This window comes from Vigna umbellata, chromosome 3 (genome assembly GCF_029865625.1).
Source record: "Vigna umbellata cultivar VRB3 chromosome 3, Vumbellata_1.0, whole genome shotgun sequence".
Lineage (NCBI taxonomy): Eukaryota > Viridiplantae > Streptophyta > Magnoliopsida > Fabales > Fabaceae > Vigna > Vigna umbellata.
Genome location: NC_142167.1, coordinates 25558509 through 25702687, shown reverse-complemented (window position 1 = coordinate 25702687; position 144179 = coordinate 25558509). Strand labels below are relative to the sequence as shown.

Sequence of the window (144179 nt, the reverse complement as noted above, 5' to 3'; positions counted from 1 at the left end):
ACACAAAACTATAGTTTAAACCACGAGTCCTCGACAACGATGCCAAAAACTTGTTAAGATCTCGGCAAGTGTACCGAATCGTATCAAGTAATAATAAATGGTAGACCAAGTATTGTATCCCAAGACACTCACGACACTAAACAGTCATGTGATTACTCAACTAATTAAGACTTGTGAAAAACAATTTAGGATTTTGAATGCAAAAACAAGAAACTAAATATGAATGCACTTTTGATTAATTGAAGAAAAACACAAAGGTGAATGAATGATATTGAAATTGACCTAGTTTACTCTCATGTACAGAAGAATTCATCTTCTTCATGCAATTGTTAACATCACTTTCTAAATTACTTAAAACCCGATCCCTCGGTGAAGAAAACCTATACTTAATTACTAGACCACAATCCCTTGCATCCCTAATAATTAATTATGCATTACGATTAGAAGCTTAAGATGTCCAAAACTCATACACCCATCCCTGAGCAATACTGCTTTTGGGAGAAATTCTCCAGATCATGTTTCTAGGTATTTCCCAATAACAAAGAAGACCATAAAATCATGCCATGAGTGATCAAAACATAACAAGCATAGAGCAAAGGAGAAAATCCCTAAAATTGATGAAAGAAGCATATATAATTAAAACCAATTCAAATACATGAGAGTTCACAAGGTTACATCATCCACCAACAACAAATTCAATTTAGTTCCCCCTTGTCATGGAGGAACTAGATGAACAATGGAATGAGAATGAAAAATAAACCCTAAAAACTGAAGAGGAGAGCTTCCGCATCTACTTCTACCTCTAGAGAGTTGGAGAAAAAATGAGTTTGTGTCAATTCTGTCAAGCAACGTTGTATAGGGCTAAATTGAATCATGGACCAACGTTGTAGCTGCTTAGTGCCCCTACTTAGGGTGCCCAGGCGTGAAACATTACTTGAAAATTGGCACTCAGCGTCCCTGAAAGGGCGCTCAGGCGTGACTACGAGACTCCTGCGCTGAGGGCCCCAAAGGAGGGCGCCCAAGCGTCCTACGACCTTTAGCAGCCTTCTCTTCTGGTGCTCTTTCTGTCCTTTCTGAGTTCCAACTTCATGACATTTAACTCATCTTCCAATACATCCTCGTTTCCTACAAAATCAAAGGAATTTAGTGATAAAATCTTCAAGTATAACCTCAACTCTCATATTCACCAAAATAAGCTAAAAATAAGAGAACAAGCAAGCTTCTAAGTCAAAAAGGGTCCCTTTATTATCCAAATTTAATCCTAAATAACGGTGAAATCAACCGTTAGTGAGCTTTGTTGGGGTTGATATTAGTGGGGGTTAATCCTAAATGTCGATTGTATGTTTTTGAAGAAGGACAATAATGTCTTCTGTATTGTAATGGCTTGCTCTTAACATGGACTCCAATTTCAACCCTTGTTCAACAAACCATGATTATAGCATAGATCGGTAAAGAATGTGTTCCCTTTAACACTGACTTCATGCATTACACAAGATTTGTCATAATGTGATATAGAAAGTTGTAACGAAAATTTGTTCAGACAAAATTAAAATGTTCAACAACCTATGTTTTGAAATTTCTCAAAAAAATTACTCAACGAAATATTGATATAGAAAGTTGTGCCCAAACAATTAGGTTTATCGAAAACATAAATGCTTAACCTACAAAATCATCTATCTAAATCACTAAGACAAAATATACATAATAAATATGAGAGTAATTTTAACCATGAAAATAACGTATAATACAAATAAATACTTTAAACCCTATTGAAACTATATATAGAACATAGCATGTCGGGATAAACAATAATCATCCCATTAAGCAAAATGTTAACTTAAACACCTATTGATAGAGTATTTATACCTCATAACATCTAAACTAAATAACACATGTAAGATCCAGCATCCAAGCACTAACCTCACTTAAATATAGACGCAAGTTTACACAAACACTCTTATAGGACAAGCGTCTAGAAGAAAGAATCTCTCAGTGAAATCCTTCAATGGACAATGTGAGCAAACCAAGCTAGCGTCTTATGAAAACAAAAATCTATCTTACAAAGATTTTTTTTTCAATACAGTGTTATATCAAGAAAAACTTTTTAAAGAAAACATCGTCTAATGAATGACCACTAAAATGCTTTAGCCTATGACAAAGCATCTTATGCTGATACCATCTGATAAATATACATGTTATTTGTTGTTAAGACAAAATTATCTATAAGAAAAATATGCCTAAACTTTCTCATATCTTTTTAAGTTTAACAAAACAACATTAAACGAAATATGAATATGAGGATGTCATCATTAAAATATCAGGATAGTTAAAACTTAAGTCATGAGCTTAAAATCTCTAAATACCTTAACATAGGAAAACCTTAGAAAAACACTTTGGTCTAAACGAGACGCTATACTAAATGATTCCCAAACTTAAAGCGTTTATGAGAGTTGTGCTAAAGCTCTAGTATTCCAAACGCTAATCAGTCAAACTCTCAAAAGAATGTAAAAGTGTCGAGAAAATGTTTTTAGTAAAGCCCCTTAAAGGTATCAATAAATATTCTGAAAACTTGTAGAGTAAAAACTTGCTAAACGCTCTGGCTAAAAACAACATAATACTAAACATCGTACTTCGTCCAATGATGAAGTCCTTAATCAATGACTGATATCATAAGAGAAAACTTAAATGATAAAATGCTACCTTAATGATAGAAAATGTAAAAGACACTTTGTTGTTCTGAGCAAGTACTAAATGTCATTAAATGCTCAACGTTCAAAAACAACAAAATGTGATAAGAGAAACGACATATTTGTTGCATGCATATCTACTATATTTTTGCATATCACTTACTACACGCATCCGTACATTGCAAGAAAGTTTGAAGATCATTCTAATTTTGCAAAAATATTTGAAAAATGTTCACTTTTATAAATCACCAATTCACCTCCCTTTTGGTGTTGAAACAATGCTCTCTATTTCTAACAATAAATTATAAAGATATGATCAGAATCACGACGACCAAGAAAAAGAAGTTATGAGAGAATAAGAACATTTTGGGAATGTTTCCCTGAAAGCCATCTGCTTTGTCAAAACATACAAGCTCAAAGTTTCACGTAGGGCTACAAGAAACAACTCTACTGCTCTACAGTGTAGACCTGAGTTTGATCAAGTTATTGGAAAAGTCTATGAAGCCTATATTGATAATCAACTCAATATCTAACAATCATCTCACGAAGTAATATATAAAGAAGATCAACCCAAGAAAAATTGGTTGTTGAAAAATGTAGAAGAGAGTAGAGGTGAAAAAGAAAAAGTGAAAAGTAAAGAGAGTGTATGTTCAAGAATGATCAACTTCACTTCACCTCAATGCATATACATTCTTATGCTCTTTAACCTATGAAACATGATCAAGATATGAAAAAATGAAGAAGAAATGAAACGAAGAGATCATAACTTTTTAACTCTAATATGTCCCGTCTCTTATATTGTTTGATGATCTTTAACCTAAAGGAAAATGATAGAGGACTATGCTTTGATCCTATAGAAGACGAACTTGAGGAAGATCCTTTGTAGTTCAAAGGACCTATGACAAGGTTAAGAAGCAAAAAGCTGGAAGAACAAGTATCCTTTAGTCTCATGATGCTCAATGAAGATTGGAATTCAAGGGACATGAAGATCATGAGTTGAAGCATAATTATATAATAGTTTAGGCAATTAAAAATATTTGCAATTTTCTTTTAATGTCAAATAATTTGTTTCTGTTTCCTTTTTTTAATTTTGAAATATTTTTGGACTCAATGTCTTTGGGTTTTCTTTTGGGGTTTCTTAGGTGCCTTAAACATTTGTGCCTACATATAGGGGCACCATGTAAAACATGAGGAAAATAGGGATTTTAGGAATAAAGTTTTGTTAACACTTGAACATGTTTCTTTTAAGAATTGATATATCTAATAAGGTGTTTTGTGTGTGTGCAACACATAGTTATGTTATTTCTTGATGTTATTAATAAAGTGCAATACCTGATTGGTAGGTTCGAAATTGAGTGATTTGTGTGTGTGTGTGTGTGATATTATTAATGTGATATGTTGGCTTATTAATGGAAGGATGATTTAGGATTGAATAGGTGTGAGTTTAATTTTAAGGGAAAAGGGAGTTAAGGGAAACCTTATTATTATTTATTATTTTGCCTAGGGACAAAATGGTCCTTTACCCTTTATTAATTAGGTGTAGAAATTAAGATATGAGGGTATAGAAATCAAAAGCATGCAAATTAAATAATATATAAATTTAATAAAAAGATATGTAAATCTTTTAGAAGATTTAGTAGTTATTTTAAAAAAGTAAAAGAAAGAAAATAAGAGATATTATTATTATTAGATATTGTAGATATTTTAAATGATATATTGAGATATTATTATATATAATTAGATATTATGACTAGATAATAATACTATATATTATTGATAGACTCATTATAATAAATTATAAAAAAGTGTATTATTATAAGTGAGAAAATATTAGAGATAGAGTTGAGTTGATTTATAAATATTAAGACAGAGAAAGTAGTGGTTTTTGTGTTTAGAAACTCTAGAAACTCTAAATCAAAGAGAGAAAACAGAGGAAGAGAGGAGATTGGCGTTTTAGGAGAAGAAGAGAGAGAGTGATGCTAAACTCTTGGTACAAAGGATGATAGGTGGTGTTTTAAGGTTGTAGATAAAACCTTAGGATTGGTCAAGGATGTGTTTTGATTCAGCAATAATCGATCATCATTAGTGATAATCGAATATTTGCGCATCGTTGTTGAGTATGGTTGCGACAACAATCAATTATCTGCGATGATAATCAATTATCCCTTCCTGCATGATGATTTTGGGTAAAGTTTACTGAGATAATCGATTATCTTAAGAGATAATTGATTATCACAGTATATTTTTGTGAAAAATGGTGAATTTGTTGAAGAATGGATGTGGACAAAGCTTGAGGAGTTGTGAAACGTGATGATATTAAGAGATTGAAGTTAGTGGTTATGTTTAGGGTTAGTTTTGACTTGTGGTTGAGATTTAAGCATGAGTGGAAGATGGAATGCACAAGAGTGTGTGTGGTTAATGAGCATGAGGCATGGGAGATTAGTCTACTTGTTCTACCTAGTAAATCCTAATTCTACCTAGGGATAGGTGCTTCCTTTGGCATTGGTTGGTTAAAAGGGAGGGATATCCTTTTTGTCATTGGTTGTTGAAAAGGGGGTGACTCTTTTTGGCATTGGTTGTTGAAAAGAGAGTGTTATTCTCTTTGGAAAATAGTTGTAGAAAAGAAAAAGGTGTTTGAGTGTTGAATATTATATGGCGAGAGAGATAGATGTTCTGCCTTGTGTGATAGGGGAACAGGTCTAAAGCCAAAAGAAGGATGACTCGAGTGTATCTATATGGAGAAACTACATATTAGGTTGTAGGAGCGGCTATAGTCGGTAAGGTACGGTACAAGAGTGTGACTGGGTCTTGTCATTATGGAGTTCATGTTTTGGTGATGCTCATGGTGTGGTTCATGATTGTGATAATCCTGTTGGTGGTGTACCTATGATGATGATCATGGTATTGAGGATGCTCCAGATTATGCTATGTTGATAATGGTGTTACTATACTGGTTATAGTAAGTAGTTAGCATAGGTGCTAATGAGTGGATAGACCAAAGGTCTATGTGTGAGATGTTAGTGATGACATCAAGAGTTTAGATCAAGGATCAAGAATGGAAGTTTGAGGATAGAGGATCGAGGATTGAGTAATTCATTATGATTGAATTGTTTATGTTAGAGGATTAAGAATCCTATTGTTATTACTTCTATGTATGGGGTGTTTGATTATTAATGATATAATCATAAGGTATGTATCTTGTTGAGTGTTTGATTATGGTTGATATAATCAATGTGTATGTATCTTGTTGTTATGATTATTTTATCGGTAGCTTACCCCACACATGTTTGTGTTTGTGTGTTTGTGAATGAAATTATCGACGATGATCGTATAATGTGTTATACATGAGCAGATCATATTGCAGATGTTCTAGAGACATGATAGATTCATGAGATGACAAAGGAAAGATATGGGTTTCTTTAAAAATTTTCTTTTGGCATAGACTTTTTGATGTGATCATAGATAGGGCAAAGAATGAAGAGAATAAAGGATGATAAAAAGCCTAAAAAGAGTAGAATAGGTTTCATGGGCTTGTATTTGCCTCCTTGTTTTCCTTTCGTTAGTTCTAGTTGAATAAACGCTTATAAACCCTTCTTTTCCTTTTAGCACAAGCAATGTGGGACTTCCCATGGCTTGGTCTTAAAAGAAAAGAAGAGGAAGTTGGTGTCATAGCTTAAGATGCAAGGAAGCATAGCTAGTTTTCGTTTTTTGAACCTTAGGAGAGCTAGGTAGCTTATAAACCCTTTTGGAATGAAAGAATTAAGCAATGTGGGACTCCAAGCACCTACGGGACGTGCTGCAGCTGCATGGACACCTTGGAGCCTTCCAAGTCCCACATCCCTTGAAACTCTTCACCAAACTCATTCCAAAAGCTATATAAGAAGCCTAGGGGGTCTCCTTTGTACTTTCCTTTGAAACCAATGAAATTTTGAGTTGAATTGCAAGCTTGCATTCTTCTTAGAGATAGTCTTCTGTCTCTTAGTCCATTTTGGCAGACCTTATCTTGATGCAAAGTCAAGTGGCGGTCCTTCCTCGACACTTATCTTGGAGTCCTCTCTCAAGTGGCGTGTCATCCAGTCATAAGTTTCCTTTCTCTTTCTCTTATCCGCTTTTATTTTTCATTCATTCTTCAATTGTCATTAGTATACTTCTCTCTAGGCATGCATTTCTATATCACTTTTGAAACAAAGTGTTGAGATTGTTGATAAGGGGAGCACTGGTTTAGCCAAACCTTACAATCTCAAAGAACTTCTGGTTTTTAACGATGACAACATAATTAAAAACAACATGTGTTGTTATGTGTTGTTTATGTGTTACATGTTCATAGCTTTCATGTTTATGATTATTTGAGAACATGTTTGTGTTGATTCTGTCATTGCTGCAATTTACTGTGTTTTACATGAGATCTTATTTGTGAATGCATGACATATGTTTTAGAAATGGAAAACCACATGCACTTTTGTTGAACTTATAATATGTGGTAAAACAACAATTTTAAGTCGACTTTATTATGAAGCAAGTCGATTAAAACTCATGTCTTTGCACAAACTTTTTCAAAGTGTGCTGTGAAAGTTTTCAAAGACAAAGTTTTTCAAAACAATGCTTTACACTATACATAGTCGACTACATGCGCATTGCATTCGACTAAGTCTGTTATGTTTTGAAATTCTGTTAATGATTGATATAACTGTCTAACGGTCATATTCTTAAATATGTTGACCAAGCATTAAATGAGATTCGACTACATTAATTGCTAAATCAATTAACTAGATTGATTCTTGCTAATTGTTACAACTGTTTTGTTATATTTGACTGCATTAGTAGCAAAGTCGAAAAAATGCGTCAGAGTTGCGAATTGCTATCAATTGACGCGAATTTTAATTCTGTAAGTGCTTTTGTGATTCTATCATTTTGATATCATTTGTAGAAAGTGTGAAACTTATAGAAAGAGAGAAACACTCCAAGAATCGAACGTGTGATTATCAATTTGTGATTTCTTGAGAAGCAAGGTTGTTGGGTTTTCAAAGAGCTGATCAAATATGGATAAAGAGGTGCTGCTGGAAGATGAGAGTTGACAACCTACTAAAGATTGGGTTATTTCCCTGTTGTGATTACAGGAAGAAGAGCGTGTAGCCTTCTTGACTTTGAGGGGTTTCTCAAAGGGTTGAAGACGGCAGGAGAAGGGACATCTTGCTGCTGGTCTCTATAAAAGCCTTGTTGTAAAAACCATGATCGTTATAGTGCATTTGCTTCCTGTGGTGGAAGGACACTAGATATAGGCTTGGCCGAATCAGTATAAAAACTCATTGTTTGATCTTTCTATCCCTACTAAAATTGAACCAAAGACTTGAAAAAGGACATAAAGGTAAAGGTGACCACCAACCCACTAAAGGACAAGATGTTGATCCATTAAGTGTGGAAATGTCTACTGGAGCAACTCCCTACAGACCAAAGACTGACTTTGAAATACATATGGTCGAGCAAATGCAAACATTGGTTAATCATCACTCCACCTACACATCTAGGCTTGACAAAATGAATCAAGAGATTGATCACTCTAGAAGCTAATTGGGAATCAAAATCTGGATGATGAAAGAGTAGCAACAGATGATGAGGTTGAGGAAGAAGATGATGGAGATGATGGCAGTAAAGAAAAAGAAAGAGAGCAAGAGGAAAGAGAGCAAGAGGAAACAGACTTCTGCTTGATGGCAAAATCTACAATATCTGAAAGTAGCGTGAGTAGTGATGAATCTGAATGCACCGAAAATAGGTACTATCAACTACTTGATGCTTTTCAAGAATTTTATGATGAAGCTATGAAACTACGACACTTAATCATCAAGTTTAGAAAGGAAAACAAGAGGCTGGAAAATAGATTAGAGGTTCTTGATAATGAAAATGATAGTTTGAAATCAAAGCTAGAATCTCTAGAGAATATATCTCAAAACACTATGCATGTGAACAAGAAGTATGATCAAGAGTGTGAAATCTATCCAAGACAGTTGGAAAGAATTAAATATCTTATGAAAACTTTATCAAAATTCACATTAGGCATTTCAAATCTTGATCCTCTTCTTGGTTCACAAAGGAGTGTGTTGAATAGAGAAGGAATAGGGTATGCCGGCAAAAGTAATAAATTTAGAACTAGAAGGTTTATTGACATAAGCAAACCTCTTCAATTGTCTGTTTGTACAGCAACCAGTTAGGCCATGCATCAAATTCATGTTATTAAAAAAATTATGAAGTTCCTAAAGAAAAGGTTAAATGGATTCCTAAGGAACCGTTAAAATCTTCTAACATGAAAGGACCCAAATTAAAATGGGTACCTGAATCAAAACCCTTAAACTATTTTGCAGGAGATTGAAAGGAATGGAAAAGGACTGGTGATGGGGCTATCGCGACCCATACAAATTTGATGTGCATTAAAGAATGCAGTATAGTGCTAGGAAGTGACTCCTAGGTCGTCTCTCAAGAACCAAACTGTGGTTCGAGATCAGGTCAAACACGAAGTGGGGGGGTTGTGAAAGGTTTGTGAATGCAATTGAACTAAATAAAAAAATGAAAATTAAACACAACCGAATATAATTGAAAGCATTAAAGTGCATGAAAACATTAAAATGAACAATGCAATAGGTAAATATCCAAATGCAATTGAAGCTATTAAAATGCAACGAGTAAGCTAAACAATTAAATTCACATTGAAATAAAGCTTGGAATAAAAAAAAAAGTAACGCTTAGCTAATAAACTAATTGAACATTGCAGCAGCTCTTGGAGCTCTCCTTTCCAAAATAATCACAGTTTTCTCCATCATTTAAACAACAACCTCATGGACGTGCAATTGAATCAGCGTCTTTCTCCATGAATCATCACTGTGCAGTGAGTCAGCAAAGTGAAGCACCGTGGAAATGGAATAAAATAAACAAGGCTTGGGCTGAACATTTAATGTAACCGAGATTGGATGTCGCAAATGCAATGAAAATGTTGGATGTGGCCTCTCCCCTTTGCTGGACGTGACAACGCTCTCTTCTCCAGCCAAAACGAACTCCAAGAATCAGCGTGCACTAGCCAATTCCATGAGTTTCTCTCCAGCAAAATCTATCACCGCTTATTATTCCTTCCGCATCAATCTCCACACTTTGCCTCATTAGCTCCACGTCACCAGGCTCTAATCTGTATTGTTGTGACCAAGAGCTCCAACCATGGTGGCTGCTGCACCAACTCCAGGCCGAGACACCCCCTCTTTGCTACTGTGCTGGACGCTCCAAATCCCATCCTCCGTGGGCCTACTGCTGCCATGGACTAAGACTGTGACACTTGCTGGACGTGAAGGCCGTGATGTGCTGCTGATGTGCTTCCAATAAATCAATGTGCTCTTCTAAAATGAAAAGTGAATCAGCGCATAAACTTCTTGAATCAGCATGCACACTACAACTACTCCCATCTAATCACCTTGTTGCTTTTCTCAATGAGAAATTTAAATGCTTTGCTCCAAATTGAAAACGTAACAGCGTAAAAAAATTGTTCCATCATAAGAATAGAAGATCTCAAAATAACATTCCAAGCAAAGCCAAAAAATCCGAGAGAGTGGCGGCTGTTCCTGATTCAAAGCAAAAATATAAAATCCCTACATCCTCCAGTACCAATAACCCTACAAAATCAAAGGAATTTAGTGATAAAATCATCAAGCATACCCTCTACTCACTTATTCACAAAATTAAACAAAAAACATGAAGTCAAGCAAGCTTCTAAGTCCAAAAAGGGTTGATTTAATATCAAAATTGCATCACAGAAGGTATTTTCAACCGTTATCAATGGTGCTTTACTCTTTAAGTATCATCTTATAAGTATGGTGGGGTACAACACATAGATTCCTAGTAGGAGCATTCATGTAAACAAAAACAGGTTGGGAGTTCCTATTATAATTTAGGTTAAACACCTTTAGTTTTCCCTATTTTTATTGGGTTTTTCCAATTTGATCTCGTTCTTATTGGAATCCCCAATTGAGTCCTTATAAGTGCTCCCCAACTTCCTAGTTCCCCTGCGCTTCTGGACAACAATACTATGGCAGGGGTCTCATCCAGATATCCTGAAACTACAACTACGGTCAGTGCGGAAATGCAATTGGGGTGGATTTGATCAACAACCCTGATATCGTCGCCACTAACGTCGTCGTTTCCTTCAAGTCCGCCATCTGGTTCTGGATGACCCCACAGTCCCCCAAACCTTTCTTCCACAACAACCTTGACTGCTACTCCCAAACCCCATTCGGAAATTCACTGCTTAATCTCCATCCCTTCGTCTGATCTAAAACCACCTCTCAGAATTTTAATCCATTCAATTTTATTGAACCCTAAATCCCATTTCAGAAATCCCTAATATTATATTATTACATTTTACCAAATTCCGGCCTAAACCATGCCATGTTTCAACTCTCACCATGCCACGTCTTAAAAAATTAGACACATCAACCTCCCACCTATGCACAAACTTAACCCCGTTAAATAAATTTAACGGCATGGAATCAATCGATTCAAATTAGCACTTTTAAGGACTCAATTGGGGATTCTAATAAGAAGGGGATCAAACTAGGAAAAACCCACATAAATAGGGACAACTAAAGGGTTTAAACCTATAATTTACAAGTTTCGTTTTGTTTAGGCATGCATTGTGTGTTAGTGATAGTGGTATATTGGTTCTCTTGACATGTTGAAGCATCTATTAGGTTTTATTGGGTTTTCTTAGATGTCTTACGTGTACCAAAAGGCCCTAGGCTGTTATGTTAAGTGTGACATAGTTTCGTTGGTGGGGAGGTTGATTCACATGTAATATAATAGGAGAGTGAATACGAGAAGGGAAAGGTGAATTGTGGGTAGGAAAAGTGAATATGCTATCAGAAATACTTGTTGTGTGTAGTTGTTTTGGTGGTTTATACCATGCTGCTTTTGGTTCAGAAAAATAGGTACCTACTGTTTTTGGTGTAGAATTTTGGGGATAGAAATACGTGCTTTAATGGTGCAATAGTTTTTGGCTACCTTGGTAGGCTATTTTAATTGATTGTTTTATGGAGAAAAATGGGTTTGGGAGGCCATGATTGAATGGGTCAGTGCATGAGAAATTAAGAGTTAGGATGAATGTGTGTTTTGATACTTCCTCTTACCTCAAGCACTGAATCTGAGACTAAGTCATGAATACTCCTTCTCAAAGAAGTTATCTCAAGGGCTAACCACAAAAAGTACGAGGCCAAATCCACAAAGGAAACTCGCCTATTAGATGCTAGGAATAGATACAAGGCTCTAGTTGGTTATAAAGTCCTTATTTTAATGTAAGTGACTCATTCAAGTTGTTACTAAGGAATCATACTAAAGTCTGGTGATCTTAGACTCTAGGTGTCAAGAATGGATCTAGAGTTAAGAGAATTTCTTGGACATGATTAATAACATAACTAATAACTAAACCTTTACAAGAGAGAGACAAAGTGCTGAAATTTAACTTCTAACATGCCTTTATTATCCTGAAGTCAATCCCTTTTAATTCCAAACTTTTTTACGTGTCATATTGCAAAAGTAGCTTTGTTTTTTTATATCAATTATGTTTCCACACTTTTTATGCACCCTTTTTACTATTTTATTCAAATTCAAACTAGTTTAGAATGTTGTGTTTTCTACCAAATCCTTATGGATATGACATTTGTTGTAATTCAAACTACCTAGTATACTTTTTGAAAAAATTGATTACTTTAGAGCATTAACAACAAACTCTTGGATTGAGGCGTTAGAAAAGGTAGAACAATCATGGGAATAGGGTTTGAATAGTTGTTTCCAAGTTGTTTTATTGAGAGAATGATGAAGATCAGAAAACAAAAGGGTTTTAGTATATAATTATTATGGTTTAAATAAAATGGTAACATTAAAGCTCAACCATTTTAATAAAATAATATCCATCAATGATCTAGTGCGCATATTGTTACCAATAAGTTGGTGCAAAGCTAAAAGGATTTTGATGATGAAGTGCTCAAACAATTGAAGAAACAATTATATATGTTTAGATGAATGTATGATAAAGATTTTTTTGTATTTAAAGTTGTAATATGTAAAGCAATTAGAGTTGTAGACTTTCATAACAAGTGAAATACTCTATTTTTCAGCATGTTTACTCGAATAATTCATTATCACTAGGGATAATTGATTATCCCAAAAAATATTAGGAAACACTTTGATTCGCAGACAATAGATTATCACTTTGGATAATTGTTAAGACTTCGGTAAGTGTACCGAATCGTATCAAGTAATAAACATGGTAAGACCAAATATCGTTTCCCTAGAGACTCACGGCCTAAACAGTTATGTGATTTCTTGATTACATAAGACTTGAAAACAAACTCTTTTGGTTTAGAATGAAAATACTGAAAAGTAAATATGCATGCAATTTGATCAATTGGACAAAGGTGCAAAGATGAACGGATTTGATATAATAGGATGAATATGTTGTTGGGGTTAGATTTCACCTAGTTTACTCTCATGTATATAAGAATTCTACTTCTTCATTAATGTCAATGTCACTATCGAAAATACTTAAAACCGATTCCTCGGTGAAGAAAACCTATCCTTAATTATTAGTTCATACGATTTCTAGCATTCCTAATAATTAATTATGAAGATCAGAAGCTTAAGACAACCAGAACTCATACCCTCATTCCTGAGCAATACTGCTTCTGGGATAATTCTCCAGAACATGAATTGTAAGATACCTTTCGGTACTCATGCAAATCATAAATCATGCTAATGAATGAGTTAAACAAAGCAAGCAATATGCGAAGAAGAATTACCCTAACAATTAATGAAAGAAGCATATATATTCAAGAATCAATTCATATATGAGAGTTTACAAAGGTTACATCATTCTCCAACAAAAAATAGAGTTTAGTTCACCATTGACATGGTGAAACTAGATGAATAATGGAAAAAGAATGAAAGATAAAACCCTAGAAATTGAAGATAGGAGCTTCCGCATCCAAATCCGCCTTCGAGGGAGCAAAAAGTGTGTTTTTGTGCCTATTTCGTCCAAAGATATGAACCCTAGGACGTCCAAGTCCTTAAATAGAGCATAAAAATAACAAAAATCGGGTCCAAGCCCACGAGATTGGCGCTCAACGCCCTACTTAGGGCGCTTAGGTGGTGTGCGGGTCTGGCACTCAGGGTCAGCTCAGAAGGCAAGCAGGCATGGAGGGACGCAAGGAAGTGGCGCTCAACGCCCCTGAAAAGGGCGCCCAGGCGCGTGCCAGGGGTGCTAGGGCTCCTTTCTGATGCTTTTCCAGTTCTTCCTGAGTTCCAACCCCTTACTACTTCAACTCTTCTTCAAAATCATCTCAATTTTTGTTGAAACAAGGGAATCTAACACAAAACCATTAAATTCACCTTCAACTCTCTTATTCAGACAAAACTATGATTTCAAGCTAGTTTCTAAGTCAAACAGGATGTTTTTAGTATCAAAATTAAGTATCAAATATCGGTAAATTTAACTGTTATCAATAATCGACTATCCTCGAAAAGCAAGAATTTCTAAGGTTCGCAGATAATCGATTATAACTTTGGATAATCGATTATCACAGAGAAAAACTTTTAATAACGATCTGAAATAATCGATCATCACTTGGGATAATCGATGATCACTAACCGTTAGAAGTTGACTCTTAAGCTTTATACCATTGCTTGAACCTTGGCCTGTAAATATTGTGTTTTAGAACCCTTAATGGGTTATTAAGGGTTGTAAAACTGAAAAAAGCTAGAGCAATGTCCGAAATTGTCTTAGTGTTTAAGAAAGATAGAGTTCTTGGTGCTTGTAGAAGAAAGAGCTTGTTTTTAATCTGTCTAAATTGTGAAGCTCGTCTGTCAAGCAAAGTCAGGTTGTGTTCATCCTTCTGTTGGTCAGAAAGAGGTGTTTTTCGTCTCTTAGTTGTTAAGAGAGGTGTTTTCTAACTTACATTTACTTTATTGTTGTAACTTGTTTACTTTTTGTTTAGTTAATAAGTTAATCTCTCTTTTTAGAGTGATTAGCAATTAGACATAGATTTTTTATCTAAACCAGCATAAAAATATTTTGTACAAACTTCTTTTCCCTACTTTTAATAGTTTACTTGCTTTTGCTTCAATTTATTTTTTACATTCGTTAAAAAAGTTTTAAAATTCAAAATATGTTAAAAATGAAGTGAATTTTAACATGAACCAATCCTTCCCTCTCCCTTCCCTTGCTTTGTCTACGCTCTAAATATTTTGTTGCACATTTTCTACAATATGCAAATAACAATTGTCTAACCAATGCAATTTAGTTCATCTAATGAAAACAAGAAATTGTGTATCCAATGTAAATAATTTGTACACATCATAACAAGATTAAAATAAACATATATAGTTTTTCTAGTTAACAAGTAAAATTCAATCAATAAGAACATCTAAAGAGTGAGATATGCTTTGTCCCTATCATCAGTATCTCATTTATTCTTGTTTTTCATATTTTTTTAGCTTCCCTCTTATCTTTATTATTTTCCAACATCCTATTTAATTTAATCACTCACCTTTAAAGTATATTTTTTATTATTCAACCATCTCTCTAACAGAACACCTCATAAATGTATACTAGAATGTCAATTTTTCATGTTTCGTTGCCTTGATATCTTTTCATGAGGTTCCTTCCTTCCTCTTTATCACATATTCCTCATAAAAAAAAAATTCTTATGGCAAGAATCAAGATTAGTACCATATATATATATATATATATATATATTTCGAACTTTCTTGACCATTCATAAAAAGACAACCTTATGTCTTCTCATTTGAAGTTTTAGGTATTATTAATATATTTACAAGAAGTCTTATTTTTTATTTTAGTACTCATATTTCTTTGGGTCTCTAGTTAGATTCTTCATAAAATACGCTTCTCTTACAGTGACTAGATGCAACAACATATTATTGTGAGACGAAGAACTTCGGTTTTAAATTTTGTTTTCTTTTCGAAACCTAATACTTATTTATCATAGGATTTTCTAGAATTTTTTACAAGTAAATCCGAAGATTTTCCATTTATATTTGATTGTGATAGGATTTTTCTTATATTTGAATTCTCTTAATTAACACATTTATAGAAATGTTGTTTATTGTCTCCATGGATTTCTTCCCAGGGATTTCTTTAATGAGAAAGAAATTGTTTTCTCAACTTTTAACACTATATTTTGGTTATTTCTTTAATGAGAAGAAATTGTTTTCTCAACTTTTCACACTCAATAATTTGGTTTAAGGTTGAGTAAGATCCTTGTTTAACTTGAATAAAGATGTGTTCTAAGCTAGAAGTCTTGTATTCTTACTAAAGACTTCATTAGACATTATTTGTTCTTTATTTAAAATTTTCAAATCTTTACACACACTTTTAAAATTCATTTTCAACGGTTTAACATACTTCTAAAATCCTAGCATTATTATATATGGCTTAATGATAAGTGATAGAAAGAAAAAATGTAAATCAAAGAAATCTACATCTTAATGAAAGTCATGGAGAACTTGTAGTGTTTTCCATCCTATTGAAGTAAACTTCTTTATTTGATTTTGAATCTTAATGATCAAAACTTCATTTTTACCTCCATAAGCTAGAGGCAAATCATCCATATTTCCTTAATAATGATCATGACATGAACTTTGCTGACTTCTTCGTTTGGTAAGGCACATTATAGTGTAGGAATGCCATTTTCAATAATTTTCAATAATTCTATATTTATGGTGTCCAAATATGACATCATCCTTGGCTCCCACAAATCATACTTTTCATTGTTGAATAAAGGTGGACAGTTATTAGCTTATCTTTAAGTTTTTTTTTTTTTGTATACACAGATAAGTCCTCTTGTTTTATTGGGAACTCCCTCAAATGCAAGTTTTGATATCAATTGATAGAACAATCAGGATCTAGAATGACGATTTCAAAAGAGCCTTATACATTTTCTCACACATAGATAAAATTGATTAGACAATATAATATGAAAAGCAAGCACACAAAATCTTTATACTTGTTCATCAAAATCATTCTACGTCTAGTTTTTCTTTAAGCACATTTCTTAATAAGTTCCACCAAAAAATAAAATTTTATTATAAATGACTACACAAATCTCTCCAAGTAACAACATTTCCAAGTATCCCAAGTACAAGCTTTTCAAATATCACGAGTATAACCTATCTAGGTATCACAAGTATAACCTCTACAAGTATCACGAGTATAACTTCTCTAGGTATTACGAGTACAATATCTCTAGGTATCACAAGTACAAACCTCTTAAAGTATCCTTTTTAATTCTATTGAGATTAAGAAATCTGAATGGATAAAGGAGAAATACTCTCAAAGAAAGATACCATAACTTAAGCTCATAAAGGACAAATTTCATAGCATGAAGAATTTTACAAAGGTTTTTCACACATTCTTTTCACATACTAGATGATTTGACAATTGTTGTAGACATTATAGGCACATGCTCTTTCTCTTTTGATATTTTCACTTCACGTTCTTTTGGTAGTTTTCTAGTATTATTGTACTTCTTATCTTTCTCTTTCATCTTAACAATCTACTTATAGACATATTACGAATCCAATCATTTTTTAGACTTAGAATTGTTAAGATAAAATTTTCTAGAGAATAAACTGTCTAAGAAATCCAAGTTACAAAGTTTAACAATAAGCTTTAAACGAAATAACTTTTTAAGAAGAGATGTGCCTACTTGGCCTTAGGCGTCTAAAGTGATTGCTCAATTAAAATGAAAATCAAAGTTCTTATACAAGAAGTCATGCAAATTGTCCAAGTGCTAATACAAAGTCTTTTTAAAATAAGAACATACAAAACAGTGTTGCCTTAAATTTTATATCATCTAACATGTTGTTTACATAAACCTTTTGGCAATATGCTTAAGGATTCCTACTCATGAAGAAATAAAACAAAAATATTTCATAAAGGTATCGTCTAAGGATTATGTGCAAAACAATAGGATGTGTTCTCAAGCTCTCTGATTGAAACACTTATTCTTGAGAATCATAAGTACACTGAAGCTTAATATTTTACAATTAAAAATAGTGTTATAAGCAAAAGCATCTTATGAAGAATTCTGTTAATGAAAAGCGCTCTAAACTTTACATCTAAAACAACTCTTCATCCATAAAGCATTTAAAGCTTTATGTTGTTTACTGTCAAATGTTCTATACATCGTCTAACTTCTCTTGAAAGTTATATTTGAACGATGCATTAATTACTAACAAGATGTGTGACAAGATATTTTGAACAAGCAACAACAATTAATGTCTATAAACATTCAAAACATTTAATGGCATTAAATGCATGTACTGTAAAGTGTCATCTTGCTTGTATACTTTGTTCTTGTTATATGTGCAGAACAGAAATACACAAAGGATTGATCAGAACATCTCCACAAGTTGGATAAAGATGTTGAGAGAATTGAAGATCATTCAAGGAATCATTCTCTTGAAGACCTCTGCTTTGACAAACCATACAAGTCACTCTTCAATATAAACTCGGATAAAGCATTGTACCTCTAAAGAAAAGACTAAAGTTTGACCTCCCTCCTAACGGCTACCTACTCTCCTAAAATCAACTCATCATTTAACGATCATCTCTCAAGAAAGCCTATATAAATAAGATCAACTAAAGAGAAAGAGGGGGTTGGTTGAAGCAGAAACACATGAGAGATGAGAATAGAAGAAGAAAACAAGAGAAGAAAAATGGAGAAGAAAGAAAAGGTGAAGAAGAAAATGAGAGAGAGAGAGAGCATGCTCGAGAAAGAGCATCATTCATCATCTCTGCCTCATCTCAAAGCTTATATCGTCTTATGCTCTTCAACTCAATTGATATAATGAAAGAAAGCTCATACAAGATAAAATGTGAAAAGAAAAGGCATCATCACAACAAGTCTTCTACTTATTTTCAAGCCTACAATGTATGATGCTTCCCAAAGAAAAGGAAGACAAAGAAGAAAAGAGAAAAGAAGAAAGCTTTAATTAAATATCTACTCTAAAGTTTGTCTACATGCCCACAGAGTTAACACAAATGCTCAAAGAAGAAAGGAGAGAAAAACTAGAGATCCAACAAAATTCAAGTGCTTCGCTCTAAGCTCATATTGTCTAATGTCCTCAACCAAAAGGCAAAAAGAAAAAGAGCAATTACAAGAATATAGGAATACCTTGTATTGATTAAACATCCATCATATAATCATACACTTGTAGACCAAGACTGATGTAAGAATATTAAACTAGGAGTAGGTAAACTTGGTTTAGACAATTGTCTAGGTTAAATCCAGGAGAGGCTAAACTCAAACTAGTCATGTTGACTAGGGGACCAGAAGTAGTGTAAGAATACTTAACCAGGAGTTGGTAAACTTGGTCTAGACAGTTGTTTAGGGTTAGATCCTAGAAAGGCTACTCGAACTAGTCGTGTTGACTAGGAAACCAAAAGTGGTGTAAGAATACTTAGTCCAGAGTAGGTTAAACTCGTGTAATCTTTGAAAATATTGAACCTCTTAAGAGTTCTTAAGGGAGAACTGGACGTAGCTCAAATTGAGTGAACCATTATAAAAATAGTACTTTATTGTTTTTCTCTCAAAGCTTTTACAAAGTTTTTAAAAATTGTCTAGGTTAGATCCAGAAAAGGCTAAACTCGGACTAGTCATGTTGACTTGGGGCTAGAAGTGGTATAAGAATACTTAATCAGGAGTGGGTAAACTTGGTCTAGACAGTCGTTTAGGAAAGCCTACTCGAACTAGTCGTGTTGACTAAGGAACAAGAAGTGGTGTAAGAATACTTAACCAAGAGTAGGTTAAACTCGTGTAATCTCTGAAAAGATTAATGAAATATCTTAAGAGATCGTAAGGAAGAACTGGACGTAGCTCAGATTAAGTAAACCAGTATAAAAATAGTACTTTATTGTTTTTCTCTCAAAGCTTTTACAAAGTTTTTTAAAATGCCATTGTCATAACGTATTCTTATTTACCTATCCAATAAGACAAGCATCTAAATGTAGTACATCTCTATATACTCTCATTATAATTCATTAGGACGTTGCTTTACGAAAAATGTTTTAAAACACTATTCACCCCACCCCTGATCTCTCTCTCATGTTTTCCTATGAACTTCAAGAATCTTTTTATTTCAAGCTTCTTCATGTCAACTTATTTTTCTTTGACTATTTAGAAGTGTTCTAAAATCATATTAAGAGTTTTTGTTTCTTATTGATTATGACTTCTACATTTGCATTTTCTTCATTTAAAATTTTCAATTCATATGATTTTGAAGGTTTTTAACAAATTTGAACGGCTTAAATCACCATTAATGTGTATTAGTTTATAGGAAAAGTCTTTTTAGAGTCTTCAAATTTTATACCAATTACTGAATTGATAGAATAATTCTATTATAGCTTTAAAAATAGAGTTATTGCAGCAAATTTCAGTATAATTTCCCAATGATAATGAATAATACAAGTAAGCTCATAATTATCACAAACAAATATAAGTAGACAAAGATTGTTTGCAAATAAGGAAATGAAATTGAAAATATAAATGACATGAAATATTTTTTACTTCATTGTTGTGAAGGAGATGATGGATGTTCAAGTGATTGATATTGGGGCAAAGAGGAAGTTTTGAAGATTTGTAAGAGCTCGATGAAAGACTATCTAAGCAACAAAGCTTACAGCTAATTGTTCAATGAGTTGCACTTGTCTTTCTTTCATTGCTTGTAGGTGTTCTTCAAATGTAACACTTTTTGCACAATATTGATCCATTCAGATTTGCTTACTATTTAGATTGACCAACAACTATATCTGACAATACAAAACAATTCATGAATGAATATAAGAAATTGTTTTTATGCATGTAGATGACATCAATAAAAGATTATTATCTATAAATATTATAACACAAAATATAATTTTACCTGATTGTAACTTCTTTTAATTGAAGTTCTAATCTTATCGTTGACACGGTGAACTTCTTGTAAAGATCTTGTCTCCATGCTAAAACAATATGGCTTCCACAAATTTTTGACCGTTGAAGATGTATTTAATTCTAGTAGAGATTCAAATTCTTTATCCTCTTCTAATATCCATGATTTTGAAACTTCTTCTCTCATTTCATCAAATTTCCAACTTGAAAATATTGTTGCACCAATCTCCAATTTCAAAAGTTCTTTTGCTTCTCTAATGTGTAATTTAACACATTCAATTGATCCTAAATTTTTACAGTAGCAAGAGTCAGGCCTACCTTCTCCAATACCTTTTGTACTATTTTCACTAATATTAGACACTGGCCAAACTTGAATACCTAGCCACTTTAAATCATCATCATTATTATGACATTTTTCATTTGTTGAGTCTTCCCACTTAGGAACTTCAGCTTGAAAACGAGGTCCAATGGGAATAATTGCCCTTGGAATTCCATTATCCTCTGATAATGAGTTGTTTTGTGTTTGATTTAGTTCCATATCTTCACTTTCTAAGTTTGAAGAATGTGAAGTCTGATTCGAATCATCAAAAATCTCCATTAAACAATGGTTCTAATACTTTTGAAAATTTCAAAATTGATTTCTCCTTCATTGATGTCTTGTTACTTACTAGTGGTATACTTAGCAGTAGTTGTGACCAAATACTTATAGTCTTTAGTCTTTCAAAGGTTGTTCACATGTTTGACTGACTCCTCAATATAGGCATCATAAACACCTAGTTGAGGACAACATTCATCATAATTAGCGTATGTTTCTACGTTCTCATCTAGGATGTCATTTATAATAAGATTAAAATTATTAAGAGATAAAAATATTCTAAAAGTCATATCATAAAACACTAATTTTGAATTAATTAAAGAAACAAGTACATTTAAAATAATTTATTGAAGATAGAATGCTTAGTTTGAAAATTTACATCTAATGTAATGCTTAGTTTTAAAATAAAATTTTGTTTTTAAATTTAGAAAAGAAATAATAAAATCATATTTTAAAATATGATTTTTACAATTTGATGTGATAGTTCTCTAATTAAAGTCACGGAGGAGTTAAATTTAATCCTTGTTTTAAATTTACTCATTTCTATAATTTAAAAATCCTATTTTTTTTAAAGTAAAATTTAAATTTGTTTTAAAGTAAAATTTAAATTTTAGGTTAGAAAATAGTATTAAAAGAGTTACACTAAAATTTTATTACAATTAAAACTCTTAAAAATATTATTATTTTATAATAATCGTGTCATTTGACTTATAACACTTTATATTTTAGAAATAATATATATATATATATATATATATATATATATATATTTGAACTGATCAGTGATAATATTAATTAAATAGTACATATAATAGTACTAAATACAATTTTATAACATTAAAAATTAAAATAAAATATTAGTTTATTGATTCTTAATCTTTAATGTACACATAAAAATTCAAATATGTGCATCAGAACACACAATTAAATAAGAACATTGCCTATTTTAACAAATTAGCATCTATAATGAAAATAAAATGCATTAATATATAAAAATTTAGAATATAAAATTCTAAATTATAACTTAAATATAATTGATTAAATTACATGTTTAAAAGAATATAAAATAATATTAATATTTTGTATTGGATTTGAAAAGGGATAAAAATAGACCAAAAGCTATCAACAGGTTACAAATCTGACAAATGGAATTGTTACAAATGTGAAAAACATATTTGTTATAATGGTGAAAAATGCTTTTGTTACATATAATGAATACAGATCTGAAAAACAATTCAGATCTGAGAAACAATTATATTAAAAATCTTAAAATATGTAAATTTTACAAATATGTATTATTACATGTCTGATGATAAACAACACTATTACATATATAGAAGACTCTACTCCTACAAATCTGTATTGTTACGTATCTGATCAACAATACAGATCTGATAATCACTTTATTATAAATCTACCATATTGTTATGGATAGGAGAAATATTACACTCTTCTTATAAATCAAAGAAAAACTACAATTCTGATATGGATTCTGATATGGATAAAGGTACACTATATCATTGGACATCTAAAAGAAATATTTACAGATACAGATATAAAAAGAGTATCTTTACCTTAATAAAAATCAATTTACTTAAATTATAACACAAAACCTAATATTTTGGGATAAAATTTTACATGTATATTATGTGATACATACAGAAATCAAGCAAATTAAGTATCGAAAACATACTCGGTGATGTCGAACAACAGGATCTGGAGTCAAATTTTTCATTGGGCTTCAGAATGAAAATGGCCGAGGAGCAGAAACTTGGGAGATAATGAGAAATGGTAGGGTTAAAATATTTGAAAGTAACAGGAGATTTGGGGAAAAGAAGAAGTTGAAGGATTTGGGACTATGCTGTCACTCTTCCTTTTCCAATGAAGTAGAATGACTAGAATTGCTCCTCCCAATGAGATAGATTGCCTAGAGGCTCACAAAGCCAAGCAGAGACTATTGGTTATTTATAAGCACAAAAGCGAGAATAAGAATAGATATGGATCATGTAATGGGAGATATTTCTGATTTAAAGTATGTGATAATAAAAAGATGTTTTTATAAATAAAATTATTATATTATAATTTTAATTATGGATTTGTTAAGTTAAAAATTTTAGTTGATAAAAAGAATTTTATTCATAAAAAACATACTTCGTATTTTAATAATTTTTATTTTTAATTTAAAATAAAAAAAATAGAAATTATTTAAATATCTTTAACCTTAAAATATAAAATTCATAATATATAAAAATATTTTTGTCAACTAAAATTTAGTACACTTTAAGAGATTACATAAGTTAGCAAACCCCTTTAACATATAGCTTGGATTAAAAAGAAAGAAGAATAAAAAAGTTTTTTTTTCCTTGAGTTGTTTGTATTGCAAGTTAGCTCATGTATAATTGTAGTTTTGATTTATATATTAGTTAGAAAGCTTATAAACCCTTAAGAAATAGAAGAATTGGGAGATGTGTGACTTAAAAACACTCTTAGGTGTTGTTGTCCAGACTTGAGGGCATTTTAAGTCCCACATCCTTTAGTTCTCTCCACTTACTTCACCCTTAAGGTTATATACATAACCTAATGGTCTCCTTTGTACACACACCTTTGATTGAATGAATATAAGAGTGATTTGCATTCATTTGCTTATCTTCTTTGAGATAGAATTTTGTCTCTTAATCATCTTTTGGGTCTTATCTTGTGAGAACAAGTGGTGATCCAACCTTGGCACCTATCTTGGATCATTTCAAGTGGCGTGTCTTCAAACTCCTAAGTTTTCCTATCCTTTCTCTCATCTATTTTAAATCTTTTTAATTCCATTGCTTCTTTGTCTAGCTTAGTCTTAGGCTTACTTCTTTCTAAGCATGTTATTCTATATCAGATGATGGTCAACAAGGACAATTTGTAGAACCAAATGTAGGAGATTCAAATAAAAATGGTGATCCTATAGATTCAATTTTTGGTAACTCAAGAAAATTATTGTTAGATGTTTGGAATGATTTTAAGAAACAAAAAGTAGATGGAAAAGTCATTTTAAGCGATGTGCAATTATTGTTCCAAAAGTCTTTTGGGTGATGCAAGGCAAGGGACATCACATTTGAGAAACCATTTCAAGAGTTACAAGCTTCAAACAACACAAGACATCAAACAATCATTTTTAAAAACTCCTAGTGGTAAAACCTAGTTGTTGGCAATTATGTGTTCAATCAACAAATAATTAGAGATGTGTTTCATGATATGAGTGTCCAATGTCAATGATTGATCACATAGGCTTAAAAGAATTTTGTGTTGTTGTAACACATCTATTTAAGGTGGTTTCTTGAAACACCTTAAAAAGAATATTATGAAGAATTACAATGCAGAAAAAAAGAAAATGAAATTAATGTTGTCAAGGAATCAAAGTCAAGTTACAATTACAACTTATATGTGGACTTCTACTAATCAAAATAGAGGTTAGATGACTATAATAACTCATTTTATTGATGATATGTAGAGGTTACAAAGTCGACTTGTGAGGTAATAACACAATTTATTTTAATTATAACTTTTATCTTAACTTTGTTCTTATTGACTAAATTATAAAAATTTGACTTCCAAATTTAGGTTTATGTATGTGTCTGCTCCTCATACAAGTCAAGTTCTTGCCAAATTGTTGGTTGAATGTTTAATGGATTGAAATCTAGGTAGAAAATATTCTACTTTAACAGTTGATAATTACACTACAAATGATGTTATGATTCATCGTATTTTAGATACTAAGATATGAATGGAATCATTTAACATGCTTTTTCACATAACATGTCAACAAACATATTTTCAAAGATAGAAAGAAGGCTCCATGAAGTTGTAACTTCTTTTTCACGCGGGCAATAGGTTGGCCTGCCTTGCCACATCCCAAACCTACGTGGGCTACGGGTTGGGCCTATGAAAGTTGGCAAACCTAAAATCTCAGCTCACCTCACTTTCTTCATACAGATTCACGTGTTGGCCTGTGTAACCCGCTACATTTTGTCATCCCTGATTATATTAGAGAAATATGTTATTTTTTTTTATTTCACTATAATTATCTTAAGCATATTGGTTTTTGTCTTGAATTTTAATTATTAGTGATTGTTAAAATTATTATAGGGGAAAAGGTAAAAAAGATCTATGGGAAAGATACATTTAGAAGAAGGAATAATTGTTAATTTGAATGATTAGATACTATGGGTATGTCTTTTTTTTATTATCAAATCACTAAAGACACAATAGTTGGAGCACTACCATGAAACGAGCACTATTGTGAACCACCCACAAAAACTAGCAACACACAGGTTAACCACAGCGCCACCACAAACATCGAACATCGCAAGGACCAACCAACCACCCGCAACATTAGTATCTTACTCCTTTCATAGCACAACAAGATCAACCAACCACCTGCAACACCAACACCTTCCTCCCTCTTCACAACATCAAAAGGATCCACCACTTGTAACATAACATACACCAAAGTTGGGCTACAAAGCATATTCAAACAACTTGGATGAAGAGAATTGGTTACATGTAGAGTGAATTGATTTTGTCTCCACACTACCAACGCATAATTGATTCCCTTAAAGGAGAACCTATTCTCTTCCTCTCTAGCATGAATAGTTAAAAGCATGGTAAATTGGAATTTAAAATTATGGGCGTTTACGTAAATCTAGGTAGCGAGTTATGTTTCCCTCCTCGTCCCTTCATTCATACAAGGATGGAAATCTTCCATTCTTCCTCAAATTTGTCTACGTAAATCGACGATAATGCTTGAAAGCAAATAGGATGATGATGAATGCATATTTATAATCTCATTTAACCATTAATATAAGTTTCTTAATTGGTTTATTAGCTTAAAATATTTTTTCAATTAGGATTTATTCTAAGATAGCTAAATGAGCTTGAGATGAAAAAATATGTTAAACGTAGATTTTTAGTTGTATAAACATTCTTTAGATATTTTGAGATGTTTTGTATGTAATTGAAGCTAAGGTCATGGATTATCTAAGTTATAGGAAATCAAGTCAAGGATTACTTGAAGAAGACAAGAAAAGTGTAAAAAAGTGAAGAAATAGTGACTGCTAAAAAGGGATTTGAAACAAAAAAAATTGGACCTTGCGGTTTTCTCTATCTTTTTTCACAAAAATCGCTTTGATAATACAATAATCTTTATGATAAAATATAATTTCGGGAAAATATATCTTTTTATATTTTATTTGATATTTTTAAATAATTATCTTATTTAAGTATACTAGAAAATATCAAAAGATAATAAGTGTCAAATATTGTAAAAATGTGGCAAGATCTTAAATATTTTTAAGCCTCCGTAACAACCAAATATATCTTAAAGATATTGAATTTATTTAGAAGATAATTGGAGGAGATTACATTATCAAAAAGAATATTACAACAATAGAAAAAAGGCTCAATCCAATTTCTTTATAAAGAAACTTAGGGAAACACATACAAGGCACTTAGGAACCCTTTGACGGGACCTAACTTTGACCTATTCATCTTCTTTCACATCATTCCCCCTTTTTTCTTTTATTTTTAAGTTAATTTTACTATTTATTGAGTATTAACCCTCTCAGATTGGTTATGCTGTCATTTTTTAATGGATTTTGATGTTAGAATAAAATAATGTGTTTGTTATTTTTATTATTGTTGTGATTTATTTTTATTTGTCTTTTATCTAAAATTAATAATTTCTACATTATAGCTAGTTGGCATATGCATATTAATTATAGGGTTGAATATATTTTTGATCCCTTAATTTTCAGTGAAAATTCGAATTAATCCACTTTGAATCTTTGGCCCAATTTAGTCCTTCAACTTTAAAAATGTGTGGATTTAATCATTTTAACCAAATCGTATTAATTGTAATTGACGTTTCAAATACATTTCATGATAGCATTTGAGTTGTTTACACTGTTTGACATATTTTTTTCTTTAATGTTAGTTGAAAAACACATTTTTTTTCTTTAATGTTAGTTGAGAAACACGTAACTTAAAAAACTTTAGTTAAAAGAACTAAATTCACGTAATTTTAAAGATGATAAATTAAATTAATCCAAAATTTAAAAAATGAACTAATTCAGTTTTTATTGAAAATTAAGAGATTAAAACATATTTAACATTTAATTACATAAATAAAAAAATATTAATTTGAATTAAATATATTTTTAGTATGTTAACTTTTACTCAAGAATTGAATTCGAATAGACTGTAAATCTAAGAAAAGATACTTTACAAAAGATGTTAAAAATTTAGCATCAAAGCAATTTTTTTTCCAGATGGCAATCAATTTGAAATGTTTTTTATTTTGAAATTGAATATTTGAGAGGCACCTCACTCGTGAATATTTGGAGGGAAAAAGCAGTCCAAAATTTAAAGGTGTTTAAGCCAATATGGCAAAAATCCAAATGTTTTGCAAAAAAAATTCTCCAGTTTTTTGCCCCATTGGGATTATATTGATGCTTGGACAAGAGTGTTTTGGTATCAAAATAAGAGCAATCGTCATTCATGGCTAATCTATTTTAACAGAAAAATCAAGTACAAATTCGAAATAGTTTCCTCCAATGATAATCCTAATGTTGAAACCGTAAAATTTTGTACTTCCTTTGTAAAGATAAACTATAGTTTTCAAGTTCTTTCATCTCTCCCTCCCTCCAACCATTGCAAATTACTATCATTGTAGTTTCCTTTTGTGATTTTCTCTTCTCCCTCTAATTAGTAATGTGTATCTGGTCTTCTCTTATGATTTAACTTTTTTTACATATTCTACATTATTGTTTTTGTTTTACTATTCCGTACAGTATCCTATTTCTCAGTATAATCAATTTACTTTTGGTTCTAGTCTCATCCCGTTATGGTATCAAAGCCTAATGGGGGAAATAAGGTGATACTTACTAATGTTATAATAAGGTAACATGTATTATGATAAATCAGGCAAATGTTTTTATGAATTACTTTATTTTAAATTTGTATAGAGTAATATAAAATCAACTGAAATGAGTTGTGACTGGAGATATTGGTTGCTTTGTTTTAAATCTTGATATCAGCTATAGAAGTAAGACATGTTTCGTTTGAGGACAGTAAATCTAATTTGACCATATTGATAAGATTTGAAAACTGGAGCTAGAAACCCAGGTGGTCATGGTTATACTTCATAACTTCAAAAAAAGTTTTTCCAAACCTAGATTTATTAGATATTGTGAATTTAACATTGATAAATGTTGCTTTCCAGAATCAAATGAGGGCAAAGATACCAAATCTGGTATAGTCGTTACTATAACCTCCTCCGACATATTTCATGTCGCCTTTTTATCAAAAAATTTGTTTCTGCTTCAACCTCTAACAGGCCAAACTAAGATTTGTTCACTAAACACACAATCAAACTTAAAAAGAAATTTCTCCCAGAAACAATATCTTTGAAGAAGAAATTTGCTTCAAAGATATTATACCAAGCCATAAATAACGAGAAAATACCTAAAATCTCATAGGATGAATTATATATTCCAGAAGAAAACAATTGTATATCTTATGGTATACAATACATCTTGTGTGAGAGTTCATTCTAAAAAAATTTAGTATTTACCAATTAGATTGATATTTTCAAACTAGACTTCTTCTTTAAATACATTGTTTTCGGAAAGAATTTCTTTCTGGATTTGATTATTCTCAATGAGAAATTGTGATTTAACCTATTACATACGACCTTAAACTCTAAATTCTAGACTATAAACTTTAAAACAAACAAGGGTGGTACTTCATCAGCTTGGTGGGCAAGAAACCTCGTCCTCGATTTGGTGCAACAGCAAAGGGAAGGCATTGTAACGTAACGCTTGGAGAGGATGGAAGGGGAGGATTGGGTTTCGATGGTTAATTGCAAGGGCTGGACATGGCTAGATAGAGAGGAAGAAGGAGGGGATAAAATGGTCATTTCACCCAAACTATGGGTGCAGGAAGAAAAAAGATGGACGTGCAAGAAGAAACAGTCGTTACTTTGTAGTGCATTATATAGGACCAGCGTACAGAAGCCCAGTGCCCATCTTAAGAATGACAAATATATCAACTAATACAAAAAAAATTATCATCAACAATAAACTATGTGCAACTTTCTTAATTACGTTCACATGTTATTCTGAAAGTTTTTTTGAATTGCAAGTGTGAACACATTTTTAATAAAGATTTGAGCTTTGATTTGCCATACATAGTTATGGATCATTAAAATTAGGTTTAATTGCTTCCTTTGTCCCCAGTTTGGTTGAATTGTGTCAAATTCATCCTCATTTTTAAAAAAGTTTCATTGTCGTCCTCACGTGGTATAAAAGTGTCAATTGAATCCAAACATAGAAAAAATTTGTGTCAAAGTAGTCATTTTTCCTATATCTCTGTGTCTTCCTTTCATATGTCACTTCTCTGGAGCTATGAAAAGCCTTAAATTGGATAAGGTAAAATGAATATCTGTACTTGATTGTATGAAAGGAAGACACAGATATATAGGAAAAATGACTACTTTGACACAAATTTTTTCTATGTTTGGATTCAATTGACACTTTTACACCACGTGAGGACGACAATGAAACTTATACACCACGTGAGGATGACAATGAAACTTTTTTAAAAATGAGGATGAATTTGACACAATTCAACCAAACTGGGGACAAAGGAAGCAATTAAACCTTAAAATTATTTACAACATAGTCAGTGGCAGATCTGGGGTCTTGGCTCTTCCAAACTTTTTTATATATGTATAATTTAATACATGAATAAAAATTACTTTTTTTTTATTTTGAATATATATTATATGTATTTGATATTTTCAAAAAATTTTATACACTTAAAAAAAAGAATTGACAGGTACTCCTGGTTGAATTGTTTGAGCTTTATTGACAAGTGGTAGATTATTAAAACTGAAAATGTTGAGAGGTCTACCTGTTTAAGAAAGTAAAAGAAAATAGTCTCAAACCAAATTATCAATGTAAAATAAAGAAGGCATGAAAAACTAAAACTTTAACCTGCTTAAGTAGTAGGATTCTAGATTGAAGAGAAAATGTACAGTTTCATATATGCACAACATGAAGAATCAGCATGCATGGAAAACTGGGAATGAAGCATACTGCATATACACAGTGCATGAAGTCGAAAGAAACTATAGAAAGCCAGTAGAATAGAGAATAAGAATCTGAGAATTGAAATGCGTACCTTTTGTTATTTTTCGAGCTTTTGAAATAGAGAATATGCAGGTAGCATAAAACAGTACCTCATTGAGAAGCAGAACATACATAGTTATGAAAGCTAACCCTTCTTTGGTTAACAGTCTTGGTTACAGAGATCTTTACAGCTACTGGAACAAGTTAAGGTCAGTGCTTGAGTTGAGGAAGGTTAGGCTCCAAATCAAGGAAACAACTGCATATGAGAGGTATCTGCATAAAACAACAATAAGCTCCTGAGAACTTATATTTATACAACTCATATATATATATATATATATATATAGGAGAGAGAAGAAAAGAAAGAAGTGTTTGATAGATAGTTAAGTTATTTGAATATGTTCTATATATCATTGAACTTCTGTGTGAATTGAAAAGACTTTAATGAATGAAACAAAATTCATGTCTTAAAAACAACTGTTATGAAATTATACAAACCAAACAAAATGGAGAGAAATGTTGTTACATAAAGTATTAAATATTAGATAATTAATATGACTGTTGTAATGTCTTTTTTATTGCAGTAGTTTTAACAGTACAAGTAATCTCTTTCACACTTCCAAAGACCCAAGAAATAGTTATGTCAGTTTAGTTTCTCCACCATAAATAAATATCAATTGAAATTTATTTTTTCTACCTGAAATAGAACAAATTAAATTGAAATAATTTTACAATATTATAGTTTATTTATTAAAATTATTAATTTCCTATCATGGAAACAAAAGTTATCAACTTTTAACTTCAATATTTAGTTTTGAGACGTAAAAGTATATAACAGTAATAATAATAACTAAATTGACATAGAGCTAGAAAACATGAATATTTCAAGAGAAATTTGACAAGTTTCCCATGGAAATGCATATATGTTCTGATGATAAAATTTGACAAGTTTTAATATGAAATTTATGATGGAGATTTAAAATATTTAAATATATATATTAACGTATTATTGATGTTATAATTAACTTGGTATAATAATTGAATTACATTATGTGAGGGGTTAGAATTACCTTAAAAGAAATAATAACATCTCCAGTGGAAAAAATGCGGATGGAGATTACAGAGAAAACATTGGGTTTCGAGCCTCTTTTTTTGCATCACTTACTTTCTTTATCTCTTATCTTCTCCACCTTATAGCAACATGCTGAGATGTTTTTCTCATGCTTTTTGACTTTTGCGGCAAACTCGGTGATAATGGAGCTTTACATAACTGTATGGAAAAGTGAGAAAGCATAAATCTCAGACTTGGTAATTGAAATGAGATCATTTTCATTATTTCAATATATCTCTCCCACTGCGACAACACAATGATCTTATATATGTGTTTAGCAACAATCATTAGCTTCTAATAATTTCTGTTTATCCCATTGCATTTCACCTTTCTAGGGTTCAAAGTGTCTCATGTTTTCGACTTCACATATCACAAACTTCACCTTCATTCTTTCCTTTTATTTTTGTTGCATTATGTCGAAATCAAAAGGTTTTGATATTTGAAGAAAACTAAACTTTAAAGAGAAAATCTTGGGGATAAAAAATTATATAAAAATTTACATTAAAAGAATAAACTGGTTATGAAATTTGGTGTCAGAAGAGATTATAATAAGTTGTTTATCAAATTACAGATCTTCATCAAATTCTTGTTTCTTGTGTGTACTTGAAAACAAAATTCCTATATTTTGGTCCCATCTATTTCCATTATTCATTTCTTTTGTAATTTTGTCCCGATAACACCGATCAAGTTAGGCCACGTAAGGCACTTCCAAGTTATAAACCCAAGATAGAAAAAGCTATACCCTAGATATTATACTAAATTATGATGCATGAACAATAATTACTATAATATATTGGATTATCTTTTAAGTTCTTTTACCAAGTTGTTGTTTTTTTCTTTACTCAAAGTGTAATATTTTTAAAAAATGATTTTAGTGCCTAAATATATCCATATATAGTCAAGTTTTGATTAAATGAAATGTGTTATTGCCTTTTTAACGTCTTTCTTTATAAATTAGCAAAACAAAAACACTATATCAATACTAAAATTATTTCAAACAAAGCTAATAAAGAAAAAGATTTCTAAAAACAGCAATATTGAACACATTTTCTTATGATCCAGAACTGTCATTATTTGGACACCATGCTAGCATTCAACTAAATTAGATTACCATAAACAACAAAGTTATCACTCTAAATTTTTACTTTAATTGCCTTTTCAAGTATTAAAACTCCAATTACCTTCAATAATTAAGTTAAATAACTTGGGCAAACTAACTTGCATGATCAATGGGAGGATATAACTCGATAGCTATTCTTTCTTACTTTCTTTTTTCTGTGATAAATCAATATCTTTTTCTAATTATGGTTATAAAATAGGACAAGAGTATATTTTGTCAAATAATATAGATTTAGACTTATCTAATGAGTAAAAGTTCTACAAAGAGTACGAGTAATTTTTATAAATACCCATTGGATTTTTATTAATTATTCTCCATTCAAGTAAACACTTTGAAGTAAAAATAATACTATTGGTACATCATTTTTATTATATTGCTTCTGTGTTGACTAATAAACGGAAAACGCCCATTTTATCATACACGCCTCTTTTATTTCCCAAGAAAAAATAAAGTAGAAGAATCACTTCTTTTGACTTCTGAGAGTTTAAAGAGTCCTTTTACCCAAACATCAAGGTTATGTTTATCATCTATCTATGCATAACGCTCCAGATATATGCAAAAGTTGACTTAATTTGGTCGTCCACAAACACATAATGCAAATCGAAGTATACACTGATATATAATAAGCTGTTTTTAATTTCTTATTAATCATTTACACTGTGCTAGTTTACGAGCCTACCTTGGATATACGCTTGATTGAAACTAGCATTCCCTTCTCTCACCTTTTCTTCTTCATAACTCGCATACTGTGTTATTGTTTATTGTAGACCCACCCTTGTATCGGACATAATATCCCTTCTCGAATTGGTTTAGGACAACCACAAATTAGGCACATCGATGGATGCGCCAAAGAACCAAAAAAAAGGTCCTAGTAATGATATTCAAATAAACAGAAACAGTTAATAACACAGTTTTCATTGCATAGAAGCAAAACCCTTGGTAAAGTAACCAGAATTAAACTGCTATCGATAGATTCATAGAAACATTTTTTAAACGGGAACATAGGAGCAAAGCACCTTTCTCCATACTAAATAACCTCTACATCAAGGAAAGGCATATCAAGCTTCAAGTAATGTTGCTAGTTGCAATATTCCTCGTTTTAAAGTTCATAGCTTCAACACAGACTGTAAAATTGTTCTTTTACAACGTGAAATACTGCAATTCTTAGTTTTACTCTTGCAGATGTCTTAACGTCCATAAAAAAACTAGAACCAGGCTTCGAAAACCATTGTTTAAAAAGGGTAAGTGACAACACTATACAGAAAAAGGAAGCTCTGCACAATTGTTAACTAAGAAAAAATGTTGAGTTTCGAATTATAGTTACACCAGCATGGAAAGGACTAAAGATATCTCGGTAGAACAAAGCAAATGTAACGTTTGGCTGGGACCATGGTCTGTAGTGACTCACATGTAATAAAGTTTGATTAATTGATATCAAGGAAAAGTAAAAGCACTCGACCACGGCTATCGTGTTGTACTCAAAACTACAACTTATGATAAGCAGCAAAACCAGGTGGCACGAGCCCACCTTGCTACCCCTTTTGCAGGAACGCATAACATGCCAAAAATTCAAGTGCAAATGCTCCCAAATTATAAGACCCCCAACCTCACACCACCAATCAGCCACCCTTTTGCAGCATAAAGACAGAAAAAGAAAACACGCCTAGTCCAAAGGCAAACAAAGCACAAATTTCACTGGCGCCATATATCTATCAGTCACGCCTTTTTCTGGCAATAAACCAAAACATAACACCATGAACAAAATCAATGTCACCAACACAACCACCATCACATATATGTTTAAAAATTAAAATTCTTGTTATTATTAAGAGTAACTGAAGAAAGAACCATCATATTGACTGTAAAAAAGAAAGATGCAGCTGCAGCAGCTGCAGGTGCTGTTATACCAACCAAGTAACCAGTAACCAGTAACCAGTAACCAACCATCAAGAATACATAGGCAGCATGTGTAGTTTTACACAAACAAATGCACCAAATGTAACTAACTAACTAATAGCATCAAACCAAAGACCACCTTCAACTTTTCAATACAGCCGGAGAACGCTCCTGGCTATAGAATGTGCCTGGTTCGACCTTCCTTTCCCGGACCCGTTTCTCCGGCCGCCCAAGTAGAGCCTCAGGAGACCATTGTTATCGATGCTGTTTGGCGAGTATCTTGCACTCCGGTTCCTCTCCAACCCAACAAACTCATCCCTCCCCTTCCTTCCACCACCACCACCACCACCACCACCACCACCAAGCCCAAGGCCAAGCCCATTCCCCTGCACATCACTCTTCCTCATACTCACACTTCCAAACCCTCCACCACCTAAACCCTGCCCATTCCTCCAACTCACACTGCTATTACTCCTCATCATCTTCGGATTAAAACCACCACCTCTAACATCCCCATTTCTCTCCCCACCTCTATACTCCTGCCATGACTCTGAGTACGACCTCTCCACGCCATTCCCATTCCCATTCCCATTCCCTCCACCATCCTCCTCCTTACTCCCTCTCCGGTGAATCAATCCCCATATACTCCACGCCTTGCTCCACCGGCTCGATGACTTCTTGGAAGCCCCTTTCTCACAACCATCATCCCTCAAAGAATTCGAATTCAAATTGGAGTCCCTCAAGGGATTGTGCACATAATCAGCAGAAGCAGCAGGAGTAACCTTAGCATTAGTAGTAGCACTGGCATTCGAAACACTCTTCAACTCGTCCATTTCAGCAACAACAGCAGCAGCAGTCCTTCTAATTGAATTAGACCTATCAAGACTCTTCCTCCTCCGCGAGGAAGAGTCCGAATAATACTCCCTCGTCTGATTAGAACCACCAGGGAGATTAGGATTAGCATTAACATTATGATTAACACTAAAATTAATATTTTGATTAAGATTAAGAGTGAGAGTCTCCTCATATTCAGGCTCCTCCACGGGAATAAGGGAATCGGTCCTGAGAACCTGAACTGGCGCCGGCGCGTCTTCGATCATCGTAGGCATCCTTGGAGGAACGGCCAAAGTAGGCGCAGTCCTAGCCATTAAATAACCGTCCCAGGAGGCGCGCGGCTCCTCGAAATCGAACGACATTCGCGCGGCGTCGAGCGAGAAGCGCGGATCGGTGTCGCAGGAGCGGCGGCCGAAGCCGTAGTCGGCGATCTCCGACTGCGTTTCGCGGAATTGGCGAGAAATGGGCTTCTCGACAGGGAGCAGAGTGCCGGAGCCCACAACGACGCCGTTCCGCTCACGCTTCTTCATCTTCTGCTTCTGCCTCCACTTCTGAAGCTTCTTGCTGAAGACCGAAGCCGCGGACCAGAAACTTCCCTTAAGGTCTCGACCAGAGGTTTTCTTCGTTTGTGAGTCCAGATCCATGTGGTCCTTCATCGCCTTCAGAGCCTCTTCGTCTGCCACGTCAGCTTCTGCGGGTTCAGGAACTGTTTCTGATTCCTCTTCTACGATTTCTGAAACTCTAGTTTCCGCGTGAGCTGGTTGGGGTTGAGGAGATTCGGGAACTTTAATGTCGGTTACGTCGTGAACGACAATGTTGTCTTTTTCTTCGTCGTCTTCGTCGTCGTCTTCCTCTTCGGACTCGAGGACGGGTTTCTGAACCACGGAGGAGGAGGGGAGGTGGCGCGTTTCGACTTCTGCTTCCTGGTTGAAGAGGGTGAACAGGGTGCTGCGACCTCTTACGTCGCAGGATTTTCTCTGCGGTTCGAAGAAACCCGAAAGGGCTTCGTTTTTGGAGGCGGAGAACGACTTCGTGCGGCGGAGCTCCGGGAGGGAGGATGGAGGAGGGCGGCGCGAGGCGACGGAGGAGCGGAAGATGGTCTTAAGGGCGGCAGCGGCGGCGGAGGAGCTCGGAGGCTTGCGTGCGGCGGCGGAAGAAGATGAAGAGTTGGGATCGAGCACGGCGAGGCGCTCGCAGAGGCATGAAGGGCAGAAGCCGGTGAAGTTCTCCTGAGGGTGGCGGTCGCAGGAGGTGGAGGGGCGGTGAGGCTGGAGCTGAGGCGGCGGTGGTGGAAGCGACAGCGGTGGCAACGAAGGCGGTGGGGGTTGAGTGGTAGTAGGATTCATGAATGGTAGTGTGAGATAGTAACGAGTGTGGTCATGTTACACTTGAATAACAAGTAGAAGAAGATGAAGAAGGTATTAGGGAGTGTTTGTTTGTGAGTAAATAACTAACTCCGTGAGAGTGAAAAAATGGAGTGAGGAATTGAGAGAAGGGTGTTCTGTGTGTGACAGAGAAAGGAGCATAGAGAAAGACAGAGAAAGAGAGAGAAGGAACTGTTTGGTTCCAACGGACACAGAGAAAGTGAAGTGCCAGAGAGAGATAGAGAGAGAGGGACTCACTGAGGGAAATTAAATATAAATATAAAATCAAAAAGGAAAACGTATACTCTGCTCGGTATTAATTAATACAGCCATTTTTTTATTCCTTACTACATTACTCACCTTATTATACAAATATATATATATAATACACTAATACAGTTTTAGTCTACAAATTTCCATATACGTTAGTTATTTAATGTTTAAATATTTATGTCATTAATATGCTATAACTAAATACATCAAAATAAATTAAGTCAAATGTAACGATGATGAAAAGAATATATTCATCATTCATTACTAGTTATTATGCCATGAAAAATATTAGTATTTTTGGTTATATTTAGTTTAGAATAATTATAGTTGATTTGAAGCTAAATTAATTTGTTCAAGTAAAATTGATGATTTCACGTAAGATTTTTCTTTGAAGTAATTTTAATCATAAGCTGTTTATAAAAGACGTGCAGGAAATTAGAGCATTATTTTAAGTAATTATTTAATCTGTTATATGTTTTTTTAGGTAATATTGTTGATTGAATATATCTGAGTATTCGTGTGTTTTTGCTTGCTGCAGGAAGTGGCGCATTTGCATTTATTATATAAGATATTCTTAAGAATGCCTCTAATATTATAATTCTTTTTATCCTGGGTTATTAAATGTATGCCACATTAAGTGCATGAGTTATTACTCTCTTTTATTACTATGTTTTTTATGAATATATTTTATTGTGCTATCAGTTGGTATTAGGAGTCTTTGAATGGGAAGTTTCCTTTTTTAATAAAAATAAAGTGAATGATAATAAATGGCATTTAAAATAAATTGTAAATAAATAATAATGTTAGTTAAAATAATGTTAGCAAAACGCATTAAATTTATGTGTAAGTTGTATTTATGATATATCCATACTCTAACTTGGTTATGTATTCGTGTCTCATACATCTTTTACTTAAATATTTAAAGATATTTTACCAATACTTATAAATAATTTATAATAGTTTATATTGACATTTTATATATATATATATATATATATATATATATATATATATATATATAATTCTAATTTAGATTTATAAATAAAAAGTATATATGTATTATATTTTTAAGAATAACTATACACTTTTTAATAGGTATATATCATTTATTATTTTTAAAATAAATATATTAGAGATATCGAATAGTCGTCATATTTAATGTATAGTATGTATTTTCTAATTTGTTATTTCCATTCATTAAATAAAGATATGTTTTCGATGAGGACTCATGTTATATTTGTATGAATTAATTAAAGTGATAGTTTTAAAAATATTAAAGATTAAAGTCGAAAATCACTTTTTAGTGTAAAGAATATTTTTAATAAACCACTTTGTTACTTAAAAAAAGTAAAGAACGTAGTAAAAACAATTACAGCACTATCTAATTCTAAATTGCTATATATCCAATAAGCTTTTTTTTTTAATATTACATATAATTATAAAAGCATAAAACAGTGCTGATTTTAGAAATAAATTCCTGCTTATTATATTAAAAATTATTTTATATAGAAAATAAATAGCAACATTTAAATAAAACGTAATTATTTTATTATATATATATGTATATATAATTGTCTTATTTCTACTAAATAATTATGTTTGATTTCGTTTCTAAAATATATAATCAATTTAGTTTAATTTTTTTAACTTTTTAAAATTATTCTAATTAATTTTTTTCTATTTTTAACATTAAACTGACTATAACTAATAATACAAATAAGAAAAGTTATAAAAAATTATATTTAACATTGATGTTTGGAATTCTTAAAAAGAAAAAAAAATATTGATTTTTATAATAAAACTCGAGTAATATAGAGATTTTTCGTTTTCTTTTTTCTCTTTTAGAACAACCCCTCCTTTTTTTTTCTCTTATCTATATTTTAAGAATGAGAAAAAGAAAAGAAAAACTTGGTCACAGTTGTTTTTCTCTCTCATTGAGTTTCTTTTTGTGGTATAATTTTTTGTGTGTCTTTCACTTTCCTTTTTCTCTTTTTCTTTTTCCTGTTTGAAGTTCCTTTTTGTTTTTCGGTTTTCTTTTTTTCCATAAGACTCCGAATCCTCCCACTTGGTTATGCTTGTTAAGCAAAAGAAGGTGTGGTTCCATCAGTATCCCAAACACAAAGGTACATACCCAAACCCCACCTCACACCATACCCAAAAATAGATTTAAAGTCAAATGTAGAATGCTCCTTTTATTTACTCTAAACACTTTAATCTCATGATCTACACCATTCAAGAAACTTTGTTGCCAGATTAATTAATGTCCTAGTTTCTAACAACAAACTCCTCCCAAACCTTAATCAAAATCAATCATACACACATAAAATAAGATCAACAAAAAATTATTTTATTTTATTTTTCTTGGAAATTTTACATCAATTAACATTATTTGTTAATGATTCTATTTAAATAGATTTGAAAATATGTTAATTGTTGTGAGAAAGTGTTTGTTTTGTGAAATGTGTGTTGGAGAAGTGGACATGAGTGGGGTTTGGGGTACCTTTTCACATTTGGGAAGAAAGAGTACGTAGAAGACTATAAAGAGTAGACAAATTAATAAACCAAGTCCCACTCCAAAAAGACAAAAATGGTATCCTTCAAACCACAATATCAAAGACCACAACCTCCTCCGTCCATCCACTTCAAAAGGAAACATGCTTTATCCATAAAATTAAAACCCTAGTTTCCCAAATGCCAAACTCATCCATCTCAACTTTCCAACAACATTTTTTCTACCTAATTCTATCCACTAAGGTTTTTTTTTTCTAATGTCAATTACCTATCAAATTAATTGTGTATGTATTTATGGTCTCTTATTAGTACAACTATAACTAATTAATAATTAATAGGTTTTGGAAATAGAACTAGCTTATTAATTACGCGTGCGTTAGATGAATGTATAATTGAAAAACTAATTAATGGTTAATTAAAATAAATAGTTAATGTTTTACTTATACTTTTGTTTCTATAGATTCTTCATTAGAACTTAATATCAATAATAAAATAATAAAGTTATTCAAAAATACATCCCAACTAATTAGAAGATATATAGTTTTACAATAGTGTATTACATACATTTGATTCTATATTTTGCTTATTTTATTGATACTACTTTATTTCTTTATTTTATATATTTATTACAATAGAATCAAATTTGTTTGTTTTTAACCTATATATCTTACAATATAATCAATGATGACTTTTATGAGTTGATTTAACCCTCCTATATTTAAAGTTAACTATGAATTAAATAATTTTGCATTTTAATATATTAAAAATATTGTTTTTCAACACAACTTAATTCAAATTAAATTCACAGTGAAACAAATAATCTAATAAATATAAATTTATTTTGACATATACCAGGTCTTTTTTCAAATAGATTAAGTTTTGGACAAATTCAATTAATATATATAGATTTTATTTTCTCCAAGGTCACATATAATTAGGCTTGTGCAATAACATTCTCTTAACTTAGATCTGGTGATAGTCTAGATTTGGATGTCCATGCACTCCAACAGCACATTCATACAATTTTTTTTTATATTGTAGTTTTCTCTAGTGGTTATTTGCACATACGTGCACAAATCTAGCATATACGTACGTACGTGTGTGTGTATATATATATATATATATATATATGTATTAGAGATTGAGTTTATATCATTAAACCTATAACTTAAAAACAGATTTTGTTTTGTTTATTAAGGACATCAGAATTTGAGAAGATTGAAGAGTTCTCTTACATATTGATACTCTGTTTGGTATTTTTTTTTATTTTGATTATATAAGTGCATGGCATGACTCTTCACAATTAAATAATACATGTTAGATATCTTACTACCATTACATGATGTTAGATGACAACAAAATGAACATAAATTATTTTTTGAATAGAGAAAAATATAATCTCTTTTAAGTTAATTAGATATTAAAAGAGAAGTAGGTAGTACCTTGAATTAGCATATTTGAATTAGTATATTTAATTAAACAAGAGTTTTTGTTTGAAACTTCCAATTAAAATACAAAAGTCCCTAAAAAAAATCATGTAAGGTAAAACCACTTTTAAAACTGAAACAATAACCAACCAAAAACATTTTTCATCCATAAAATGAAATTAAAATATATTTATCAGTTTCATATAAACATATATTGATCATATTTATTATTGGGTGTATTAAATACTTAACAAAATAATTTCATCATCTTCCTTCTTCTGCAATACAGGATACAGGTAACCTTTAAATATTCAACATTATTTCTTTAATAAGTATTTAATAGACTGAGGTAAATTAAAAGTGATATAATTGTGAGAATCTGAAACATTCCAAACCCTAATATTTGATTGATGAGGAGCATGAGGTTTCCGAGGCTCCGCCGCTAAGAAGTCACGAGAAAAACTCGGTTAGGCGAAAGATGATGACGAGGATGGAGAAAATACCAAATTCAAGTAACCCTATCGATCTGCCGATTCATTTCCTTCTGTCGAAAACGCACCAATCCACTGCACTGCACCTTCTGCTCTGTCTCACGTTTCAATACAAACACCATCAAAACCAAAACTTTTATTTTTTCTAAATTTTTTTCATTATTCCCTGTGTGTTGCCTTTTTTTTGAGCAATTAGGGTTCTGCCTTAAAGCCATGCACAATGCAACCTCCTTTGTTTTCTGCTGGTGTCACGGGTTCTCATTAATGTCGTCTTCTTATTTTCTCTGCGTGTGACTCCAAACCTGCACGCGTGGCTCATTGGGTAGCCAATGAATATTGAATAAGAAGGTGGTCAGAGCTATAGAAAAAACCCTTGGGGGCAGGTTTTCCCATCAGAAGAAAGGGCTGAAGTACTCTACTCATGTACGTTTATTCTACATTATGTGTATTCTTTTTTAATCTTTTCTTTTTTTATTTTAGATATAGGAATGTATTAATAAGAATAAAGATGGGGAAGGGTTCACCTTAGTGTGCTTTTGATTATTTTATTCTCATATCAAAATAAATGTTTATTGTTTAAATTTTTGTTTATCTCTATCTCAACTGTATACCTCTTTACTATTATAATTATTAATTAATAAATTTTATAAAAAATAAAAATCGCCACAATAAATAGATATTATTAATATTTTTAAATAAAATTATTATAAATATTGTTATAAACTTTCACGTCTCAATTAAGCTGACAATTTAAAATTTATTAACAATTTATTATTATATTAAAATTTACTGAAAAAAAATAGAAAATACAAAATATGAGAATGACATCAAATTCATAATAAAAGCTATTATTTACCAAATATAAATTAATTATATTTATATGAAAAAACTTAATACATGAAATTAAAACATTACAATACTTATATTGTTCTTTATTAATTAAAGTTAAAATAACTAAATTATTAACACAATAATTTTTTCATAAAAGAATGAAATTTTTTAAATTATATATCAAAACTGCAAACACCAACACCATTTATTATCATTTATTAAATGTTCAATATAAAAAAATACTCAACTTTTTACTCTAATGTCAAATATGAAGAAAGACATCACAATTGTATAATATAAAATAAGAGTAAGCATTTTAGTAATTTAAAATGATATGGTATGAGAATCAAGAATGTTTCATATTAACGGGGTAAAACAAAAGCATTATTAGAATCGATTAAGCTAACTCTAACTTAACACAAAACAAAATATATAAAAATTTGGTGAGTCAATTCCACTCTAAATATATGAAAATTAATGAATAAATAAAAATAATTATAACATCTCATTTTACTAGTATAAAACTATTAAAATAAGTACTACAAATGTAATAACTGACCAAAAATTTGACATTTCTGAAGTTGAAGACTTACACCTTGAGAACTAAAACCTAACCATGCCACTACTTTGGCTGGATCAACTGGAAAGACTTTCTCCTAAGCTCGCACCATTTAAGGTGATCATTGCAAAAGAAAAAACAATCACACACAAACAAACAAAGACAAAAGGGTACATAAGCTAATAATGTAAAAAAGTCAAATCATGCAATTTAGAATTCAGCATACAACACATTTTATTTTAAAATCAAACAAGAACCTAAGCATATATATACATATTCTAGACTTGACAAATCCGGATACAAGTATTGATGTCGAGCTATGATGGGTTGTACACTTGTAGTGGTGGAACAACTATCCCCTCGAGCTACCACACAAGATTAGTCCGTCAACCACCAATGGACAAAGAACACCAAACCATAGACTAGAACCTCCTCATACTCCTTACCACATAATCTCCTTCTCTACTTGAGATGGAACGATTATTAGAGCATCAAGATAACCCCCAAGACTGAGCTTCCTACATCAACATCTACATTATAGGGCACCACCTTAGAATCTCTCTGCGAGAGTTATGGAATTACGTCCATCTATCATGCTCTTGATCAATACATACTCATCCTCATCATACACCATACAATTCAATAGATTGTATTAAACATGCATCAAAGTACAAACTTTACATATCTAAAAATATAACAAGATCATTTGTAGTAAGATTAAGTTTCTAACAAACCTTAAAAAAGACCACAGAAGCAAAAGAGTTACACAACAAAGTGAAACTAGAGTGTAAAAATATCTAAATTTAGCTTTTGTTGTCCCAATACCTATCCAAATGATCAAAATGGCATCCTAGACACTAGGAATGATTCAAAAACATGTTTATAGCATAAATTAGATGCCAATTTGGTGATTTGGTAAGGAATCAAGGTTCAACTAATCAACCTACAACTCACAACTCATGAATCAGAATTCTAACGCTTTAAACTAGATTTTTCAATGAACTAGTTAACCAACTAAGTCCTAAATGACCTCAAGGTAACAACAAAACAATAGTTTTACTTATAAAATCATTACTCAAAGATTTCACCTGTTAAAACTCCTAAAATGGACCCAAAAGCAACCCAAACTCACCCTACTAACTACTTTTCAACTCAACATCATATTTATAATTATTTGAAGCTTTAGACAAGTTTAAAATGATTTCAAAACAGTTTCCTAACATCAATCTTAGTTCCAAAATCACTCTTTAAGAAATTCACCTACTAAAACCTCAAAAACCCACCCAACAACATTTCTACTTCACTACTTCTAACTCTATAACAAATTGATATCACACATATCCTTAAACCGACATATCACATCATAATCATCTACCACACAATATTCATCAATAGGTAAATATTCACTCAAATTGTAATAATTTCAAGCAAACATACACATCAAAATTTATCAAACATACTTACATACTTATTATCATGAAAATTAAAGCAAATATTAACTTTCCTTCTCTGACAGAAGATCAAACTGTTCTAAAAAACCTAAAACAGCTCCATCAGACAGAAATTCCTATATGCTCCTACGAACCACAAAAATATGATCAGGGTACACCGTTAGGACCGTTGATCAACACAGAATCTTACAGAAGACTTAAACTTAACATGCAAAACAAAGAAGGCTAACATGCAAGGAAAAACAAAAACTGACTAAAGAAAGGAGTAGAAAACCAACTTACTCTATTGGAGAAATCAATCGGTTATACTTAAAGATCTCGTTGTTGTGATCACTTAGGCGGTCTCTGATCTTTAAACAAATGAACGCATGAGAAATACTCCTAGAGAGAAGTTAGAGAACTCTACAAAAGTGGTTTCTAAAGAGATAGTGTGTTTTAAAATAATAAAACTCATTTATAAAAAAAACTATTTATAAAGTCTCAATATTTTTAAACTACTACTATATCTAAAGTGTCATTTTCTAGGTCTTTACAATAATAACATTAAACATTGTGTGTGTTAAGTTGAGACTATAGAATAATTTTTTATTAATATATAAGGCTTGGTCTAGTTGAAGTTAAGTGAATAAATAAAAAATAAAAAACTTTAATGATAGAGAGAGTCAGACTAGCTCTAAAATAGATGCAAATTTAAAAATAATAATATTAAATACTACATACACTAAATGAGTCGTATTTATAAATAAAAAATAAAAATATTAATGATAGAGTGAGTTAAGGCCACCCTAAAATGGGCATAAATTAAACAATAAAAGATAATAATATTAAACATTACATGGGTTAGACCGATGCTAATTTTTTTTATTATTAATATAAGAAGTAGTCCAATCGGCGCTAAGGAAAAATAAATAAAGATAAAAGCACTAATGATAAAGAGGGTTTAACACTATAAAATTTATGTAAATTTAAAAATAGTAATATAAAACGTTGCATGAGTTAGGTCAACACTAAGTATGTTGTATTTATGAATTAAAAAATTAAAAGAGACACATCCATTTCACACTTCATACATTTTACTTTTTCTCTTACTAGGTGAAACATTTCCCTCTATTTTTTTCCCACATTTTCATGAAATTTGTCATATAAGCAATGCAACCACCATCACTTCATCTTTCACTTTCATCTTCTTCAAGAGATCGACCCACTTCATTATCACCTCACCTCCATCTTCATTATCTCCTTCATTTTCAACTCTTTTCTTCTTTTGGTGTTTCTCTAATAAATCTTCCACCAAAAATTCATTCACCCTACACGCTTCTTATTTTTTTTCTCACTTCTTTTCATCACATAACTCCACCCTCCTTCTTTAAAATAAATCATTCACCATTTGTTCTCCATGCATACATCCACTCTGCACACAATCATTCTCCCTCACGCACTACACTTACTCTTCCACCCTTTGCTCGTGCTCTTGATTGGATCACCAGTGCTACCCCTACATCGTCAAATTGATTCATCCGATGAAGATTTCAGTAAAAGTTTATCACTTAATTGATGCACAACAATGAACAACCTTCATCCCCATCCTCTTCTTTACTTTTCTCGATATCTATGACTTCTCCTCAATTACGTTTCTTCTAGCGAGATGTTAAGATATTGGCAAGTGTACCAAATAATACATGTAAAAAATTGAAAAGTTCAGATTTAATTTTTCCAAGAAACTTGTGCAACACTCAACAACTATCACAATTCAAAACTCAATTAGACAACAAAGTTCACACAAAAACAAAGAAACTCTTTTTATAATTTTACCAAACAATTGATCCGCAACAAAAATTTAACATAGAAACACCCTTTCTGACTTAGAAACACCCTTTCTGACTTAGAAACTTGCTTTAACTCATGTTTTTGTTTTAGTTTTGTGAATAAGAGAGTTGAAGGTGAATTTAATGGTTTTGTGCTAGATTCCCTTGATTTTGTAGGCTATTGAAATGATTTGAAAGAAGAGTTAAAGTACCGAATGGTTGGAATGCAGAAAAGTCAACCAGAGTGCAGAAAAGTCAACCAGAATGCAGAAAAGTCAACTAGTCAACCAAAATGCAGAAAAGTCAACCAGAATGCAGAAAAGTTGCGCTGAGCGCCGACAATGTGGGCTTGGACCTGTTTTATGTCATTTTTATGGGCTTGGACATGTTTTTTGTTATTTTTATGTTCTATTTAAGGACTTGCACGTCCTAGGGATGGTATCTTTTGATGGCTTGAGCACAAAAACACACTTTTCACCCCTTGGGGGCAGATTTGGGGATGCGAGGTCTCCTCTTCTCTTTCTAGGGTTTTCCTACCTCTTTCATTCTTTCATTCCATTGTTCATCTAGTTTCTCCATGATAATGGGGAACTAAACCTTATTTGTTGTTGGGAAAGATGTAACCTCTTAAACTCTCTTGTATTGAATTGATTCTTGATTATATATGCTTTACTTCATTAATTATTAGGGTTTTTCTTCTACACTCTATGCATGCTTTGTTTAACTCATTCAATTGCATGATCATTGATTTTGTCAATATGGACACATACGGGGAAATCTAGAACTAGGAAAATTCTCCCGGAAGCAATATTACCTAGACATAGGAATAGGAGGATCGGTTGTCTTTAAGCTCCTGTGCAAATATAATGCATGATTAGTTGCTAGGGAGACAAGACATTGTGAACTAGTGATTATGATTAGGCTTTCTTCACCGAGACATCAGGTTTAAGGTAAATTAGAAAGTGGCATTAACATTAATGAAGAAAGATGAATTCATATATGCATGAGAGTAAATTAGGTGAAATCTAAACCCAACAACAATATCATCAACTTCATCCATTCATTCTTGTGTTTAGCCTCAATTGATCAAATTGCATTCATGTTTATTTTATTGCATTTGCATCCAAAAACCCCAAAATTTGTTCTTTAGAGTCTTAATTAGTCGAGTGATCACATAACTGTTTAGTGTCGTGAGTCTCTTGGGAAACGATACTTGGTCTTACCATTTATTATTACTTGATACGATTCGGTACTCTTGTCGAGGTCTTAACAAGTTTTTGACTCTGTTTTCGGGGATTAAAAATTTGTTTATCATGCAACACTCAACAACTATCACAATTCAAAACTCAATTAGACAACAAAGTTCACACAAACACAGAAACTCTTTTTATATTTTTACCAAACAATTGATCCGCAACAAAAATTTAACATAGAGTATTTACAATTGTCAAGACTAGATTTCATTCACTTCCTTCTCATAAATTCACAAACATTTTGTCTTAACTGAAATCACGATGAGACGACAAACTATAAAATAATAGGTTTTGAAAAAGGTTTTGGAGTTCCCACCATAGTTTATTCTGGAAAAAAGTATGGAAAACCATAAAATAAGACAATCTACGCACTAGTAAAAAAATTGATTTATTACCGCGCATATTATGCATCCGTTCACCAGAACCCGAAGCATAATATTGCACGGTGGCATTTTTGAAATTATATCGACAGTATAGGCCTCGGTTGCAATAAAACTACGACAGTATATGCCTTTCGGCCTCGGTTCTGAGGGGAACCGCGGCCTATTGTCCCTGCAAAATTCTGACATTCCCCCCAAGGCAGTCCTGAAATAAATTTGCAGGAGAATAGGCCTCAGTTCTGAGGGGAACCGCGACCTATTGTCCCTACAAAATTCTGATATTCCCGCCAAGTCAGTCCTGAAATAAATTTGCAGGGGAATGGGTCTCGGTTCTGAGGGGAACCGCAGCCTATTGTCCCTACAAAATTCTGACATTCCCGCCAAGTCAGTCCTGAAATACATTTGTAGGGGAACAGGCCTCGGTTCTAAGGGGAACCGCGACCTATTGTCCTTACAAAATTCTGACATTCCCGCCAAGTCAATCTTGAAATAAATTTGTAGGGGAATAGGCCTCGGTGTTGAGGGGAACCACAGCCTATTGTCCTTGCAATTTCAGATCAATTTTAATTTTTTTTTAGGAAAATAGGCCTCGATTAAGTTGGGATCCGAGGCCTTATCCCCTCTATTACCCCAGTTTTCTAATGAACTGAGGTAGTAACATTTGATTAGGTTAAACAAATATTATAGAGAGTGAACAGTTTCATCTTCCTCGAAAGCGAACAATTCTTCTTCTTCAGCGATTTCTCTCTGCAACTTATTCTTCTTCTACGTCGCCACGATCTTTCTCCCTTCTTTCTTACGCCACCGTTGCGCTACCGTCATCACTGTAGAAGGACTTCCTTCCTCATTTTTCATCACCTACGTTTGTATCCGATCAAATTTGGCTTTGGTCGCTGCAGTTTTTTCGTTTTTTTTTTAGTTTTTGGGTTGGTTTGATACGTTTTTTTATTGATTTGGATTATCAAACTTACGTTTGTTGTATTTTTTTGTAGGGATTGTGTTTTTTCTTTTAAATTTGTTTCGTTTCAGACCGCGGGTTGTTCCATTTCAGACCGCGGGTTGTTCCATCTTCTCCATTATTGTGTGGTTTTTCACGCTCCCAGGTCGTATTATTTTGTTTATTAATTTTCACACTAGTACAAAAACAACGTACAACGTCGAATATTTTTGGTATTTCACGTTGAATTTGAGAACGACGTCATATCGAGAGATGTTAAATTGACGTCGAATTTAAAAAATTCGACGTTAATCTAACGTCGCATTTTGTCAATATATGATGTTAGTTTAATGTCGAATTTTGAACATATACGACGTTAATCAATTTTTGTTATTTTTTAATTAACTGTAATCCTTTTTAACAAGTCTACGAAACCTGAAAAGCAGAACTATGAACGGTAATATAGGATCAACAACAAATAACAATAACAAAAAACAAACAAGTTCAATCAAACAACAACAACAAACAAGTTCAACCAAACAACAACAAACAAATTCGACAAAAAAAAAACAACAAACAAGTTTAACAAATAAGTTCTTCAAAACGAAAACGAAAACTAACCTTTAAAAGGTGGGTTCATCGGAATAAAGTGTTGCCACTAGTGAGAAAGAAAGCAAAATGCGCCTATGAAGGACAAGAACACGAAAATAATCGGTGAAAACAAACAAAAATCATACCTAAAGTAGTTAATTAACATGCATTTGTATCAAATGAAAGAAAGATTACATGTGATGGTTGTCAAACTTCGTTCGAGAAAAGTTTGAGCAGAGAAGAGGCTCTCGCGTGCTAAGATAAAGTGAATGAATTTTCAATCTCCCGATCAAATTTTTATTGAATTCACTGGCCTTTTGACGTATAACGCTGAGACATTCGACGTTTTATATCGTCTTACGTCAAATTATAATTCTAAACGACGTTTAATAATTGCATTTATTTACAAAATTGCCACCGGTCATTTTTAACGTTGTTTATTTAGTGGTTAGACGTTAAACGCGTGACATTATACGCTGTTTTTCCACTAGTGTCATATCCCCAGGTTATTACCTCGGTTGGAACCGCAACCTAAAGTGTCAGACCTTTTTACCTCGCCTGTATATGTCGCGGTTCTAAACCGAAGCGTATATTCAAAAACAACCGTTGTCCTTTCGCTACGCTGCACAAGTGACGAAAACTAGATTTTGGGTTCGAGATTCGGTTATATGTAAGAAATGTATTAGCATCCTATCGCGCCTACCAAAAGGTAATATCTTTAATTAAATGTACGAAGTTGATGTGATTTTCACAATGTTTAATTTTCCCCAAAAATAGCACTATAAAGAAAAGAAAATTGTTGGTTTTTTGGGTCCGACAAGGATTGACATTGCTCCTACGTACGTATTCTCATGTAAAATTAGAAATTAGGGTTACATAGTTCTTTATAAAAGATTGTTTGTTTGAAATGTTGATGTTTTTTAGTTTTTGAAGATTTTGGACTTTTTTTTTGTATTTTTGTCATGATTGAGACAAAAAATGAAGATAATAAGTATTAGGCCGATATGGATAGTCACACGAGTACTCATACCTTTAAAATGTTAAAAAGAAAGACTTTTTTCTTATTTTCTAAATGTATTTAATGAGCGTACATGACGTGAATGGTCAAAAAGACATCAAAATAAAAAAGAAAATAACTTTTAGTTTTTTAATATTGTTTAATTAATTTTCTGTATTTTTTTTACAAAAAGAAATTTGAAAATGGATATGAGACAAAGAATCAAATCAATACCAAAAGAAATAAGGAAAGACATTTTTTTTATGATCTTTAAAACGTGATATTTATGAATATTAAAAATAATGCCCCTAGAAGAAAATATCAAGAATAGATGTAAAAGAAAAACACATATAATATTAAGACATAATATAATGTCTAAATCAAAAGAAAAAATAAAATGGAAAGAGCATGTGAGGATATGTATAAAACGCTTTGGGCTCACAAAATGGATTAAAAACAAATTGGGCAATTTTATTTTATTATTATTATATTTTTTATTATTTTTGTGCTAAAGTTAAAGTTTGAAAATTTAAAGAAAATTTATTTAATTTTTTTGTCTTTTTTACCTACCATTAATTGAAAACATATTTTTTTTATTTTTTATTTTAAAAATGAATTTATTTACCTAGACGAAAATGGGTGTTGACACATCTCAATTTCAATTTCACGTTAAAATCAACTCACAAATATACTTAAATAAATTTTTTGTCCGATGATCCATTTTAGCTTTTTATTTCGTACTTATTATTATAATAATTATTGGAATGCACTATGACTTTTATTTCTCACATATTTGTTTGAACTGTAAGTGCATATCTCATATTAATAGATCATAGTAGACTTGTTACATGCATTTAAACCCATAAATTCTGCATTGTTAATTTTGATTTTTCATTCATAACTTAAGAGTTGAGAACTTTATCTTTATTTGGAGTATTATAAGAAGTTACTAATTGTTGATAAGGGGAGCAATATGAGTGTTAAGCCCAATCCCTTATATGCTTGGTTTTTGATGATGACAATTGATTGTAACAACACATATATGTTTTCATGACACAACAAAAATGTGTATTTGTGATTGATACATATGTTGGTATGTAAATGTTTCCTTATGATTGATAATATGATGACATGTTGATTGGTCTCCATACTAATGTGATCTTAATTATGTTTATATCTTTTGTATGCATACTAAATATTTTAAGGTGATAAAACCACAAGCACAAAGCAACTCTGTATAAAATAATCGATTATAATGATGTTGTAATCAATTAAGTTCATCAGAAAGCTTATGTTTTAAACTATGGCAAAACAACAAGTTTTAACCGATTACATGAAGTGAATAATCGATTAAAACTCGTGTCTTTGCAAACATATTTTTGAAACGTGTTGTGATGAGTTTTGAAGTGAAAATGTTTTCAAAATCTGTTTAAGTGTATAGCTTAATCGATTACATTGTTTATGTAATCAATTAAGTTTGTTATTATTTGAAAATTGTTTTCAAGATAAGTCATAACAGTGATAACAGTCATATTTTTTCAAATATTTTGACTAGCATTTATTAGCAATCGATTACATTAAATGTGCATTCAATTAGACTTTTGATAATTCTAAACTTTCATATAAGATATTTGTGAATTGAGAAAAGAGTTACAGGTGTGTTGAGACGCTCCGAGAAACAAGATACAAAGAAGTTGATTATCTTGAAGGTTTCTTGAAGAACAAATTTGGTTTTCACCATTGATCAACTACTGCGCTACCGAGGTGTACTCTTGACAGATCATATTTTGTTTTTGGCAATCTTGAATTGTGTTGTTCCCTGTGCGTACTGCCAGGAAGAAGAGCGAGAAGTTCTTTGTACTTTGAGAGGTGTCTCAAAGGGGTGATTGCGGAAGAAGATTGTTCTTGTTGCATGGTCTTGTTATTGGCTATATTAGATTAGTGAGTTAGAGAGGTGATTTACATTTTGACAGATTGGTTATTGTGTAAAGCGTCAGTGTAAAAACTCAGATCTTTATAGTGCAATTGACTTTCAATCTCCGGTTGATTGAAAGGACACTAGATGTAGGCATTAAGGTCGAACTAGTATAAACCTTGTGTTTCTATTTCTTTCCTTATCTCTTTTGCTTTCATTGCATGCGCTTTATTGCTTGGATTTCAGGAAAGATTAAAGATCATTTTTAGTTTTCTTTTCTTTGTGAACCTATAGTCATCTTTAATTCACTGAACATTTTTCTCCTTTTGGGTTGTCACATAACATCGTGGTTGGATATGTGAGCATTGTTACAGTGGCAGGAGAGATTTGAAGGAAACTTTTGTCGATGAGTTGAGAAGTTTGTTTGGACGGCTCGACAATATAAATATTATGCTCTTGATGGAGGGATTATATGCCTACGCATGAAGTGCGAATGTACTAAAATTTTGAAAGATGAAGTGGTAAAAGTTCACTTATACGAAAAAAGATTCATGTCAAATTACAAGTTTTAGATATTTCATGGTGAAGAAGTTCCCTCTACCTCGACTACACATGAAAATTGGGAGCCCTCTTATTTAAAGACTTTTGTATAGACATCTGAGACAGATCAAGGTATGTATATGCTAGAGATGGTGAATAACGCTCTTAGTCGACATGTTGAAACAAAATAGGCAGAAAATAGTCATTTAGAAAAGTCTCCAAATGAAGTCACTCAGAGGTTTTACTAGGGATGGTTTTACTAGGGATGACAACGGGTCATGTCAGGTATGAAAAGAGCCTACCCGCAACCTGACCCACAAAATGAAAACTCCACCCACAACTCGCCCCCTTGCACGGATACCCGTTTCAAAAAAACTCGCAGGTATCTGCGGATACCCGCAAATATTAAAAATTATATATTTTTATATATTTTTAAAATAAAATTACAAAATAATATATAAAATTTATTATAAATAAAATAAAATATAAATTAAAATTTAATTTAATATAATTTATTCTAATAAAATAGAAATTTTTATTTTAAATTAAATTTAATTAAATAAAATATAAATTAAAATTTTATTTTTATATTTTACGGGAAACAAATACCTGTTGGTCGAGTAGTATAATACCCGCACCCGACCAGTTTATAAGCAGATATTAAAATATCCACTACCCGCAACCCGCGGGTACCAATTATCTGTAATGGATTTTATTCGTCGGTGTGGATTTTTTTTTGTCATCCCTAGGTTTTACAATTTATTAGTAGAGACAGATGAACATGTATTCAAAAGAGAAACAAAGTCAAAACTGTTAGTATGTATTAGATTTACGGTTTGCAAATGTAGTTAGAACGTTCCCAATCAAGCATTGGATTTCATTTCAAAAATCCTTTTAGATATGACACCACCAAATAATTCTGTAAAAGAATTATGAAGGCAAGAGATGTGTTTCTAGGTTGAGATTGGAAGCCAAGAAAATTAATTGTTATTTCAATAGTTGCATGCTTTTCTATGAAATGACACTGGCAAAAATGATGCATCCTTAATTGAATACAAATTTTATGGTCAATCTCGATATCATACAATTGATGCAGGTCAAAGACAAAAAACACTATTCTATTAAAGTTTGTCTTCTACTTACTAATAATTTCAAGATTTGATGAACTTTACCAACAAATGTATCAGTTAATAATGCATCATATTTGCTCACGTATTTATCGACAAATATTGATTGTCGATAAATATTTCTGATAATATTATTATTGACAAAACAAAATTTCCATCAATAATTTGTAAAAAAACATTTATCGATGAAATTTTAGTGTAACCTACGAGTACCAACCATAAAAACCATCAGTAATTCTTTTTGTGTGTTGAAAAAAAAAGTCATTTAACATAATCTCCACCCTTAAAAATCAAATATGAAGTATTTTTTATTGAAATAGTTATTGTAATTTCAGTTTTGATCAGTCGATAACGCTGATAACGCTTAAAAAGAATACCACAAATTTTTTTCGAAAAATAGCTTTATTTTACAACAACCAAACATATTTAACATTCAATATACTTAAAATATATTGGCTAAAAACATTAACAAGTTACAAATTACTACACATATAAGTAAATTAAAGTTGTTGACAATGTAATAATTATTTAAAAAGTAAATTATATTCAGAATATAATTCCTAGTCAATTAAAAACATAAAATAATTTTTTCTGAAAGTACGAAAATAAAATAAAATTCTTTAATATTTTAAAGCTATTAATTGTTTACGAAATGAGTTTAAAGGTAACGAAAATATATAATGGTAGAAAGACAAAGTGGAGTTGGACCAAATACGTAATTACAACGTATGCATGTGGTGTGTTGATAAGATAATAGATTAGACAGTGTATTCACATTGATCGGTACGTGTGAAATGAAGCGTAAAGTGTTCGGCTGTCCTCTCTCTCCTCTTATACCTTCCTTTCCTTTTCCACCAAACAAAATGGTTTTCTTATGTTTTTGTCTTTCTCAATCTATGCATGCATGTCACACCCCAAACCCTTACCCTTTCCTTTCCTTTGCTTTGTCTTTCTAAACTTAATCAGCTAATTTGGTTGGTTTATATGAATATGATAATCCCTACATCTAAAGTGGATAGGCATATGCATGTGTTGTAGTATTTGGTGGAACACATATTATAAGTATATGTTTTGGGACAAAAATTCTACCCTTTAGGTTGTGGCCCCATCTCACCTTTCATCTTTCAAATTCCCATTCTTTTCAACATCTTCGCTTTTTCAATGGACTCTGAGTATTTATGTTTTCTTCTTGCCTCCTTCGCGTTTCAAACATCATAGTCTACCAACGTTACATCTCCAATTTTTGTGTGTGCAATAATAGACCACTATATTACTATTCTTTGACAATTTATATGCATGTGTATTGTGACCTCAGTTTCCAATATTTTTTATTTCCTTCACCATCATTCATTTATGATATACACATAATCTCTCATGTCACAACAACTTTCAATTTCAAACACTATAGCTGTCACACAACATGATACTATCTCACTTCTCTTACTTTTACCAGTAACAACCTACTTTACTTACTTGAATGCCAAAAAAATCTTTACAAATTTTGTTCTGTTTCTTATTATTTAGTCTGAACTAATACAATTCTAATGGACAAATTTTTCATTCTACCTCAAAGACTAATGGACAAATTTTGATACAAACAATAATCATCTACTAATTCATAAAACCAATGCTTAATATCACTAAAAATGTAAAACACAATCCAGAAATATTTAACACATTTCAAATTTTGATTTCTCTTTTTTTTTTTTATATACCGTTTATATATGTTATAGCTCTAATGATAGCAAATTAAAGAAAACTACTAATGCCACTGTTTTAAGGAAAATGATACAATGGTATAAAGAATCTTAGTAGTATAAAGTAGTATGTGATAATTTAGAGAGAAATTGGTGTGCTAATTTTTTATTATGTGAGATGGAAAGTGGTTGATTAGTACTATTGAAGCATGCAAAACAAAGATTACAAGAAGATAACACTTCGTGATTTGGAGAGCCAAATTTTTTAATCTTGTTTTCTGTTTTTTAGTGAGAAACTGAAGATTCGGTAGCAGACTAATGGTTCTGTCCCCTCCAAAACCCTTTATACAGTGAGAATGAGCTTTCCCATGCTTCTTTAAGATTTTGTCATTTTCTAATTGAAAAGAACAACTGAAATTCTCAATGTTTCAATATTTTGAGCTTTGTTTGGAAAACTGGAATATGAACAGCGTGTCAGAACCTTAATAATTCCAAAACAATGATAAAATTACCGTGGTAACATAGTACTTTTAGTAGTATCATAACATTGACGAAACATGATTATTAATAATAATTATGTTATGAACCTAGGTTGCAAGGAATCAATTCCATGCTAAAGTTACTTGTGTTATTTATCATTTCATGTTAACTCGTACTCTAGCTTTTTCTTTTTTTAATAGTTAAACATTTTTAACTAAATTTACTTTATATGTTAATATTGTTGAATCAAATAACACCCCTGTTTGAGTGTGATTAAGCTTTAATGTTGGGATTATTTTTGTGTCCTCAATGGTAAATCTTTTCCTAACATTTGGTGGTTAAATGTCTATCAATAGTCAATGTATAATAACGATAAATTTCATTCATAGCAATGAACACACCTAAATTTTATTCTATTATAATCAATTTGTTAATAATTACCTAAGCAAATTTATGTATTTTTAATTAGAATTAAAAATGTATACAGTTAAAAAAGTGAGTGATTATAACTTTTAGAATACATAGAGATGCATTTTGTCTTGTAACATATGTATCCATCCATACACGATTCTTGCATTGAAGAAAGCTTATGTAGGTGTGCTGTCACGGTGATTTAAGTGTAAGATCCAACTTTTCAAACGAAATTTCACTATAAATTAATTGGCCTTAACAAACTAAATGAACTCTTATTTAGTTTTCTAAATTGTTTTAAACTATTTCAAACTGAATATTGTTTTCATTTTTTTTTTCAAAATAGAGATACATTATCTATTTCTCTATATTGTTAATATATTTGATTCGCTCAAAATTTTGATATGAATAAGTAGAATGGGTATGCCTAACTTTGACTTACGGATTGTGAATGTCATAGAGATGTTATAGTGTTTTAAGATAAATTATTAGTCTAATGTGTACATGTCCAACTTTAGCAATGAAAAGATTTATAAAATACTTTAAAATAATAGAAGTAGTATCTTAAATAAATTATTAAAATGTCAAGTTTATAAGTAGAAAAATCTATTATTTAAATATTATTTTTTTAAAAGATTATCGTCGACGTCTCTTTTAAAATTATTATTTTTTCTGTGATTTTTCTTTAATTGTTTTTTATCAACAATTCCTTCTTTTAAGATTGGAAACCATCATACAAATATTGGTATAGAGTAGAACAATTCTAGTTAATTAGAATCTTCTTTGAATAAGTTCATCTTTTATTTTTATTTTTTAAGTCAATTTTTTAAAGTTTTACGTGTTTTAGGATTATTGTTATGTGATTAATGAATAAATTGATATAAATAGATTAGTTTGGTTAAATTGACTCATGGTACCATATTTTAAAATTAAAATGCACTTATTGTGATTTGTCAAAAAGATAGCAATACCAATTAGAGTTAATAGAATAAATAATATATTTGTCAAATTATTTGAAATTATGCATACACATATTTTATCTGATGTGAGACTTTGTTTGTACAAAACATCCTCTCCTCAAACAAAGGACCACCTATGATTCACTTCCAGGCTATCTGTCATTGGCCACCTGCCAGGGCTTCACCTGATCATGTGGCCAGGGCTTCACCTGATCATGGAGGGACGTACTCAACTGAGCCCGGTCACCGAACCTGAACCATGGGCTCTGATACCATTTGTAGGGAGGTTCGACAACACACACATACACATAGATATCTCCACAGTGATAAGATATTGTCCACTTTGGGCCAAGCCCTCACGGGTTTACTTTTGGTACCACTCCAAAAGGCCTCTTATCAATGGAGATATGTTATGTGTATATAAACTCATGTTCATCTCTTATTTTATCTTATGTAGGACTTTGTTTGTACCCAACAGGTGGTTGGACGTGAGTTTGGTCTCGCTAAGTGAATTATTATAAAATTAGCTTTCAGTACGTACTCATTGGGTGATTCAATCCTCTCATTGAGCAAAATTCTTTTAATTAAAATATAGGGAGTCAAAGGATATTTGTCATTGAACGAATCAATTGTCCACTAGACAAGTATACCTCCAAAGATGTTTTGCTGGGTGAGCTTATCATTGAGTGAGAAAAATATGTTATATATTAAAATCAATGTTTTAAGATTTAGAAATGAAAATATATGGGTTTGTGACCAAGTAGAGCCATAATTTAGTCATAATTTATTGTTTTGTATGAGTGGGTTGCAGTAGAGTTACGGTTCAACCATAATCTACTATTTTGTGGGATGTGTGGTTGACTAAAGCCATGGTTTAGCCATAATCTAATGGTAGTCTATGTCTGAATAGAGTCAGGGTATGTGTCATAATCTATCATGTCTTGTTGATTTGATTTATGTATGATGTAAATGTAATTATTTTCAAGAAAGAAGTATTGTATTGAATTGTTGTAGGATATGTGTTGAACGATAATTCGTTGACGAGATTATCTTCACTCTATTAATATTAAACTTACATAAAGAAAAATATTAGATGGTGAGAGTTGATAAAGATTCTTATAATCTGGAGTGCGATGTGAAAAAGAACCTTCTAGGATTTATCCTACTATATGATGATGACTTTGTTTTTAGGATGTGACTATGTGTGAATAGATGATTATACGAGAGATGTAGAATCTCTAAATCTAACTCAACACACAAGTCTTAAAAAAATAAAATTAATAATTAATGATTTAATAAGTTTTATTATTAACTAATATGGAATCAAACTCACTTTTATTAACATAATTAAGCATATTACACTAATAAATCATATTAATTTAATTTTTGTCAAAAAAAATTATCTACATTTAATAAAATTGAATTCAACTTCATAAAATCTTATTTATATTAATCAAATAAATTTGTTCAAACTTATCTAACAAATACCCTTATTTATATATATATATATATATATATATATATATATATATATATATATATATATATATATATATATATATATAAGTTTTCATGTATCTAGTCTATCAAATATGTAGACATTTCATGTTAACTATTATCATAAATATATTAGTAAACTTTATCTTATAAGTTAATTTTATAAATTGAGTTAAATATAAAGTCACTTATTACTTAAATACTATGTTTATTGATCATTTACCTTGGTTAAATTACTATATAAAGGACATTTAAAAATAAATCATATATTTGTAATTATCCATCATCTAGTAATGGTTTTCTTATGTTTGACTTTAGTGTTATAGTATTTTTTTATTTTTATTTTTGGATATAGTTACTTTTGAAATAACATTGGGAATAGAAGATACTAAAATATAAAAAGGAAAATTGTTAGCAACAGGTATTGTGCAGGTACATTTATTTTCTTGCCCCAAATGAAAAGGACAAAAGTGATTCACACAAATATATATGGAAGCAAACTGAGTGACACTTCAATTGAGAACATGGTAATTGGGTTTTGACTAGCAATTGAGAACTCTAAAAAGTTAAGCTTTCAAACAATTTACCTTTGCATTTAACAAAAATAATTGGGTGAAGAATCTTGGCAACTCATGAAAGCAAGTCATTGCAGAAAAGGACATGTTTAAGGATTTTATCATTGTTTTCGACCAAAAAAACCACTTTATCATTTTCCACTGTTCAAACGTGGCTTTAAGCTCATCAACAACCATTTCCAATCACCCTCAAGAAAACATAAAATAGACAGAGGGCCATAAAATTAAAGCCTTTCGTAATATACATTTGTAAACAAATTAAAAAAATTTACCTTTTTCATACTTTTAAATTTGGAAAGATATACATTATTTGAAATGTCCTTAAGTTTTATATGAAAAAGTTGTGTTTTTTTTAAATGTATAAATAACTTATAGAATATTATTAGTTTTTCCTATTTATGCTCAAAGAGTCACACACATAAGATATTCACTACTTTTACACCATATAAGATTTTAGTAAAATCAAATTTCTGGTGTTGCACAAAGAGTCATCCCAAATATCTAGAATTTCAAATTTCACCAATAATATTTTACCTTCAATTTTATATTTTTATGAATTAAATACTTTACAACAATTTTATTTCATTTTATTCTATCATGTATGGAATATTAAAGTAGTAAACGAATTTTTTTCAAAAACATTGATAAAAATAAGAGAAAATTGTCCAAATAACCTCAAACGTAAATCATCTATTTGAAAAAAAAATCATATAACTAAAAAATATTTTGATAAAATTAATAATTAATGCATGACTGATTTTAGAGTAGATAGGTATTGTATAAAAAAATATTTGAGGGAGTAATATGATCTTAAAAATTATCCTTCCTCCAATATGTTATCATCTAATTCAAAAAATCAAGTTAAATTTTAACATCTTTTTATTTTTACAAAATAAACCTAAATTTGAAAATACTTGTCTTGTCTCCACTTGTGTGCATATATCCTCACAATTATGAATATGGTCAGAAAATCATGATTTGATATGAAATTGATAAGTACTATATTGCCAATCAATAGGATATATAGCATAGACATAGACTTGAAGACCCAATCTACATATTCCACTAATCTTCACCACCTACCTCATTATATTCAATAATGTTGTCTTTATATACTCACATCCCTTTTCTAATTATGCTCCATCATAACAAAATATTTCAACAAAAATACACAAAATTACTATTCCTAATTCAAATAAGTTTTTATGAAGCTAAAATGCAAAAGCATGCCTTAATTACTAATTGGTCTTACAAAATTAAATCAAGTCTGAATTTTTAAGGTTGTCGTTTTATTACGTAGAATGATCCCATGATTTAAGAGTACTTGTTGAAATGGTTTTGTTTATTTTGTGGGTATTTTTTGTGACAAGAAAACAAAATATAAAATGAGTGTGGAAATGATGGTGAATGAAAAGAAAAAAAGAATGGGGAAAAGGAAGAAACTCATGATTACAAAGGAAAATAGGATGCAAAAGGACAATCTAATTGAGGATCCTTTACCCCACAAAACATACACATCACATATAAATGAGAGATCTTTTGGTTTTATGAATAAAATAGGAATGCATAGAGAGAGAGAATGAGAGAATGATAGAGAGTACTTTAAACAAAGCCTCCATCTTGGACCCAATATGTCTAAGCAAAACTTCTTTGCCATTTTCCCCCTTATGATGGACTCCATTTATTTACTTCATACCAATATTAAAAACCACAATAATGCCTTTTTCTTATTCTTCTATGCAAAACTTTACAATGCATGTGTACCATAATAATACAAAATAAACCCTCTTTTCTTGCCGCTAATCACTCCACATGGCATCCATCAAACTCCATTTGCCTCAAACTAATTCTCTTTAAATGGTTTCATTAAAGTTGGAGATTCTACACACACCCATTATGATTGCGCATTTCTTGGCCAATTTGGCTTCACTTGAGCAAACCCTTTTTCTCTTTATACAAATTATCTGTGTGTTTTACTAGAGAGGATAAGATTACCATGAACAATGAGATTACTTTTCAGAACGGAAAATAGATTTTAAAAAAGTAGAATTATCAATCTTAATGTATGAACTAAGAAGAATAAAAGAACTTTTGAGCTTTTGTAACAGAAATGTAAACATAAACGAGCACTTAGTAATTCACAAATTCATACCTATTATTGATAGCCCTTGAGAATTTAGAGATATGCACATGTAAGTGAAGAGTGAAGGAATCCCAATGGAGAATGTAAAGTTTGGCATGTTACTAAAGCAAGACAAAGAGGGCAAAGGGGATACCAAGAGGGAGATATATCTAGGGATACCTTCCTAGGGATTTATAAAATATTCAAATAACCATTAGGGTAGCCATTATTTTAAGGGTAGAAGAGCCACATTACTCAGTGCTTACCTTGAAAATGCAAAAGTGAGAGAGGGAAAAAAAAAAAGAGAAAGATGAAATAAAGAAAGAAAAGGGTGAGAGGAAGTGTAATTGTGTGTTGAAATTGCATGAAAATTAAGAGTGAAATTGGATTTTGAAAGTTGAAAGGATAGGGAAAAGAAAAGATGATGTTTGCTTTTGGTCCTTTGCCTCCTTTTCCTTTTTTGTGATAAAGTGGAGAGAGAGTGGTGAAGATGTACTTGAAAGGATTTACAATAAAAATTACATACCACCATATCAACCAACATCACCATCCTTCGGCTAAAATTAAGCTTCACACTGCTTCTTGTCTTCTTGAGACCTGTGTTCATACACTATCACAATTAAATATTATTTTTCTTTACAGTTTACATTAATTTATATAATTAACACGCTTTCGTTAAATCTAATAATTTCACATTGATTTGGAAAATAAAATTTATATTTTTATAAATTTTTTGAATCAATCTTATCTTCTTCAGTCGATAAGACTTTTAGTTAATGTTAATTATATTATGTTTATTGAAGATCAGAATTCTAACTTTATAATTTAATTTGCATAATTATTTAAGTGATTTTGTCATAAAAGAAAAGATATAAGTAGGCTAGCAAAAACCAAGATAATTTTGAGACTTTGGTGTATCCTTTTGTTTTTACCTTTTTTTCTTTTCTTTTCGATTTCTTCCTTAGCATGATTTAAGTATAGGACATGGGTTGGTGAAGAAAATCAAAGATAAAAAGTGACATAAATGGGAAGAACTTTCCTCATTTATGAAATCGTTTGTTTAGTAAAATGTTGAATGTATGGCTTTCACTTTCTTCTCAGGGCACTTTGTTTTGTTTGCCTTTTTTTTTCTTATGGTTGTAACTTTTTTGTTTTGCCTGATGATGTTGTTACATGGATTTATTCGAATGCACTTTGTTGTTTGTTAGAAACTATAGGGTTATAGCTGAAACTTATTATATAGCACGTGAAATCTAAAATCATCTACTGTTGGGTTTGAATGGGCTGAATTCTGGCCCAAATTCTCAAAAGATTTCAGCTGAGATTTGTACAATGCAAGATCAAAGCTATCCAAAAATTTCCTACCATAAGACACAGATCCCAAGCTCTTTCGGTCATTGTCACTTGTTACTTTTTGAATAATTGTCACATGTGATACTTTAATTTTTCTTAATTTTTTGCTATTCTCTTTATGTACAGAATATCTTACTTGGAATTATATTCAAGTATAAATTGAAACTTGATTAAAAAAAATTAATAGTATATAAGAAAAAGAAAGATATATAAGCATTAAGTTTTAAGATTTTATGGTGAAAGTTTTGTCAATTTTTTTATATAAACAACCCATATTCCAAAAGTATTAATTTCTTCATTCTATTCCAATAAAAATTATCATAATTTAATGTAAAATTCTTTATTTTAAATTTACATTTCTCGTTTTTTTTTTCTTATATATATATATATATATATATATATATATATATATATATATATATATATATATATATATATATATATATATATATATCTCAATCATCTTCACATTTAGTGGGATTCTCAAATCCACATTTGACTTCGCTCAACTCTACATTTGAATACTTTGCCTTTGCATTTAGATAGACTTTATTCATATGCTGAGTAGTCCAATCTTATTCTAAGAATGATTTTTTCTCTTAACACTAATTGATTGATTATTAACATTCGTTTCTGCTATCAATATGGTTAAACAAAATCATGAAATTTTATATGATAAAGACTAGAAACACACTTTTAGATCATTTTTTATCATTATTTAAAATTGATTAAAAACACGATTTTGTGGGTCGTAATTTAGTGTGTTAGAAATAGTTTGTTTGAAAAAAATATGTAAGACCAATTATAATTAGGTAAGCCTAAATGAATTTAAGCGAATCTAATTAAGCCAAAATATATTTGAGTTACTGGTGTCGTGGGTATACAATTACCAGCTCAAAAACTCTTAGTTTCAGCATCGATCTCTTAAAAATCGACTGTTATTTCCTGCACTCCCTCAAATTTCTTCCTGCACCCTATTATTCTGGATTTTATTTTCCCCAAAGATTTTTTCAGAAGAGACTTACTCAATTTTTCGGAAAACAGTCACCTATTTCTATTCATAATGAAAATTGATCATTTAACATTTAACGCATCGGTTTTTGCTATCTCGACGTGATTCTAAACAGCCAAAATCACAATCATTATACCACACGATCCCTCAAACCCAGCCCACAATCTTAGGATTAAAATGTTAGTCGTATTAGCCTTGCATTTTCTCTCCAAACATAAGCACATCAAAACTACATTATAGCGAAAGTATTACCCAGAAGTCCTTTTGATTAGTTTCATGCAAGAGTAAGCATAACCAAGTTGACAGGAGGTTGATTTGAACATTTTTCAGATTTTGAAATTTCAAAATTAAAACATCTTTTGGAATGGATTTGCATTATGTTTCCAGTTGTTTCTACCTAGTTTGGTGTCTTGCATTCTTCTTACATAGCTTTTAAAACCATGATTTTTTTTTAATAATAACATTTTATTTTGTCCTATTTTTGATACTCATTGGTTATTTTATATATTATAGTTTCAGTACATTCATTTGATCGATTATTAAATAAAAATGTAATTTAGTTATTTTCCCAGGTGACCAATAATCCTCATGTTACCGCGTCCTTGGGTTCTCATCAACGAGGGTGAAGAAATTATGACAAAAGAAACACATCAATTGATCATCCTCTATTAATTGACCAAATTTATCTACCGACCAGTTTCAGGAAAGAAAAAAAAAACTACAGAAAAAGAATTGGGACCAAATACTCTTTCCCAAAATATATCACCACAATAATTACAAAATCCTATCAGATCAAAGGATTCAAAGAATACAGCCTTAATTCAATGACACTTATGTTTCATTGTATGTAACTTCCTTTGCTTTTAAAAAACTAATTCAATGACATCTATTTCAAGCAGCTAGTTCACACTTACATTTAAAAGAAAATTTATTTACTCACTCCTCACTTACATTTATACATGGTTACATTGCAGTTTCTTTCAAATGACTCAAATTGAGCGACACTATCCCATTACCTTTCCTGGCTACAATCAAACTCCATTAATATGTACAGATTTTCATTTCAAATGTGAGAAAAGGTACTCACCATTATTATTACCAGTTTGGTAATTAGCATATTCACTTGAAGTAGAATGCAGACTAGGTAGCCAAAGAACATTCTATTCTTTGTTAAAAAGAAAAGAAAAACTTTATAAAATATATTAAGTCTTGATATTTCCATTATTCTATCTGATTTAGGCTAATCTATCAAACTGGTCCGTTTCTGGGACACGTACTTCCACACTTACCCTTCAACCTACATCGTACCAATCTAGCAACAGCGTCAACTTTCTTAACAACTAGAGGAAATATCTCAGCTGCCTCGTCTAAAAACTGAGCTTCTGCTTCAGTTGCAACCTCTTCGCTGTAAAACTTTTCTAATTCTGAAAATAATCGCAGCGCATTCTCAGCTGCGACCTCCAATTTACCAAGTGCATCCTTGCACACAGTTATGGTTTCTCCCTGTTCACTCCCTTTATCAACTGAATTTTCATTAACTGGGAGTCTGACTAGTTCACATGTTGATTCTGTTGAAGGTTCTGAATTCTTCATATCCTACCATAGGCATTTTGAGCATCAAACATTTCAGCAAATTCATAGTGATACTTTCATAGAAAAATCAGACTTTTCAAATTCCATTATGAAATATAAAACCAGAAAAGATCACTTGCGGGATCGGTGTGCATATACTTGAGAATTAAACTGTAAAATAATTCTAGAGAGTTTGATTGAACCTCTCATAATCTTCTATTTATAAAAATAAATTGATATAAAAGTATATGATAAATAGAGTAACCTTAAACACAATATAATCATTATAAATAAGATAACCCTAGACACAATATAATCATAATAAATAAATAACCCTTAACACAATATAATCATGATAAATAGGGTAACACAATATAATGATGATAAAATAGGATAAATATCCTAACACATGATATATTAAGGAAACAGATTTATGGTTCTAGTGCTAATGTTAGTATTAAGGAAACAGATGTGAACCCAGCAATGCTTAATAAAACATACCCCCAAGGGATAATTGAAAGCAAACTAACCTTCCGTTTACTGTCAATCTTAATATTCTTCAAAGAAATTTTTAACATGTCCCTATTACTAAAGGAATGACATGATTTTATAGTAAGCCAGTATAAAGCCCCCATACATACCTGTCCCGAAGAATGTCTCATTTTCTCAATTTCCTTCTCCTGTAAGGATCCGTCTTCTGATATAATATGAGTAGCAGTTTCATCCTTAGAGTTCTTTCTAACACTTGTATTCTCTACAGGACTGCTAAACCGTTCTTTAAAATCCCCTGGGTAATCCCATTGCACAATATATCTAGCAGAAAACTTTCTAACTAAAGACTTCCTTGACTCTGCCTGCACAGATAGCAAACTGGGTAATAGTAAGGAAATGAAGTTGCAGACTCAAAAAAAATCTAAACAACTATCATCGAAATCAATTATAAGATATTTAAGTCCTTAAGTTTTGGAGCAATTCCACCACATCTGGGTAAACTTAATTTCCATAAATTGCACATTTTCTCTGGAAGACTTGGTAACTATCTATATCTTTTTCATTTAGGAATAGCACGATTTATTAGAAGAAAAAAATAAATATCAACGTTCATTATCCACTAAACATTTATAATGATTTTCTCGATAATATAATGAATGACATGTTAATAACTGAAGTATTCATCCCATCCATTGGTTGAGGACATCAAGACACTATTATAGAGTACATTTTCACTATTATATTATGAGCAAGCTTACAGTGGATTTCCCGACAAAAGTAGGACAAGAAATCATGAGATTAATTCAAGGTTGAAGAAACTAAGACTTGTTTGTTTTTTAATTCCTTCTCTACACTTCAGAATACAACACCAACCTTGCGCGTATTTGATAAGCTACCAAAATGTTGCTTAAACATGTGACTGTCTTCTTCATATGATACACTGCCCAAATTGCTTTCAGTAGATTCAGTCAAATACAACTGCTCTGCTTTACTCTCAGAAAGTTCTTCAGAACACCAAGAAACATCATTATTATTGCAACCAACATGTTGGTATGAAGCAACACCCATCTTTTCATTCTTACTAAGGTTACTATGCCCAAAGGAGTTCTGGTCCTCACTAATCATATCCCTATGTTTTCCTGCAACAAACCATTATTCATAAGGATAAAGCATAATGTCATGGGTTTGTTTTATTGAACGGGTTTTAAATATTGAGGAAGGATTTGAGCGAAGAGACATTGAATGATATTCTACTTATCTTGCTAAGATGAATTACAAAGGGATGTTAAGATCATAAAACTCATAGCTCTAACCTTTATTTATACTAATCATATCCTAAACAAATCACTAGTATCAGAAAAATAAAAAAATAGAAACACTTGTACTAACAAAATCTCTAAGATACCCAATTAAACTTCAAAGGTATTTGGTTGACAGAATTAGTCTTCTAAGCTATCATAATAAAGATGAAAATTGAGAAGAAAAAGAAATTATGTGGGAACAAGCTATAAACTTACTTATATTCAAGGGAATCTCTGCAAACTCTGTCTTACACAAATCAAACATCTCAGGGGAAGAAAGCGCTTCCGTAAAAACAGTGTAAACAGAGTGCCAATGGTTGTCTAACGGAACGTTGCTGAAATTGTAGTGACTTCATGAGCAAACAGATATCCCATCACCAAAAGTCCATGATTGAGATTTGAGACTCAACACTTACCTATAAGTTCTTCCATTAACAGTATCAGGCGATGGAGAAGCCTTATCGGATGGAATTCGAACTTCGGTGGTCAAAGGAGAAAAAACCTAATCATCATAAATTCAAGAGATATTAGACACTTAGTCAAAATCCTAATACTACTGTGTTGTTATTAAGGAGCTAAGAGACTTGTGTGTCATAGCACCTGTAAATTAGACTTTTAATTTTTTTAAACGTTGGCACTCTAACAGGATAAGCTTCAACTAGAGTTGGCTGGGCTCTCATTCGATGCCATCGTGACAACCATAGATTTTCACCCAAAAAAGTTATCCCTAGACGTAGCTTTGGGCTTAATTGTTATACCAAAACAGCAACAATAACTGTCTGGTGCAGATACAGATTACGTAGACACTTCAATTACCAGATATGGATTGACAGTGACTCAATTTCCTCTCCAACAAATGACTAGGCGGACAACTAGCTTAGCCCAATTTCATTACAAGGAATTACTTCTCTTGCACATTCCAAAACTAAATGTCCACTAAAACACCAGCTTCAACCAAAAATGATTAACTTGCAACAGATATAGTTTATGTAAGTACAGATCTTCAAATTCCAAAGAGGTTTACAATAAGATATACATAAGCTTCTGAATCTTCAAAAATACTACTGTGGTAGGGGCGCTCAGCATATATATATATATATATGTGTGTGTGTGTGTATATAGATATATATATTTATATATACATATATATATATATATGTATATATAAATATATATATATATCTATATATATTGAAGAGTACACATACCTCTGACGAAGTGCAATTTAGATTCTTGCAGACACCATTTGAACCGGTCACTTTTGCTTGTGCCCATTTGGGAAGTCTTGAAACACTAAATTTAAAAGCTGAAGCCTCTCTCTGACTGATCCCAGGATAAAGCATTCCATTCAAATGTTGGCTGTTGTTCATCATTGACCAAACACCATCAGGATTGATATTGGAATGCTGGAATTCTTCTTTGCAAAATGATAGACAACCAAGGTAGGGAGGCTGACTAGAGCTTCTTGGAGACAATGGATTGTTTCTTTCCATTACTCTCTCCAATATTCTAGAAGACAATGAAGCAGGCAATTTCCACACAAAAACACAACCCGTACCATCCACCTGAATAATGATAGGTTGATTAACAAAATCGCTGATCACAAAGGCAGGACATCAATATCTTAATTTTTTCCAACATGATGCATAACTAACCACCAAAAAATAAATAATCAAATGAATTATAAAGCATTCATGTTAAATTGCCTATTGTTAACTCAAAGAAATGAAGAAGAAATCGACAGTGGGTGTTAAGGAAGGTCACCGAAACTATATGCTTGCAATCAGGTAAAAAGATGACACCAGTAACAATTTCAGCATGCCCTGCTGCCTTCGAAGCCATCTTCCCTGTGATCAAGTCATATATGCATTATGGACTTGTTAGAGAATGAGCAGACCACGTAACTGCAGCTTGGGTCCATTATAACCTGTTAACAAAATTAACTTCAGATAAAGAAGGTTAAAATCAGCACTCACTTTCTGATAATGAAGCTCACCTTTATAGGTTCACCAAAATTTTTATCGTGGTTGTGCGACCTAATTAGTTTCTGAGCAGCCATGTCAAACGTCTTTATTTTCTTATCCTATAAGATAATAATATTAGTACTCAAGTGCTGATTCCGCAAATTGAGTGATAATCTTATCAAATTGAGACATGAATATACTAATTGTTAAAGAATTCACGAGGAAGGTCTTCCACAACAGAAGCAACCCTCCCTTGAATTTTGATGATTTTCAATGTTGACATCATCTATCTCACCTGCCCAACAGTGACAACAGTCTCACATGTCGCATCCACAGCCATGTCATAGACAGTTCCACGTTGTAAAGCCTTTTGGCGATGTTGTTGCAAAATCTTATAACCATCATCTGCTATTACCACATCTCGAAGAACCAGGAAACTGTGAAAGAAGGATTATGCTTTTGTTAATCATAGAGGAAACCTTTCAGTGTCATACAAACAATGTTAGGTTCACTGGTTATTGTATATTACAGAGTAATTTAAAAACAGAAATATAACTGCCAAATAGAATAAGTATAAAATCAACAAATGGTAAAACTTAAAAAAAATTAATTATTCTAAAAACTTTGTTGGCGTTTCCATCCAAAGATAAGACTGCCTCAAACGCAGATTATATGGGTCTGTATTACGCATCTACGAAACTACTTCATAGAGAAACTATATTCAAACTACCGAGGAATGAATTGTTTGTCTCAAATGGTCTTTCTTTAAAACAAATTAGATATAGGATAAAAGCAAGCAAGTGATATTTTATATTTCTTTTAACAGCCTGCAATACAAACCTATCATACTTTGTAAAGGGGCTGTCTTTCTCAGATTCATTTTTAAAGGGGCTGGAACAGCTTTCAGATCAACCGAATACTACAATCCTATCATACTTTGTAATTTGCATGCAGAAATAAAGCTAAAAGTTTTATTATTTAAATTATAACAATACGTCACACGCATTATTAATGTAAAATTAATGCAATTTTTTAAACATGGAATGCATTGTGCTAATATATACCAAGTAGACTACGTAGAAACCAATTAAAAGTTTCCTTCACCTGAATTTTCAAGTTCATAGCCAACCAACCTATCAGCCATCTCATAATTGATATTTCAATAAGTAGACAAATAAAGAACTGTAATTTGTTTTGGCTTCTAAGATCGTCTTTACAGTACATTTTGACTCCTTTCCAGTAATACTCGTTAATTGAAAGGCACTGCTAGACACTATTTCCTAATTGCAGGCGTTATTCCCAAGAGAGTGGTAATGCTTAAATTAAATATGTTTAAATTTTTCTTCCCAGATAGAATCAGAACATTAAGGTGAAAATTTTCAGTTTTCCTTTGTTCATCTGTCAAGCAGAACTTACATAGTCCCTCTTTTATTTCATGTTTGTTTGATAGTGATAGGGTAAAAGAAGAAAGTATATGAGAGAAGATGGGCACCAAACAGTGGAAGGCAGGGAGAGGTTGAGTCAAACGGTGGAAGGCGGGGAGAGGTCGAGTCGAACGGTGGAAGGCGGTGAGAGAGAAGAAGAAGGGCATCGAACGGTGGAAGGCGGGGAGAGGTCAAGCCGAACGATGGAAGGAAGTGAGGAATCGAGCCTAACGGCTGAAGGTGGTGAGGGCTCGAGCCGAACGGTGGAAAAAGGTGAAGAACTAGAGCCGATCTATTGAAGAGTTACTATCCTAACCGCTGTAAATAGAGCTATATCCTAGGAAAATATTCAGTATAAGATAATTATAGTAAATAGAGCTATATTCTAGGGAAATATTCAGTATAAGATAATTATAATAAATAGAGCTATATTCTAGGAAAATATTCAGTATAAGATAATTATAGTAAATAGAGCTATATTCTAGGGAAATATTTAATATAAATAAAGCTAGATGCTATTGTTAAGGTTATGTTTTGATTATTGAGTTTGTTGATAGGCGGCTACAGTCCTGTGAGGGAGATTATGCTCCCATCTATCCTTGTTTTGTAAGGGAGGTTATGCTCTCAACTATCCTTTGTTTACAGAATTCTATTACCATTAATAAGAGGAATTCATTCTTTCATTATCTTTTCTGCCTACTGTGATCGTGATTAATTACGTCTCCTACTTGAAAACGTAACAATTGGTCCGACCTGCCGAGATCAACATGGAGGGAACTGGATACTAATTGAGAGGAGTGAAAGACATCATGGAGGGAAGAATGAATGCAGTCAAAGGGAAACTGGAGAACATGGCGCTGAAACTAGAGAACGTGAAGCAGTCCATGGGGAGATTGGAGGCGGCAATCCGCAAAGATTTACAAGAACTAATGAGGATGATGGAAGGGCGAGCCCGACAACTAGATGGGAATTCGGAGGGAAGCCAGGGGTCTGTCAACGGGAGAAGGGGGACCGACGAGAGGAAGAGGAAGGCGAGAGAGAGGGTGTACGCCAGGAGGAGCAACTAAATTGGAGGAAAAAGGTGGAGTTACCCATTTTTTAAGGGATTGATCCGTTGAATTGGATCAATAGAACTGATAATTTTTTTGAACTACAAGGGGTGTTTGAGGAAGAAAAGGTGCGCCTAGCCTACATCAGCATGGAGGGAAGTGCCGGATACTAGTTCAGATTTTGGAGGAAGAAGGTCAAGGACAGTTCGTGGGCGGGTTTAAAGGAGGCGATGGTGATCCAATTGGAGGAAGAAACTGGGGGTCAATCTTCGAAAGACTAGGGCCCAGTAAGCAGTCGGGGACTGCGAAAGAATACGTCCAAGAGTCGAACGTAAGAGGACGGCCGGATCCGAATATGAGAGGATGGCCGGATCCGAATGTGAGAGGACAGCCGGATCCGAATGTGAGAGGATGGCCGGAACCAAACGGGAGAGGACTGCTGGATCCGAACGTGCGAGGACGGCCGGATCCAAACGAGAGAGAACTGCCAGATCCAAACGGAAGAAGACTGCAGGATCCGAACGGGAGAGGACGACCGTAACTGAACCAGAAAGGATTGCTGGAACCGAACGGGAGAGGACAGACGGACTCAAACGGAAGAGGACGATCAGAACCGAACGAGCGAGGAGGGCTGGATCATTAGGAGAGAAGCGTGATGGAAGGAAGAATGAAGGCTTTGGAGGGAAGGGTGGATGGTTGAATCAATGCCCCGGAGAGAAGGATAGATTTTGTGAAGAGGTGGGCCAGCGAACAAAAAAGGGAGCTTACAGTTCTTGATACACCTGCAAAGGGGAGAGAGCTGTTTGAAGTATGGAAAGACATCGAAAACCATTTTCTCAAGGCCTACGATTCTGGAAAAAAAGTGACCAAAATGAAGGAAGAATGGGAGTCATTGGAGGAGGAATTGCCACCACCCAAGCCTCCAGACCTAAATTGGAGGGTTGTAGTCGGTGGGTTCCCTTCATATGATAACACGAGGATGAAGAGGAGCCATGAGATCAAGCTACCCGGTTCCAACCTTGAGTACAAGGTTGTTCTGCAGCGGGGTGTAATGATAGGGTATAAGGTAATAGATGTTGTTAAGGGCTAGAAGGTATACGAGAGAAGAAAGTATATGAGAGAAGAAGGGCACCGAACGATGGAAGGCGGGGAGAGGTAGAGCCGAACGGTGGAAGGCGGTGAGGGAGAGGAAGAAAGGCACCAAACCGTGGAAGGCAGGAGAGGTCAAGCCGAACGATGGAAGGAAGTGAGCAATCGAGCTGAACGGCTGAAGGCAGTGAGGGCTCGAGCCGAACGGTGGAAAGAGGTGAAGAACTGGAGTCGATCGATTGAAGAGTTACTATGTTAGGAATTGGAAAGTTTATGAAAGAAGGAGGAAGAAGAGTACCGAAGTACCAAACGGGAAAGGACCGAGACCGAATGGTATCGAATCTAATACCAAACGGTGGGAGGAAAGAGTGAAGGACCGAACGGTATCTACACTAGTACTGAACGGTGGGAGGAAGGAGTGAACGGTGAGAGGAAGGAGTGAAGGACCAAACGGTATCTACACTAATACTGAACGGTGGGAGATGAATAAAAAGAGCGGGAAAGTTTGTTAGGTTTTTAGGGGGAGAGAGAGAGTATAAATAAACCTTCTTTTATTCTGTTAAGGGCAGCTAGCCATATACTCTTGTGTAAACAGGTCTTGGACCTTGTTGAGGGGGATTAGGCTCCCGTTATTGTATTTTGTTATAGGTTACAGTAAATACATACAATCACAGTGAAATTCATACTATTCCTTTGTTATTTCTTGTTTGATTGCCTTTGTTTGAGTGGGAGTTGTGAGAACGTTAGGCTTCTATCTCAGAAACCTAACAAATTGGTCCGACCTGCCGGATCTCTTTTGCAAGGGAAAGTTGATATGGACGAAAGAAATGAGGGACGCTTGAACATGGTGGAGAATCAGCTAGAAGTGATGGAGATGGCAGTAGACGGATTGAAGGCCAAAACCGCGGCCATCCGCCAAGATCTTCAAGAAATCATGCGTATGTTGGGAGGCCGTAATCGCAATCATGAGGGCGTATCGGATGGTAGTCAAGCATCCGTGAACGCCAACCAGAGGGGGAGGCGAGAGGAGGAGAATGTTGTGCGAGAGACTGAACGATCGGAGGGATAGTTCAACTGGAGAAAAAGGGTGGAGCTTCCTGTATTTGAAGGGGTGGATCCATTGAATTGGATTAATAGAGCGGAGCGATTTTTCGAGTTACAGGGAGTGATGGAGGAGAGAAGGTCAGGCTAGCCTATGTTAGCATGGAAGAAAGCGCTGACTACTGGTTTCGATTTTGGAGGGAAAAGGCAAGGAATCGCACCTGGGAAGGAGTGAAGGGAGCGATGATAGTAAGATTTGGGGAAAGGAATCGAGGATCGATTTTTGAGAGACTGGTGGCGAAACGTCAAACCGGCACGGTTGAGGAGTACCTCCAAGACTTCGAAATCTTGGTAGGGCAGACGAGCGGGTTGACGGATGAACAACTCCTGAGTTATTTTCTCGCGGGACTCCAGAACAGTGTGCGAAACCGCGTAAGCCCGCACGATCCGCAAGAGTTGCTGACGGCAATGTGAATCGCGAGAGATGTGGAGGACAGCTTGGGAGGGGCGAAGAACTGGGGTGGAGGCGTGAATCAAAAACCAGTATCGGGGGGACGAATGTCGGGGTTAGTAACTAATAACGGTTAATTTCACCGTTATTTGTGATTCAATTTTGTATACTAAATGAGCCCCTTTTTACTTAGAAACTTGCTTGAACTCTTGTATTTAGTTAAGTTGTGAATAAAGAGAGTTGAGGTTAGAACTTATGATTTTTATCACTACATTACTTTGATTTTGTAGGAAATTGGAATGATTTGGAAGAGGAGTTAAAGTACTAATTAGTTGGAATCTAGAAAGGACAGAGAAAGCACCAGAAAAGAAGGCTACAGAAGGTCGCAGGACGCCTGGTTGCCCCTTTCTGGGGCCGTCAGCGCAGGAGGCCTCACATCCACGCCTGAGCGCCTTTCCAGGGGCACTGAGCGCCAGTCTTCGAGTACTGCTTCACCTCTCGGCACCCTTCCTAGGGCGCTGAGCGCCACTTCTCTCGCAAGCTCGCCTGAGCGACCTAAGTAGGGGTGCTAAGCGCTGGCGACGTTGTCCCATGATCCAATTCGGCTTTATTTATGGACTTGCACGTTCTAGAGGGAGTATCTTTTGACAGAAGAGACGCAAATTCAGACTTTTTGCCCCTTGGAGGCAGATTTGGGGATGTGGGAGCTCTCCTCTTCAATTTTTAGGGTTTTTCTATCTCTTCCATTGCATTGTTCATCTAGTTTCTCCACGATAATGGAGAACTAAACCTTATTTGTTGTTGGGGAAGATATAACCTCTAAACTCTCATGTATTTGAATTGATTCTGATTTATATATGCTTCTTTCATTAATTGTTAGGGTTATTCTTCTTTGCTCAATGCTTGTTATGTTTAACTCATTCACGGAATGATATTTGATTTGTCTGAGTATCGACAGATATCTTACAATTCATGATCTGAAGAATTTCTCCCAAGGGAACTATTGCCTAGACATAGGGATAGAACGCTTGGTTGTCTTAAGCTTCCGTTCGTAATGCAGAATTAATTATTAGGAATGCAAGACATTGTAGTCTAGTAATTAAGGATAGGCTTCTTTCGCGCCGAGACATCGGGATCTAAGTAATTTAGAACGTGACATTGACATTTAATAAAGAAGAAGAATTCTTATATTGATGAGAGTGATTAAGTGAAATCTAAACCCCAACAACATCTTCATCTCGTAATGCAAACATCATCATTCACTTTTTCATCTTCATCTCATATTTACTTTCTTGTTTTTACATTTAAAAAACCCTAAATTGTTCTTCAAAGTCTTAATTAGTTAAGTAATTACATGACTTTTTAGTGCCGTGAGTCTCTTGGGAAACGATACTTGGTCTTACCATTTATTATTATTTGATACAATTCGGTACACTTACCGAGGTCTTAACAGTAACCCGAGTTGAACCAAATCGCAGCTAGGCGGGGCGGACGGGGAACGTGGAGAGCGTAGGCTCTGTAAGGAGAGAAGGCAACTCAGGGGATTATACGATGAGGGGTGTAATTAGGGATGGCAATTTTACCCGCGGGCACAGGTATCCGCGGGTAAAATCCAAGGCGGGTAGTAACTATCCGCGGATATTTACTACCCGCGGGTAACAGGTAGCGGGTATTTCAATACCCGCTTCTAAACGGGTCAGGTACGGGTAGTATACTACCCACCCTGAGCGTACCCGTTACCCGCAAAAGATTAAAAAAAAATTATTTATATATTATTTAATTAAATTTAATTAAAAATAAAATAAAATTATATTTTATAAGGTTAAATTTAATTAAAATTAAATTTTAATTTATATTTAATTTAATTTATATATATATATATATATATTTATATATATATATTTTTGTAATTTTATTTAAATTTTATTTTAAAAATATATTAAATATTTTTTTTTTATTTTTCGCGGATATCCGTGGGTTTTAAAATACCCGCGGGTATTTTTAAACGAGTACCCGGTGGGTAGCAGGTCGGGTAGCGGGTACAATTTTATCCGGCGGGTCGGGTTGCGGGTAGGCACTACCTGTGCCTGACCCGTTGCCATCCCTAGGTGTAAGACCCTAGAACCTCAAGAATTTACCAAGTTGTAAAAGGTTCAAGTTATAATGTAAATTAGAATGCTGTCAAGTTTGACATGGTTTACTATTTTAATTATAACTTTTTGAGTTGATTCTTTTTCCATTGGATAGTAGACTCAAAGAGCTTCGACTTGAGTACTCATACGCGTATTTTCGACTTCGGGAAGGGGTTCAACCGAACTGTCAAAGTTGTGACAGTTGTGTTGTTTGGGGGATGGCGCCCAACACCCTTTTTCGTGGGGCGCCCAGCACGAGCGGTGTCAATTTTCACGTTTCGGATCTAAAACACGTGGGGATTGCGTGGGAAGCTGAGGAATATACTCCAGACCCATAATTTCGGTCTTTTGGGTCAAAGAGGAGCATGGGGTGACCCTCCTTTTTAGTTTTGAATGATTCTTTAGGGAGTGAAGGGCCATGGTTGTCCCTTGGGCAGATTTGAATAAGAGAGAGGGATGGGTTCTGCACTTGGACTTAGATGCTGAGTTGTAAAGGAGAGAGTGGTCTGTGAGAGAGTTTTCCAGAGGTCTTTGGAGCAAGGTGCTGTCCAGATTCATGGTGAAGGATTCAAGGTGCTCAAAGGAGGTCTTCAAGAGGTAAGGGGAGTTAACTTTGAATCTCAAAAATGCACATGTGTTGTTTGATGAAAGTTGTGCGAAATGTGATGAGTTTTAATGGATTGAATGATGGGAATGATGATGAGAATTCGTTCTAATGTGTTTGTATGTATGGATGTGAAGTTTCGGATGAATTGATTCTTGAAATGGGATGAAAAACAATGGAGTTTTACCTTCCTTTTTCTTAAATACGAAAATCATCTTTGTTGAACAAATGAGTTTGAATGGAATGAATATGAATGCTTGATGTGAGATCTTGGATTTGAAATGTTATATTCTTGGATGAAGGTTTTTGAGTATCTTTTGATGGTAAAGAGATGATTTGGAGTATGAGATGAACTATAACTTGGATTGAACATTGGATTTTCATATGGATGTTATGGTATGAGTTGTTATGAGATTTTAAGATGCCAAAAACCATGGAAAAGATGTAAAACAGAGAAGTTTGCTCATGAATGTTATTGTGCACGCTGTTGATTTGGTTTTTGGTGGTTTTAGGGGTTCCGGATGTCCGTTTTGGACGTTCTTTAGGTCGTTCTGGGGGTTTTTGACCCTTCCGGATCCATTGGTAATGGTCCCCAAGCTGTTTGAGTTACCTAAATATAGGTAATCAAGGGTGTCATGAAGGAAATTGTGAATATGATAAGATATGGAAATGAGTTGCAACTGAAAATACTTTGTTAAGTATAATTGAGAACGATTAAAATATGAATTTGGTTATGAATTAAGTGTTGAGACATATATTTGTTAGGATTGCGCTACTTTGGTAAGTAGGCAGAATTAAATTTGAGATTTTGCGAAAGTTTTATTATGTGATTGTTGAGCATGATTTGATTGGAATTATTGGTTGAGATGGGTGATGGTTGATTATGAGTAATCTGTCGTATAATTTAATTATGTCGGTTCGCGATACTTTGGTAAGTAGGCAGGAAGAGGTTGATCTGTGCTACTTTGGTAAGTAGGCAGGAGAATTTTGGTATTGCGCTACTTTGGTAAGTAGGCAGAAGAATTGGTACTGTGCTACTTTGAAAAGTAGGCAGAATGATCTGATAATATTCTACTTTGGTAAGTAGACAATTAAATTGGGTATTGGGCTACTTTGGTAAGTAGGCAGGAAGGCGGATGGATGAAGAGAGGCATATAAATCGCGCTGCTTTGGTAAGTAGGCGGAGTAATTATGTTGTGCTGCTTTGGTAAGTAGACAGTGTTGTCTTGTGCTGTTTTGGTAAGCAGGCAGAAGAACTTGGTTTGTGCTACTTTGGTAAGTAGGTCGGAGGAGGTAACGTTGTGACTCTTTGATAAGTGAAATAGTAATCTTTATCAAACAATAATATCGTAATATTATGTTCAGTGGCGTGTTTAACTGTATTAAATATTGTTATTATATTATTAAAGAACTGTGAATGGTTTGTATGTTTGTTTCAGTTAGCTCACCCTGCTGTTTGTGTTTGTGCATGTGAATGCGATGATCGTATAACGCATGATGTTATACGGAGTAGATGACGTGACAGGGGAAGAAGAGGCAATGTAATGCGAGGATTTGCGAGTGGGGAACCTGAATGGGGATTTTGAATATTTTGAATATTTTGAATAATTTTAATTGTTAATTGGACTGTAATTTTATTATTTCCTCAGTGCAACTGGAGGATGAAACTATTTTGTTTAAGTTATTTTGGATGTCGAGTTTAATGCAAGGTATCAGACATGTTTGTGTTTAAAAAATAAGGTTTAAACCCTCGGATGGTCCTCATATTTGTATGGAAATCTTAGTTGGGTCCTCATATTTGAAACTGTCTCAATTGGATCATAATATTTGTAAAATTGAGCCAATTTTATCCTATCCGTTAAGTTGTCCCAGACGTCGTTAACTTGAGCAGAGCTATATTTTCTTTTCTTATGGCGTGGCATTGTGCATTAAATTGAATGGGTGTTGTGTTTTAGAATCATCAAATCCACGTGGCGGCGGTGCTTCTTCTTCCCTCCAACCACTAATCACCTTTCACCTCTTTTGCTCCTCCGCCCAAGCTGCTTCCTTCCCACTCCCACCCTCACTCCCCAGACACACCCTTTCTCCCTCTCAAACTAAAAAACGCCGCCGTCGGGGCGCATTTGTCGAACTCCTCTTCTCCTGCGTGAGTGTCTGTCCAAAGACAGTATTGTAAAAGACTGAGAAGGCCAAAAAAAAAGAGAGCAGAGAAATGAAGGATTCAACCGAAGTTTGCAAGTTACAACTGTTGCAGAAAGTGGTGATAATTTTAGGTCACAATCATATTTTTTACACTGGAGATACAAAATGTTGGGCAAAAGCTTCTAATTAATCTACTCTTGTAATCTCATCTATCTTCATTCGTAAACCAACTCCTGATCTTTGCATTCCGTGATTGCAATTTCCATTTTGTCCTTGGCAATAGAGGGCAACACATCACAACAATGCCTTCTTGGAGCAAGCAACTAAACACAACAGAAAAGTTTGTGAGGACTGTTAGCAATGTCAAGCCATGTTCCTAAAACTTTGATCACTTCCAGTTTGTTCGGTGACACGGCATCGTTTGAGCAATTCTGAAAAGACTTCTTGTAACTGCTTATGGTGCCATCCTTGGAAGATGAGACAGTGTCTAGAAAGAAAACGGTGGATCTTTTACAAGGGTCGTTGTGAAGTTGTCTTGTGTTGAAAGTGTATGTTTTTGCCAACATACTTCCCTTCTTCCACTGCTTGAATGTCTCTTGCACCTTTAGAACATCTGGCAAAAGCATATGGTTTGGGAAAACCTGAACAGCATAGCCCCATGAAACTGCAACTATCCATGAAAATTGTCTGTCATAGAAAATTGCTTGTTGTAGCATCCTCTGGAATCAACATTTACAACATAAACCAAAGGTATTTCCCTTCAAATCTACCTGATCCAGTTTCACAATCAAAAAAGTTAACAGATTAATTCATCTACCAACCTTTGTACTGTTTGTATATTCTAGTTAAAATCAAATCATAATCATTCACTATGCACTGATAAGGCCGACCAAAAGTTCAAATTTTTGTTACTTGGTGAAAACCTGGTTCATGTGTTAATCTTACCCCAAGTTCTGCCAAGCAAGAGTACACCCTTCCATCACTTCCATAGAGATGAGGGTACCTTTCTATACATGAATCAAAAATGCAGAAAGATTCGATAGGAGATTGAATACAGGGAAGAAAACAGAAAAAAAAATGCAAAAGCCCAAATAAAATCATATTTGCTTGGAAGCAGCGTGCGTTCCAAGACACACGAAGCGACGCCATAGAGGAAGCAAAGAATGCTGAAGACGAAAATTGCGTTGCTGGACCAAATCATGAGAGGGCCACGACTAGGGGAGAAGATTCGCGTGATGAGGTGAGGAAAACGAGGAGAATGTCGAGGGTGACGACTTACATGACTTGAACCTGACGTAGCAGGGGAAGGTAGGGTTTCGCACGACACCGCGGTAGAAGGCGACAAAGGAAGTAGGGGATGGATCTGTAGAAGGCGAGGAAGGGGACGATTGGATCGAAGAGGACGACGAGCTTAGGGTACTACGCCAAGAGGTAACGACCGTACTGGAAGGAGTTGAAGAACGGGAGAGTGTAAGCGACGATGGAAATGAGGCCCTCTGTCGGTGGAGGAGAAAGGGTGTGTGTCTAGGGAGTGCGGATTTGAGGGTGGGAGTGGGGGTTTGAGGGTGGGAGTGGGAAGGAAGCAGCTTGGGCGAACGAGCGGAAGAGGTGAAAGGTGATCAGTGGTTGGAGGGAAGAAGAAACACCGCCACCACATCGATTTAATGATTCTAAAACACATCACTCATTCAATTTAATGTATAATGTCACACCATAAAAAAAAGTTACAGCTCAGCTCAAGTTAACAACGTTTGGGACAACTTAACGGATAGGGTAAAATTGGCTCAAGTTTACAAATATTATGACCCAATTGAAACAGTTTCAAATATGAGGACCCAACTGAGATTCCCATACAAATATGAGGACCATCCGAGGGTTTAAACCAAAAAATAATAATAATTAAACACAGTGTCACCCTCTCAGGATAAAATATCTGGGCGTGACACCTGTGGTATCAGAGCGGTTACTTTTGCAAAATCCTCAATGATTTTTGAAAATATTTTTGGGTTTGGGAAGTGAATTCGTTTATGTCTATGGTGTGAAATTGTGATTTGTTTGTGTTGACTGTGCAAAAGCTTTTAGATGCTTGTAGTTATGGTTGCTAAATTTTCCTGTGACATGTGAGATAGATCATGGCCTGTGAACCTAGCACCCAAAGTCGAACCCCCTCGTCTGATGAATTTAATCGTGTTGTTGATTGGATGATCAATGCAATGGAGCGACAACATACCGCTCATGAACCGAGGACTCATTCAACGATGAATGACATTCTGAGGCATAACCCGTCAAGATTCAACGGGAGAACTCGCTCAGAAGAGGCGAAGGCTTGGATCAAAGTGATCGAGAAAATCTTTCGTGTGATCAGATGCACGGAAGAGTTAAAGCTGGACTATGCGCTTTTCTTGCTTGTGGAAGAAGCCGAGTACTGGTGGGACGACACGCAGATGCTGATGGAATCTGATGGTGAGGAGATCACGTGGAGCAGTTTCAAAGTTAAGTTCTTGGAGAAATACTTTCCAGCTAGTGCTAAAGTCGAGAGAGAAAAGGAGTTTCTCGCTTTGCGTCAAGGTGGGATGTCTGTGTAGGAATACATCAACAAGTTCGAGTACTTAATCTTCTTTTATAGTCAGGGTATGACAGAGGATTGGAAGTGTCAAAGGTTCGAGCAAGGTCTAAGGTATGACTTGAGGAGGATGATTGTTCCTCTGGAGATTAAGAAGTTTCCATCCTTATTCGAGAAGACAAAGAAGGCGGAGATTCTGGAGATGGATCGGAACCAAAGTCGAGTCGACAGGACTCAGAAGAACAAATCTGTTGGAGGGAAACAAGGCAAGAAACCCTATCAGTGACCCCAACCACTTGTACCTGCATCAGTAACGTGTTATGAATGTGGCGGTGCTCACTACAAGAGGGACTGCCCTAAACTCTCTGGAGTGAAGACTAAAGAGAAGAAATGCTTTGTGTGTGACAAACCGGGGCACTTTGCTCATGTGTGTCCCAAGAAGAAGATGGCAAATGCACAACAACCTAGTTCGTCGGGGACTAAGCCCAAGGTAGCTGGAAGAGTCTTGTGAGGGAGGTTATGCTCCCATCTATCCTTGTTTAGTAAGGGAGGTTATGCCCCCAACTATCCTTTGTTTACAGAATTCTATTTCTTTCATTATCTTTTCTGTCTACTGTGATCGTGATTAATTATGTCTCGTACTCGGTAACGTAACAGATAGTGTGATGCAAAACCTACTAGCATACCTGTCAGCACTACAACTGAGGATCCTGCAACCATTGCTGCTAATTTTGATAGAAGTCACTGCAGCCGAATGGTCATCAATGCTGTCAATAAGATCAAAATTTCTGCGACATACAATCAAAAAGTTATTGAAATGTATAAACAACCAACTAGGTTATCCTTACAAATTGCAGAAACACACCTTTTCACATCATAGAGATGGATCATACAATCTCGTCCCCCTGAAGCAAGAAAATAATTGTTTTTCACAATTTCCTTATCTTGGGTGGACAAGGTGAAGCTTAATGTAAGAATCTCCCCATCATGAGCACCCTGAAATATTGTGAAGGATATAAATGACCATATAAATGTTGTGAAGCTTCAAATATGGTTTTACAGCACAATAATTTCTAAAAAAAAAAAAAAAGCAGGTGCCTGAGCTCACCTGGAAACATGTGTAATCCGATGTTTGAAGGTTGTATATATGAATGTTCCCTTTGGAATCACCAGCAGCGAGATAATTTCCATCTGAACTAACAGCAAGTGACCGAAACTCTCCATTTGTAACATGTACCTTAACTGCATCACGTTCAAATGTCCCAGCAGTTACTGTAGCAATAGACAAGAAGAGCACAACTTGTGAGAACTAAATAACTTAAAAGAGGAGATAATTGAGAATTTTTTCTAACAATCAAGTTACCTAAAAATGAAGAACTCAATAGTTCAGTCTTCAAATCTTCAGCATCATTTGAAAAATCAGATTGCAAAGCAATATCCCAGATCCTGATTGTACCATCAGTAGAACAAGTTGCAAAAGAAATCCCCCCCAGACAACCTCTAGCAGTGCATGCAAGAGATGGATCATGCATGTTTTCACAACATAGATTCTTGATATCCCATATGCATGAGGAATGTGAAACAAGCACATAACACTTTGTGACCTGGAAAATAATGACAATTTGTTTCCCATTAACCATTGCAGATTTGTCAACACCTTGTGGCCAAAAAAATATGGGGAATAAAGCTTGCTGCATCATACAGTAACTTACAAAAAAAGAGTTGAGTAGCATGAGCTTAATTAATCTAATATGAATTATAACCAATTTATAATAAATCAAAAACTATTGTAGAAGGATTGTTGTGTGTTGTACACAAGAGTTGTTTATAATCACATAGTAGGGCACAATAGAATCATTCATAATACATACGAATAAATTAAACCCTAAACTATGGTAATTGCATCCCTAATTTCTAGTAAAAACTATCAAAACATTGAACATGTTAAATATACTATTGAAAAGTCATAATAACAAACATATTACAAAAACATCTACCTGATTCACATCATGGATGTCATAGATGTAGAGACTATGATCTCCGTAAACAACAACTATATAGAAAACATAAATACATCAGTGCACAACACAAGATTATGTTAAATAGAATTAGAAAAACAAGTAGAAGATTTAGCAATCACCAATCTTTTCTAAGGCCGAAAACTGACAGGCAATTGCATCAGGCAGGGCAAGTAACTGTTCAGAAGCCTGCTCTGGAACTATAGTGTGACTAACTAAATTGCTTCCTTTAAGTAACTTTTTTTTCTTTGAATACAATATACTACCCACGTATTCTAGAGAGATGGGGGTGAATAATTGGACTGTTCCATTATTGCATGCACACGCAATTAGCTTTGCTGATGTTGATAATGCAAAAGCTTTTCGAACCTGAAAATGAGAATTTGGGAATAATGAAAATTTCAAGGAACTAACAGTCTAACACCATAATAAATCCTCAAACTAGTAGCAACTATAATTAACTTTAAACTAATACAGTTCGTGATGGCATGATCATCTTAGAAAGTACAAACAACATAAGAATGTTAAGTCTTGTACTTATATCATCATTTACTACTACATGTAGTTTTAAGTCTCTACAAATCTGTTAAAACATAACCTTTGGTATGCTAAAGACATATTACAAAAATGAGAAGACATGGACATACTTTCAAGGTCACAGACTTTTCAACCGACATCCCAGAATTAATAAGGTATAAAATGCCTGCAAACAGAAAGAAAACAAATAAGGCGCAAAATGCCAGTAAAACAGAAAGAAATGAAATTGTACTAAGATCATACTCATCATGGAAATCCAAGAAACACGAATGCCTTAAAATCTTAACAAAAAACAAATTCAAACTGAGACTCTCTGAACTGAATCTAACCTGAATCAGTCAATGTATATATGGGAAAGCAATCACCAGCTTTTTTACAATTATCATAGCCATTACAACACCACACAGAACTGATAGATGTAACAGAGCTTGCTTTATGAATAGAAAGATTGGTAGGCTTTTCATGTATTGCTAATGATGTACTCTTTCTCATCCCTTCATATAGTTGAGTCTTTCTAGAAGATCCAAGTAACCAGAATTTCAGGTGCTTCTTCCCAGAAGTTACAAAAAATTTTGCATCTGATGAGAAGCTAATACTTGAAATTGTAGAACAAGAAGTTGCTTGAAGCTTTGTTATCAGCTCACCACTCCGCCAGTTCCAAAGGTAAATATATCCTCCAACAGACACCAGATGTTTACCTTGGACAGAATACTACATAATGAGTAAGAAGCAGTGATTACATAAAATTAAAAGCAAGCATATGGACTGTAAAGTATACCAACCATTCGGTGAGAAACAGATGCATGTAGCTCCATATATATGGCCTTTCAATTCAGAGACAACAGATAAAGTAAAAGAATCCCACACTAGTACTGATGACTGGTTTCCTGCCTGCAAAACATAAAGTGTAGACAATGAAGCCATTATGTGTCATTCAGTTATTTCCAAAATTTTCCATATCCACACTAGTATTGAATGAGGAACGCTCCAATAATGCATTAATAAAGCTCCTTTAAAGAAAGATATAACCACGAAAAGCATATTTTTTATTGTAATACATCAATTTCTGTAAACTTCTAATCATAATGGTTACTAAGTTATTGTGTAAGAATTCCAGCTTTGACCCACTAGCTAGCCTTACGTATAACCAATTCAAACACATTGAATCATTTAGATGCAAAACACACCAATACCTAGCCTCTTTCATATGCTTATGTTCAAATATAAAACATCATATCTATGAAAGAAGCGCTGCGTGGCAGCACGTGACTGAGAAGCGGCTCTCGAAACCAGCGTGGTTGGTCGTCGCTCGAAGAGACGTTCGAGATCCGCAGGTCACCCATCGAAACTGTGACGGTGGCCGGCGGTGGTGGCGGCGACGGCGACGGTGGCCGGAGTTAGCAGCGGCAGCGGTGACTCTTGCGGCGGCGCGTGGAGGTGCGTGAGAGGTCCGTTCGCCGCGATCTTCATACCACGGTGGTCGCCCGGTCGAGACGATTCCGATGGTGTGGTCGCCGGTCGATTCTGGAACTCCGGCGGCGGCGGCGGCGGTGGCCGGAGGCGGCGACGGACTGGCCGGAAAGAAGCGGCGGCGACGGTGGAGAGATCTGACTGCACGGTGCTGACTGTGGCACAGATTTAAGAGAAAAAGAAAGAGAGAAGGGTTGCCCACTGAAATTTTAGGGGCTGCCGGCGGCCATGGCGGCCAGCCGCCGGCAGACAGCAGAGACACCAGAAGAAGATCAGAGAACCTGCTCTGATACCATGTTGAATATAGTGAAAAACTATATTTGGATTAATCTCCCTTGTGTAAAATACACACATAGGGTTCTCTATTTATAATAGAAGAAATATGGGCTAAGCCCAAAATACAAATGAGAAATAATAACAAACTAACTAAAAGATAAAAGATATAATATATCTAACAGATACAAACACATAAATTGATTGGTTAATTTAGGAAACAAGCACAGACTACATTCTAGGAAACAAATCCCTAAGTTTATGGGATTAGTAAGCCAGTAATAAAATATGGAACTTCCTGAAATATCCGAACAAAATAAAATCTGAAATTTCAAAAAATATCTCCACACTTCTCCTCGAGCTAGTGAACATGTGTTTTTCATTTCCACTTGGATATAATTTTCTCCAAGTTGTTGTTGTTCAACCCCTTGGTGAGTATTTTTAAGTATTTGACTATGTCTTTACTAGTCTTTCTTATATTATTATTTTCTACCTTTAATAGATTGCTATTAGGATTTATTTGCATTTACTCCCTATAAATACGAAATCTCCTATAATCCTTCCCTTTATTGCATATTTGTTAGGAATCTTTAGTGTAAGAACCTGACAGTCACCCTCACCACTGATATGCACTCACACAAGACAGAAAGAATCAAACAATGGGTATGTTATTCACAGTAACAATCACTGAGTATCAAGTGTAACTCAAGGGCCTAACCCCTCTCACCGGGTTCGAAACCGGTATGTACAAAGTATACAATTGACTAACTCCCTTACAGAATTACAAAAGGTTTACATTTATAGGCCCCTTGCCCGCCTTCTCCAACTGTTCCACCGCCCTATCTTATATCCTATCATTACACACCGCTGCAAAACAACCTTGTCCTCAAGGTTGGAACAATGAAACTTGAACCCATTGCATTGTGATGTGGTCTTATCATAGTAAGAGAACCCGCTGGCTACTACCTTCAACTTCAGGTTTGGAGGCTTGGATGGTGGCAATTCCTCCTCCACTATCTTCCAATCTTCCCGGATTCTATTAACTTCCAGCAGTATGATCACCTCTTTTCCAGCATCATAAGCCGTGAGAAAATGGTCTTCAATGTCTTTCAAAACTTCAAGCAGCTCTCTCCCCTCTGCAGGTGTAACATGAACTGCAAGCCCCCTTTGCTCCTCTTGGTTCTCGGTGGCCACATCCACCACTTTCACTGTTTCAACACCACTCATCGCTTGCTCTGCAACCCCTTCAACGCTACTTTTATTATTATTCTCTTCAACACTCACCACTTTCTTTTTTCACCCACGAATAGAATGGTTTTTCCTCACGCTCTTCTTCATGGTTGTCCTCGTGCCTTTGTTCAAGTTTGGGCTTTTGAAAGCGGTGTCTGAACTTACTCCGTTGCCCTTTTCTTTTGGACCCAATTTCCACAGTGGTGTCACGCACATCATTCCCTTCTTCAGTATCGCTCTCGGGATCAGCCATGCCCCACTCCTCACGTGCCCTCACAATGCGTTCAACTGCCTCAAACAATTCGTAATCGAAATTCAATTCGTAATCGCCATTCGGCGACAATTTGCCTCCAGCGGTGGTTGTTCTCTTGAAGCGGTCGTAGTCAGAGAGCAACGCATGCCACTTGCGGTGGCACTGCGTGAGGTCGCGCTGCACGTCCAAGGCCATGCAGTTTTGGGTGATGATGTTCCACTGCTGGGAGGAGGAGAGCGCGACAGAACAGTCGGCTTCCACCGCTGCGATTTCATTCACCAGAATGAGCGACTTGATGATGCTCCAATCTGGAGCCTCTGGGGAGCGCGTGCAATGACGCACCAGCCGAACTTGAAGCGTCGATGATGTCATCATCGTAAATCTTCATTTCTTTTTGCCCTCCAAATCACACCACCATAGCTTCCTTCAGTCCGTCCCAAGAAGGATTCTTGGCTTTAATTTTCCAGTCCCGGACCCAATACCCAGCACTTCCCTCCATGCTACTGTATGCCTGGCGCACTTTTCCTTCCTCTTTCACCCCCTGGGTCTCAAAAACTGTCTCCGCCCTAGCAATCCACCCCATCGCATCAAACCCTTCGAAAATGGGTAAATCTACTCTCCTCTCCCCGCTCGGTTGCACTTCATGGTGTTCATCCCCTCTCTCCCCTTCCTCTTCCTTTCGCCGGTCCCAATGTTGGTTGTCCTGGTTGTGGCCTCGACCACCCAACATCCTTATGATTTCTTGCAAATCTTAGCGTATTGCAGCATAATCTTGGCGTATTGCAGCATAATCTTGGCATATTGCTGCATAATCTGGTCGCAGCTCCTCTGTCTGCGCCTTCACACAATTCCGACGGCGTCTCAATCCGGCAGGTCGAACCAATTTGTTAGGAATCTTTAGTGTAAGAACCTAACAGTCACCCTCAAAACTGATATGCACTCTGTTAGGGAACTAATTGTATCTAGTAGAAGAAGAAACATTACCCAGCCTAACTGCCTGGCAGTTAGGTAAGTCAGTATAAAAGGGGTGGGTTGGTTGGTGAGAGAGGGCAGTTTTGGAGTCTTATTGATTGTGCAGGAACTCGTGTAGTTCTTTGGGAGAGGTTAAGCTCTCTGAGTATCTTGTATTCACCATTCTTCTTGATTCTTTGGCAATAAAAGGAGGCTGTATAATTCAGAAAACTTGTCCTGTGTGGTGTTTCTAGTGTTATTCTTAGGTTCTTGATTAAAAGAACCTATCATTTGGTCCGACCTGCCGGATCCGATAGGAGGAGAACCAGTGATGGGTAGCGAGACGGAGGGAAGACTGGATAACTTGGAGATCACAGTGGAGGGAATTAAAGAGGAGACCGCGGCAATCAGACGCGATTTGCAACAAATGATGAGGTTGATGAGTGGGGGTGCAAACCATCAAGGGGGTGCAAACCATCAAGGGGGTGGTTCTGAGGGAAGCAGCAGTTCAGTGAATGATAATCAGGGGAGAGGCGATACTGGGGGAATATCGCACAACTGGAGGAAGAAAGTGGAATTGCCATCCTTTGAAGGCGGAGACCCATACATCTGGATTAATCGAGCCGAAAGATTTTTCGAAATCCAAAAAGTGGCTGAGGAGGACAAAGTGGAACTCGCTTACATTAGCATGGAGGGGAGCGCGAGTTACTGGTTTAATGTTTGGAAGGAAAAAGCCAAGATTCGTTCTTGGACGGCCCTTAAAATGGCGTTAGTGAATCGGTTTGGAGGGGGATCCAGAGGATCGGTGTTTGAACAGCTTGCGACAATGCGGCAAGAGGGATCAGTGGAGGAGTACGTCCGGAGCTTTGAAATATTAATAGGTCAGACTCGGGGGTTATCGGAGGAGCTGGTGATGGGGTTTTTTCTCGCTGGACTGCGAGAAGACATCAGGGGACAAGTCCGCATTCAAGATCCTCAAGAATTCATGGTTGCGATCAGGATCGCGCGGGACGTAGAAGATGCGATAATGAGGGCGAAAGGAGGGGGCTGGAACGGGATGAAAATTAACCCATCGGGGTCGCGCATGGTAGGTTCGGTAGTACGTGGCGAAACCGAACGCCAGTCCACAAACCGGACAGGGAGAACGGAAGACAATGGATCAGCTAGGAGAGAGGGAGCGATGCCGGCGAGCAGCTCGATAGGGAGTGTGACCGGAGGCGCCGATAATCGGGGACGGACGGTGCGAAACTTACCGTATTCGGAATTTCTTAAAAGGAGAGAAGAGGGTCGTTGTTTCCGGTGCGGAGGCCCCTTTGCTCCTGGCCACCGATGCTCGGAGAAGAGTCTGCGAGTTTTGCTGTTGGCGGAGGATGAGGATGACGAAGCGGAAGAAGGGATAGATCAAAATTCAAAACCTATGGAGCTATCGGCGTGTTCCGTCGAAGGGTTAACCCAACCGAAGATGATGAAATTGAGGGGGAAGATTGGGCACAGGGAGGTGCTAGTCCTCATCGACAGCGGGGCCAGCCACAACTTTATTAGTCGGAGACTGGCGGAAGAGCTGAAGTTACCCATAAATGATACGCCCCCTTATCAGGTGAGTTTGGGGGATGGACAGCGGAAAGAGACGAGAGGGTGTTGTGAGCAGGTAGAGATCAGATTGGCGGAGGCCGTGGTTGAGGAGAGGCTCCATTTATTCGAACTGGGCGGAGTAGACATCATATTGGGGGTTGAATGGCTAGCTAAACTGGGGGAGGTGATGATAAATTGGAAGGAAATGACAATGGGGTATATCGTGGAAGGTAAGAAGGTGAAGATACAAGGAGACCCAGCGTTAGCCCGACAGCTGGTGGAACCTCAATCTTTATTAAAATTGACAGCTGAGTCATGGGTCATAGCTTGGGATATGGGCCAAGTGGAGAAAGAGGTGGACGGTGAGGGGCAAGTGGATTTGACGGAGGGGCAGAAAGCAGAATTGGAAACCGTGTTGCAGGCGCACTACCACGTTTTTCGGGTTTGGGAAATGTGCGTAGTGGAGCAGGGGACAGGAGGTGACGTGATGGGTGAATTGACTGAAGCTCCCTGCACGGTTACAGCATGTGGGGAAAGTAGATTTTCATTTACAATTAACCGAGACAGCAAGAATACACTCAATATTTCATGTTCCCCAACTAAAGAAGGCTGTGGGTGAGAAGAGGGTGCCTCCGTTGGAAGATGGGGCGATAAAAAAAAAAAAAAAAAAAAAAAATGAGAGAGCAGTTTTTCAACCTTGGGGACAAGGTTGTTGGGGAAGGGGAGTATTGTTAGGGAACTAATTGTATCTAGTAGAAGAAGAAACATTACCCAGCCTAACTGCCTGGCAGTTAGGTAAGTCAGTATAAAAGGGGTGGGTTGGTTGGTGAGAGAGGGCAGTTTTGGAGTCTTATTGATTGTGCAGGAACTCGTGTAGTTCTTTGGGAGAGGTTAAGCTCTCTGAGTATCTTGTATTCACCATTCTTCTTGATTCTTTGGCAATAAAAGGAGGCTGTATAATTCAGAAAACTTGTCCTGTGTGGTGTTTCTAGTGTTATTCTTAGGTTCTTGATTAAAAGAACCTATCACACTCACACAAGACAGAAAGAATCAAACAATGGGTATGTTATTCACAATAACAATCACTGAGTACCAAGTGTAACTCGAGGGCCTAACCCCTCTCACCAGGTTCGAAACCGGTATGTATAAAGTATACAATTGACTAACTCCCTTACAGAATTACAAAAGGTTTACATTTATAGGCCCCTTGCCCGCCTTCTCCAACTGTTCCACCGCCCTATCTTATATCCTATCAATATCTCTTGTAATCTCCAATATTAATGTAAAAACATTCTATGTTGTCTATTTAAGAAAAGAAAAGAGAGTTGCATAATACAATTAAACAATTCTAAGCAAAGAAATCTCTCATATGCTCTCTCTTGTCTTGATATTTTGACATGGTATCAAAGTCTGGTTTCTGAACCATGGTTGGATTCTAGTTTTGTTTGTTGTGGGTATCTTGGGGTTGGAGTAAACACGTTTGAGTCGTGGTCTTTTCTTGGGTTCTAGTGTTGTTTCTTGTGAGTATCTTGGGGTTGGAGTAAACACCTCTTGGGTTCTCTATTCTTTCATCATGTCTTATGATAAATTTGGATCATACCTTTTTCGTTTTAATGACAAAAATTATGTTGTTTGGGAATTTCAATTTAAGCTCTTTGTCAAAGTAAAAGAATTATGGGGCCCTATTGATGGTCGAGTTCCAGCACTTATCGGTGCAGTGGATTTGGCAAAATGGGAAAGCAAAGATGCCCAAATCATGTCCTGGATTCTTAGCTCAGTTGAGCCACAATTTATTCTTAATCTTAGGGCTTATAACACTGCTAAGACATGTGGGATTATTTGAAAAAGGTTTATCATGAAGCCAATGCCGCCCGAAGGTTTCAGTTGGAGTACGAGATGGCCAATTTCACGTAAGGGAATCTATCAATTGAGGAATATTATTATGGTTTTCAGAATCTTTGGGTTGAATATTCAAATATTATTTATGTGGGTATTTCTAGTGAAGCCCTAGTTTTTATTCAAACCATGCACGAGACTAGCAAGCGAGATCAATTTTTGACGAAGCTACAATCTGACTTTGAAGCTACTTGTTCCAATCTGATGAACCGTGACCATGTACCTCATTTGGATGCTTGCTTGAGTGAGCTTCTCCGAGAGGAACAACGAATCACAATGCATGTAGCGATGGAACAACATATCAATTCTACTGCTCCTGTTGTTGTGGTCTATACCACACAAGGAAAGAATAAGACTAGAGATATGTGTTTTGTCCAATGTTACATTTGTAAAGGATTTGGTCATCTTGCAAAGGATTGTCCACAAAAATTTTGTAACTATTGCAGGCAACAACGGCATGTCATCACAACTTGTCCCACTCGCCTTAAAAAGAAGCAACACACTGTTTATCATGCCACTGCTAGTGCTTCGAGTTCTACTACATTATCGCTCCAGCTTTTGTTCCTACACCTTCTGCAAACACTCTTACTCTAGAAATGGTACAACAGATGATTATGTCAGTTTTTTCTGCCTTTTGGTCTTTCAGGTAATACTTTCGTTTCTTTTCAACCATGGTACCTTGATTCTAGAGCCTTTAATCACATGACAAATTCTGATGTGTCTCTAACCACTGTGAAAACTTATGATGGCAATCATCAAATTCAAATAGTTGATGGCACCTCCTTACATATTAGTGTTATTGGTGATATTTCCCCTTCCTTGCCTAATGTTTTTGTGTCTCCTAGCCTTTCCACAAACCTTATATTTGTTGGCCAATTAGTTGCTCATGATTATAATGTCCACTTTTCTCGTTTTGGTTGTATTGTACGAGATCAAGTGTCAGAGAAGATTATTCTAAAGGGACCTCAAGTGGGATGACTGTTTCTGCTTTTCCTCATATGTTGCATCTTCATCTTCACCTTTATCTCTTATGTCACATTTTTTTGAATCCTCACTGGAGCGGTTCAAGCATAGTTTTGTGTATGAAAGACGTCGTCCTCATCCTTCTAGTACCCTTCATGATGATGCTCCAACACTTGATCCTGACCCACCACCTCCTGCATTGGATCATGTTCTATCTATTCTACCTCTTCGTCGGTCCACTCGATCATCAAAACCTCCTGATTGGTATGGTTTTTTTAAACCTATTTCTTTATCAACTACCTTATCTTCTATTTATATTCCTTCTAGTTATACCCAAGCTATGGAACATGAATGTTAGAAAAAGGCAATGCAAGAAGAAATCCAAACACTTCAAGAAAACCACACATGGGATATTGTGTCTTGTCCTCCCACAGTCAAACCTATTGGAAGTAAATGGGTTTTCTCTGTCAAGCTTCGATCTGATGGCTCTTTAGATCACTATAAAGCTCCAATAGCAGCTCTTGGTAATAGACAAGAGTATGGGATTGATTATGAGGAGACATTAGCTCTTGTTGCCAAGATGACTACTGTTGTAACTAGAGAAAATATCTTTAGAATCTTCCTAATTAGAGGAAATAGATATATAATCTTTTATTTTATTTTGTTTTCCTAGTTTCCCTATTTTCCTTTTCAAGAGAATTAGATTATTACAAATAGAGGATATGAGAATGTATTTTTCATGATTGCGAATAATAAATCAGTCTTATTTTCAACTTGGTGTTAGAGCTCCCGATCTTGGGGCTCTGTTCCGCTGCAACAATCGCACCGCCGCCGCTGTCCGACCACCACCGTCGCCGGTTGGGGTCGTTCATAAGGCAGAAAGGTGCGCCCAACACTGACGATCACAATGCTAAAAGTCGCTCCGTGAGAGGAGCCGTCACGCGCCGCCACGCGCCTCCACTGTCGCCGGCGCGTGTAGCCCACGCGCCCACCTCCGGCGAGACCCACTCGCCACCGCCGCCACAGACAGGGTCGTCAGAGCCTCCTGAGTCTGTTCCTGGGGTCGGTGATGACCCATTTGACCTATATTTAAGCAGATATGAGTTTGAAGGTTTTGCTCCTCTTCTCGGTGTGACCCACACACCGTCGTCGTCTCGGAAAAGGTCACCGGAGACTCCTAGTTCCGTTCTACGGGATGTCTAAAGTAAAAAGGATTCCTTTGGGAGTACCTAATGACCTACGAAATATAGGAGGTACCGATCGGTTGAATGGTCAAAATTACTTACAATGGAACCAATTTATTCGAAGGGTTCTCAAAGGTCGTTCAAAACTTGAACACATAGATGGAGGAGGACCAGGACCATACGACACTTATTTCTCAATTTGGGACAAGGAAGATTCATTAATTATGACTTGGATGTGGCAACCCATGATTCCTGAGATAAGGAGAAATTATATGTTTCATTCTTCTGCAAAAGAAATATAGGATGATTTACAAAGTACTTTTTCTTTAAAAAGGGACCTTGCTGCTTACTATGACATTGGGAACAAAATATTTAATACAAAACAGGGCTCCCTTTCCGTATCAGAATATCACGGAATCCTGAGTGGTCTTTAGATGGAATTCGATCAGAACCAAACAATAAAGATGTGTAAAACAGATGGCTGCCACTCTTGCTGAATTCATTGAAAGGGGAAGAATCTTTAAATTTTTCCAGGGCCTGAATCATGAGTACAACCCAGTCCGGATTCAGATTTTTGGAAGAGAAAAATTACCATCCCTGTTAGAAGTTTTTTTTATGGTAAGAGGAGAAGAAACTCGGAGAACTGTCATGCTAAATGGAGGGATCTCCAACACAGGCTCTGCCATGACAACTGGAAAGGGAGTCCATAAGGGAACAAATGCTGGGGGAAAGACGTTTGAAAAAGGTATTCATGGGGACTATTGTTCATACTGTAAAAGATCTGGACATACCAAGGAAACATGCTTCAAACTCCATGGAAGAAAGAATGTTCTCGAGCGCATGGGAAACAACAAAGGGTCTCCTCAAAATGGGTAAACCATACCACCTCAGAACAGGAAGCCACCAATCAATCTAGTTCTTCACAGTCTAATCCACCACCACCAGATCTTGATATGAAAGCTTATAAGGTGTTAGATGTTAAGATGTGTGTTTCTGTTATTTGGGCTTAGTCTATTATGTATTAAGGGCATTGGCCCATATCTTACAATATAAATAAATTACCCTATGTGTATGCAACACACACAAGGGATATTCTCTCCCAATCTTCTCTATTTCTCATATGGTATCTAGAGCACAGGAATAGTTCCAGTCAACTCCACGGTCTCCGGCCCCCATCACTGTCGTTGTCGCTGCCGCTGCCGCCGCCGTCGCCGTTGCCGCCGCCGTCGCCGGAGTTCCAGAATCGACCGGCGACCACACCATCGGAATCGTCTCGGCCGGGCGACCACCGTCGTACGAAGATTGCGGCGAACGGAGCTCTCACGCGCCTCCACGCGCCGCCGCAAGAGTCGCCGCTGCCGCCGCGCGTGCCGGCGCGTCGCCGGAGCTTTCCGCCGCCGATCAGCACCGCCGTGATCGCCTCCTCGCCCTCTTTCTGGATCTGTGGTCGTTGCGTCAATCGGAGCACTTTGATTTTTTTAGGGTTTCTCCTTCCCTATGGCGTCTTCCTCGTCTACAAACACTTCTATTGGTGGCTCATCTTCTGATCCTTCAATATATACCAATTATGTGAATGTACACTTGTCCATTGACAAGTTAGATGGCACAAATTATGCAACATGGGCGTCCGACATCAAACTTTGGTTGAAGAGTCAAGGGTACTTAGATCATCTTACTCAAAATGTGACTACTGCTCCCATAGATGACACTTCCCGCTGGATGAAAATTGATGCTCAGTTATGCATTGTTATAAAGTCCACCATTCACTCCTCACTGAAACAAATGTTTCGATCCTATGAAACATGTTCAGAAGTATGGGCACAAGCGAAGTTGTTATACACCAATGACACTCAGCGTCTTTATGGTGTTTGTCAGGACCTATTAATTGTTATTGGTCCGCGCAATCCTGGTCCTATGGCAGAATATTTGGGTAAAATTCATGCCCTTCTTCATGACTTTAATGATATATTACCTCCTGCTTCCACTCCTGCTGAAGAATTGGAACAACGATCAAAGTTCTTCATGTTGTTGGCATTATACGGACTCTCTGATGATGTTTCTCATGTCCGTGATCAGATTTTGGGTTCTCCTGTCATACCCAACTTTACTTCTACTTGTTCTGCTCTTTTGCGTATACCGAGCAAACCCGTCACTGAGACATCCCCTCATACTGATGATTCCTCTGTTATGGCTGCTCAACGTGATGATCGAAGTCGGTCTCGCAAGCCAAGTAAAGGACGTCCAAAATGTGACCATTGTGGCAAGTTAGGCCACAAAATTGATAGATGTTATGCTCTCCATGGACGTCCTCCTCGACCTGTAGCAATGGCAAATTCTGATCCACCTCCCTGATCACCGTCTGCAGACCATCCTACTTCATCTAATATCGTAGACAAACCTGCAATCTTTAACGAATTTCTCAAATGGTATGAGGATCATCAGCACTCTGGTTCCACTACATCTGCATCTGTTGCACGTACAAGTACACCTTTTGTTGGTCTAACTCACTCCCTTGGACCTTGGGTCCTTGACTCAGGCGCCACCGATCATATCACTGGTAACAAGTCCTTGTTTTCTTCCTTGTCATGTCCGGATAATTTACCCTCAGTAACAATGGCTGATGGGTCTAGAGTCTCATCTCATGGTATTGGTACTGTTAATATTTTTCCATCCATATCCATTGATCATGTCCTTTATGTCCCTGGGTCTCCCTTCAACTTATTGTCCATTAGTCGTTTAACTCGTACTCTTAATTGTGTTATTTCATTTACTAAAGATTCTGTTTGGTTGCAGGACCGGAGTTCGAAACACATGATTGGCACAGGATGTGAGTCTCATGGCCTTTATCATCTCCGCCCTTCTCCACATGTCGGCGTTGTCATGGAGTCACCATCCCTTCTTCATGCTCAGTTCGGTCATCCCAGTCTTGCCAAACTACAACAACTTGTCCCGAGGTTGTCCACATTATCAAGTTTGTCGTGTGAGTCTTGTCAGTTAGGGAAGCATACTCGTAGTTCCTTTCCTCGTAGTGTCTCACAAAGGGCGTCGTCTCCTTTTTCATTGGTTCATTCTGACATTTGGGGACCTAGTCGTGTTAAGTCCATTTTAGGTTTTCAGTATTTTGTTACCTTTATTGATGACTATTCCAGATGTACTTGGTTGTTTTTAATGAAGAATCGTTCTGAGTTGTTTTCTATTTTTCAATCTTTTTTCAATGAAATAAAAACACAGTTTGGGGTTTCTATTCGAAATTTACGTAGTGATAATGGCCGTGAATACCTTTCTCAACCGTTTAAACAGTTTATGGCTTCTCATGGCATTCTTCACCAAACCTCATGTGCTTATACCCCTCAACAAAATGGGGTGGCTGAGCGCAAGAATAGACACCTTATTGAAACAACTTGTACACTTCTTATTCATGGTCAAGTACCCTCCCGTTTTTGGGGTGATGCAGTTCTCACAGCATGTTATCTTATCAACCGCATGCCATCTTCCGTCCTAGATAACAAAATCCCTCATTCTATCTTATTTCCTCAAGACCCTCTGCATCCATTACCTCTTCGAGTTTTTGGGTCTACATGTTTTGTTCATGATTTTAGTCCTGGTCTTGATAAGTTATCTCCTAGGTCTCACAAATGTGTCTTCTTAGGATTTCCACAGTCACAAAAGGGCTATAAGTGTTTTTCCCCTTCCCTCAATCGTCATTTTATCTCTGCTGATGTCACTTTTGATGAGTCTTCTTTTTACTTTTCACATCTATCTTCTAGTTCTGTACCTCTCCCTGTTCCTGTTGATATTCCTCTTATATGTGATCCTCCTGGTGATGCTCCACCCACTTTGTCTTCTCCTTCTTTAGACTCTCCTTCACCACAGGATCATCCTTCACCTCCACCCCTTCAGGTTTATAGTCGTCGTAATCGTCTCCCTCATGACTCACTTCCGGTGCCGCCTCATGTGTCTCCTCCGGCTCCAGCAACTGAGTCTGACTTGCCTATTGCCCTCCGTAAAGGTATACGCTCTACTCGTAACCCTTCCCCCCATTATACTGTTCTCAATTACCACAGATTATCTCCATCTTTTTATACTTGTCTCTCATCCATTTCTTCTGTGTCAATTCCCAAATCTGTGAGTGATGCCTTAACTCATCCTGGTTGGCGTCAAGCTATGATGGATGAATTAAGTGCTTTACAGGAAAGTGGAACTTGGGAGCTGGTCCAATTACCATCTGGAAAGTCTGTTGTTGGTTGCAGGTGGGTGTATGCTATCAAGGTTGGTCCTGATGGCACGATTGATCGTCTGAAAGCTCGACTGGTTGCCAAAGGCTACACACAGATTTTTGGTTTGGATTATGGTGATACTTTTTCTCCAGTGGCAAAAATGACCTCTGTTCGCCTCTTCATTGCCATGGCCGCTCTTCGCCAATGGCCTCTTTACCAACTTGATGTCAAAAATGCTTTCCTCAATGGTGATTTGCATGAAGAAATCTATATGGAGCAACCGCCTGGCTTTGTTGCTCAGGGGGAGTCATCTGGATTGGTATGTCGTCTTCGCAAATCCTTATACGGCCTAAAACAGTCTCCTCGGGCCTGGTTTGGTAAATTCAGTTGTGTTGTTCAACAATTTGGTATGTCTCGCAGTGAAGCGGATCATTCAGTGTTCTATCGCCACTCGAGTGCTGGATGTATCTACTTAATAGTGTATGTCGATGATATTGTTCTCACAGGAAGCGACTATCTTGGCATCTCTCAGATGAAACAACACCTTTGTCATCATTTTCAAACCAAAGATCTTGGCAAACTCCGGTACTTTTTGGGTATTGAAGTAGCACAATCCAATGATGGTATTGTCATATCTCAGAGGAAGTATGCGTTAGACATCTTGGAGGAAACAGGGTTAATGAACTGTAAATCTGTTGAGACACCTATGGACCCTAACATCAAACTCCTACCAAATCAGGGGGAGCCTTTCTCAGATCCTGAACGGTACAAAAGACTAGTTGGTAAATTAAACTATCTTACTGTTACGCGTCCTGACATTTCTTTTGCAGTTAGTGTGGTGAGTCAATTTCTAAACTCCCCATTTGAAGACCATTGGGATGCAGTTGTTCGCATACTGAAGTATATTAAAAGATCACCTGGAAAAGGTTTGCTATATGGCCCTAACAACGATACAAAAATTGTTTGTTATTCAGATGCTGATTGGGCTGGTTCCCCTTCTGATAGGAGGTCTACTACTGGATATTGTGTCTCTATTGGTAGCAACCTGATATCTTGGAAAAGTAAGAAGCAAAGTGTTGTGGCAAGGTCCAGTGCAGAAGCAGAATATAGAGCTATGGCATCAGCTACTTGCGAGCTTGTGTGGCTTAAACAATTGCTTAGTGAATTGAAATTTGGAGATGTCACTCACATGATACTTATATGTGATAATCAAGCTGCTCTCCATATTAGCTCTAACCCTGTCTTCCATGAGAGAACCAAACACATTGAAGTTGATTGTCATTTCATTCGAGAAAAAATCATATCCGGAGATATCAAGACTGAGTTTGTTAACTCAAGCAACCAGTTGGCAGACATATTCACTAAGTCCTTACGAGGACCTAGAATTGATTATCTTTGTAACAAGCTTGGAACATATGATTTATATGCTCCAGCTTGAGGGGGAGTGTTAGATGTTAAGATGTGTGTTTCTGTTATTTGGGCTTAGTCTATTATGTATTAAGGGCATTGGCCCATATCTTACAATATAAATAAATTACCCTATGTGTATGCAACACACACAAGGGATATTCTCTCCCAATCTTCTCTATTTCTCATATAAGGAGAAACTCGAGCGCTTGGAAGCAATGGTTAAATCAATGAGTAAGCCCTCTGGATCATGTACTTTGTCCATAAAAGGTAAGATTTGTCTCAATATTGTTTGTCAAGTGTCTCAAGGTATTTGGATCCTTGATTCGGGTGCAACTGACCATATGACACCTTTTAGTGGGTCTTTAAACTCATATGGTAAAAGCAATAAATCAAAACTTATTATAGTTGCGAATGGTCTGGGAATATAATTTTGGACTCATCTATTATATTGAAGGATGTTTTACATGTTCCTCAATTAGCTAATAGTATTATCTCTGTGCATAAACTCACACAGGATTTAAATTATTCAGTAACATTTTTTCCAATATTTTGAAATGAAAGACCTAAGAAAACTCCAATATTTTCTTGGAATAGAGGTTGCCTACTCCAAGAACGGAATTTTCATCTCCGAAAGGAAATATGTACTTGATCTCCTCAAAGAAACAGGAAAGCTGGGATGTAGAACCTCAACAGTTCCTATAGAACAGAATCACAGAATTGGAAGTGAAGAAAGTGCTCCTATAGAGAAGGCCCAATATCAGAGATTGGTAGGAAAATTGATTTATCTATCACACACAAAACCAGACATTGCTTATGTTGTGAGTGTAGTGAGCCAATTTATGCATGATCCAAGAGAGAGACACATGCAAGCAGTTGACAAAATTCTCCAAAACTTGAAGTCAAGTCCAGCAAAAGGGGTTATTATTCAAAAGGGAAGACATATTGACTATGAAGATATATATTGATGCTGACTATGCAGCTTCTATTACTGGCAGAAAATCTACTTCTGGGTATTGTGTATTTCTTGGAGATAGTCTGATAACATGGAGAAGCAAAAAGCAAGATAGAGTATCTTGTTCTAGTGTAGAAGCTGAATTTCGAGCCCTTGCTCAAGGAATGTGTGAAGGACTCTGGATGAAAATCATTTTGGATGATCTTAAAGTCAAAGTGAAGAACCCGGTGCAACTACACTGTGACAATAAGTCTGCTATGAGCATAGCCCATAATCCAGTACAACATGATAGAACCAAACACATTGAAATTGACAGACATTTCATCAAAGATAATCTTGACAGAGGATTTGCGATTACAACTCATGTTCCTACAGAACTTCAAATAGCAGATACTTTTACAAAAGGGCTTCCTCCGGGTAGATTTCAAGATCTTGTAGGCAAGTTGGGAATGATTGATATTCATTTACCAACTTGAGGGGGAGTGTTGTAATTAGAGAAAATATCTTTAGAATCTTCCTAATTAGAGGAAATAGATATATAATCTTTTATTTTATTTTGTTTTCCTAGTTTCCCTATTTTCCTTTTTAGGAGAATTAGATTATTTCAAATAGAGGATATGAAAATGTATTTTTCATGATTGAGAATAATAAATCAGTCTTATTTTCAACTACTACAATTCGAACAATTCTTACTCTTACTACTTCTCAATTCTGGCCATTGCATCAAATGGATGTGAAGAATGTCTTTCTTCACGGTGATCTCAAAGAAGAAATCTACATGAAACTTCCTTTAGGTATGCTTCCTTCTTCTTCTACTTATGTTTGCAAACTACGCCGCTCCTTGTATGGGCTTAAACAAGCTCCTCAGGCTTGGTTTGAGAAGTTTTGTACTACTCTACTTTAGTTCTCATTCATGTAGAGTCAATATGACTATTCTCTCTTCTTTCACAAGTCTCCCACTGGTATAGTTCTTCTTTTGGTTTATGTGGATGATCTCATCATCACAGGAACTGATCATGACTTAATGAAGAAATTGCACATTAAGCTACATGCAACATTTCACATGAAAGATCTTGGACAACTCACCTATTTTTTAGGATTGGAGGTACATCATCAATCCAATGGAATATTTTTAAACCAACAAAAGTACATCCAAGATTTGATTCAATTGGAGGGATTAAATGGAACTGTGTCAGTTGATACTCCTATGGAAGTCAATGTCAAATACTAGAAAAATGAAGGAGATGTTTGTCAGATCCCACTCTGTATTAGTGTTTGGTAGGACATTTTGTATGTTGTTCATCGGGTCAGCCAATTGATGCCTGATCCTCGTCATTTTCATTTTGTTGTTGTTCGCCGCATTATTTGATACCTTAAAGGATCACCTACACGTGGGTTATTCTTTCCCAAAGACTCATCTTTACAACTTGTGGCATACAGTGATGCTAATTGGGCAAGTTGTCTAGATACTCATCGATCTACTACAGATTGGTGTATGTTTCTTGGTGGTACCTTAATTTCTTGGAAATGTAAGAAGCAAAACCATGTTTATAAATCTTCTACTGAGATTGAATATCGTTCAATGTCATCTGCTTGTGATGAAGTTATGTGGTTACGTGGTCTTTTGGAGCAGCTTGGATTTTCTCAACCTAAATACATTTATTCATGTCGATAATATGAGTGCTGTTTAGATTGTTGCAAATCCAGTGTTTCATGAACGTACCAAGCATATTGAAGTAGATTTCATTATATTCGGGAATCATTGACCAACATTGTCGTCTCTCTACCTTACATCTGCATTGATCTTCAAGTTGCTGATATATTTACCAAAACCTTGTCTCGACAGCATCATCAGCTTCTTGTTGGCAAATTGTTGCCAGATGACTTACCAACATCAATTTAAGAGGGGATGTTAAGTATTTGATTATGTATTTATTAGTCTTTATTAGATTATTATTTTCTACCTTTAATAGATTATTAATAGGATTTATTCACATTTACTCCCTCTAAATAGGAAATCTCCTATAATCCTTCCCTTTGCATATCTCTTGCAATCTTCAATATTAATGCAAAAATATTATATGTTTCCTATTTAAGAAAAGACGGTTGCATAATATAATTAAGCAATTCTAAGCAAAGAAATCTCTCATATGCTCTCTTGTCTTGATATTTTGACAAGTATGTATGCAAGTTGTCCTTAAGTCGACACATATGGGTGCAAATCACGTCATTGTCAAGCTTATATTTGATATAATGTTTGTCCACAACAGTCCATTTTAAGATAAACAAACCTGTTGGGGGTTTACACAAAGATAGGACAATATGGTTTAGAGAGACATTTAGGGAAGGAAATGGGAAAGCTTTACCATTCAAGAGAATGCAGTGCATAGGCTATGCAAGGCATCAACACATATAGCCTCTTACTAGATTCTTGGGTTAAAATTAATTGAGCACAACTTTATAGACACTAATACGCAAGACCACTAAATCCATTTGACCATGAGATACAAGACAATACTATTTCCTATGTACATGTACTATTATCATTTCCGTGAAAAAAACCTTTTACAGATGGTGAGCCACTATGAACAAGCCTCTAAGGCAAAATTTTCCCCAGTATGAAACTTTTACCATTGACTGTCATCATTAATTGCTTTTGATTTGGAACACTACATAAATGATTCTATCTTTAAAAGACGAAATGAGGTTTTAAACATCCATAGTTTCAGCTTCACTACTTAAAAACTTCATCCAAAAAATTTGTTGTCTTCTATAAGTTTCGATGTCCCCAATAATTGTCCCCAATAAGATCATTCACACTAAAATGGATTAAAGTATAATATATTAATCTCTAAAAAGAGAGGAATGTAATTTAAGAAGTAGATGTGACGGCAGGCAATTTAATAATCTACATAGGGAAGGCATTGTAATATTTCAAAATCATAATTTGATAATACCCCAACTACGAAACAGATTTCTCAAACAGTTTTCTTTATCCTATAAACCCAACTGAAATGAAAATTTTAAGCTACACCAAACACGCTTAAAAAAATGACGTGGTGGCTAAAAAACTGATATACACGTCAACTTAAATTAGACAATAGCACCACAAGCACATAAAGAGTGTTATCTGTGTTTGGTCTGTCAAATTCCCCTTTCAAATCAATTGGCACTAAGTGAAGTTGTCCACCAGATATATAAGCCACACTCCAAGAGTTGAGGGAAGTGATGTGGAGTGGAACTTCCCAACTTTGTCGATCAAATTTCATCTTATGAACAATTATTGTTGAAAGTCCAATATCGACTAGAGATAAGATCAATTTATAGTATATAAGTGAATACAAACCTCACTTTATAAGCTGGTTTTGTGAGGTCAAGTTAAGTTTAAAGTTCACCTTTAATATGGTATCAGAATCATGATTTAGAACTAATTTTAGTGAAATTTATTGATTGTTGAACGTATTGTTCCAGTTATATAGACTTTGACTTTGATACAGATTTCATCTTATAACTAATTGGTATTAAGTTTAAACTCCAACATATATATATATATATATATATATATATAAGTCGCACTTCAAGGGTGGTTGGCACAAGAAGTAGTGGCTTGCAACCTTTAACCAAGTGGCTTGCAACCTTTAACTAAGTGGCTCAGTCAAATCCTGAAAATGTTACTGTGTATTAAATAAACCATACTGTAAGAAGAATACCCACATTGTGTGCGTTCAAGGTCCGTGACGATGTTAGTCATTGCTTTCGGTATTGAATAATCTATACTAATACCATGGTTAAGAAAAAAGAAAACTGCGTCGGATAAATGAGAGATTGTTAAGTAACCATATGATCATTTCTTACTCATTTTTATAAACATTTATATCTAACAATTTAGAAATCAAAAGCCATCCCATTACTCAGTCAAACTCCTCAATCTAATTTCAAACAGACCCTCAGACATCGAATGGAATATCATCAAATATTATAAAGAAAATAAAAATCAATATACTCAAGAATTGTAAAAGCAATAAAAAAAAAAATAGTCAGTCCACCCTTCAAAATGGCCATCCTCGTGCTAATTCAACCAGACGAACATATATTATTTATAGCGTATGGAACTTATTTCAAATTGGTTACTACGTGAAAGCGCAGAGAAATAATATTAAAACCGAGCTATGAGAATTAACTCGTACCTCTCCAGCGGCAACAAAGTGCCCATCTCGTGACAAAGCTACGCAGCTCAAAGGCTTTGGCATTCTATTAGACACCATGAGGTGTGACTGAGAGCCCAAATTCATGTCATATATCACCACCACGGAACCTGCCAAATAAGCACATTTGGAGCTCAAGGCATTTGAAGCTAACCCATTGCTATTCTTTGTTGTCAACCCAATCACCTCCTCCAAAACCAGCTGAAAGGGGCGAAAGTTACAAATATCAGGAACACTGAGAGTCGCGATTGTGCATTGGTTATGAGAAGGAAAAAGAAATCACGGTCCAATATACAAATTATGCACCAAAATTTAACTTAACTCGCCGTTTGTAGCTCAAATTGTTACGGAAACAAACAGAGTTAAGGTTTATTTTCCTAAAAACCAAGATGCATATCACTCAAAAAAGTTCAAACATAAGGAGCCCCCAAGAGCAATAACGCGTTGGTTTAGGGAACAAAACACTACTTAATACCACGCACTACACAAATTTACCATGAATCATATTTTGTTAGTTTAAGTGGGCAAGAATTACATTCTCTTTGAACAAGGTCCCATTTTTCAGACTTTTACGCAAAACAAAAAACACAACCATTAAGCGGAAAAAACTTTTCCTTCCACGGCTTCTAGTTTAATTTTATTGACAAACAAACAATTCTTAGGGTTTATAGTTCATAATTCAAAAGGCACATTGTTACGTAACACCCAGAAGAGCCATTGCAAGTGAATTGGGCTTCAAATTCACAACTCATTATTCATAATCACGCAAATTAACAGTGAAATTTTGCTCAACAAACAGCTTCTAGCTCGACTTCAAAAATGCATAGGCTTAATAGGTTGGAAAATGAAAAAAAAAAATTGAACTTCGTTTTGAAAATGAATCAATAAAATGAAACCTTTGAGACTGGGTCGGGTTTGTTGAGTTTGCGAGTGGCCTTCATTGTCTCTGGAGAACGTTGGAATCCTCAGAGCATCTTCAGCTTCACGAAGCTCTCATTGCATGCTATCATTCAATTTTGAGTGATAAATGGAGACTGAGAAGAGAGAGAAGCGGGAATTTTGTACAAACTAGTTTGAAACCGTACGTACTCACGGAACGCTTCTCTTTTTTTTTCGTTTTTTCTGTATTTTTTAATAAAATAATATAATTATTATTTATATTAAATAAATAAGTTTTAAATATGTATATTTAATTGCTATATTACATATAATAAATAGATGTAATAAGGTTAATAATTTAAATAAATAGTTAAATAATTATATTACTATATTGTAATATACTGAATGTATTTTTATAGGTAGATTTTTTAATATTAACATGTATAATAATAATTAAATTGATGCATTAAGGAATTATTTTAGATAATGTTTAAAGAAATGAATAGCTTAAATGAATATTTGATATAATTAAATGTTATTAAAATGTAATAATTATCATACGTTGAATATAATATTGTTGTGGCGAAGAATGTAATTATTATAATAAATATAAATGGTAAAACAATGAAAATGTAAGTTATTGTTATAAATAAGAAGTTTAAATTTAGTATGTAAAGGCATAAATTTAAAATGTTACAATCAATAAAAATGTCTCATTTTTGTCAATTACATTTATATTATTAATAATTAATTGTTATTAATGCTTTGCTTGGATTTGAAAATATTAAAAAAAATAATAGATGAAATTGTAAGATAAATAAATTATTTCTGCAGTAAAAATTATTATTACTATTGTTAATATTATTAATATATTATTATTAATATAAATGTATTTATATTATTATTTCATTTATTATTATTATTTTATAAATTTATTTTAATTATTATTATTATTAATTTTACTATTATTATGATGTAAATTAATTTAAATGTATATTTTTTAAATTTGTAAGATCCATGAAAAATATTTACCTTAATAGTAACAATTTTATTACTAGTAGTAATAAATTTCTTTGTGAATGGAAAATATAATTAATAAGTTTATGTAAAAATAAAATGTGGAAAGCTAAATAAGAAATTTTGGTAGCTTAAATGGTAGAAATTTGTGGTGATTTCAAGAACATGGGTTCAAACTCTTTTCTACCTTTTTGTTTGAGGGATCAGATATGTCAAGTGGTGATTAAAATATCAATATAATAAAATAATATTAAAAAATTGTTAAATAGTAAAATTTTTATACTATAAATAACCTGGGAGGTTATTCTGCACAAAGAGAGGAAGAATCAAGTGAGAAATCTTTAGTTGCAAGAGGAGTAGAGGTTCTACAGGATTTTCGGGGAAACAAATTCTGAGCAAGAGATTAAGTCTGAAATAGAGGTAGGGGAGTTAACCTTTCTAAGCTTTTATATTATGATTTAGTATTATTTTATTACTATTCATGTCTTGAAATTTTGTGTGAATATTGTTAATGAAAAACATATATGCTTAGTATATATCTATCTATATTTAATTTTTGTGTTAATATTATATGTTGTTGTTTTGAATCTGTAAATAAGAAATTTGTTAAAAACTAGTTGAGGAACACTTTGGCTAAGGAAAGACTTGGTACTTAAGTTGTCCATGGTGACACACCTCTCTTTCCTAGAAGTCTACTCGATAGGTTTTTAACTTAAATCCTATTAAACACATTAAGTACGGTTAAACTATTATGTAATATACTCAATTGATATAAAATATGTGATGGATTCATCTTTCTGGAAGGATAAGAAGATGTCTAACCGGCTATGCCAGATTCAACTCCTTAGTTCCCTAGAACGTTTATATTAAGGTTATAATTGTGATGGTAGGATAGAGGAATCTTAAAAATCGAAGTTGGTACATCCTTGATCATAGAGCAACTGGTCAAATCCAGTAAGTTGTGACTAGTCATATGTACTGGCGTTTATGGTGAGCTTGATTCGTCAAACATTTGATTCTTCTCCGATGATCATTTATGGTCATATTTTAGTATTGTTAATTTATTCTGTGATATATTCATTTTGTATGATTTCTGTGATGATTGTATTTTATTATATTGGATTTGAATTTATGCATCTAAACATGATATGAGTATTATGGGGGGATTTTGTAATGGTATAATATGACTTGAGGAGGAATATGAGCATGGTATGAGTCTCGTGGAGATATTCTGTAATGATATGGTATTTGTGTCTATGTTGATGTTGACGGTCCTGTTGTTGGAGGTTATCCTGATACTGTGGAATGAGTGTCTATTGGATATTGTGGAATGAGTGTTTATTGAGTATTGTGGGATGAGTGTTTATGGGGTATTGTGGGATGAGTGTCTATTGGGTATTGTGGAATGAGTGTCTATTGAGTATTGTGGGATGAGTGTCTATTGAGTATTGTGGGATGAGTGCTTATGGGGTATTGTAGGATGAGTGTCTATTAGGAATTGTGGTATGATGGGATGAATATCTATGGTGCGATTGTTGTATGATGGTATGAGGGTGTCTCACATAATTCTTATATGACACACACACACACACACACACACACACACACACACACACACACACACACACACACACACACACACACACACACACACACACACACACACACACACACACACACACACACACACACACACACACACACACACACACACACACACACACACACACACACACACACACACACACACACACACACACACACACACACACACACACACACACACACACACACACACACACACACACACACACACATATATATCAACTATGAATTATCAATAGTGAGATTATGGAAAGTTACCTTAAACTATATCAATTATGAATTATCAAGTGTGAGATTTATATATCAATTATGAATTATCAAGTGTGAGATTTTGGGATGTTACAAAATTCAGTTTAGAGTTAATTTTATTTAATATAAACTATATTTACATATTTATTTAAAACGTCAAGTTACATTTTTGTCATGTAATATAATTCATGTAAGTAACTTTATATAATTAAAATAAAATAAAAAAAAACATAAATAAAACAAAATTTACAATTAAAATAATTACTATAACACATTAAAAATAAATTATTGATACGTTAACAAAATTATTTATTTACAAATCCCATATATTAAAGGGTTTACATCTTCACTTTGATAAAAAAAATAAAAAACAACTTTAGAAGTAGTTCAACCTTTGTCCATTTTGATTGTCTCTTGCTAAACCTTCTTGGTTAATGTTGTCCAGCTTGCATTTCTTTATGACAATGGATCATTATTAAAATTAGAGAAGAACTATTATACAAATTTGTTAATTTGGATCGTGATTTGTTGTTCGTAATAACTAGTAATATACAACATAGAACAATATCACTTTGTTTATTGGTTTAATTATATTTGTTGTGGCTTTTCAAAATTACATTGAAAAATTAATCAAGTCCTTACTATTAGTTTTGTACTAACAAAGTTAAGGATAATATTAGGTGTTAGTTGGTAACTTTTTATATTTTTTTAAATTATTTTTTATATATTATTAAAAAAAATTGTCACATGTCAAACTCATTGTGTGAGGTGGTGAGACACAATGCTAGATGTTATTACATTAGTCTCAATTTGGTTCTTTTATTTTTATTTTGTCTTAATTTAGTCCATATTTTTTTTAAACAATTTTATCTCTTTCCAAATTTAAATGAAATTTAATTTGTAAATAAATATTTACACATATTTTTATTAAAATTAATATTTTTATTAAATATTTTTTAAAATATTGAATTTATTTATATTTATATTTAATTAATTTTATAAATGTTAATTATGTTCTTTAAAAATACCTAACTCCTGTAAATTTTTTAAATGATGTGATTTAGTGAACAAATTATTGACCCAAAAATTCACTTTTTAAAAAAAAAAGTTGGAGAAAATTTATGTGAAAACTATTTTTAAAAGTTGTTTATTCTTCACAATCTTCTACATTAATTAAAATTTTCACACAATTTTCTTCAATTTATTTTAAAAAATGAAATTAGTTCAGAGTTTTTTTTAACTTTTACAGGTATATTTAAACAACATAATTAACATTTATATAATTAACTAAATATAAATATAAATAATCTTAATATTATTAAAAATATTTAATAAAAATATCAATTGTAATAAAAATATTTCTATAATATTTATATACAAATTAAATTTTGTTTGAATTTGGGGAAAAAAATTGTTTAATTTAAAAAAAATTAAAACAAAATAAAAATACAAAAATCAAAACAAGACTAATGCAATGACACATGAGATAATAGTGACACATGATAATGCTAGTGTCACGTCGCACTCTTAATGCCATGTGGCACAATATTAGTTTACCATGTGACAATTTTTTATTTTTTAAAAGATAAAAAAAAATAAAAATTTAAAAAAAAATATTTAAAAAAAATACGTGACACCCTCTTTAACCATGTGAGTATGAAACTAATAGAAATGACTTGATTATTTATATTTTTCACTATTAGGAACCCAATTGAAACAAACAAAAGTGAGGAATCCATTTGAGTCACCAAAAATCGAAATTAATTGTATAATTAAACCTTATTTATTTAAGAAAGTATAATGAAATTAATTATCTATGAACACTTATAATAGAACTCTTAGTACCAACACCTAAATCACATATTGCAAAATTAATCTCATAACAAAATTAGAACATGAAGTTGAGATTATAATTTTTAAAACATACACACACACATATATATATATATATATATATATATATATATATTATATGTATACTGTCTTTAAAAGATAAAGATAATTGAAAGATATTTACATATGAAATTAGTAAAAAAATAAAATTAAACTTAAAATAAAATTCAAACATATTGTGAAACCTCATCTTTGTACAAAATTACAACGTAAATCTAAAGTTAAATTTATGAAATAAAAGCACATGGAATATAGACATCTTAAAAAGTAAATCTAATGACAAGTGATAGCTTATGGAATGAGAAGAAAATGAAATCGTGCTTAAAACATTTTATACAGAAGTAACATGTCTCATCTCAGAAAACTTTATTTATACTTATAAACTATGGATTTTTGATTTAAGTAGACTATTAGGACAAATGATTATTAAAGAATACACAGGAACTCTAGGATTATACATGCAATCAAATAATCTTCTCACATGCATGAACGAAGCTCAAATCAAGAAAAGAATAGAAATTAACTTACTCCTTTTAAAAAATAGATCAATGAAGTTGAAGATATCATCGCCGAAATTACCTAGGTATTTCCTGATTGTCAAAGAGATGACTCAAAAGTTTGAAAGTTTAGAGAGAAGAGGGAGGAAGTCTAGAAAAAAAGTTATCGAGAGATAATACGTGTTTTAGATTATGAAACCTCATCTTTGTACAAAATTAGCAACATGAATCTAAAGTTAAATTTATTAAATAAAAGCGCATGCAAATATAAACAGCTTAAAAAGCAAATCTAATGACGCTTATGGAATGAGAACAAAATGAAATCGAGCTTAAAACATTCTAAACAGAAATAACATACACTATTACAAATGAATAACTTAAACTAAAATATAGACATGATGCGTAATGTAATCGATTACAAAATCAAAGCAACGTCATGCTGCAATTAAATTTAACCATAACTATATAACTATGGTTTGAAATACATCTAAAACAAAGTTACCAAACAATATAACCATACAAAACAAATCTATACAGGGAATAGGTATAAGTCCCATATACAAACTTGTTCTCTTGAAATCATTTACGAATGTATATTATCTTACATTAATTTGAAAGTCTTATCTCCTGATTCAGTTGAATATTTTGGAGATAGGATCATTGTCTTAGCTCAAGGAAAGTCCAAACCTAAAATATTACAATCCTGAAATCAACTTCAAAGTAACCATAACATTAACACACTACAATAAGCACCAGTCAAATTTACCTCAAAATAACAATCAAATTAGTACAAAGTAAAGAAAACAATAATATAGCAATTATTACAAATAAAAACAATTTAAGAACCCAAATGACATTGAAATTAAAATTATATTTGTTCACTATTATTTATAAAATTAGTAAAACTATTGAAAAGGCGATGAATATAAAAGGAGGTGAATCCATGGAGGAGTGAAAAGTTGGAGAAGGAGCGACAACGGAAGTGGTCACAGAGGTGTGGTGAGTTGAAAGAGATTGAGTGAAGGGTTTGAGAAACTGAAATTTCCTTACACATTATCACTTTTCAAACTATGTTAACATTAATAAAAAAAATTATTGACTTTTTTTAAATAAAATGAGGACTGAAAACAAAAGAAATTGAAAATTATGTTGAATAAATTCTTTAAATATTTGAATAAAAAACTTATTAAATTATTATGTATTTAAATTATTCTTAATTTCGACTTTAACAATTAATGTAAAATTATTAGTTATATCAAATCACTGTTTGAAGTTTAAATGAAGATTTATCTCTTGGTGAACCTCAACTGAAAGTTTGTTTCATTATATCCAATAATTTTACATCATTTAAAAATAGAAGTCTAAGTATGATTTAAATATATCTTCTCTATTCAATCCTCTAATATATCTTTTAAAAATAAAACAGTTCCACAGTGGACACAATATCTACAAGTTGGAAAGATATGTATGTCATTTGTTGGGGGATTGAAGACATTTTTTTTTAGTCTTAGCTTTTACTTTCGTTGTTAGGAATTTACTAACTTGATTCTGTTTTTGACATATAAGAATAGTTGAATAACATGGTTCCACTGAGTAAGATTAGTATTTAGTATCTGACTGGTAAATTAAAGAAACCCATGATAAAATTGATCATGATAACGAGCCATAGAATGACCTAAAGTTCAGAGCATGAAAGAGATTCAACCTAATTGATTTGTGTTCTGAATAAGCCTTTGACGTAACTAAGACTCATAGTGACGTTTATTAGCCAAACAGTGTGTTGTTTGTGGTTGGATCTCATCAAATTTCATAAAGGCAATGATGTTCTTTTATTAATACTTCGTAGTTGGCCAACAAATTAGACGAGTAGTGACGAGACAGGGTTTGGAAACTTTCTTTTGATGTTGAAGATTTGGTGAAATAAGTGGTTTTGCTTATTGCTAACGTCATTTCAATCTTAATGCCAAATCAATTATGAAAGAAAATGAAAAAATATGAAAGGACATGGACGTGTGGAAGGAAACTTTATATGGGTGAATTTTATAAAAGTTTATGAAATTGAAATACTAAACTTAAATTACTTTTATTTTAATTTGTTTAATTTTTCATTTTTATTTAAATAAAATATTTTTTTTTGTTATCTATATATATTACGGAAAATTGTATCACGGAATAGCATTGGTAATGTGAATAAAAAAAACTATAGAAATTGATAAAAAAAATCACTACATACTTCAAAAAAAAGAGTTAGGTTAACCCCATCGAAAAACAGTTAAACCATTATTCGTTTACTTTACTTGGAAAACATATCAATAGGCATCAACAGAAAAACTCTTTGAAATCGACCAAGATAAATAATTTCATCAATGTTAACTTAAAAGTAATTTCAATTGATGTCAATCAAATCCATACACGTCCACAACATTATATAAATATGTACATGTAACATCATTATGTACATCTATTATCACATGCATCTAATCATACAATGTGCAAGTAGAAATTGGCATGAAGATCTAAATATCACATTAAACACCATTAATATCAATTTCATTTACAAATATAGAGAACATTAGTTTACTATATGCAAATGTTAGGCAAAGTTAGAAAAGTTTTATCTTGCTTTCAAAGGACTCAAAAATATAATACGATCAAGTCAAATTTTTGTAACTATGTTGTTTTCTAAATCGTGTCTTTTTTATTGAGAAAAAAAGAAGAGAATTTGTCTCAAAATTTTATAGAGCCTATGATAATTGTAAAATTAATTATTAAATAGTTAAAGTTCTAATTTATATATTAAAAATAACTTTAATGTTTAACCTTTATTATTTTTAAAATAATCCATAATAAACTTAAAATGGAATCTTATATCCTTAAACTACTAGCTAGCATCAAGAAGATTTGCACATGTCTTACATCTCTTATTGTATGAAAAAGAACACGATCATCACAATTTCAAAATAGATAAATATAAATAAGGCAAACTATCATAAATAAATAAAGCATATAGAACTACACCCTCAAAATCAAACAATTATATCACACACACCTATTGTTTACCAAAAGCAACCACGAGAAAAAAAACTTCATTTTAAATATTAGATTACTTATGAAAGATTTTATTAAGTTTAGATATGATGTAATAATATATGTCATACTTTAATGATATTTCTGAAATAGACTTTAAATCTAACTTAATCTTATAAATTAAAATTTGTACTCACTTGTATATATTTATATATATTCATGTTCAGGCATACACACGAGTATGAGATTAAACATTAATAGATAGTTTAATAATAACTCAATAACAGATTAAACAATAAATTCAATAAACAATTTCGCTATAATAAATTATAACTCATTGATCTAATACATATTAAGTTTTAAATTTTAAGTTTAACTCAACCTTACAAAAGTGACTTGTAAAATAAAGTTTACACTTATATATATATATATATATATATATATATATATATATATATATTAAATTGGTCTTATTTCTATTCGAAATAAAATTATTACCTATACTCCTAAAAATATTCCTAAATTCTTTGATTTTCATTTCAATTCATATGATAACCCATAATGTAACATCTCATAATCTCACACTTGATAATTCGTTGATATACACACACACACACACACACACACACACACACACACACATATATATATATATATATATATATATATATATATATATATATATGTGTGTGTGTGTGTTTTAAACACTCAGATTTTAACTACAAACTCATAAATATAACTCGAATTCTTGTAATTTATTCTTCTATCTCTTTCTTCATTGGCACTTAATCAGACGACATTCCTTCATCTGCTACCGTATAACGAATTATACGATCATCGCACATACACAAACACAAACAAGTAGGGTGAGCTAACATGCAACAAATCATTTATAAAACATGCATAATTACTTTGATACACTCAACAAACATCATATAATAATTATGTCAGACACCCTCATACCATCATACAACAATCGCACCATAGATATTCATCCCATCATACCACAATTCCTAATAGATACTCATCCCACAATACCTCATAAACACTCATTCCACAATACCCAATAGACACTCATTCAAGAATATCCAATAGACACTCATTCCACAATACCCAATAGACACTCATTCCACAATACCCAATAGACACTCATTCCACAATACCCAATAGACACTCATTTCAGAATACCTAATATACACTCATTCCACAATACCCAGAATACCCAATATACACTTATTTCACAATACCCAATAGACACTCATTCCAGAATACCCAATATACACTCATTCCACAATACCCAATAAACACTCATTCGGATGATACATTGATGAGCGGTCACGAGAGGTTATGCACTTATGATGACTTCTACTTCTTCTTACAAATACACTTCCAAAATACTCCATACCATCCACAAGGTTAGTCCTCAACACTATTCCAAAACCGGCACATAGACCAGGACCTCCTGCCCCTCTCACCACATAATTCATCCTTCTCTACTTGAGACTGAATTATTATTAGAGTATCAGGATAACCTCCAACAACAGGACCCTCAACATCAACATATACACAAATACCATATCATTACAGAATCTCTCCACGAGACGCATACCATGCTCATATTCCTCAACTCATATTATACCATTACAAAATCTCCCTATAATACTAGTATCAGGATAACCTCCAACAACAGGACCCTCAACATTAACATATACACTAATACTATATCATTACAGAATCTCTCCACGAGACTCATACCATGATCATATTCCTTAACTCATATTATACCATTACAAAATCTCCCCATAATACTCATATCATGTTCAAATGCATAAATTCAAATCCAATATAATAAATCATCACAGAAATCATACAAAATGAAGTATAAAAAATGGAAAAAATTGGGACTTAGAAAAGGAACAACATGAACAAGGACTACAAGAGATCAATTTTCTATGGGAAGAATCATAACAATAAGTATTTAGGGTTTGGAACGATACACCATTTTCATTTAATTATAAAAAAAAACATAATAAAGTGAAGTGATAAACCAAAGAACATTTTACTTACATTTAATTAAAAGAAATTACATATAACATGAAAACACGCAATTGAAAAATTATGAAAAAACATTAATTATAATTTAAATTATCTTCTATGGATATGTTTGAAAAAATAATTAATAAAATATTATAAAAAAATTTATACATATATTTTTTACTTTAATAATTATAACATCCTATTTTAATAACATAATATTACTAAAATAAAACATTTCATTATAAATATTCAGAAGAATAGATATTTCTATAAGTATAGTCATTCATAATATAAGACTAAAACAATATAACACCATATAGTTTTATTCCAAAACTATACTTATGATTTAATATCGTTCCACGATTAAGAAAGTTGGCTTCTCATCCATAAGAGGTGTTCCTATAATTGCATCTTCATCTTCTCACACCAATAAGATGATCATTGCAAAAAAGAAAAACATATAACACATGACATAACCAACAAACACAAAATAATAACCTAACATGCAAAAGAAAAAATCGTATATAAATTAATTGGCTATATTAACATACCAAACAATTGTAAAATAAACACAAGTCACACAATAAATATTCTTCTAGACCCGATCATCCGGATAAAATGTATTGATGTCGATATGCTTGGAAATTTTGCACTTGTGATTTGTCACACACAAGGTTAATGCTTTTCCAATTGTGAAGACTCGAAACTAGTCTTAGATGAGGGCCTCCTACTACTTCGTTACCTAATTCATCATCCTTTACATGATTTTGGATGATTAGTAGAGTGTCAGGATAACTTTCATTCTAAATCCTTACTTCAATACATACCATAAGAAACATACATCAATATTATGTTCTTCACAGAATTCCCTACATCATTATTAAGTTCATATAATAAAAAATACATACTTTAAACTTCATATCACACTCTCTCAAGTATATTGCACAACAACTTAACATCACATATACAAATTGTTTGGAATTTTAAAAATAAAATTGCAACTTTCACAAAACTCAGAAAATCATGTTCTTACATTAAAACTAAATATAATTGAATCAAAATATAATGTAAAAAGAATATACTCAATTTGATAATTGTCGAAAAAAGTATACACCAGACAAACAATAGAGGTCGTACTTGTCAACAACCTAAACTACATGAATCTTGTGTGAAAAACTTCTCTAACCATAGATTTCCCATCAAAGATCTCAACGGTCAAAATAAAGATTCAAGTGTCTAGGACCTGTTATCAAAATTTCAACTAGATCCGACAATTAATGTAGTGAGAATTTCATTTTTTTTCAAGATGACTCAAACGAGGAAAACAGGGTGGAGCCCAATGCCAACTAAGTAGCACCCAAAAAACTCAAACTTTTTATTTTTTGATCTTGGATTGAGTAATTTGATACTTTTTGAGTTAGTTCTCACTTAATAAACCTTTTAATGATTAAAATTTTCTTACTTCTTAGCTCAACAAGTGTCATATACCAAATTCAATGATATCAAAAAGACATAACCAGTAACATGTAATTTAAGTTGCTATGCTTTTCAATACTACAATATATATATATATATATATATATATATATATATATATATATATATATATATATATATATTAAATAGAACTCTACACAATTTTAATATGCAACACAAGTTCAACCACAAAACAACTCAATCATATAGTTCATCATCACATAGTACAAATATTACCAATTCAAGACCTAAATCACCAAATTCTCATTTTTTTTTCCGCACAAATTAACATATATGAACATGTAAAAGCTATAGTTAGCTTCCCTCACTTGTAAAACAACTCTCAAAGTTCCTAATACATTGAAATGCCCCTAGCTTCATAGGATGCTCTAACTACACATAAAAATATCATAAAAACGATTAGGTCATAACATTATGACTACTTATTAATAGAGATTTACATTGACGATTCTAAGGTCACATGCAAGCTAGTAAAGCCTACGTGCAAATAGAAAGATAGATTGGATCAAGAAAAATGATAGAAAACTAATTTACACAAAAGGAGAAACTGATAAATTAGTCTTGTAGAACTTGGATCTTGCTCACATAAATGGTCTCTAATCGTAACTAGTGAGAAGATGAGAAACTTAGAAAAAATAGAAAACGTTAGAAAAGTAATTTATAGAAAAATAGTTTTATATAAAATAATTTTCAATTATTATAATTTTTAATATAACTTAAATATTTTATTCTTAAAATATTGTAATATTCTTTTTTATAAAAATTATTGGTTCTCTTAAGATATTTTCTAGATTTTCACGATTATACTTAAGAATAGTTAAAAAAAAATATACATGATTTTTTAAAACATTGAAATATTATTTTAAAATGTTAATTTTTAAATTAATATTAACTATTTCATTGTTATACTTAAATTAGTAAATTTATTGTTATTATTTTAAAAATATGTTATAAATTGATAAATGCTATAACTACTTCTAGTGTTAAAAATGAAATAATGTATTATTATAGTTAGTGTTGTCAAAATGGGTTGTAACCCGCGACCCAACCCGGCTCACCAAGGGTTTGAGCCGGGTTGGGTTTGAAAAATATGTAATTTTTTTAGGCGGACTAGTTTTCAACCCGGCTCACTTAGAACCTGGCTCACCGGGTTGAACCCGTAGTGAGCCGGATTGACTCACCAACCCACCTAATTTAATTTAATTATTTATTATTTTGTGTTTCAATATTATTAGTTAGCATTTTTTATATTACATTGTACATGGTGATAAAGAAAAAATATTTCAAAAGACAAAAATATTATAGATAGACAAGTGATACAAAAATTATCAATATTAAAAACTTATTCATCGTCTTTTGTACATGTTTTTGGATTATGATTGGATTGTATGATACTTTTTAATTTATGTGACGTTTATTTAGATTTAAATTAAAAAAGTGTAATTTTTTTATTTAAAACAAAATTATAATTAAATGAGTCCGTGAGTCCAATCTGTTTAACCCACCAACCTGTGGTGGGTCAGACCGAGTTCAAATTTTTTCAAAGAGTGTTTCATCCTGCACCTCCAAACTCCTACAAAATTCCCATATTATCATGTAATTGAAACGTTTTTAATATTTAAAAAATAAAAAAGTTAAGCTTGGTTAAAGATTATTTTTAATTACAACAGTAGCAACGTTGTGAGTGGTGCATTAATATTCACTCGGATATAATTTCTTCATTCCCTCTGCTTTCCCCTTCTTCTTTTTTTCTTTTGTACACAGAGCACTGATTCTTCTAGCTTTCCTCTCCTCTGTTCTTTTCTTTCCATTGCTTCTTCGGCACACAACACAAAGGACACTACAAGCACACACTAAGAACCAACTAACGGAGACGATTAAGAAATTTTGAAAGGCAAGTGATTTATTGAGTAATACTCTCTTACTCCTCATCCACCAGTTCACCGACACAGTCTCCATAGACACCGGCAGGAAAAGAAAGTCTCTCCATCACTCTGAAATCAACATAGAAAAAAAAAAATCTAAACACCAACAGTACACTTGAAGCGGGGTAAACCCAATTCAAGAAAGCATCGGGTATATCAACTAAAACCACTAAATCTTAACATTAATTTCATTGTAAACTCACTAGTTGAAGACAAGTAACTCAACCACTAAACATCAGAATTTACTAAAGACCTTTTGAAAAGTTCTTAATGTTGGAGCATTTATAAATCAATACCTTTTGCAGCAAATAGGATCACCATATCCGATAGTTCTTCAACATCAGACCACACCGTTTTCGGATTTTCATATCCGATACTAATCTTCACAACTTTAATTTTTCTAAAATATTTATATTAAATCTCAAAAAATCATAAAAAATATTTTTTAACAATTATATATTATCAAACTAAATTCTAAATATAAAGATATCCGAGAATCAAGACATCGGATATCCACGACCGATAGACACATAAGCAATTTTTTCTATTCTAAATTATTTTTATTAATTTTAATAAATTCATATATTTATATCAATTAAAAATTATATATTTTCATTATAAACTCATACATAAATTTATAGATAATTATAAACTAATATAATAATTATTAAATATCTAACGAATATAGTTTAAACATACCCTAAATATTTATTAGAATAGGAAAGTCGAAAAATGCTCTATCGGATTATGTCCATATCCGATTTGGCACACAGGGTGCAGGGTGCCATGTTTTTGTAATAGGAAAAAATGGAGATAGTCAATGCTAGACACTAAGATAATCAATAAACATAAAATTAATAAATAATTAGATAATTAATTAAGGGTAATTTTAGAAATTAAAGATGTAGATTTGAAAGTAAAAAAAACTCTTTTTTTTCAGTTTATTAATAAGTGAACTGGATGAGTAACATGTGATAAGTTGAACCGCGTCGAGACAGTTTACATAGTTCTAATTATATTAAATAATATTTTGTTATCTTTCTTAATACTGAACAAAAAATAAATAAGAATAATTATCATACCTCGTCTCAAAGCTTTAATGAAAATAAAAAATCATATTTATTTAATTTAATATTTGTATGCGTCAGAAACAAAAAGTAAATGAAAACCCAGTGTTTACAGACTTTTTTCCATAAAGTCTATGATCTACAATCGGTGACGTGGAGAGATTGTAGTAGTGCTGGTGTGTGGTGGCACGTGCTCATTCCCACACCTCTACCAATCCCCTTTAATTTAACACATAACTTAATGCAACATCTTTTCCATACAACGTTGTCTTTATTTCAGAGTATATTTTGCTTTAATTTAAATTTTGTTTTACTTTAATTTTTAAATATTTTTTTCATTGTGTGTAATTAAAGTGTAAGCAAATAATGAAAAGAAAGTAAAAATAAAATTGAATTACAAATTTAATAAATAATTTGATTGATATAATAATTTTTTAAATTTGTAATTTAAAAATAGATAAATTTTATGAAAATAAAAAAGAATTTGATGTAAAAAAATATTTAAATATTTCCTACCTTGGACTGTATTATTGGTTGAATTTACTTATAAAATTATTTCCAGTACCTGTAATTTGTAAGATGATTTAAAGTAAAAAAAAAAACTAAAATTAAAATATATTTAAGTAGAAATAAAAAGTTGTTTAATACAAAAAATATTTCAGAATAACTCAAAATAAATTATTCTATAAATTTCCAAAATTTAAATTAATTAATTTTGTTTTATTTATTATTTTAATATTTTATATAGTTATGTTAATAAATAAATAATTATGTCAGTATATAATAATTACAACTTTAATAAATCAATTATATAATGTAGACACAAATAAAATATTTACCATAATATATACATTCTGTAAAAGAAAATATACTTTAAATTACGTAAAAGTGATTTGTTTTTTGATTTTCATTTTTTCTGAATTCTTTCTTATTTTTTTACTTTTCTTTCATTATTTCGTTGCTAATTTTTCGCACACCTTAGAGCAGACATGGCGTTAATGTGCTTGTTAGACTAAATTAATTATTTTTGCCATTTTTTCATACAAATCGATCTGTGTAACATCCCAAAATTATACAGTCATCAACTATATACTTAGAATAATCACATTAATCAATATGGCAAAACAGTTTTAATATAAAAGGAAACAGAATTTCATAAATGGCCGAACGGCCTTTCTTATAATAATTGACGAGCGTTACAAAAGAAGTAGGACGAACGGTTTACAAAACATGACCGAAACGTTCAAATATTTACAACTACAAAAGAGCGCTCGCTCACAGCCGTTCGCTATTCTAACTACACTAAACCGAACGCCTTTACTGTTCGGCCTTCACTTCAACTTCAACTAAGTTATCTTCAGCAATAACTTCCTCTTCAAGCGCTTGCTCCAGAGAAGCATCTCCATCTGCTCACATCCACACGGATGATCATTGCATTTGACAAGACGGATATACATAGACAGACAACACAATGGAAGTGCAAGGGTAAGCTTACTTAATTTAATTCAAATCAAACATACTTTTCATACATATCAAATACACAATCAAATAAGTCACAACCCATACATTTCATTCAATCATTAACTTAATCAAAATCCTGATACTAGACCGACCGTCCGGACTTGTATGAATTCTGTGTAGCTACGACGTCCGTGCACCCAGGTGGAAGAGCTGGAATACGCGTCAGCTGCCACCTGAGGTTAGTCCGTTCTGTCCAAGTTACAGTTATGGACTAAGACCTCCTGCCATTCCCACACATGACATGCTCCTCTCTACTTGAGAACGAGCACTCACGGAATATCAGGATGAACCGCCAGCTAAGCTTACCACATTCATACTTTACAAATCTCAATTTCAAACCAAGAGTCGTTCCTCCCTGGAACGCTCGTTCAAATTCCACAATCACAATTTCATTTCTCATGGCATTCGCACATCTTAATCTTTCATCTTATTCACACTTTCATTCTTAGTTTCACTTTCATAAAAGAACGAACGTCCAGCCCTCTTTATAATAGAGGACGAACGTTAATACAATACCAAGAAAGGCTCGTTCACGAACTTGAATCAGTTAGATGAACTGAATCTAGAATGATCTGTAATTTACTTAGAATAATTTAAATTCAATAATTCTGGAACGAATCCAATGGATAGACATATCACAAATTGTTTAGATAAATAAACTGGACAAGAATTAATTCAGGAGACAAACTGCCAGTCAATGACCGAGCGCTGAAAATGGAAATTTTGGACGAACGTCACTGAAGTCTTTGGACGAACGTTATTAGAGATATTGGACGAACGCTATTTAGATTGATGGACGAACGATATGTCAATTCAGGTCGAACGCTATTACCGTTCGTTGATAATTAATGAAGGAACGAACGTTCGGTATATGACCGAGCGTTCTTTTACCACATACACATTTGGACGAGCGTTCGGTATCAGACCGAGCGCTACTTATCATTTACTCTTTTGAGGACGAGCGTTCGGTCTAAGACCGAGCGCCACTTCAGGACGTACGCGCCCAAAATCAAAGAAGTTTTGGGATTTCTATTAAGATAAAATACTTAAATTTAAGTCTTACAATTTGACTAAGTGATCAAAAAGGATGATATCAAGCTTCTCAATTCTCACGCAACACTCATGAAGTGTACGTCTGGCCAAATGCTCAAACGTAAAGCTATATAAGAGGGCGTTCGTCCTCAAAGGGAGTCCTTTCCAAATGAAAGGGTTCAACTACTTCAAGGAAATTACCAAGACTACCGAACGGTAAATGACCGTATCGATACGAACGTTCATTTTCATAGTCTTACATATTCAAAATCAACTTACAGTATACACATTTTTCAGTATAATCTTTCATACATCAATTTACTCATATCATAATACAACTCCATACATTTTCATTGCAGCATCTCATCATACAGTTCATGTTTCAAATAATTCAAACCATAGCACATTACATCACTTTCATACATCATTTCAGAATCATATTCTCATACCAAAAGTCCAAAATCATAAATCATATTTTCAACATCACAATAACACACATGCAGTACAGAAATTCACATGAATCAAACCAATAAGCTTCCCTTACCCGGATTGTAGTGAACGTCCTAAAATGAGTGGATCTTGATTCGTCTAACCGAGACTCTCTCAACGTTTCACTCAAGCTTTCCAACTAAACTAACCAAAGAAAAAGAAAGTACTTAGTCCACACCATTGCATGCACCGGAATATGGTTTGCAGGAAATTTCCAGAAACGAGCGTCCAAATAAAACTTACCAGAACTGTAAGTTGTTCGGTTCAATCTGGAGCTCTTGGTGCAGTGATCGTCCTCACGACTCTGAAACGTGATCGGAGTGCAGAATGGTGAGTTACAAAAGAGAGAAGAAGCAAGGTTCTAGAGAGAAGGAGGAGAAAATGGAGGTTTGAATTTCTGAGGAAGATGAAGGTGTGCGCAGAGAAGGGAAAAGTGTTTCAGAAAAATTAATTCCCTTCCCCTAGTCAAACGGACGTTATCTCTTGCGCTGACACCTGGCTTCCACTACTGCATTCAGAACCTTCCGAATTGACACATGGCAGAGAGGGGTCAGGGAATGTGAGTGCGTTTTAATTGCACTGCACTTGGAGCGTGGGAGCATTTATGGCAGCACAGTGGTGACTCAGCACACACATTAATGGGACGTGACATGTTGTCTCATCAAAATTAGTTTCCTAAATTAATAAAAAATAATTTAACTTAACAGGGATAATTTTAAAAATTAATGTTATCTTAAATTTATCAGTCCCTCTAATAAGTATATTTATAATATATAATTATCTATTCCCTAGTAGCAAATAATTTTTTTAATGTAGTTGATAACAATAACTTTATTTTACATTTATATTTAGGCTTAAATTTAACTTTGGTTGTTATAGTTTTTGTTCAATCCTAGTTTCTCAATTTTAAAAAGAGACATTTGATCTTCTTATTTTGGAGGATTCATAATTGTAAGTCAATATTTAATTTTTCAGTATTTATTTTGTCTCTTATATTTTAATGAATTCATTTTTTAGTGACATTATTTAAATAAATATGTCATAGTTCAACGAAACTAAATAAATAAAAAATAAAACAAGTATAAAATAAAATATTAGATCAAAATTCTGATTTTTTTAAGAATAGACGAGGGAAAGTATCTATTTTAAAATAGGAATACCAGAATTGCAAGTTATGCCAATTGGAAAAACTAAAATTATATTTAAGTTTTATATTCTTTTAAACCGACCTTCATAAATTAATATTCCACCCTTTTTCTTCTAAACGATTTTTTCGATCAGATATTAAATAAGTATATATTTTACTATAAAATGATTAATGCAGAAGATATCATACATCAAGTCTTATAAAAATACCCAACATTAATTTAATTAGGATGTGGATTTGGGACCCTATTTCGAATTGTCTAATTCCACAATGTTCACGCGCTAATTTTAATATACGGTATAGAGTTAGCAAATTTCAATTTTTAATACACAGTGCCTCTTTCAATTTTCTCACCAACCCCCTAAGCAAACTGCTCCATCTTTCTTTAATTTTTCTTCACCTTCAATTCTTGTGGATTGCTTATTCAACGCATTCGTTCCCACCAAACACCCTTTGGTTTGGAGATACGTACAATGTTTCAACTTCAAACCTTGCCTCGCAGAACACCTTCATAATTTTCTGTGCCACAATCCATTGATGTTCAATTTGTGAAACTTTTTCTTTCCTTCAATGGCTACCTTATTCACAGCACCACCCCTCTTACGTTTTTCCTCCAGGAGGTCTCCATCTTTGGCACCCCATTTGAGTTTTGGTAATTGGGGAAAATCAGAGTTGGGATTTGTGCCCAGAATCTCACCAGCAAAGTTGCAATGGAAAGGCAGAGAAGGGGAGTGGCGGAAATGGGGTGTGAGGTGCACTGCAGAAGGAATAGATGGAGGCATGTTTGTGAGAGGTAGAGAAGAAGGTATAGCTTTCAGCATCATCCCAGAGAGGTTGAAGGTGGTGTCTTTGGTTGCATGTGTCATGTGTTTGTGTAATGCAGATCGTGTGGTTATGTCTGTGGCCATTGTTCCACTTGCTGCCAAACATGGCTGGTCCAGTTCTTTTCTGGGCATTGTTCAGGTACTTCACAAGCAAAAGTAGCAAAACACGTGATCTTGAATAGTAAATTGAATAAAATCACCTTTCTCTCTCTCCCCCACATGCTCAAAAAAAGGCATAACAAGTCATCAATGACCTTTAGAAGAACTATTCTTTTTTGAAGAGAATCCTAATTTTATATAAGTTTCAGCCATATTGTTTGAACATAAAAAAATGATATTATTCTGTCTCATGTTTTCTTCGTATCTTTTTTTGTATACTATGGTCTCAAAAATACTTCCCAGAATTAATTAAACAGGACAATTTTGTTGTTCACTGAAAAAATTCCTGTATAAGGAAAAAAGTTGTGATTTCGTTGAGATTAATGAAAATGTTGAAGTTAATGAAACAAACTTAAATTTTATCTTGAAAATAGCTATAGAATTAAATTGCTACAGTTAACTATATACTCTTTGAAAAATGACTGTCTTGTTAATAGAGTTTACAGTAAACTAAAATTAATAATTATTTCTTATAATTAGAAAAGAAAATTGCTTAAATTCCTTTATTATGTAAAATGACCATTCCTTGAAGAACTTAGATGAAATCAAATATTTATCTTTGCTCAAAACTTTGCTCAAACTGGTAACTAGTTCCTTAGATAATACATGTCTGTTTTAAAATCAGAACAGTTTGTTATGCTTCCATTTGTTTGTGGTGGAGCCACTGGCTAACATGAAGTTCATACCTCATGCAAAATCAGTCATCGTTCCTTTGGGGTTACATATTCTCTTCTGTGATTGGAGGAGCTTTGGTAGATAAATATGGAGGAAAGAGGGTGTTGGCCTGGGGTGTGTTTTTGTGGTCTTTGGCAACTCTTCTCACACCTTTGGCAGCCAACCATTCCACAATGAGCTTGTTGGCCATTCGTGCTTTCTTTGGATTGGCTGAAGGAGTAGCTTTTCCATCCATGAGCACTCTTATATCAAGGTGACGCCTCTACAATCCTTGACATAAATATTTAGCTATCTCAGGTCAGGACCTGGGAAACCAGTTTTTGATGATTTAAAATGTAAATTTGTTTTGGAAATGTTAGAAAAACACTCTTTTAACATACTGTTTTGAATATATTATCTGATTTTGGTTAAAGTTTGTTAGAAATCACTAATTTTTGTCAGTCTCACTCATCATTTTGTAGTTTTCAATAAATTTTTAACCAGCAGTAAAGAGTGTGTTTGAATGAAGGAGTGTGTTGTTAAAGGTCCTCATCTTGTTTTAGAGGTGATCATTTAAAAAATGGTTTACCTAAACTATTTAGTTTCTTGTTGGTTGGTATTATTGAAGAAAGAACTCAAGGCCCCATTAATAGGCTTCTCTTATAAGCATCTCATTGTTGTGGATGCAAAGCTGATTTCTACAATTTCAGAACTGATTTAATCTTCATATCTTGGATAGGTGGTTTCCAACTAATGAGAGGGCAAGTGCACTCGGAATGTCAATGGCTGGATTTCATCTAGGCAATGTTGTCGGCTTATTGCTGACACCAATTATGTTGTCCACTATAGGAATTTCAGGTCCTTTCATCTTATTCTCATCCCTTGGTTTGCTCTGGATGATGACATGGGCATATAGAGTCACAGATGATCCTGCAGAAAGTAATTTCATCAGCAGAGCAGAACAAAGGTTAATCCAAGCTGGGAAAACTGCTTCACAAAAGAAAAGCAACAAGTTTCCACCAGTACATCTTCTGTTATCAAAATTGCCATCATGGGCTATAATATTTGCCAATGCAATGAATAACTGGGTAAGTTCTATTTTGAGTGAAGATAAGGACTTGCTACCATGAATCCAAATTTTATCCATACTAATGTTAACCTCACTTAATTTGCAGGGTTACTTTGTTCTCCTCTCATGGATGCCGGTTTATTTCAAAAGTGTAATTACTTTATTAAGCTATTCCTAGTTTTTACATTAACAACTTTATAATCTAGTTTCTTATTGTTGCCTGGAGAATACAGATAAGATCTTTATTAAAGCCAACTGGTATATGAAGTGCATGAGTAAAAGTTTCTTTGTCCTTGATTTATAAAAAGTACATTGTGATTTCCACCCACCAAAATTCAATGGTAGATACAACTTTACTTGTGCACTCTACAGAAGTTCATTTTAGAATAGTCTTTCCTACCTACCAAGTTAATAACTCTAGGTTTCATCACATTTATACCATGCTCATGTTAGCTAATTTTATAGTTTAAAAAAGCTTATGCTAATCATCATTAAATATGATACTGGAAGCAGGAACATTCAATCATGATTATTTTTTTTTTCTTCTTCTTCTACAGGTATATAATGTGAACTTGAAGCATGCAGCTTGGTTTAGTGCGGTTCCATGGGCAACAATGGCTATGTCGGGTTATCTAGCAGGTGTTGCATCAGACTTTTTAATCAAGGGAGGGTACCCCACAATATTTGTCCGGAAGTTTATGCAGGTAACTCTTTCAGCCTTTCATGGAGAAGAATGTGATCATATCTATATGTTATTTGCCAGTTTCAGTTATAAGGATGAACTAAAATGCTTGATAAAGTGACCACTGAACTGCTATTAACAGGCCACAAAGAAAAGTTGTTAAGATTGTGAGCACTCTAGATAAGCTGTTTAGATTTTGTAGCAATCAGGGACCAATATCAAAAGGAATTCATCTTAAGGGATGGAAACCAATATCTCATTCATTTTGATTTTGTCTTATGGAATCCATGTTGATTTTATTAACACATGTTAAGTACAAGGACATTGATCTGCATTCTGCAACAATAATCTGATTCATCCTTGGTAAATTGCAGACCATTGGATTCCTTGGGCCGGCAGTGACCTTGCTCTGCTTGAATTATGCCAATACACCCACCATTGCTGCAACACTCTTGACTATTGCTTTGAGCCTGAGTTCTTTCAGTCAGGCTGGTTATATGCTTAACATACAAGTAAGTTCAACTAAAAATTTGGATGCCCTAAAAGCATTATGACATATTTGAACAAGCTAAAAGTTGACTTTAACTAATGAATAATTTGTGAAAAAACCAGTACGCACACAAAGACCATACATGGAATATCGCATAACATTGTCTTCTCGAAGACTTATATTAAGTATGTTTCACTGTCTTAGAAAAGGACATTTTGAAATGTTTACACAAACATGAACTACATTTTGAGACATTGTACATGAACTCATGAATATCAATGGGATCTTACCCTCACATCTTTGAACATTTTGCATGATGATCAGGATATTGCTCCTCAGTATGCAGGAACTCTACATGGTAAGAAGCTGAGAAAATTTGTTGTGTGGAATGTTATCTTTTTCCTTTTGCCTCTTGTTTTTCTCATAAGGGTTATTGATTTATTTAACATTAACAAAACTTTTACAGGAATCTCAAACTCCGCTGGAACTGTAGCGGCTATCATAAGCACAATTGGAACTGGTTATTTTGTACAGTGGCTGGGATCATTTCAAGCATTTTTAACTGTAACAGCTGGTCTCTATATCGTGACAACAATTTTTTGGAATCTTTTTGCCACAAGCGACCAAGTCTTGTGACCTTTTCCCTTCAAAAAAATCTTCATTTTTCCGTATAGGCCATCAGAAGCAAGGGAAATTATGAATTCAAAAAGTTACCATATACAATAAATCAATGTATGAAAATCAATTTTCAACTCTCCTTTCTTACATAAACAAAAATTGTATCAATCCTTAGCTTAGTCCATTGATTAGGGGAGTCAGAAAATTGTATGTGGAAAAATATTTTCACAAATATGTGAAGTATTTCTATAATACTGATTGTAACATCCCAAAATACAGTAATAACCATAATTTAGAATTAATTACATTGCATAATCAAACAATGCAGTCTTACACTAAAAAGAAAACAACGATCATAAACCGAACGACTTTAAGTACAAAATTTAATACATTAATACTGAGGTAACAAGAGTTCGGGATGAACGGTTTTACAAAACCAAATAACCGAACGTTCAAAAATCAAAATTAACTAGCTCTCATCTATTAATAACCGGACGCTCTCTAAGGCTCGGCCTTGACTTCCACATCTACCAGATTCTCCTCTTCAATTATATCTTCCAACAAGGCATCTCCTTCTGCTCACATCCACACGGATGATCATTGTAATTGACAGGACGAACGTACAAGAACGAAACAACACAAGGAGAGAACACAGGGTAAGCTTATGTAATTTAATTCATATGTCAACATATAATTTAAACATTTCAATCACACAAGAATATTTCAACACATATAACCATCCAAAAACTCTCATTAGCTAGACCGTCCGGACTGTATGAATCTGTGTAGCTACAGGCGTTCTTGCACTCGGGTGATGTAGTAACTGGAATAATCACATCAGCTGCCACCCGAGGTTAGCCCTATCCAAAGTACCCCTAAGGATTAGGATCTCCTGCCGTTCCCACACATGACCTACCCTCCTCTACGTGAGGACGAGTACTCACGGAACATCAGGATGAACAACCAGCATTTGCATGCCCACAGTCATACTTTACAAAATTCCATATTCATTCATACATGAGTCGTTCCTCCCTGGAACGCTCGTTCAAATTCCACAACCATTATTTCATCTCATATACTGTTCATTCCTTATAATATTTCACTTTAACCTCATTTTCGTCTTCCATTACAATGACACAAAATAACGAGCGTTCAACCCTCTTCATAACGAGGACGAACGTGAAAACGAGATCGAGAACCCCTCGTTTCAGAACCGAATAAAACCGACACATCATAATTGACGAACGTCATTTTCTACTCGAATCAGTTGAATGAACTGACTCTAAGAAGATCAAATCATTCCTCAAAGAATAATTTAAGTAGGAAGGCTCTAGGCCGAATCCAATTAGATAAGGACACCTCAAGATGATTAAATGACCATACCGAGAACAATTTAATTATAGAAGCCGACTGCCAGTCAATGACCGAACGCGGTACACGGATTTACAGAATTTTGGACGAACGCTATTTCCACCTGTTTGGTAAGTAACGACAAGGACGAGCATTCGGTATAAGACCGAGCGTCACTCGTAACGTACGCTTTGGGTCAAGACCCATCGCGGAGTTGTACTCATAATAGAAATAAAAATAAAGGTAATACGAGATGGTGAAATTAGGATTTAGGAATAACTGAGTGTTCAAAGGTATATTTATAAAGTTTCTCAACTCCTCACATAATACTCAGGGCATCTACGTTTGGCCGAACGCTCAAACGTAGCACTAATACAAGAGGGCGTTCGTCCTCAACTAGGATTCTTTCCGAATGAAAGAATCCATTACCAAATCATTTTCATTAGAAAACCGAACGGTCAAGGACCGTCCAGTAACGTACGTACACACTCATAAGGGAATTTCTTATCATAGTCAATGTTATCAAATTTCAGTTTTAACATATAGTCTCACCCATCTACAATCATACCATATTCAAATAATCATATCTTATATCATTAAATCACAGAAATCTCATACGCTTCCCTTACCTGGATTCGTGAGTGAAACGTTCTAAGCGCAAGATTTTGGTTCGTCCGCTTACAGCTTTCTATCCTCAAGATCACTTAACTATTCCAACTTAATCTAACCACATAAAAATCAGGAACAACTTAGACTTACAACCCATGCATGCAACCAGAACTTGGTTTTGCATGTAACCAAAGAACGAACGACTAGGGACAAGAAACTTACCAGTTTCAGAATCTGGAACTGTTCGTCCAGAATGAACCTCACGACGCCTGGAATACGTCTACGGTCTCTGAATGTTGATCGGAGAAGAGAATGGTGAGTTACAGTAGAGAGAAGAGGGAAGCTTTCTAGAGAGAAGGAGGAGAAAATGAAAATCAGTTTTCAGGAGGAAGAAGGGTGCATGAAGAGAGAGAGTGGGAAGAAGGTTTCAGAAAACCCTTTTTCTTCCCAAGGTAAAACGGACGCACTCTCTCACACTGACACCTGTCTTCCACTACTGATTTTCGAACCTTCCATTCTTGACACCTGGCGTCAGTGTGCAGAGTTTGGGAGTGCGTTTTAAATGCACCTGAGCAGGGTTTTGGGAGTAATAATTAAAGCTAACGGGTGGGGTTTGGTGTTCAATTTCCAAGGTCTGACACTGATTATTTAGAAATGTTTATTGTAGAATTATGATATTTTTTTACAAAGCTATATTGTTATTGAACTATCAAATCACATGCAAACATAGAGGAATATGTGTGATAAATATGTTTAAGTTATGTTTAGCACGTTTTATTATGTTTAAAAGTTTTTATAATTTTCGATTGAGTAAAAGACAAAATTAATTATATTCTTTAAAAGTATTTTGCTTACGCAGTATAATATATTTAAATGATAAAGTCTCGTCTTAAAAGTGAAAAGTGAAGTTGTTTAGAGTTTGATGATGTTTCATACATGAATTATATAATTAATTGTGAGGAAAGATGGGTCTGTATCAGGTTCTTAGGGTTAATTTTCAATTGAGTAAATGACTAAAAGTAATTATATTCTTTAAAAGTACTTTATTTAAGCTATATAATATATTTAAGCGAGAAAGTTTCTTCTTATAAGGGAAAAGTGAGGTTGCTCAGAGCTTGATGATGTTTCATATATAAATTATAAGATTAATTGTGGGGAAATATGGGTTGGTATTATGTCCTTAGGGTTAATGCATTAAGCATGTTATCTCATTAAAAAGATATTTTGGTTCATTGATGATCTCATTATGTAAATTAATGCAAGAAGTGGTGAAAAATTGAAAAAGGTTTAAATCTATCTCAGAAACAGGTGCGCACATATGCCTTGATAACATATTGGAGAGATATAATATTAATAAAACTTGAGTTGAATTTATATAGATATTGAAATCACTTTTAACATAAAATCTTAAAGGTAATAAGTTTATATATTTTTATTTTTATATTGTGTTTAACTTTCTTATTTATTTAAGGTGAAACTTATACTCACATCGGTCGTGACGAAAATGAATGTCTTCCAACTCCAGTATGTGAGAGGGGTTGGCTATGTACTTCCGAAGTTGGGAAACGTGGAAGACTGAGTGAAGGTTTGACATTTGAGGTGGTAAGGCCAACTCGTACGCCACTGGCCCGATCTTTCTCAAAACTTGATAAGGCCCGACAAACTTGGGGGATAACTTCTTTGGACGAACGGCTCTGCCTACTCCAGTGATCGGGTTGAGTCTAAGGAAAACATGATCTCCTGCAGTGAACTCCAAAGGTCTCCTTCTCTTATCCGCATAGGACTTCTGCCTGCTTAGTGACGTCTTCAACCTCTCTTGGATTAGCTCCACCTTCTCGGTTGTTTGCTGGATAAGCTCGGGTCCAGTTAACACCTTCTCTCCTTCTTGGAACCAACAAAGTGGCGTTCGGCACTTTCTCCCATAGAGAGCTTCAAACGGCGCCATTCCGATGCTAGACTGAAAGCTGTTGTTATAGGTGAATTCCACTAGCGGTAAAACTTCATCCCAAGCGCCTAAGTGATCTAGGACGCACATCCTCAGTAAGTCTTTGAGCGTCTGGATTGTCCTTTCAGACTGGCCGTCCGTTTGAGGGTGATAAGCTGAACTCATCTGCAGTTTGCTTCCCAATTCGCCTTGCAAAGATTGCCAAAACCAAGATGTGAATCTCGTGTCTCGGTCAGAAATGATACTCGAAGGTACTCCATGTAGACGAACGATCTCCTTAATGTAGAGCTTGGCTAGGTTGGTCATCGACATCTTCAAGTTGACTGCCAGGAAGTGAGCGCTCTTCGTTAGTCGATCCACGATTACCCAAATTGAATCATGATTTCTGACCGTGCGTGGTAGGTGGGTCACGAAATCCATGGAGACGCTGTCCCACTTCCATTCAGGAATTTCCAATTGCTGCAATAAACCGCCCGGTCTCTGGTGCTCCGCCTTCGCACGTTGACATGTTAGACATGACGCCACAAAACGAGCGACATCATTCTTCATTCCAGGCCACCAGAAGGATTTCCGGAGGTCTTGATACATCTTAGTCATACCAGGGTGTATGCTAAGACGACTATGATGCCCTTCCTCCAAGATAATCCTCTTCAGATCTCCATAGTTTGGAACGCACGTCCTACCCATATAGCGTAATAGGCCGTCCGTTCCAGTGTCGAATTCCTTAGCTTGATCTGAACCGAGCGTATTCAAAATCTTCACCAGGTCTTCGTCTTCCCTTTGTTTCATTTTGATCCGGTCAAAGATATCACTGGATATTCTAAGGTTACAACATTTGATGCTGTTCGGTTCCAATTCGAACTGCAACCTTAGATCTCTAAAGCTCTCAACCAGACTGAGTTCTTTCACCATCATAACCGAGACATGAACTGCTTTTCTGCTTAACGCGTCCGCCACTACATTAGCCTTTCCCGGATGATACAGCAGTTCAAAGTCATAATCTTTTAAGAACTCCAGCCAACGCCTCTGCCTCATGTTCAACTCCTTCTGATCAAATAGATACTTGAGGCTCTTGTGATCACTAAAGACTTGGAACGTAGATCCGTACAAGTAATGCCTCCAAATCTTTAGTGCGAAAACGACCGCTGCCAACTCCAGGTCGTGCGTTGGATAATTTCTCTCGTGAATCTTCAGTTGACGAGAAGCGTACGCTACCGCTTTCTTCTCTTGCATCAGCACAGAACCCAAACCTTGGTGAGAAGCGTAATATAAAATGTAATCAATTTATCTAGCGTAATATTAAATAATACCACAAAATCTATTTAGGGAAGTATTTTATATATATATATATATATATATATATATATATATATATATATATTATTAAGTACTAAAAAAGTTAGGTTTAATCATTTCGAACATCCCTATTTCTGTAAGATCGTCTGATGGGGAAGTGCATACCTAGAGAGAATATACTAAATGACATTTAAGAAATGGAAGAGAAATTAAAAATGGAAGAGATTAGAGAAAAGGAAACTTAGGAAATGAAGATGCGCCACTTGAACAAGCTTCCAAGATAAGCATCATGAAGAGGACCGCCACTTGCTTGAGCAAGATAAGGCCTGCCCAAATTTGGGACTTTAGAGACAAAATTCTATCTCAAAGAAGAATGCAAGATTGCAATTCAACTCAAATTTCATTCAATGCAAAGGTGTCTACAAAGAAGAACCCCTAGGTTGCTTATATAGCTTTTGGAATGACTTTGGTGATGAGTTTCAAAAGATGTGGGACTTGGAAGGCTCCAAGTTCTGTTCAGCAGCAGCTGCAACGTCCCTAGGTGCATGGGAGCCCCACATTGCTTAATTCTCTCATTCCAAAAGGGTTTATAAGCTTCCTAGCTCTCCTAGAGTTCAAAAACTAACACTAGCTATGCTTCCTAACTCCTACACGCCTAAAAATGCTCACTTTCTCTTCTATTCTTTTTAAGACCAAGCTATGGAAAGTCCCACATTGCTTACTCTTAAAGAGAAAGAAGAGTTTATAAGCAATTATTCACAAGAACTAAGAGAAAGAAATCAAAAGGCAAATACACGCCCAAAGGAAACCTATTCTACTCTTTTTGTGTTTTTGTCACTTTGAAACTCTTCACTACTTGACCCATTTATGATCATATCATCGTCTCAAGTAGATCCTCGTATTGTAAATGTTCTCGATTAGGTCCCTTATTATGAAAAATTGAATCAATTTAGGCCTTACCGTTAGTTCCATACTAACACCGTTAAAGGGGGTGACACGTGTCAATTCGTGGTTTTTTTGAATTTTTTAATTATATTTTTACTATTTTTATTTTTATTTTTATTTTTATTTTTTATTTTTTTAAAAGTAAAATTTAAAAATGCCACGTGTCAAATTGATAGTGTGCCACGTGGCAATGACAGTGTGACATGGCACTGACAGTGCCACATGTCATTGTTAGGCCACGTGTCATTGCATTAGTCTCAATTTGGTCTCTGTATTTTTATTATGTTGCAATTTGATCCCTGTATTTTTATTTTGTCTCAATTTAGTCTTAATTTTAAAAATTAAACAATTTTTTCCCTCCTCAAATTCAAACAAAATTTAAATTGTATATAAATCTTAACAAATATTTTTATTAAAATTAATATTTTTAATAAATATTTTTAACAAGATTAAGTTTAATTACATTTATATTTACTTAATCATAGAAATGTTAATTATGTTATTTAAATATATCTATAAGGGTTTAAAAAAAAGAGTGACATAACATGCTGGTGTTATGTTATGTTATTTAAATATATACAATTTAAACTTTGTTTGAATTTGAGGAGGGAAAAATTGTTTAATTTTTAAAATTAAGACTAAATTGAGACAAAATAAAAATACAGGGATCAAATTGCAACATAATAAAAATACAGGGACCAAATTGAGACTAATACAATGACACGTGGCCTGACAATGACAGTGTCATGTCACACTGCCATTACCACGTGGCACACTATCAGTTTGACACGTGGCATTTTTAAATTTTACTTTTAAAAAATAAAAAATGAAAATAAAAATAAAAATAAAAATAATAAAAATATAATTAAAAAATTCAAAAAAATCACGAACTGACACGTGTCACCTCCTTTAACGGTGTTAGTATGGAACTAACGGTAAGGCCTAAATTGATTCAATTTTTCATAATAAGGGACCTAATCGAGAACATTTACAATACGATGACCTACTTGAGACGATCCTACAAAAATAGGGATGTTCGAAATGATTAAACCAAAAAGTTAATTAAGATTGTCTCACCTAATATATCTATATCTTTCTTTTTTGTCCAGAATTGTTTGTTACGAGCTATAACTACAAAAGTTTCGACTCTATCAACATTACATTGGTGTATCTGTAATTAGCGTTATCTTACATCTATTGAATCTAATTAACTTATCAACCAACAAAATTAGACTTTTAGGTAACCAGTGCAATTTGGGACATGTCTCTTTCAAACAACAAAAATACGAAAAGAGTAAAAAAACAAAAAAAAACTATACATGTTAAACATCTCTTGTAAATAATTTATTTTCTCATTCTAAACGAACAAATTATCTTTCAAAACCAATATAATTTATATACATATTTAAAGAGAGAAAAACAAGAAGCAATAATAATGTATTTTAAAAGAAAAACTCTCTAAATATCCTTAGATACATCTTGAATATCTAATAACTCCATTGAAGAAGTCAAACTTGACTTTCATCCTTTGCAAGTTGAGTTGATTTTTTATCAATATTATTAAAAATGGAATGACTTATGTTTTCATATATCCAATAAAGTTTAAGTTAAAAATGATTTAAATAATTTTTTCATTAACTTTTCAAAGTATCTTTAGAAATAAAATCATTCTAAACTAATAATAAAAGAGGCTATATCTCAAATATAATAATTAATCAAAAACTTATTTTAAGATTTATTATTTTTTTTTATACTATCATCATAGTATATTTCTTTGACAACTTATAATCTTTTAAGAGGTTTCATTAAACACTAGTTTAATAGTATAAAATTATTAAAATAAAATATTACAAGATGATAACTAACAATAAAACTTGAGATTTATAGAAAAAATAGATTCTACACCTGAAAGATAAAACTTAACTACGCTGCTGCTTCTCCCTCAACCTCGCCCTGACATGAAAATAATTTTCAAAGTAACCTATCAAACAAGTCCCAAATGACATGAAAACAGTTTCCAAATACGCAGAATGTACCTAAGACCATGACTTAAGAATTTCACCGCGAAACCCCTTAAAATGACCCAAAAGCCATACAAAACACCCCGAAATGGATAACAACCAATTCTACATCAAATTTTTGCTAACAAATAACTCACAAAAGTCTTAATCAACCCTTAAACCAATTCCAAAACACAAATTTTCTAAAATTTATGACACTTGGACAACCCATAATTCACCCAATTTAGATCTAGAGAACCTAACTCTGCTCTCTTATACTGATAAGATAGATCTCCACAGTGATAAGATATTGTCTGCTTTGGGCCAAGCCTTCACGGATTTGTTTTTGGTACCACTCCAAAAGGCCTCTTACCAATGGAGGTATCTTATGTGTATATAAACCCATGTCCATCTCTTATTTTATCCGATGTGGGACTTTGTTTGTACCCAACAGAAACATGATCAGGGTATATATCATTAGAACCTTTGATCAGTAGAGAACCTAAGAGGAAGCTCAAACCATACATGCGACAAAGAAAAAACCTTAGATGTATAGAAAACGTGAAATCAGAGAAAAAAATGTAGAAAATTAACTTACTCATTTTGTGAAACAAAAAAAAAAGAGAAAAAAACTAACTTACTCTTTTTGAGAAACTGATTGGGTAGACTTGAAGATCTCACTGCGAAGTGGTCTCCGATCTTCAAACAGATGAACAGGATATAAGAACCCTTAGAGAGAAGACAGATGACTCTAGAAAAGTAGTTTCTAAACAAACGTTACGTTTCAAAATAATAAACTCGTTTATAACAATTCCTTTTATATTAAAACATTTTAATATTAAAATAATAGTCTCATTATTTTTAATTTATTGATTCTAAAATACATGTCTTCACAAACACACTGTTTTTCTCCTTGTAGTTTGGCTTTTTCATAGGAATAAATTGAATATTATATGCCAAAAAAAATTTAATATGTATTAATTTAGTTAATTGAATTATTTCAATCCCTCATTAAATTAACTTCAAATATATTTTTTGAACTAACTCCATTATCCAATTAACTATTTTTAAACATATTAAAATCTAGTGTTTGGATTTTTCTATTTTATTAGTTTCCTTTTCATTTATTTTGACATTTTTTATAGAATGTTTTTAAGTTCTTTATCAATTTTTATGTAAAAATTAATAATACAAGTATAATAGTAATTATAGAAAAAGTGAATAAATTAAAGATAATAATGTTGATAGTAAGAAGAAATTAGTTATTAGAAAAATATATTTTGTCAATTTCTATAATATAAAATTAAGAATTTAGATAAAAATAACATGCAAAATACAGACTTAAATGATAATAATTTATTTTTAATTGGACCCAATAGAATTCGTTATAATTCTTATTCCATAATCAGGAGAGAGTACAATTTACATATATATAATTGTTTGAAATAATATATAAACGGAATATAAATATAAAAATAGAATATAAATATATGAACATAAGTGCACAAATATGAACGGAAAATAAATTAAATCCAATATCCCCCTCAAGCTGCAGCATATATATCCTTAATACTCAGCTTGGACAACAAAGATTGAAATTATGCTGGATGCAAAGTGTTTCGGTTGTAGGGGCTGAGTCGTCTAATACCTCCACGTCTTCCTCTTCTCGTCTCTCGGCAGTCCGGTTCTCGCTCCTTCCTCCTCAATTTCCTCCTCAGTGTATGGGTGGAGACCTGTCAAACATTCTCTGATGCCAAAGTCAGTTTGAGAGCAATGGCGTTTTCAATAGAACAGTAATAAATTCGTAGTAAATGCAACCTATCTGCCACTCACCCTGGATCTGTATTTATAGTTTTTGCTATGGGCTTGGGATTAGTGAAAAGTCAATCACGACCCAAATTAAGCCCAATAGCTTTTAGTGACTACTTACCTTAATCTTAATCCTAAGCTGGTTAATTAGCGAAGTGGTCGGTCGGTCTCCCGAAGTCTGGTTAATTGGCGATGTGGCCGGTCGGCTTCATATGAGTTGTTGTTCATCCGGATGACGAGCGACAAGGTCGCATAATTGGATCATCATTAACCTACGGACGTCCGGTCTATCGCTGCCCAACCCCTCCTGATGATGAGCGGCAAGGTAGCGTGATTGGACAATTATGATTATGCGGACGTCCGGTCTGCTCGCTGCCCGGTCCCTACTAGCACACAAGCCCCCCAAGCCTTGGTATACGCAGTGTATGTAGGGCTTTGAGCGTGGTGTTTACCCTGATTGTGGGGTGGCGAAGGTCAGTAGACTGGTATTGGGCCGGATCTCATAGGGTTTGGGATCTCGACTTTTTCAAATTTGGATTTGGGCGGGAAATACACGTGTCGCATCTGCAGTGGCGGAAGTTGAAGCGGCCTCGCATCTGGAGCGTTGATCGTGCTGGCCTTCAATGGCGCAGATGTGTTCGACGGTTACAGAAATTTTTCTATAAATAGGGAGAGGTGGTGCTGTCATTTTCACTTTCTCCATTTTTCTTCAAGCTCGGTATTCTTTTTCCCTCAGGTAATAAATGACTGCTGTCCATATTGATTCTTTTTCTGAGTCGTCGGGCGGAGTCGGGGGGAGTTCGGCGAGGGGCGATGGTGAGCACGGTGCTTCTCTGAGTTCGGTGTCGTCATCATTTCTGGAGGAGACCGTCCGGTCTTCTGGACAGGAGCCTAGCTCTCCGGGCGTGGCGGATGATCGGATCATCAACGGAATCCCCATCTTTTTGCTCAAGGGCGGTATTCGCATCGACGGTTCCCCATTTGAGCCGGATGGTGATGGTACTGTGGTGACAAAATACGACTGGGCTCCTTACGGTGCCAGTTTGTTTGCTTCAGCATACGGCGCTCGGAACTTATTGGCCTGGAGGGTCAACCATCTTCACATCGCCCGGGACGTGGGGGATTCTCGGTTGGTCCGGGCGGGGGTTAGTATGAGGAACGAAAGAGTTTACTACGGGAAGAGGTCGAGCCCGGACGACTTCTTCTATATGTATGCCAACATTTTTGCTCAACTCTTCGTCCGGGTGCCCTTTACGGAGTTTCAGATGGCCGTCCTTCGGGAAGCCAACGTAGCCCCGACATTGCTGCATCCCAACTCCTGGGCGGCCATGCGGGCATTTTTAGCAATGTGCCTGGCCGTGGGTGTTACTCCGACAATCCCCGTCTTCTTCCACTATTTCGAGGTCCGTTCGCCCCCTCAAGGTGGTTGGGTGTCTCTAACTTCTGTTCGGGATAGGACACTCTTCCATCCGTACTCCGACTCGTTCAAGAACTTCAAGCATCACTACTTCAAGATCATCATCGATGCTTCCGGTCGCCATGAGTTCTATGACTCTGCGGGGAATCCTTTGTTCCCTTTTTACTGGACAAGGGAACCCCGAAAAATAAAAGCGTTCCCCGTGGGAGTGTTGGGTCCGGCTGACTTAGAGGCCGTGCGCACCATTAACGCCCTCCCCCGCCGAATTTTCGCTCGTCACTTGGTTGAATGCCTTCGTCATGGGGATTGTGAACGAAAGGCATTTGGTATGGTATTATTATGTTGAATTCATTTTTCTTTAGTATGTCGACCTTAACGTATCTGAGTTTTCTTGTTTTTTTCAGATCTCATGACTACTCCTACCCCCCGTCAATCCAACTTTATGGCCGCCAGGAAGGGAGCCGGGGCCAGTTCATCGTCGGCCTGGGCAAAGGGGGCACTGACCGTTCCTCGCCCTCCTCTTGTGAGGCGGTCTTCTTCAACTAGCCAGATGCCCCCAGTATCCGCTGGGGAGCCATAATCGGCCCCTCTCGTCGAGGCGACTAGGGGACCTGCCCCTGTAGCCCAGGCGCCTGTCGTAGATCCTGTCCCGAGCCTTGGGGCTGTGTTTGTGGATTCGTCTTCTGAGGCTGCCACTGCCTATGCTGCCCCCTGGTGCGAAAAAGGAAAGACCCTGTAGGTGAGGGTCACAAAGATAAGGAAGCTTCTTCGTCTCGGTCGGCGTCGAAGAAAGCCCGTAAGGGAAAGGAGAAGGTTCCCTCGCCGCCACTACCGGGCGAGATATTTAGTCCGGCATTCAACATGAGTGACCGAACAAAATTTCATATGAGCTCTTCCTAGCGAGCTCTGATCGAGCCGCTCTCTGAAGTGGAGTTAACCAACGCTATGTGGGAGATGTCCACCCGGGCGGCCTCCCTCGCCTAGTATCTGAAGGATTTTGCCGATCGCCGGGGGGTGGACGCCGTCCGTGCTGAGCTCTTGGCTGAGAGAAAGAACTTTGCCTCCCTCCAGTCGGCCATGGAACAGTTGATCCTGACCCACGACGACTACGACAAGAGGATCGAACTGTTGGAGGCCGACCTAGAGAAGGCCAAGAGGGAGTCGGCTGATGCAAGTGACCGCCTGGCCGTCGCCCAAAACGATCATGAATGGCTCCTGGAAGAGTGATGCCAATTGAAGGCGATGGTCTCTCGTCAGAGAAGCTTTGAGAACGAGCTTCTTTTGTCAAATCGAGCTCTTACCGACGATCTTGCTAAGGCAAGGGAGAAGATATCCGAATTAGAGGCGGGCATCGTCTTCGAGCACGAGGGGGGTTTTCAACAAGGCCCTTCGTCAAGCGTCCGTCCTTGCTGGTATACATGAACCCTTTGCCTTGGGTTTTGATATTGAGAAAGGCGTCTTTGATGGCGTCTTGGTTGATCTCAACACCATGGCTGATGACGAGAGGCCGGAGACTGAAGGGCCTTCCGGTGCCGCGGTAGCTGACAAGATGGTGGAGGTCGAAGATGGAGACGAAGAGGCGGATAACGGCGATAATTGATTGTCTTCGCTTTTTGCTTTTAGGGTTTTTTGTTTAGATTTTTTGATGTATTCTTGAGGCCGCCCGTCCAACATTTTGAATCGTCAGGATGTTGGCCGGGTCGTCCTTTTTTTAACGATGACGATTTTGGTGCCTTTGCTAATGAATACAATCTTTCTTCATTCATCCGGTTGTTTTTATTTTCGCGTTTTGCTCCGTTCATCGTTCGGCCAAGTTGACAGTGGTTCCCGGGGGAACTCTCCGTTCATCAACTTGGTCTTTTTGGATGCTCGGACGACAGTGGTTCTTCGTAAAGAACTCTCCGTTCACCGTCCGGCCAAGTTGACAGTGGTTCCCGGGGGAACTCTCTGTTCATCAACTTGGTCTTTGTGGATGCTCGGACGACAATGGTTCTTCGGAAAGAACTTTCCGTTCACCGTCCGGCCAAGTTGACAATGGTTCCCGGGGGAACTCTCCGTTCATCAACTTGGTCTTTGTGGATGTGCTTTCTTCGTGTTTAGTGAGATTAGTTGTGAGGGAAGACGGACGTCCTGTCACTATATTAATCGTTGAAAATGAGTATACAATTTCTAAAAATAATTCAACTGAAATAAAACTTTAAATGTGTGGCGTTACAAGTGTTTGGAATTAGGCGTCCGTCTGCGTGTTGCAGTCTGAACGCTCCATTTCCCAGTGCTTCTACCACCCGGAAAGGTCCCTCCCATTTTGCCGCCAATTTGCCGTGAGTGGTGATAAGAGTTGAAAAACTGTTATTTTCATGCTTAAAGTTGATACTAAAAGCAACCTTTAACACTTAGAAACTAGCTTGAAATCATGCTTTTGGGTATATTTTTAGAAATAAGAGAGCTGGACAGGTTTATGCTTGATTTCAGTGTTTTATGCAGGTTTTAAGGTGAATTTGGTGAAAGAAGTGAAGAAGGATAGAGATGGAACCAGAAAAGACATAAAAAAGTGCAAAAGGAGAAGCCATAATTACCGCTCAGCGGCAGTTTACCGCTGATCGGCACTCAGAAACCCACGTTGGCTCCGCTGAGGGGAGGAAAACAACTCACGCACTTACCGCTGAGCGGCATTATTTTGGGCTTGGGCCTAATTTTTTTGTATATTTTAGAATAGTATATAAGCTTTAGGACGTCCTAGGGTTTGTATCTTTGGCTGAGACGAAGCAAACACTCTTTTTTCCACCCCTTGAAGGAGGATCTTGGATGCTCAGGCTACCTCCTCATCTTTCTAGGGTTCTATCTTTCTTTCATTCATTATTGTTCATCTAGTTTCACCATGAATATGGTGAACTAAACCTTGTATTGTTGTTGGGGAATCAATGTAGTTTTGTGAAACTCTCATATATGGAATTTGTGTTTTAACATCTTATATTAAGATACATGCTTTCTTTCATCTTTAGTTAGGGATTTTCCTCTTTGCTTAATGCTTGCTTTGTTTAACTCATTCATTGCCATGATTATTGATTTTGTCGATATGGGAACGTACGGTGAAATCTAGATCCGGGGAATTTCTCCCAATAGCATATTGGTTGCCTTTAAGCTCCTGCACTTCAGAACTAATTACTAGGAATGCTAGGAATTGTATGAACTCGTAATTAAGGATAAGCCTTCTTGCAAGGTGATTTAGAGAGTGGCATTAGCAATTGATGAAAAGAATGATGAATTCCTAAAGTATATGAGACTGAACAAGGTGAAATTGATAACCCCAACAACATACTCATCCATCTAATTCATTAAAGTGTTTGTATTCCTCTTTTCCATTGATCAAATTCATGCATACATGTTTAATTACTGTCTTTTGCATTTAAACCTACAATCAATTGTTTACAAGTCTCAAATAATCAACAAATCATATAGCTAACTAGGCCGTGAGTCCTTTGGGAAAACGATACTTGGTCTTACCTAGTTTTATTACTTGATACGATTC

At 34.3% G+C, this 144179-nt stretch overlaps 4 protein-coding genes, 1 long non-coding RNA gene and 3 pseudogenes across 6 annotated transcripts; 2 read left to right on the top strand and 6 right to left on the bottom strand.

Annotated features, from left to right (window-relative positions):
* Positions 1-20195: 20195 nt before the first annotated feature.
* Positions 20196-23246, bottom strand: LOC124825573 (AT-rich interactive domain-containing protein 2-like). Of its 2 annotated transcripts, XM_047298218.2 has the most exons (3): positions 22954-23245; positions 20658-21438; positions 20196-20544 (listed from the first exon to the last, which is right to left on the bottom strand). In XM_047298218.2, the coding sequence occupies exons 2-3, from the start codon at positions 21261-21263 to the stop codon at positions 20539-20541; spliced, it is 612 nt and encodes a 203-aa protein (XP_047154174.1). In that variant the 5' UTR covers positions 21264-21438; positions 22954-23245; the 3' UTR covers positions 20196-20538. The 2 variants fall into 2 exon arrangements, with proteins under 2 accessions (XP_047154174.1, XP_087965458.1); XM_088109332.1 differs by lacking the exon at positions 20196-20544 and having other exon boundaries at positions 20551-21438; positions 22954-23246.
* Positions 23247-34426: 11180 nt separating this feature from the next.
* LOC124825575 (protein OCTOPUS-like) lies at positions 34427-36978 on the bottom strand. The gene is made up of 2 exons (XM_047298219.2): positions 35625-36978; positions 34427-35483 (listed from the first exon to the last, which is right to left on the bottom strand). Exons 1-2 carry the CDS (start codon positions 36732-36734, stop codon positions 34704-34706), a joined length of 1890 nt encoding a protein of 629 aa, XP_047154175.1. The 5' UTR covers positions 36735-36978; the 3' UTR covers positions 34427-34703.
* Positions 36979-64856: 27878 nt separating this feature from the next.
* Positions 64857-105927, bottom strand: LOC124825576 (Transducin/WD40 repeat-like superfamily protein). The gene is given in 22 exon segments (XM_047298220.2): positions 64857-65226; positions 65228-65542; positions 66160-66372; positions 66884-67149; positions 67528-67646; positions 67728-67813; positions 68520-68876; positions 69076-69180; positions 69182-69238; positions 69308-69394; positions 69571-69712; positions 82457-82558; positions 82636-82766; positions 82879-83042; positions 83134-83374; positions 83768-83823; positions 83911-84157; positions 84436-84491; positions 84655-85023; positions 85108-85216; positions 104884-105102; positions 105798-105927. Coding segments are annotated over 22 exon segments (3531 nt in total). The 5' UTR covers positions 105843-105927; the 3' UTR covers positions 64857-65181.
* Positions 73652-74352, top strand: LOC148202107 (uncharacterized; annotated as a pseudogene).
* LOC148202106 (uncharacterized) lies at positions 79531-80864 on the bottom strand (annotated as a pseudogene).
* Positions 87365-87939, bottom strand: LOC148202105 (uncharacterized; annotated as a pseudogene).
* Positions 105928-119173: 13246 nt separating the features above from the next.
* Positions 119174-119957, bottom strand: LOC148202104 (uncharacterized). Its single transcript, XR_015784795.1, has 2 exons — positions 119824-119957; positions 119174-119596 (listed from the first exon to the last, which is right to left on the bottom strand). It is a non-coding gene; the product is annotated as an uncharacterized LOC148202104 (long non-coding RNA).
* A 5147-nt stretch (positions 119958-125104) lies between these two features.
* PHT4;2 (phosphate transporter 4;2) lies at positions 125105-129413 on the top strand. The gene is made up of 8 exons (XM_047298222.2): positions 125105-125746; positions 126468-126694; positions 127160-127508; positions 127596-127640; positions 128047-128193; positions 128546-128683; positions 128986-129019; positions 129128-129413. The coding sequence occupies exons 1-8, from the start codon at positions 125354-125356 to the stop codon at positions 129295-129297; spliced, it is 1503 nt and encodes a 500-aa protein (XP_047154178.1). The 5' UTR covers positions 125105-125353; the 3' UTR covers positions 129298-129413.
* Positions 129414-144179: the final 14766 nt, after the last annotated feature.

Bases quoted from the DNA above. Each gene is read 5' to 3' on its own strand.
- LOC124825573 (XM_088109332.1), bottom strand. From the start codon at position 21,263: ATGGAGATTTTTGATGATTCGAATCAGACTTCACATTCTTCAAACTTA.
- LOC124825575 (XM_047298219.2), bottom strand. From the start codon at position 36,734: ATGAATCCTACTACCACTCAACCCCCACCGCCTTCGTTGCCACCGCTG. The intron at 35,484-35,624 runs GTTCTCAGGACC...GGTTCTAATCAG, and splicing joins ACGCGCCGGCGCCAGTTCAG to ACGAGGGAGTATTATTCGGA.